The sequence below is a fragment of the Microcebus murinus genome, chromosome 21 (assembly GCF_040939455.1).
Source record: "Microcebus murinus isolate Inina chromosome 21, M.murinus_Inina_mat1.0, whole genome shotgun sequence".
NCBI classification, from domain to species: Eukaryota; Metazoa; Chordata; class Mammalia; order Primates; family Cheirogaleidae; genus Microcebus; species Microcebus murinus.
The window spans coordinates 25,886,501-26,030,679 of NC_134124.1; the positions used below are offsets into that span (position 1 = coordinate 25,886,501).

At 34.5% G+C, this 144,179-nt stretch overlaps 1 protein-coding gene across 2 annotated transcripts; it reads left to right on the forward strand.

The window, feature by feature from the left end:
• Positions 1–18,547: 18,547 nt before the first annotated feature.
• On the forward strand, positions 18,548–110,143 carry GABRG2 (gamma-aminobutyric acid type A receptor subunit gamma2). 2 transcript variants are annotated; one of them, XM_012753005.2, is made up of 10 exons: positions 18,549–19,238; positions 45,359–45,510; positions 46,992–47,059; positions 49,938–50,158; positions 53,283–53,365; positions 54,849–54,986; positions 97,818–97,970; positions 103,919–104,124; positions 106,252–106,275; positions 107,677–110,143. In XM_012753005.2, the coding sequence occupies exons 1-10, from the start codon at positions 19,132–19,134 to the stop codon at positions 107,950–107,952; spliced, it is 1,428 nt and encodes a 475-aa protein (XP_012608459.1). In that variant the 5' UTR covers positions 18,549–19,131; the 3' UTR covers positions 107,953–110,143. The 2 variants fall into 2 exon arrangements, with proteins under 2 accessions (XP_012608460.1, XP_012608459.1); XM_012753006.2 differs by lacking the exon at positions 106,252–106,275 and having other exon boundaries at positions 18,548–19,238.
• Positions 110,144–144,179: the final 34,036 nt, after the last annotated feature.

Below are 144,179 nucleotides of genomic sequence, written 5' to 3' on the forward strand. Positions count from 1 at the left end.
AAGAACAGTATTATTTAATATATAATTTACAAATCATTTTCCCTTAATTGTGGGGACAATAGGTTGTCAATTCTGCATGTAAGTTAAAACTTAAGAGTTTCTAAAGTAACCTTGAAAATGCCAAAATTGCCCATGAAAATTTATTTTATGAAGTGCTAGAGTGATATTAAGCCAGGTAGAATGCTCACATGGTGAGCAGCATGTGGGAAGTGAATGCAAATAAAGCAGTACACAATTGACTCTTCAACCTCTTTTTCTTCCTCTTTCAAGATGAGAGGGAGCAAGGGAAAAATCTCCTGGATTCTGCGTTCCTTTCTTTAACCTCTGACTATCTAGCTCTTGAGTCTGTACTCATTCTCTCTCTCACTTTGCACTTTTCTCCCACTGTGATTAAACTGGCCTTCCCGTGTGACTTCATAGCATCAGACATATGAATATGTTCATATCTCTCTCACAAACATACACATAGCTGGTAATTAATAAATGTTTGTTGAAACAAAAATCAAATTATAAATTTAAAAATTTATCTGCTTACTGAGACTCAAAGGTATAATGTAAAAAATATATACATAAATCATATTGCACAAAGTGTATATAAATAGATTATAATAGTGATGCAACTGTGAACACTCACTGCTATGATATGGCTAGATATGTATCTGATACTGCACTAAGTACTTGACTGGGATTCTTATTTTACTCATAAGGACCTATGAGCTAGTTACCAGTATTATCTTCAGTTTACAGACGGCAAAACTAAGGCTCAAAGAGGTTAAATAATAAGCATTAACATATAATTAACATTGAACTGGTGAGTTTTCAGCCAGTAGTCAAACAAACAGGCTAATTCTGGCAGCTACAATTTATTCCAAGTATCAAAGAGTACACACATCCATTCATCCACTCATCTGTACTTTATGTGTCTCTATCAATCCAACTATTAATAATCTATAACTTCATTAATATCATATAAGACATACTTTCTTAGTCCTGCTTACTTGGTTAGCAATATATCACCATTTTCCATGTTATTAAGTATTTTAATATTGTCTTAATGGCATATATAAATTAATATTTCCTCCTGTTTTTAACATTATCTACCTCTTTCATCAAAAGAAGATTGTGGGCTGAATGTGGTGGCTCATACCTATAATCCCAGTATTTGGGGAGACCAAAACAGAAGGATTGCTTGAAGCCAGGAATTTGAGACCAGCCTGGGTAACATAAGATGACCCCATCTCTACAAAAAAATTGTAACAAATAACCAGGTGTGGTGGTGCACACCTGTAATCCTAGCTATTTGGAAGGTTGAGGCAGGAGGATCACTTGAGCTGCATTGAGCTATGTTCATGCCACTGCACTCCAACCAGAATGACAGGGTGAGATCATGCCCCCTCCAAAAAGGAATGATTATGCTATTCTAGTTTTTTTGTTATTTAATCTGTCCTTTGACACATATTAGGCCTTTTAGCTTCCTAAAAAAGAGAAAACACCCTAGAGGCAAATATAGTCCTGAATTTAATTATGTACCCATAATTTAATTATTCTAAAATAAATAGTCTCTTTTAGTAGCTACATATCACACTAAAGTATGAATTTTCCAGCAATTTTTCATTCATTTAGTTATTGAAGCACAAAATCTGAAATAAAATGATAAATGACTCAATGTGTTGTCCCCAGGCAGCTGAAGATGACATGGTTAATATAGTTTAAAGGAAAAATGAAAAATGCTTTAAAAGATGGATTTTTATGTTAGAAAAGAATATTTTGTTTTTCTTCTTTTTTGTTCATACTAAATGCTTTAGGCAAACCTAGTCGAAACTAGCATATTTTTGTCAAATAAAAATAAAACTTATATTCATTGCTAACCATTTTTATATAATTCACTCTTTAAAATGTAACCAAAATAAAATAGTTGGATGTCATTTGGGTAATTACCCAAATACAAATAAGTTTCCAAGAAAGAAAAATAATTACTATCTCTTTGAAGAAAAAAGTAGGAGGTTGAGAATGCCACCAGCTTAATGGTTAGAACCAAGTTGCATCGTTAATCTAATCAAACTACATAACTAACCCCCATGCGTTGCAATAAGCACTCCTTTCTTCTGCACCCCCACTATCATAAAATGATAACTGGAGTATGGTATATTGAACAGTTAAAATATCAAGACTAAAAACAGAACTACCATTAGATCCAGCAATCTCACTACTGGGTATTGATTCAAAGGAAAAGAAATCAATATATCAGAACAATACCTGCACCCATGTGTTTATCCCAGCACTATTCACAATAGCAAAGATGGAATCAACCTAAATGTCTATCAACAGATGATTAGATAAAGAAAATGTGGTATATATGCACAATTGAATACTATTCGGCCATAAAAAAGAATGGCATCGTGTCTTTTGCAACAACTGAACTGGATGTCATTATCTTAAGTGAAACAACTCAGACACAGAAAGATAAATATCTCATGTTCTCATTCATGTGGGAGCTAAAGAATATGTACACAAGGACATAGAGAGTGGAGTGATACTCAATGGAGACTCAAAGAGTGAGGGGATTAGAGGAGAGTAGATGATGAGAAATTCCTTAATGGGTATAATGTACATTTTTCAGATGAATAAAAAGCCCTGATTTGACCACTATGCAGTCTATGCATGTAGCAAAATTGCATTTGTACCCCATAAATATATATAAATAAAAAATCAGAACTCACTAAAAAGTAAATCATCCTTTGAAGACTGGATTAAAAGAAAAAAAATAGGAACAATTATATGTATTTCATAGCATTTAGTAAAAAGAACTAAAACACAAATGTTTTTTTTTTGTTTTTTTTTTTTTTTTTTTTTTTTTTTTTGAGACAGAGTCTCGCTTGTTGCCCAGGCTAGAGTGAGTGCCATGGCATCAGCCTAGCTCACAGCAACCTCAAACTCCTGGGCTCAAGCGATCCTCCTGCCTCAGCCTCCCGAGTAGCTGGGACTACAGGCATGCGCCACCATGCCCGGCTAATTTTTTATATATATATCAGTTGGCCAATTAATTTCTTTCTATTTATAGTAGAGACGGGGTCTCGCTCAGGCTCAGGCTGGTTTTGAACTCCTGACCTTGAGCAATCCACCCGCCTCGGCCTCCCAAGAGCTAGGATTACAGGCGTGAGCCACAGCGCCCGGCCCTAAAACACAAATGTTTTATGGTGGTAATCTTCACCTTTGTCTTAAATTACCAATTAAAGTTGTTTTTATATGTGGAGAGAAGCTGAGGCCTGGTAGTCAGTGAATTTGAATTTCTCATCCTAACTCTCATTAATCAGCTGGGTAACTTTGAGTCAGTCATTAAACCTCTGTTCTGGGCCAAATTTTTATTTGTTTGTATAAAGAGAAGCTTTGGTCAGGCATTCTTCTAAAGTCAATTTTAGGTTTGAAATTATATTCAATAACATTCTGAGTAATCAATTTGATATTGATTAATGAATATGTGGGGATAGTACCAAAGTTGTTAAACGGTCTAATTCCGCAAAGGTTATACCATTGAGCTCCAGTAATTTAAAAAAAAGTTTTATTACTATTCAATATCAAGTCCCACAAACAGCCATGAGTAATATCTTAGAATGCCAACAAATATTTCACCTTCTTAAATCACTTTTATTAAATGTACGTATAGTGCCCTAAAAAATGATCAACACACTGCTTTCCTCATGAATCTTTGTGGGGCTGAAAGGCAAAAATCATGGCTTACTCACCTCTGTATTCCCCATGATCTGGCAGTGTGGGATATGTTAGTGGTAATTAACGGTATTTGTTAAATGTATGAATGAATGAATGGTAACCTACCTTGAAAGCATATTGATTTGCCCAGTTTTCTGGAGAACTAAGTTCAAAAAGATTTGCTATTAGAAATAGGATGCAGGCAACTAAGATAGACTTTAAAATCAGCAAAGTGACCAGCCACTTCACTAATGTTACTTGAGGGATTAACATCAAAGAAACTCCTTTACCTAATTATCATGCCTCCTATTCCACTACAAAACCTACAATAACATTCGGATACATAAGGCTCATTGGTATTAAATTTTTTCATATTTCAAGATTATCTTAAGTAACTATTCATCAAACGTGTAATCTTTTGCTATTATCTTTTAAACTCAAAAGATGCAGAGATTCTTCAATATGCAAATAAAAGCAGGAAACCAAGAAATGGGAGAAAACTCAAGCAATGGGATAAGCTAATCATCTAACTATTACTCAGTCATCTAACTTTTGTGACACTCAGAAAACAGGACTAGACAGAGCGTCCATCTTTGTAGAATTTATGGTTTAACTGGACAGACAAGCATTAAATAAGCAAAATTAATTATGTATCCAATTATAATCATTCATATTTGAAAGTATGATAAGTTCAAGATTGTGGCTCAGAGAAGGCCTTGTTGAGGAAAATCTCATACAAGTTGTTTTTCAAGATCACACTGAATATTCTGAAGGCAGAAACAGATCAGATATAAGGATATTGAAGAACAGGTGAAAAAATGATAGTGACTTAAGGCAGTGGCAGTGGATTAAAGTTATAGTTAAGATAAATAATTGAGAAGACTGGGCTTGAATGTGAAGGATGAAAGCAAAAGTTATCAAAGATGACTCTTGGTTTATGCCTTGAGATGTCAGTTGATACTATTTGAGGAATCATTCACCTTGAGACTAGCTGAAGTCCCAGAGTGATAAACATACAAAGAGTTTCAGACCTTCCATAAAGAACATACTAAAAGAAAACAAAGCTAAGTTTGTAATTTTTAGCTAGTATTTTTCAAAGAGGGAATTTTGGAAATGTATGAGTTAATGTTGGTTAGTTATCACAATAGTTTCAATGTTGCTGTGCATGCTGCTGTGTGCTAAATGATACAGCCCAATGAAGAGTCACTCTCCACCCCACAAAACTCTCCAACTTCTTGTTAGATTGAAACTACCATAAATATAAATAATATTTAATTAATACTAGACTCATGAATAATTCACATGAAAAGCTACTAATTTCAAATTCCATAATTGGGATGGAAATTTAATGGAAAAAAAGACATGATTTAGAAATTTGTTCATAGAGCATATTCCTTATGCTGAATATAATTTAACGTTATAACATTTCTAACTCCAGATTTACTTGGCAATATTGCAGCATGATTGTACAATAACTGAAAAAGAAAACTAATTGCATAATTGCAAATATTAAATTGATCAGCTCAAAGAAAATTAGAATCAATATTATTACATCAGTAGGGACAAATACAACATTTGGATCTTGTTCAATTTTTCCATTAAGTTTTGTTTTAAAAATATTTTATACTGCTGCTTCCTTACATAGTTAATTTGTACAGACTCCCCAAAAAGAGATCTATGTTATAAAGGTTACACACTGAAATTATATTTTGATATAATTTTATTGTTGAGTCTTACCTATTTTCAGTCTTACCTGCTCTTATCCCAGACTTGTGCCACATAATCTCTATATAGCTTCTTGGTATATTTTTTCCTTTTTCTTTCCTGTTCCTTTCTCTTCTTTTCAAGTAGACTGAAAAATTAGCAAAAAATCTCAACAAACACCTCGGCAGTGAATATCTACAAATGGCAAATAAGCATATAAAAAGTGGTTAACATCATGTATCATTAGGAAATTGCAAATTAAAAACACAATTTCATACTACTAACACCTGTTAGAATGGAGCTTACCCAAATTCAAAACATACTAAAAGCTGGCAAGGTTGTGCAGCGACAGGACTTCTCATTCTTTTCTGATGGGCATACAAAATGGTAGACACTTTGGAAGATAGTTTGACAGTTTTGTACACAGCTAAAAATATTCTTACTAAGCAATCCTGTAATTGTGTTCCTTTGTCTTGACCCAAGTGAGTGAAAATTTATGTCCACATAAAAACCTGCACACCAATTTTACAGGAACTTAATTTATAATTGCAAAAAACTTAGAAACAACCAAATGTTCTTCAATGTGTGATTGGATAAATAACTTTCAGTGCAAACATACAATAGCATATCATTCAGTGTTAAAAAGTAATGACCTATTGAGCCACAAAATGACATGGAGGAAGCTTGTATATTATTAAGTAAAATAGGCCAATCTGTAAGATTTCAACTATTCTAAAAAAGGCAAAATTATGGAGACAGTAAAAGGATCAGTGGTATCCAGGAGCCTGGGGGAAGAAAGAGATGGATAAGTAGAGCACAGGGGATTTTTATGGCAGTAAAACTATTAATATTTTGTACAATACTATAACAGTGACTACATGTCATTGTACATTTGTCAAATTCCACAGAACATACAGTACACAAAGTGAACCCTAATGTAAATATGGACTTTAGTTGATAATGCAGCATCAATGTTGGTTCATCAATTATAAGCAAAGTATCATACTGGTGGAGAATGTTGACAGTGGGAGAAGCTATGTATGGAGAAAGAAAAAAAAAAGGCAGAGTGTGTGGGAAATCTATACTGTCTGATCAATTTTGTTATGAACATAAAAGTGCCATAAAACATAAATCTATTAATTTAAAAAAAACCACAACTTCTATGTATCTTCTATGCCTCATGCCTAGGTGTTTACAGACTGGAAATATATTTTTATTTATATATTACTTTCCTTTTATTTCATTTTATATTACTGTTAGGATAGTGTATTTTTCATTATATGTATAGGAAGTTTATATATTTTTAAATTTTATTTCAAGATAATGCACCAATGAATAAAGAATATTAGTTAACAAAAAAGGTGATTAGGTTTGATACAATTGAGAATCGTATCCATGTTGATGACTCAAATCCATGGTGTGAAAAATAAAAGTGATACCTTCATTAACAACATTAAATAGCAGAGAGAATTTAGTTGGAGAGTTTTCAGTGTGCTGTTAGGTTCTGGTTAGAAAACTTCCACTCTCAAAAGGAGGGACTGCTTCTCTCCTCACTTTAAGCAACGTGTCTGGAGTCAAGAGAACCACTCTAAGAGAATAAAGTTCTCTCAAAGAGAGTGAAGTGTTATTTGGAGAGTTTGGAGGGCACGTGGATATGCACATGATTCAGAATTGGAACAGTCTAAAGGCAAGAGGTTATGACTAGAGTTTTTGGTAACAGAGGAAGAGATAGAGTGCACCGGAAACATTCTGTACTTTCAGAGCTTGGCAACACAATTGTGTGTTTCCTGTGATTCAGATTTGGTTTCCAGAAAAGGAGATTGGCTTTGGGCCACTGTAAGGAACTTCTGATCAGTGCAGAGACTGAGATCCACCTAGAAATTTGCAAACTGAGGGAGATCATCATTACCACCCAGATGCACTGTCTGTACCAGAAACATAAATATGCAAAAACATAAGTAAAAGCATTATTGCCACTTCTTAGTGGCAATACCCACAGAACTCTCAAAAGTGCCTCATAAAAGAAAGACAGTAATTGTGTATCCAAGTCTCTCACACCAGATTATAATGCACCCATTAAGTGAAATCCTTTCTACTCTCTGTTAAAAAGCACATTTGGGGTGTGTATGTGTGTGTGGGGGGGGGCGGGTGGTATGTGTATGTGTTAGGGATAGAGCAAGGGAATGTATACCAACATAAAGCAGAAGAGTTAATTAGTCCTCCCAATCTCTGTTCAGATTTATTCTCCTGAGATAAACCTTTCCATTGCAGCATGATGTGTTTTAAATTAGGAAATGTTTATAGTAAGTTGAATTGCACATCCTAATACCTGGTAAATACCCATTCATTTATTAATGACAGTGCCATTAGAGACATGCCTAGGATGCAGGAAGAATGAGTCAACAGAGAGAGTTGGAATGAAATTTTGTGAGAAAGATTATATAACAACCTAAGTTTTAGATACACTGAGTTTGTTGCTCTGAAAGACTCCCAAGTGAAGGGGTCTATGAGTCCGTTTTGTATGTTTACAAAGCACAGAAGAGTGTTTGGAAAGGGCTTATGTAGTGTTTCAGTAGGCGTGAGAATAGTGGAAAGTCACTAAACTCAAGATCATTACCTCTCAAGGGCAAGTAATTTGTTTACTGCAACTTTGTTAAAAGGTGAATAGAATAATGCCTGACAACCAGTAGGTATTAATAAATTTTGATGAATATTGTAAAATGATAGAAACATACGTAATAATAATAACAGATATTTATTGAACATTTATTCAGATAATGAATTATATAAATTATTTACACTTATCAATTTATTTAATCTGTACAATGCTATGAGCTCAACCTTATTAGTAATTCATATGCAGATAAGACATTTGTAAAAATATTTTATCAGTTGTGACCTAGGAAAGACAGCAAAATTTCTGATGAGACTTAAAATATTGATTAATTCTCCTTGCTAAAAACTCTTACTTTTTGACAAAGGCAGCAGATATTTTTATATATTTTCTCTCCTTTTTAAATGTTTTACTTTGTTCCCACATTTGACATTCAGGCCAATAATTTCTCTAAGTTTAAAGCAGGCATAGTTTTTTTAAAAAATTAATTTGAGGTGCTGAATTTAGTTTCCTCAATAAAATAGGCTGTTGTTCTTAAACTGAAAGTCTCCCTATAGTTCAATATATCCACATTGTTTTTTCTATTAATAACTCTTCACATTTGTATTCTGTTGATGCAACTGTGTCAAATAAATTGTGATGATTACAATAATGCTTTTATTTATGTTTTTGCAACAATTAATAACTTTAAAAATGAAATCGATAATTTGAGATATGATTCACCTTTCAAATGCAAATCATCCATCCCAGTTAGAATGGCTGTTGCCCAAAAGACAAAAAAATAACAAATGTTGATGAGGATATGGAGAAAAGGGAACTCTTGTGTTCTTGATGGGAATGTATACTGGTACAGATATTATGGAAAACAATATGGCTTTTTCATAAAAAAAAATAAAATAGAACTTCCATATGATCCAGAAATCTCACTACTGGGTGTTTATCCAAAGAATAGGAAAGTGGTATATCAATGTGATCTACCTCCCCATGTTGATTGCAGCACTATTTGCAATTTCCATGATATGGAATCAACCTAAATGTCCATCAACAGATGAATGGATAAAGAAAATGTGGTATACGTACACCATGGAATGCTTTTCAACCAAAAAAACAGAATGAAATCCTGTCATTCATGGCAACAGGGATGAGCCTGGAGGACATTAGGTTAGGTGAAATAAGCAAGGCACAGAAAGACAAATATTGCAAGTTCTTACTCATATGTGAGAGCTTAAAAAGTCAGGCTCATAGAAGTAGAGAGTAGAATTGTGTTTTAAGAGGATAGAAAAGGTCAAGAGAGGTGGATAGGAAGAGATTGGTTAAGGGACACAAAATTATAGCAAGAAAGGATGAATAAGTTCCAGTGTTCAATAGCACAGTAGGGTTACTATAGTCAATGATAACTTACTGTATATCAAAATAGTGAGAAGAAGAGATTTGAAATGTTCCAAACACAAAGAAATGATAAGTATTCAAGGTGATGGACATCCTAAATACCCTGACTTATCATTACACATTGTACATATGTATCAAAATATCCCATATGCCTCATATATACATATATATGCAAATGTTATACATCAATAAAAAAGAAATTATTCACTTTAAACTGAGCAAAAAGAAAAAAAATTAATTCAAGTACCTTCCAAGAAGGCCATTAATTATCACTATTATCATTTACTGTAATTTCTGCTTATCCTTTATTTTTCCTTGCAGTTTAAAATCTCTTTTGGGGATACCTGAGGAGATTCTGAAGCAAGTTGGAAGACAATTCACACTATAGTTCCAGACAGACAATCCCACAGACACTTCTGTGACTCAAAAATCTAAAATAAAGTCCCTGGGAGGCATATCATTAGCAATGAAAGACATTAGCCTGGAAAAAGTCTGCTTTACTGTGTCATGACTGCCTAGACCATCTTAAAAGCATCACAGGATAATTCACAGCATCAATCAAGTTCTCACATCATGTTCCATACTGAGTAAATGTTGAGAATGACTGGTATTTTTCAGAATAAGTTTTTCATAAAATTATTGCTAAACAGTTTTTCATTGCATAAGTATACTGCAATGTGATTATCCATTCTCCTGTTGATGACATTTGGACCGTTTCTTATTTGAGTAACTCTATGGAATTCTTGTACAGGACTTTTGAAGATCCATATTTTTGAGGATTTTTGATAAATAGAAGTAGAATCATTTAACCATATGGTAAATGAATGTTTGACATTGTAAGAAGCTGCCAAAATATTTTGCAAGTAGCTGCACCATTTTACATTTTCACCAGAAATGTTTGAGTTTTGATTACTCTGTACCCTCAAAAAAGCTGGTATTGTCAGTTTTGCTAATTTTGACTATTCTAGTGGGTATGAAAAGGTGTAATTGTGGTTTCAATTTGCATTTCCTTACTGATTGTTGATGGTGAACATTTCCAAGTACTTATTAGATTCATGTATAATTTCTTTCATTAAGTGTCTATTCAAGTATTTTGACCATATTTAATAGGGTTGTTTGCATTTTTGTTTTTGAGATCTAGAATTTCTTTGTGTATTCTGGATATAAGTTAGATATTTTCTTTGAATATTTTCTGCCTGTATATGACTTGCCTTTTCATTTTCTTAAGTGGAGTCTTTTCTTTTTATTTCATCATATTATGGGGGTACAAATGTTGTTAAGGTTACATACATTGCCCTTGCCTCCCCTCCCCCCTCAAGTCAGAGCTTCAAGCGTGTCCATCCCCCAGGTGGTGCACATCACACTCATTATGTATGTATATACACATCCCTTCCTCCCCCCTCCCACCTGCCTGACACCCAATAAAATTTTTTGTTTTGTTTTGTTTTTACATTTTGGTTACATTTTATATCTTTGCTTCTCTCTAAGAAGGGTTAGCGATATGCCCTTCCCCTCCACAATGCTCACCACATCTCTAAGATGTGGGTCTACCCCCCAACCCCTGAATCCCTGGTAAACACTACCACTATTTGAGCACCATAGTTTTAATCAGTAAGTACCAATTTGATGGTGAGTACATGTGGAGCCCATTTTTTGATCTTGTGTCTCCTCACTTTGGATTTTGCCTCATCTCACATTACATATTCAAATGCTAAAACTGTGAATTTTTAGAAGGAAATGTAGGAGAATATCTTTACGACCTTGGAATGAGCAAATTTTTCTTAGAGAAGACATGAAAGGCATTAGACATAAAATAATACATTGATAATTTCGACTTCATAAAAATAACAAGCTCAATCCATTTTAAGTGGAGTCTTCTGATAAACTGTAGTTGTTATTTTTATTTGTTAAGAAATTAACAAAATAGAAAAGCTATAGAGAAAGTTAGCCAACAAAAGTCATCTTTATTTGAAAAGCTAAATAAAGTTAACCATTTGACAAAGATCAACTTTTTAAAACAATAATGCTGGAACAAATGGGTAAATTATTTTTAAAAATAATACAGTGTAAGGTTGGATTAATATGTTCTCCAGTTCCATGCATGTTATTGCAATTGACGGGATTTCATTCTTTTTTATGGCTATATAATATTCCATTGTATATATTTACCACAATTTCTTTATCCATTCATCCATTTATTGACACTTAGGTTGATTCTAAATCTTGGCTGTTGTGAATAGTACCACAATAAACATGCGAGTGCAGATATCTTTTCAATATACTGATTTCCTTTCTTTTGAATATATACCTAGCAGTGGGATTGCTGGGTCATCTGGTAGGTCTATTTTTAATTTTTTGAGGAACCTCCATACTGTTCTCCATAGTGGCTGCACTAAACTGCATTCCTATCAACAGTGTTCTAGGGTTCCCCTTTCTAAACATCCTAGACAACATTCATTATTGCCTTTTTGATAAAAGCAATAACTGGGGTGAGATGATATCTCATTGTAGTTTTGATTTGCATTCCTCTGACGACTAATGATGTTGAGCATTTTTTCATATACTGCTGTCCACTTGTATACCTTCTTTTGAAAAATGTCTACTTAGGTCTTTTGCCCATTTTATAAATTGAATTATTTGATTTTTTTATTCTTATTGAGCTCCTTATATATTCTAATTACTAATCCCTTGGCAGATGGGTAGCTGATAAATATTTTCTCCCATTTTGTGGGTTATCTCTTCCCTTTATTGGTTGTCTACTTTGCTGTGCAGAAGCTTTTTAGATGGATGTGATCCCATTTGTCCAAGTTTGCTTTGGTTGCGTGTGCTTTTGGTGTATTACTCAATAAATCATTGCCCAGACCAATGTCCCCAAACAGGCCAGTTCTAATCTTCAATTAGCATGCTAATGAAGTTCCTTCTGCTTTAATCCTTATGCAAAAAGGGTAGCCTGAAGTAACCTGATGTTAACTAATCAATTATTTTTCTATTATTCTATCTTCCTGTCCCTGCTTTATAAGAAAAGGAACTTTGAAAGTATTAATATGTTCTTTCTTCTTTGCTTCCATTTTGTCTGTAAAGTCAAATTCTTCTGCTCAGCTCATTGGAATACTTATTCTATATTATGGGACGAAACATTACTTGATTCTACAATTGCAATAAACTCTATTGAGATCTTTAAACATGTAATTTCTTCCTTTGACAATACTTTGTGCTATTGCTTATATATATTTATATGTGTTTTAAACTCCAAAAGGTAAGTCAGATGTTTTTTAAAGAAATCAAGATAAAATGTATTATCTTTTATTTTTTTCTCACATATTAACCATTTTCAGTGCACCTCACTACTCATAGATCTGGGTTTCCATCTGGTCTCACTTACAGCCTGAGGAATTTAACATTATTTTTAGTTCAGCTCTACTGGTGACAAATTCTCTCAGCTTTCATTTATTTGAAAATGCCTTTATTTTGCTTTTATTTTTGAAGGGTTTATTTACTGGATATAGAATTCCATATATACATTTTATTTCAGGACTTTAAAGATGTTGTCATCCAAGAAGCCAGACATGGTGGCACATGCCTATAGTCCCAAATACTCAGGAGGCTGAGGTGGGAGGATTACTTGAGCCCAGCAGTTCCTGGCTGCAATGCATGATGATTGTGCCTGTGAATAGCCACTGCACTCCAACCTGGGGGACACAGCAAGACTCCATCTAAGAAAGGAAAAAAAAAAAAAAAAAAAAAAGGCTGGAGGCAGTGGTTCATGCCTATAATCCTAGCACACTGGGAGGCCAAGGCAGGAAGATTGCTCAAGGTCAGCAGTTCAAAACCAGCCTGAGCAAGGGTGAAACCCCGTCTCTACTAAAACTACAAAGAAATTAATTGGCCAGCTAAAAATATATAGAAAAAATTAGCCAGGCATGATGGTGCATGCCTGTTGTCCCAGCTACTCGGGAAGCTGAGGCAGAAGGATTGCTTGAGCCAGGAGTTTGAGATTGCAGTGAGCTAGGTTGATGCCAAGGCATTCTAGCCCAGGCAACAGAGTGAGACTCTGTCTCAAAAAAAAAAAAAAAAAAAAGAAAAAAGAAAAGAAAAGAAGTTGTTATCCATTATTTCCTGCTCTGAATTGTTGGGCTAAGTCAACCATAACTTTGTTATGGAACTGTCTAGCAACTATGTTTCATTTTTCTCTGGATGCATTCAAAATTTTCATTATATCTTTAGTTTTTGGAGATATGACTAAAAAGTTCATAGGTAGTCAGCCTGCTTTGCCATTGTGTTTACTCTGTTTTGGATCTACTGAGCTTCTTGATTCTGCTAATATTTTCCATCAATTTTTGGGATAATTTTGGCCATTATTTCTTTAAATGCATTTGTTTAATTCTCTCTTTCTTCTCTCTCTACACAACTTTATTATGATGTTTGATGTTTTCTCACAGTTAGCCAGTGTTTTGTTTGTTTGTTTCTGTTTTCTTTTTTTAAATTTCAGGATATTATGGGGTTACAAACATTTGGTTACAAGTAATGCCTCTGCCTCACCCAAACCAGGGCTGGACGTGTGCCCTTCCCCCATACAGTGTTTCTGTTTTCAATATCTTTCTGTGCTTTTTATATTGGATAATTTTTATTGATCTGCCTTCAAGTTTACTGATCATTTCTTATGCTATTCTATAATTACAAATCTGCTATTAAAGCCTATGCAGCAACGTTTCCATTTAGGCATTGTAAATTTCAGTTCTACAATTTCCATTTGCTTTCTTTTTATTAATAGTTGCCATTTCAATGCTGAGACTACTGTAAACTTATTTGACTATATAAACATCCTTACCATATTTTTCTTTAAGTCCTTAAACTACTTTATAATGGTTGAGTATCCTTCTCTACTAATTGCAGTATCTGGGTCATCTCCGGTTTTGTCTACTTCTATTGCCTGCACTTTAAAAAGTGTCTTATAATATTGCACTCTGTATGTGTTATATTTTTTTTACCATGTACCAGACATTTTATGTAACACATTAATGATACTTGGATATGTTATAGCCCTCTGAATAATGTTGATTTTTGTTTTAAAGGAGTTAAATTATTGACAATTTCCTTTAATTTTGTGGAGGATTAATTTTATACTGTTTCAGGTTGGTCAGTCTCAGTTTTGTTCTTAGGCTTAGAGTACTTTCATAGTCCTAGAACAGGAAAAGATTATGGCTCTTTTGGAGTTTTGAAGTCATGTCTGAGATGTTTACAAAACCCCACTAACTTGGCAAGGTTCAAACTCCAAATTGTTTCTCCTGCAGTGAGTAGCAGTTGAAAAAATGGCTAAACTTGTTCAGTCTTTTGACTTTTGCTTTCATCTGGGCTTCCTGGTATACATTCCCCCTTTCCATACGAAAACTATTATTTAAGGGAAGTTTACATACAGGTGTAAAATTTTATCTTTCTGTTTTTATTTTTCTTGTTTGATTTCACGCTCAATCAGAGATGCTCTGGCAGCCCCAAAGCTTCCTTTGAAGCCTCAAGCCATTGTGACTGCTACCTTTTGCTGATTCTAGCCACCCTACACCTCTGGTACCAAGGAGTTTCCTGGAATATGGGACTTTTCCTGCTAAAGGCAAGAAAAGTTCTAGGCAAATAGGGAAAAGCTTGTCACCTTTTAAATGCTTTTAGGAGAAAAACCACATAATACTAGATCTCATCCAACTCACTTTTGGCTTTTAAGGGCCAAATCCTCACACTTTCTGCCTACCTATTAGGTAACTTCCTATTACTTCACATAGCTGTTTACTTAATATTTTGCCCACCAGTTATACTTATTATCTATAGAGTAGTCAGCCTGTTTTGTTAATACCAGAACTATATTATAAGTAATATAGTGTAAGTTTCCAAGTAATAAGAGATTTTGTATCAACAACCAACCTTGTTCAACTTTTAACCTAATAATTCATTTCTTGGTATAGTAACTATTAATATAATAATAATCATAACAGAAAAAGTAAAACTTTATTAATAGAAAATTAACTTCCAAAACAATTTTCCAATATATTGACAATGACTTGTTGGAATGAGAGGACATGAGTGATAGCTTTCTTTTGTTTAGTATTCCAAAATTTGATATGATTCATGACACACTACACAACAATATGGCACCTTGGCATATTGAGTATTTTAAGGTGAAAGAAATTGAGAAAACCACAGAAGCAGGCAGGTTACTCTAACTTTCTTCTGTATCCCCTCTTTCCTGAATCAGATCATAGAAACTACAAAAAAAAAAAAAAAATTCCCCTTGCCCCTTTGCTCCTTACATGGACAACAAAACCTAGTTGAACTTCCCCTGAAAATAGGCCATAAGATACTTATCCCCTCCTTATATCTGGAGAAAAGGAATGTCCTTATCTCTAAAGACACAGAGACACAAAGAAGAATGTGAACTGACAGAACTTGTTGAGTTCCTACCAGTTTATTACCATTAGATCATACCTATTTTTGTCCATCATGTTTCTTCATGACAACCCACTTCTTTATCAGACTTAGCATAAATTATACAATGTTTCCTCTGTTTCTTTGGGTTATCATTTCTTAAGATTCTCACGTCACATAAAACTTATATTAAAGGGATGTGTATGCTTTTTTTTTCTTGTTAATCTGTCTTTTGCTACAGGGATCTCAGATATAAACCTTATGAAGGGTGAGAAAACTGTATTACATTTTCTTCTCTGCAATATATACATTTTTATTACTTACAATGAAAACATGAGCTTCATGTGTATTAAATAGAAATTATTTATATTTATCATAAATATAGTTAAAACATGATAACAAAAAATTACTGGAAGAGTTCTCCTATAAATACCAGTGAATATAACATGTGTTGCAAAATCTTAGAAAATATATTAAAATACTTTTTTCAGAGAGCAATCACCAGATGAGAAAGATCTACAGACATACTAAGCCATTCTGTCCATGAATGGCATAATTGAAATTGTACCCAGATACTATAAATAGTAAAATGTCCTCTACGGTTTCTCTTAATATGTAGTGAAATACTTCATTATTAAAATAGATTCTAATTTACAGGGATCATTATGAGTCTGATAAGGAATCAATATGTGAATCACTACTTCGTGACTGTGACAACATTCATTCTCACAGCCTCATTATTCTTGTCTCTAAATAAACTCACTTGAAAAATTAGAAATGTCTTATATGGTAAAAGACAGAATTGTTACATATAGATATTTTAATACCCTATAAAAAATTTCCAACCTGTGGCTTGCATAACTATTTTTTGATTTGGCCTGTTTTGTGTGTTTTGAAAACTAGGACACAGAACTGAGCAGTAGCAACTCCACTCAGGTGGAGTATGGGCACTCCACGTGCATGGGCTCCACCATGTTAATGATTCATAACCAGCCATTTTCTTCCATTTATTTAACTTGCTTGGTTTTTGTAAGCATTTAGGTAATATATATATATATATATATATATATATATATACACACACACACATATATATATAAGAAATATAAATATAAGTGTAATATATACACTTTAGCCTACAAAAATATGATTGGATCACTTCATTGTTTATATAGTAATAAACAACCTAGACTCATTAAAAGAAAAATTATGAATACAAGACAGGGCAAAAGTTCTCGCCACGTAACAGAGAATAACAAAGAAAGGGGATTTATGTCTGCTTCGCCTCCATTTAATGACATTGGAACAAAAGTCGAAACTGCATGTGAATCTCCCTGCTGTTTTATTGGATTTTTTCCCAACACTTCACAATATCTCTGCCTAAGGCAGAGTTCTAAAGTCATGCAGGTTTCCAGGTGTGTCTGTCAGGCCTTTTCTGCTTCATTGTCAGAATGCATCTCCTCAACCTACATCATTGGCAGCAGCCTCCAGTAATTCTCTCTGCTTTCCTTGGGTATATTTTAGAGTTAGTGATGGAAATTGTGGACCAGATTTTCTTATGTTCTATTCCTATGTCTCCTGGACTCCTCCTTCAAGTTCCATTCCTAGAAGACTTTTTTCTTGAAGAAAAAATACTTGTTTTGAGAGGACATCCTGTTACTTTCCATGAAGGAATCCAGTTTTACTCTTCATACATTTCTTCATTGTGTTATCTTGATTCTACAGGCACCATGACATAACTCTCCTCCACTTTTTTCCCCAAAATAAGTGAATGGGATTTCCTCTGTGGTGGATGAAGTACTTTGGCATTGATGAGTACCTTCTATATATCAGTATCCAAGGTAATATTCTACGCAAGAAGGAAGCGTGCTAATACCACTCCCTCACCCCAGAAACTTTCAGGATTGTTACTAACAAAAGAAGAAGAAGAAGAAGAAGAAGAAGAAGAAGAAGAAGAAGAAGGAGGAGGAGGAGGAGGAGGAGGAGGAGGAGGAGGAGGAGGAGGAGGAGGAGGAGGAGGAGGAGGGGGAGGAGGAGGAGGAGGAGCAGGAGGAGGAGGAGGAAGAGGAGGAGGAGGAGGAGGGGAGGATGAGGAGGGGAGGAGGAGGAGGGGAGGAGGAGGAGGAGGAGAACAAAAACCAATCTCTACCTCTGGACGGTATTCCTTTGCCCACACCCTCTACAAAAAGCAGCCTCCTATTTTTTGGTCTGTATTCTTTACTCAAGCATCTATCCCCATGCAATTATATTACTCCACATTCAAATAGTTTGTGTCTTTAGTTTTTCCCTGGGGATGGAGAACAAACAAGGGAGGAATGAATCCTGGGGAGCATGGATTGTCTCCATGTCTTTTAATTCTGTCACTGTTTTCTCCCTTCATTCAAACTGAATCCACCAAATCTGCCTTCCTACAGAGTGGCTTTCAGAGAAACAGCCACTCCTCCCCCACTGTCTGCTCTCCCACATCTAACAGTATAATCATGATTTCTAAGACCGCAGGATTTTAAAACAAGGATGCTTGGCAGATCTGACTACCACAAGCCGTCTGTCATTGAGTGATGTAGTTTCTGGGCTTGCTAAAGCATCTGTCGTCCCCATCAACGCCAGTCCTCGCATGCTTGTGTGTGCAGTGAAGGGTTAAAGAGCGCTGGAAAGACACCACCACGCATGTGTTAATCCGTGCTGCAGCAGCGTACATCACTTCCACTTTGACCTAATGGTTAATCTGCGTGGTAGTTAATCACGCAGAGTCTCTAGTGATTTTTTTTCTATTTCTTTCAAACACACACACACACACACACTCACACACACACACACACACACACACACACACACACTCACACACAAGGCCCTGCCCCTTCTAAAAGAAAAAAAAAAAATCAAAAGAAAGCAAAGAAATAAACAAACCCGAAAGGCAGGACTTGGGGGAGTATGAGTGAGTGTGAGGGGCATGAGTATGCATATGAGTGTGCTCGCCGTTCTCTCTCCCTTATTTGTCTCAGTGTGAGTCTTTCCTTGTACCCTCCCCCTGCCTCAATTATATTACTCCCCCAGACTTGGAAGCCGCTGCCTGAGCTGACGCTTGATGATATCTGCAAGCGTTTGTGCTGATCTTATTTCTGCCCCTTGAATATTAATTCCCTAAGCTGGGAGCAACACAGCTCCCCAGTGACGGGATCTACTAGAGGCAGGTGGGGGGAGCCACCATCAGATCATAAGCATAATAATAATACAAAGGGGAGGGATTCTTCAGTAACGAAAAGGCAAGAGGCAGGCGAGAGGAGAGGGGAAAAAAAAAAAAAGCGATGAGTTCGCCAAATATATGGAGCACAGGAAGCTCAGTCTACTCGACTCCTGTTTTTTCACAGAAAATGACGGTGTGGATTCTGCTCCTGCTATCGCTCTACCCAGGGTAAGATGTGCTTTTTTCGGCGTTTTGTTCTGAAGAGGTGGGGGAAGGGGTGGGGGTGTGGAACTCAGGAGACCACCCGGATTTAAAACAGCCTCCTAGGATTTGGGGTTTTATAATTTACTGTGTGTATGGGGGGGGGGGAGACTTGAATATATGGGGCAGGAACAGGGAGGGAGGAAAGAGGAAGGTCACTTTCGTTTATTTATTAATTTATTGGATTTTATTTTTTGTTTTGTTTTAGAGTGGGAAAGCTAGCCTCATAAAGACTTTGTATTTGGGAGTAGCATTTTGACAATACTGCAATCTGATGTCGAGGTGGGCTGTGCTGATACACGCCGGCATTTAGGCCATGTTGAAGGCGTTTTGGGTGGGGGTCTGGAGGACAAAATTGCAAATGGGGTCCTGGAGCACACCCGAGAGACATGCATGAGGGAGGAGTTGGGGAGGGGGCGGGCTGCCCTGTTCTTGTACACTGAAGTATGGATTGCTCCTGCACCTGGGCATTCTTAAGGTCAGACAGCCAGGGTTTCTATCCAGCCTTCATTGACCCGGCAGCTGACTCTCTCGATGGGCAACATGGTTCAGCACCAGGGACAGCAATCTTGGTTAGGGCCAGATAGAAACAAGGCTTGTTTAACTTGATAGGACAACTCTAAATCTACACAGCATATCCGTACAGTACAGTCAGACAGAAGGCCGATGAAGCCAAGGAGCACTAATAAAACCCAGGGATCCTTCTCTGATTATCACTCCCCTTTCCTTGAGATGGGAGGGGGCCTATTGGGCACGGGGTGGAGAGTGTAGTTAAATGCTTCCATGGGGGACTGCATGTTTGGGAAAGAGTTGGCCTTGCTGCAGTGTCAAAAAAATATGCTGAACCAGGTGAATGTGAGACCAAAATCGTGAAGTATGCATTAATTTTCTAGAGCCTTGCTGCACTGAATAGAAAAGAGAGGAAGGGGGAAGATTGGACTCCTGAAAACACTGAGCATGTTGTGTTCTCCAAAATGTTTGCATTTAAATTTTCTTCAACTTCCTTGCACTAAGAATATTGGAGGAGTGTATCTATCCCTTCATGTAGCTTAGTTCACTATTCATCTACCTATCTAAATGCCTCTCCCTTCCAAGCTTTCCAGCAGGACCAAAGTCAGGTTAGAGGTCCACTATTTGCACTACTTTCACTCTCTATACTTACATTTTGAAAGAAAGCTCTTTAAAAATTATTCCAAATCTCTCATCCCCCCTAAAAAGAAGAAAAAGAAAAAAAAATAACATAAACTAGCCATAAAAGAAATAAAGACACTGTCCTAAGGAATTTCTTAAGAATTGACAATCTTATGTAGTACTTGTAGCAAAGGAACTGAAAGGATAAGAATTAAACTATTTTTTAAATAATTTTATTGACAATATCTAGTCAACTTCTCTGGACCTATCTTTTCTGGGGACCCAGGAAAAACAAGGAGTGAAAACCGCATTTTGGAGTTTCTAAGCAGAGACGGTCTTCTTAACACTTTCAGCACTTTTTATACCTTCTTTCTCATTTACTTTAAAAACAGAATATATTTTCACCAAGAGTATAAGATTAAGTAGTTTTCTCAGAAGAGGCGGATCTTTCACTGAAAATAATTTTATATGCAATACACTTTAGTGGAATCCTGGAAAAATATTTTTTCTATTCAAAATTTGAACACAAATTTTTATATTTAAAGTCATATGTAGCCATTAATTTGTTTCAGAGGTTAGATAGATGATAGTTGCTTATCATCTTTCCCATATTTCTACCATTTATGAAACCTGTGGATTAAAATCTAGACAAGACATAGGGGAATATATCTTTCTTTCAAATCACATCCTTCTTAGTAAACAATTGCTTAACTAAATAGATGAGGATATTCTTATTTATTTTATCTACAATGGTCCTATTTTAACCATAACATGTTTAATTTTATTATTGTCCACTATAATATAGTATTTAAGAGGTCTTGTTGCAACAGATCCATCTTTTCAATTTCATTGTGATATAAAAAGTGAAATTTTATGATGCATTTTAATTTTCAATTCTTACCAGAATATTCTAGATGAGCTTTTTAAAGAGCTCTAAATAATAGGAGCTATCTGTCATGAAAATTCTCCAATAGGGTGATTTTTACATTTTCTCAGTAGTGAAAAGAAGGGAGTCATTGCAGTTTAGTGCAGAGAATGTCATCAGAGTTTCAATTTGCTGCAATCTCATAAAAAAAGCTATTTGAGTGGTTGAATAATAATGGAGGTAAATAGGATCTTTACTCTCTGAAGCTGATCCTGAGGAAGAACAATAAATAAATTGGGACCCTAGGAGCCTATATAAAATAGTCTTCTGGGATAAACAGTAGCAGTAAAACTACCTAGAAAGTTAAACAGAAACAAAAGAAACATGTAATTGGCTTTTTTAAATTTATATAACTCTAAAGAATAAGTTTTTCCTCTCATTAAATGACTAAATGTATTAGTTTGTGTCCATACAAAAGTAAAACAAAAAGAAAAATAAAGCATTAGATAGAGATTATTAATAGCTAATGTCTCTTCTTATAATGGAAACAGTTAATTTCTGAAACTCAAAATTTTCTAAACTTTCACATATCTTATTTGATAAATATCGCCTAGGCAATTTACTAAAATGGAGATACCTAAACCATACACTGGATGATTCTGAATCCTTATATCTGGGGTGGAGACTAGGTATATTCAACAGGAGTATTTTCAACAAGTAGCCTAGTTGAAGAAAAATAGTCTGTACCTTGCTGACTTCCAAAAGTTTATTCATCACTATAGTTAATATTTAAAAGTGCTTTTATTATTACTACTTTATTATTAAGCTCAGATCAATGAATAATTTAACATCCAAAATTTTATTTACATTAAACCATTGAGTGTATTTCACAAATCATAAAGTATTAGAAGTAATATAAAGAATCTCAATAAACCCACATTACATATGAAGAAATTGGCTGCAAAAAATCAAACATACATACATGAATATATAACTATATTCACAAATATAATTATATTCACAAACTGTATATACTCCGCATACATATAGCCATACATTTAAGTTTAAAAACAAGTCATATAATTTTATAAACTCTTTCAAGTAACTTTATTCCATCTCAGAGTAAAAAAAAATACCTTATTAGGAAGAAAACAATTAGGATACAATGGAAAATTATTTGAGTAAGTAAGTAGGAATAAGTAAAGCAAGAAAAATGTTTTCATTTTATTAGGATAAAATGAGATTTTATAATCTACTTCAAGTGATGAAGAATTATTTTTAAAGTAAGATTGAGCAGAAATGAATTGGATTGAATTTTTAATAATCAGACTAAAACCTAACTTTGAAGTGCTAGCCTTGAGCTTTTAAAAAGAAAATTGAGTTAAAGGCTTATAAATATTTTCAATTGTAGCTGTTACCCGAAAGGCAAAGTTTTAGGTGATTTTTCTTATGATCTGCTAAAGTGCTTTTATCCCATAGTTAAATTTTACATAGTTTTTAACTTTAATGGGCTATGACCATGCATGTAGAGGAAATATTGTGATTCAATATAACCGTATTTATTTACAGAATTCATCTCTACAGCCAAGCTCATTTTTCCCTTTCTATATGTTCCACCTGGTTTTATCTAGAAAAAATAATCATTTCCTCAGCATATTTAATTGCTTGAGCTGTAGACATTGCATTTCAAATAGTCTACCCTGAGGCAAACAAACATCTGGGGGGGGGAGAAAGAAATATTTATAACTCAGTATTTTCCAGAATCCAGTTGCTCACCACTATCTAAACAAAATATCCAGATTCTAGGCATGAGCTTAAAAATTGGCTTTTAATTTAAATAATTAGTTATAAACATGTCTCTCTGATATCTTAAACTCATTTTAGAACAGCCAATCATCTCAAAATAATTGATTATTTTAATGATAGAGGAATATTTTAATGATAGAGGTCTCTGTTCTATTAATAGTTTTAAAATTTGTTTCATGCTAAGAATTTCCACTCAAATTGGAAGCAAGTTAAGACTCCCTTTAGAGATCTTATCTTTGTTGTAAATATTATGTTATGAGGGTTCTGGCTACCTCTCTGTTCCAATTCCCAGGCCATTCTAAGACAGATTTTTCTGAATTTAAGTAAAGTAGGCTTTACTAGAATGATACGTACTTGTCATTCTCCAAAGGACTTCTGCCAAATTGATTGATTACAGAAGGTGGATTAAAAGTTATAATTAGAGCATTTGGGGACTTGTTTGACAACTATGGGTGTCAGCACAATTTAAGTGCTTAAAGATTCAGGATTTCAATTGAGATGGATCTTCCAGACGTGTTACTTTATTCAGACAGACATAAAGAGAAGCCTACCTCTTTCTGCTCTGGATTATAAGAGATCGACGTGACATTTTCCAAGTCAGAAACCAAATAGTCACCAATCTAATATCAATTTCATGTCCTACTTGTGTCATATATGCACATACACTGAATCCAATTTACATAAACACACACATACAGATACACAGTCTTCACTATGACTCTGCAAAGTAGTTATTGTCAAGCACATTTGACAGATTAGAAAACCAGGATTATAGACAGATTACATGACTTGCTTAAAAGCAACAGATAATTAGAAGTAGCATACTATATAATGATAAGTTATATGTGGATAGATAGAGATACATAGATATAACAATAAGTAAACTACATATAATGGTAAGTGTACTAATGTATATGTATAAATTATAATAACCGGTTATATTTTAGATATGTAACTATTATCTTCTGTGTTTTTGTGATCAGTTTCAGTGCATCAATACTCTTCTTATAACTGTAGTAGCTGCACTAGATTATCTATAAGATATTTATCAGATTTAATTTTTATGATTCTCTGATTCTATCTTCAGATGCTAGAGTCTAGAACAGATACCTTAGATCCATTCAGCCGATCAAATAAATCAAAATAATTTATACAGAGGCATGGTTTAAGGTACTCAGTTTCCATTGTTTTGATGAAAAGCTCTAGACAGAAATGCTTAGCAATAGTCTGCTATTCAGTTGTTTTTGAATTTAAGAACATACTAAACATACTAACTGACATTAAGTCTTAACCAAAATTATCTTTTAGAAAATATATTTCCTCAATGGTTGTGTTTATGGAAGTAAAGCATGGTTTAATCTGCAATTAGTTCATTGTCCAGAAACTTAACTATGGCATGCTATCTCATTTTTAAAGAAGAGATCTTGCCTTCTATTGAGTAAAATTACAGGATAACTCGTGCAATGTTGTGTTTCAGTTTTCTTACAAAAATCCTTGTGAAAGTGAAACACAAAATTGAGGCAACTATACTCAATACAAATTCAATATATGAATATGTACATTTTTAATATACAGATATATAAAGATGACATGTTTTTAATTATCTCAATCATTCAAGCAGCAGCTTAATTAACTTTGCTATAGAATAGCAATATCAAAGCACTTACATTTTAATATCTAAAGGAACAAGAAGTTATGATTTTTAGAAATTGATGGGGTCTTTAAATTATTACAAAAACATTTTCATTCACATTCTTATTATCTCAATAGACTCATGAGTTAGATGAGGAAGATAATATTTTCTTCTTCCAACAACTATAGAAAATGAGATATGGAGAGATTAAGGGACTTATCCAAGGGTCCTTCAATATTAGCTGAAGGGCAGGATTAATATCTCCTCCATGCATTCCTATTGCAACATACCACATTACACAAGTATAGTGGTTCTTTTTCTTTCTAAATGTAAGAAAGTACTTGAATTGTTTTGAGATGTAAAAGGTCTCTCCACTTTGCCCTCCTGGGAGGGTTATTTCCTATTCATTTGTTCCATACACTAGAGAATAAATATCCTTTACAAGGAAATAAAAAGCTCCTTTTAAGTTACATATTAGTGGCTTAGGGTAAAAATAAAATTTAACCCCAAATCATATTAATCCCTGTAGTATTATGATATAAGAGCACAAAATATGGTAATAATTCTATATTATTATAAAAATCATTATATAACTCTGCATAGATAAAATACCATGTAAATGCTAAATATGTAGCCCTGATACTACACTCTCTACCCATTCATAAAGAAAACTATATGAATAACAAATAGCATAATAGTGGGGAAAACAAGGGATGTTTTTAAAGCAAAGATCCTTTATAATAATTGAAAGTCTGCCACAAACCGAACTGTGTTGTAGAGCCAAAGTTATTTAGTGGGACAAATATACACTGAGTTCTGTAATTTATTTAGGTACATTTAAATAAAATGGTCAAAACAAATTGAATATAGCATGTCAACATAATCTTGTTAAGAAGAAATAAATGATGCTTTTCTGTGTTCATTTTTGTTGGTTATTGGTCCTTTTTATAAATTGCTTTTGAAAACACATTTGAAATAAATAATTGAGAAAGCAACTCTAGATATAAAAAAGAAGAAATAAATGTATCATGTCTTAATTAATTCATTACAGAAATAGTTTTTGAGTTAGATCTGTGCTAGTAACTGGGTGTGTAATTAGGGGTCAGCAGAAGACATGGTGTCTGCCATCATTGAGTTTGCAGTCTCATGGGTGACAAGCAATGATCAAAGAAATGTACAAATAATTACTAAATTTTAACTCAGGTAAATGCTACACAGGAAAGTCAGATGGTGCTATAAAAGGATATACCAGATTTCTAGCATAGTGAAAGCATAGAACAGAGAAACTGAGCCCCACAATGAGCTAAAACTCATCCAGAGTCATCTGACCAGTTAGTATCAATATTTTTACATTCTTTTCTAGGCCACAATATTCTGTTGGATTTGTTACTCCCAATTGCAAAGGGTTTCACTTGAAAATAAATGGTAATCTTTTAAAGAAGAAAAATGGTGTAAATTTTTTGAAATGTTTTGAAGACTATTTTACTTTTTCTTTTTTTTTTAAATCTATGTGATAGACAAATAATTACATTAAGGACAATTAAATAAAGCAATGCTGTGGTCTATAGCATTATCTTAACTTAGACTCAATAGCCAGTTGATGGGTTTTTGCTCCACTAAGTTCCTACCCAATAATCTAGGTACACATAAGATAAGGTATTCAAGTTACAATCTGAAAATGGATTCATTTTCCTACCATCACCTTCTACCGAAACATCTTCTCCAAGTGTTTGGTAATATAAGTAGCCAAATACAGTCAAATTTTTAATTTTTAGATTTATTCTACTCCTCTTTACAGGGAAAAAACATGACCAACTTAAATATACATATCAATTGTAAGTTTGCAATTAATTTCAGAAATATTAAGACATGAAGACTTGGATACAATAGAATGAAGAAATACAGTAAATTTGGGGGGGAACATTTTAGCATTAAGTGTAAAATACCCTGTGTGTGGCCTATAAAAATACACACAGAAAGAGATTATTGTGCCTTAGTATTTTTTTAATATTGATAAATTACAATATTTTGGTAAAAGAATAGATGCTAAATTATCAACTGCTTTTTAAACTTATTTTCTTCTAATACCCTCCTTCAAATTATTCTATTAGAATAAGCAAGTGTGCTTTTAGTTCCTTTCAAATAGTCATTCTGCAAGGAAGGTGTCATACACTCATGCACATATATACACATCTGCAACTTGTAGATGGTTACTTTACATCTCAGAAAACAGTACTTTTTCCATCACATAAAAAAGATATTAAGTAAATACATATTCCTGCTAAATTATTCCAAAATGAAAGAACAAACAAATCAACTTTAAATTTGATGCTACACTCAGATATTTTCCCTTTCTTAACAGGAAAATGATTTTCCCTAGTACTTCTTAGTAGGGCAAGTTTGAAGAAATAATTTTAGTCAGTAATGACATTTAGATGATTCTAGGTAAAACATTATCATTTAAGCGAATCATCTTCTTTTAATTTCACTCTGCTGAAGGAATTCTGAATTCTTTATTTTTTTAATCATTTTTATAATTAAAAAACTTCACCTCTTGAATTTTTCAAATTTGTACATTTGATAATGTGTTGTACACTAGTATATAAATATATCACAATTTATTTTTGTAATCTCCTGTTGATGGACATTTGGTTGTTTCCAGTTATTAGCTATTATGATTCATGTGGCTATGAGAATTCTTATACAAGTCCTTTTGTGAACACATCTTTATTACTCCTGGGTAAATATTTAGGAATGGAATGCTGGTCATAGGGTAGATGTATATTTCAGTTTACAAGAAACTACTAAACTGTTTTCCATTTTGCACTCTTATTTTCAATGTATGAGAGTTTCAGTTACTTCCCATCCTAATCAACAGATGGTGTGGCCAGTCTTTCTTATGTTAGCCATTTTAGAGACTGCAAAATATTATTTCTTTGTGGCTTAGATTTGTATCATCCCAATAACTAGTGATGTCAAGCTCCTTTTCATATGCTTCATTGGCCATTTGTTTACTTTCTTTTGTTATACATCTGTTCAAAATGTATTTGCTCATTTTTAAAGTTGGACTGATTGTCTGTTTTTGTTATTGATTTGTAGAAGATCTTTGTATATTCTGGATAATAAGTTTTATTTGAAATTGATTATTCTTGGTTCAATTCCACAACAAATTGCTTAAATAATTACTTCTATTATTTAAATAATTTAATGATTCACTACTTCACAACCTTCATAAACCCATATTTTTGGAAATTATAAAAATTTAGGTAAAGTTAGTTTATTCTATACCTAAGCTGTTTTTTTTTTTATTTTAGAATATTATGGGGGTACAAATGTTAAGGTTACATATATTGCCCATGCCCCCTTCCCTCCTTGAGTCAGAGCTTCAAGCATGACCATCCCTTAAATGTTGTACATCTCACTCATTATGTTTGTATATACCCATCCCCTCCTCCCCCCTCCCACCTTTCAACATCCAATAAATGTTATTTCTATATGTCCACTTATGTGTTGATCCGTTAATACCAATTTGCTGGTGAATACATGTGGTGCTTGTTTTTCCATTCTTGAAATACTTCACTTAGTAGAATGTGTTCCAGCTCTATCCAGGAAAATACAAGAGGTGCTATATCTCCATTGTTTCTTAAAGCTGAATAGTACTCCATGGTGTACATATACCACATTTTATTAATCCACTCATGTATTGATGGGCACTTGGGTTGTTTCCACAATTTTGCAATTGTGAATTGTGCAGCTATAAACATTTGAGTGCAGGTGTCTTTTTTGTAGAGTGTCATTTGGTCTTTTGGGTAGATGCCCAGTAGTGGATTGCTGGATCAAATGGTAGATATACTTGTATTGCTTTAAGGTATCTCCATATTGCCTAAGCTGTTTTTATAAACTAAATTATTTTAGAAAATTTCCCTAACTCTATGGTCAACATTTTTTTATATATCTATAAGACATTTAATTGATATGGCATACTGGAATATGTACTGTCCTCATCTAAAAATGTGGAACATGTATAATAACAAAATTATAGCCATGGTTAGATATTAGTATTAATTAATTTAAAAATCTTTAATTTTATGCTTTCTATTTTAAGGTGATACTTAATCTGCCTTAATGTCTCTATAACTAATTTATTAAACAGGATGGATTTAGAAGGGTGTGATCCAGAAACTCTGTTTCTATTTAAATCTCATCTGTTGCATCTTTCTTCCCCATACTTAATCAAGAACTCAGGCCAATCTCATAGCTTTTCCATCCACTTTAGGCTTTAGAATCACCTCATTTTCAGGTACTAACGTCTCATGTAAATTAATCTTTGGATCTCTCATTCAGTTGAAATCTTTTTCTGTTCTCTAATCAAGCCCGACCAAAGATTTCTGCAGACTGATGTTATTTCTTCACTTTTTTAGCCTCTCCCACACGTTCTTGTTATGCTGCTTTTGGCTTTTCCAAGATTGAGATGGAGTGAGGGAGGTGAGTTAAAAGAACAGAAAGATCTTAGTTTTTACTAAGATCTATCTGGTGATAGATGTTTAAGTGCCGAATCATTTTTCCTGGTGGGATCGGATGGTTCTCTGGAGATAATCCTTCCTTTCTTCCCCTTCTGGGGACTTCCCACACTGCACTCTTCCCTGGCATGGGCTATGCTCTAAGATGGCCAGTATTGTAAGACGCTCCCTAAACTCCACTCTGGAGATACATTCAACCTGGTTCTGCTAGCATTGTCTTGTCAGATGGGTAGTCTTTTTAAGATGGCTCCAGCACAGCTATTTTTCTGGCATCTACTTTGTTCATGGGAAAACAAAACAAAACAAAAAAAAAACCTCAGCAAAACTGCTTTCAGATTCTGAAAGCGAAGGTCTCTCTCACTCAAATTCACTATGGGCGTAGTTCAAGCCAGTCTAGATTTCTTCAGCAGTCATTGGACAGTTCACACTGTAGAGAATACAGGGCAAACTGCCCTAAGAATTCCCTATCCACCCTCTGTTTAGAGAACGCTACGAAGCAGGTATGAAAGTTTTCCTGTTTGGGGGTATGGATAAGAATCCACCTGTTAGTCTTTTTTCATAGTAGTCATCGATGAGTGGATTTCTCGAATTCCTGTTCACTTCCCTTGAGGTGACAGAGGAGCAACCTCCCACTGTGGGAGGGGGAAATAAGATTTCCCACAGCTCTTTCTACTCTTAAGCCAAGAAACCTCTTCCACAAGAGCCCCTTTTTCATTGAATCCTTAAACTTTCATTATATAGCTGCAGGATAGGTGAAGGAAAAGGGCTCCAGGGCTGATTTTTGAGCTTCTCTAGCAAATTTTGTCTCTTCTTAGCAGTCTACCACATTTCTATTAAATGAGAGCATATTTGTCATCTATATTTCTCAGACTTGGGACATCAGTCATGATAATAACAGGAAAAAAATCTTATTGAATATTCTGTTTTCTATGTAGTTTGTTTCTTCCAGATACTCATAGGTTACTCACCTACAAGTCTTTGTTCAAATCTCACCTTTTCAACAAGGCTTACACTGATCACTTAATGTGACAAACTCCCCTCCACCTTGTACTCTCAATTGCCCTTATCTTCTTCTTTTTTTAATATTTACTTCAGCCTCTAGTAATTGGAAAATTTTAACGTTGTTTATTGGTTTGTCAGATTTACTTTTCATTTTCTGTCTCTCTCAGCTAGAAGCCAGGATCCATGAAGTCAGGAACACCAGCAGTATAACCCCGCTTTTATAGACGTGCCTTGCCCCTGATAGATGTTCAATGATTATTTGCTTAATTGCATAATAAAAATTGCACTCATTTTTTCTAAAATTTGTGTTCTTTTAAAAAAGGGAAAAAGAAACATTTTCAACTTTTTCACAATATCTCACTTGAGTTTCAATAAAATATATCAGAAAAATGCAAATGCACATAAAACAGAAGAATTGAGATAGAGGTTATCAGGTCTGGCCTCTTGACAGATAGTTGTCCTGGTTCTTTGGCTCCTTGCTTGGAAAATTCACAAGTAGGGCTGGTGCGACGGAGTGACCACAGGCAAGAAGCAATTCCTCACAAACAGCTTTCATTGCAGAGAAGAAGGGAGCTATACAAAGCAAGAGTATGCTCCAGGGGGGAACCGGTCAGTCTCCACCAGTGGAGAAAGACATTAAGGACTCTCAGGTAGTTTATTTGATTGACCTAGCTCTGGGTGGGCTTACAGGAGCTGTGGGCTGTTACCAGATGATTGATATACATGATTGACAGGTGTTCTTATAGCAAAGTTGCAGCTCCACAGGTGTGTATGCCTCAAAACCTCAGGTTTCTGTTCTTTGGGGTCACGAGCTGCGTTTTCCTGCAGTCCTCCCCACCCCCCACTTCTCCACCCATAGGAACCACCCTGCCCTCCTTGCCTTTATCTGCCACGTGCAGATTTGACCCCTGCCTAACAATGGGGCACAATCTGATTCAGGTGCAGGTGACCCCAATGTACCTTCCTGAATTTCTATTTATTTTGTTAATCACATTTTGTTTCATTCCTACACATGGTGTTCCCAGCATCATGCTAGGTGCTGAAGACACAGCATTGAACGGGTAAACATTGTCCTTGCTCTTGTAGAACTTATATTCTAGCATTAAAAAATTTTTTTAAAATATTTTAATGTTTATAATATAACATAATTATATTATATATATTTTATGTTTTTAAAAATTATCCTACTTTTATAAGTTTACTTATAGACAATATCATACCTATGTATTGATTTGTTTTACTTGCTGCCTCTGGTTTAGGGAAATGTGCATCTAGCTGTGTAGCCAGGTGCATATTTTACACTCAACTATTTTTTAAACTGTAAATCCACATAATTCTGTTCATTTTCCTCTTGAAATAGGCTATCATTTAACTGTTGAGGTCTGAAGTGCTGTGTTAAATGTGGAATGGAAATAAATACAAGATGGACAAACTTCTTCCTGCCTGCCTCCTGCCTTCAATAAATGTTGAGTTTCTAATATAACACCTGGCACTGAGCATAAAACAATGATTATCTGCACAGACCTTGAAATCCTGGGGAAGGCAGACATTAAACAGACAAATACATAAATAAACTTTAAATTGTGGTAGTGTTGAGAAAATAAATAGCGAGGAAATAAAAACTATGTATGGCATGATGAAAAAAATCAGCAAATTTCACTTTGCATAGGATGGTCAGGAAAGGCCATTTATGTATAAAGGATACGAATTCCTGCTATGGAAAGCTTGAAAGGGAGACCATTTGCATCACAGGTAACAGCAAATGCAAGAGCCCTGAAAGGAATACGAGCCTGGTCTGGTTTAGGAATTAACAGAAGGCCCAAATGGCTGGAGGACAGTGATCGAGGATGAAAAAGTCAGGAGATAGGATTTGGGAGGAAGGAAGCCATTTCTTCAACCATGGCCTTGCAGCCCTAGTAAAGAATTTGAATTGCATTCCCCGTAAGGAGTTTGGATCAGGAAAAACACTTCGTATACTAATACCATCAGTTACATTCTTAGGAAAGAAGTATTCCTATATGATTTGGTGAATGGTGAGGATTGTAGTTTACCTATCGATTTTCAGTTGCTTGGCTACTAACTAAAGTGTTTGTTGAGTTGTAGCTTCCCTAGAGATATACACAGTGCTGCTCTCCATTCTACTGAAAAATCTTAGCAAGACCAGGAGCCAGTTATTGACTCTTCTATTAGGTCAATGACTTGAAACATAATTATTTTATGGCATTGTTAGGAAATTATTGCACTTTATTTAACTAATGTGTTTAAACAGATTTATTTTCATAGAGTTAAATACTTTGCATTGAATAAATGACAAAGACTACTGCCAAATTTCAAATTAATTAATATGATTTAGGCATTAATTAATTGTTTAAAATTTTAAACAATTAATGATTCTCATAGAGAGCATTAACAGAAGTACACTTATTTCTTATCCATAAAATTTGTTATTGGAATTCAATCTGTATAGGAAAGAACCATGGAAGGTAATATCTGATCTAAAAGTCAAAAAGAGATTCCAAAACTGTGCATCAAATTAACAAGAAACCGTAGTGCCATTTTATTAATAAAATGTTCTTTCTCCTCACAAGATTTTAAATTTTTAAGTTCAATTACCGCATCCTTTAGTATCAAGAAATTTCCCAAGAATCTTAGGTCATAGGATGTTTTGAAAAATTCAGTGATTTAGTTTATAGAATAATAGTTTTACTTTTAAGTTATCATATGGCAAAACTGACTTTTTTTAGTGTTGAGTTGTGTGAATTTTAGCGTATATGTAAATTCTTGTAAGTACCATAAGTACTGCCCAAATCAGAATACTTAACAGTTCTATCTCCTCAAAAATAAAAAAATAAAAATCCTTAACTCTTTGCAACAAGTGGTCTGTTATTCATCACTGAAGATTTCCCTTTCAAGAATATAATATAATTAGACTTGTACAATTCATTTACCACAATGCCTTTGAGATTCATCTAAGTTATTGAGGTGTCCAATAAGCGCATGTAAACAGGTTCAACAACATTAGCTGGCCGGTGTGGTGGCTCATGCCTGTAATCCCAGCACTCTGGGAGGCAGAGGTGGGCGGATCACTCAAGGTCAGGAGTTCAAAACCAGCCTGAGCAAGACTGAGATGCCGTCTCTACTAAAAATAGAAAAGAAATTAATTGGCCAACTAAAAATATATATACAAAAAATTAGCCGGGGATGGTGGTCCATGCCTGTAGTCCTAGCTACTTGGGAGCCTGAGGCAGTAGGATTGCTTGAGCCCAGGAGATTGAGGTTGCTATGAAGTAGGCCAATCCAGGGAACTCACTCTAGCCTGAACAACAAAGTGAGACTCTGTCTCAAAAAAAAAAAAAAAAAAAAAAAAAACATTAGCCACTATCCATTATGTAAATGCAAATTAAAATCATAATATGATACCACTATATACCTACTAAAATGGGCAAAATAAAAACCATACTGGCAAGACCAAATGTTGGTGAGGATGTGAAGCAACTGGAACTATCACACATTGCTAGTGAAAATAAAAAAAAAAAAGTGGTATAGCTACTCTGGAGAATAATTTGGCAATTTCTTATAAGGTTATACATATACCTAACATATTACTCAACAATCCCACTCCTAAATATTTACAAGGGGTAATTAAAAATGTATGCTCCAGAATAATAGCTTTTAAAAAATGGATTATCTAGCTAATATTTTTTTTCAGAAATGCTTACATAAAAATGATCACATTAAGTTCTCTAAACAAGATGGGGGTTTCTTTTATTTTGATATGAAAGTACATTCTTGATTAAAATTAATCATGAACTTTTCAATGGTTATGTGTTCTGCTAGTTGCTACTGGTGATTATGTATTTGATGATATTGAAAAGACTAGACAAAATAATGATAGGGAAAACAAAAGGGAGAAGTATGGATTCCTTGGGAGCCTCATTTTATAATTTGTACATTAATGTTGGAGCCTTTGTAAGAGGTAATAATATACTACTCATAAAAGACAGTAAATTACCTAGTTATTCCATTAAGTCTCTCTCTCTCTAAGATGGATTCATAATTATTTGAGGCTTTTAGCCTTATTGTATGAAAAAAGATCTAAATGTGTGAATCTATGAATTGTACAAACAGCTATTTTCTATTACATAAGCTTTTTCTTTGCCTATGAAACCAACCTGCTGACTTAAAAAACATGCTTAAACTTGGGGTGAACTTAAGATGATTTCAAATTCCATCAGGGATTATTTTTATATTGTTACAGAATTCCAGGAACAAAAGTAATTTTGGATTTTCTTAAATACATTCTTAGAACACTAATTTGTGCTCATTCTTAGTATAGAACTTTTAAAAAAAGTAATAATTCGACGTACTAAGAATAGCGCTTAGCTCATAAGAGATGTCTGTGAATAAACACAAATGAGTGAATGAGCATAGCGTTTCTTATGATCTAGAGAATGCATAATTCCTAGTTATGTAAATTCATATTATATAGAGATAAAAATAAACTATTTATATAATGAGAGTAGGAGGAATGAGGAAGAAGACCAGTACTAGCAACAAGACTGAAAGATAAGGATGAGATAAGACTCGTTAATGTTGTAAAGTGAACAATAAAACCTTGATTTTGAGAAAATATTTTATCTATAAATAGTCAATGCAAACTTAAGAGTAGTCTTCTAGAATTGGCTATGACCACAAGAACAGATTAGGCATTTGTTTTACTTGAACTTAAAGATCAAAATTATAGCACAATTGTAGAAGAAAAGAAAGAAATGTCCCCAGAATATGATCACTCAGTTGTATGTATATATGTTGGTAAAACTTCTGTATGAAAGTGGAAATTTCATCAATTACCTAAAAAAATTAGCTCCATGGTCCCAAATATTTAAATATTTAAAAAAATTAAAATATCTTATTTCCTATTGCCACAGAGAACACACTACAGTGATAAAAATTTTCAGTACAATTTAAATACATTTGAATTTGATATATTTTAATATGCATCGGAATATATGCAGATATTGCATGCAATAAAACCAAGTTTCATTTTCAAACACTTATTCTTAGTGACTTTTAAACTATCCTTAAATCTGAAACAATTTAATCTTTCATCCATGTATCATGTAAAAGTACGTAGTTTTCCTATCCATCTGTGTTCCCCTTGCAAATATGTGAAAAATTATGCATGTTTATACATATGATCTTTATTTTTGCTAGTAAAAGGACCAAAAATTTTATCAGTTCCTCAAAATATTGTGTATTCTAGAGTAAAATATTCTCCTTACCCATTTAAAAGTGAATACAGAGACTCACTGATAAAAATAACTTTAATATCAAGTTGGAGGTGCTGACAGACAGAGCTTAGTCATGTTCTGCCATGTGAAAATGCTGGTAATATTGTCTTGCATTGTTACGTGAGTTGTCTTTTTCTAGCTGTTCAGGTATTTACGTGCACAAATAGATGAGAGGTGTTTTGATATCAGCATTGTATTTTGTACTTTTTTCCATCTGCAACTGTGTCTTCCATAAAAGAGTCTCAAATATGAGCTGATTACCTGAAGGATTAAGAAATCTAAATCTATAATATAAGGCATCGTTTTCCAATTCAGCCACCCTTCTAGTTTTTGCCACATGTAAGTGACAACTGGTCATTTATTTCCCTTTTTTTAATAAACCAAGTATCATTTTAGTATAATTATCGTATGTATTATATTTAATAATAAAATAATAAAAAATGGAAAATCAGTGTCCCTTTTCATAACAGAAGACAACTGCAAGGCAAACACAGTAAAATCAGAACAAAAATTAACAAATTTTAATTATATAATTTTGTCTACCAGATGTGCGGAGCTTGCTGTTGCTCTTTGTAGAAGGCAGATTAGCAAATTGTTAAAAGAGGCTAAAGACAAATTAGAAATAAACCAAGACTTTGTCCTTAATATAATTAGATGTACTAAAACAAAATTAAAAAGGGAAAGACTTTCTAATTATGTATTTCAATATCTTTTAATACTATGCCTATGTGACATTTAATTAAAATCGTCTATGTCCCAGGGGCAGGTGTCTCATGCTTTGGGAAACACTAATAAGGGGCTATCTTAGTATATAAATATTAAGAGCCATGCTCTTTTTAATTTCCAGGTTACATTGAAATACTAAATGACATCTGACTTTCCTAAGAGCAGTTACCAAAGTAGTTATTTACTCTAAGAAAAGGAAGTCCAGGGGCATCTGACATATTCTCTTACCGTAGCTGTTAATTATGGCTATATCTTAGAATTAGTTGAATACCAATGCCTCGGTCCCATCCTAGACCAAATAAGTCAGTATCGTAAGAGGTAGGCCTTTTGCACTGCCATTTTTTAAAGCCCTTCATGTAATTTTAACATGCATCTGGGGTTAAGAATGACTCTTCTCTGTCCAGTTTTGAGCATTCAGTGTGTGATGGACATCATACATACTCAATGCATGATTGTCATCATATAAATAAATGCTTTGTATTTCTTCCTTCATATATACCTTGATGGTAAGTCAAGAAATGTAAATCAAGAAATGCATCATACTCTGACATTAGTTTTTATGGTTTGCATATCCTCTGTAGTTAAAATTGGTCTTGGATTTTCATAGTCAGAACGCAGGAAGAAATGCAGAGTCCATGTGTGTTTCTGTAGTAAGGGAAAGGAGCACCCCAAATTATATTGGTTTAATCTGTCACCATGTTGTCATTCAGTCCAGTAATAATGGCAGCATAGTGTGTATGTTCTGCCACATAATTAAAAGAATTGTTGCATGGGACTAACATAGTTATGGATTCATTTCAGGTTACTGCCTTTTAAATAAATGTCCATGATAGTGTGTAGTGTGCAAGATGAATTGTCCTAGTTTTCTAGTTTTCCCAAGATTATTCAGGTTGTGAAGCCATACATGAAGTGGAACAAAGTCCCCATAGTTTCTTTTCGGTGGCAAAGTGTACACAAATGAGAAATAGAAAGCACTATTTTTATCATTTTGTTAATAATCACATTGAGGTGTTTTATAAGTAGATAAATTAGAAATATGCCAGTTTAATAATTATTCATTGAAATTTCTTTCTAACCACAGTTTAGCATCCACGCTTTTATTTCTATCCTATCCAACAGCCATAGACAGTTAAGATGACTTTAGAATTGGTTTCTTGCATTAACCTTGGTCTTGTTTAATTTAATTTTATTTATTTATGTTTTTTTTTTTGAGACAGAGTCTCACTTTGGTGCACAGGTTAGAGTGAGCTCGTTTCATTTTAATCCAAAAATAATTTCAATATATATTATTTGAGTTTTCACACAAGCAACCAACAGCATTTAATGAAGAGATGATGGTTAACATGCAATAGCATTTTATATAGGCAGTTCATTTTACCACTAACTGTAATTGTTACATAGGCAAACATATAAAGAGAGTGAATGAGTTTTACTAAGCTAATTTTGACAGACATTGAATCATCATTAAAAAATAACCCATCCTCTTATTTTCTTACGTGTTCATTGAGTATCCTGCCAAGTGGCAGCCACTTGCAAAATTTTGGAAAATAACACTGTTGAAGACAAAAGTAGTTCTTGCCTGTAGGTATGTAATGCTCTTCTTCTAACCTTCATACCTAAACTTAATCTTTCTAAGTATTTTTTCTTATTGTGAAGCAAAATTTATATAAGGTGCATAAGATATTAATATAGCTCAATGGTTTATCACAAATTGTAATAAAAAACCATAAAATCACTAACCATGTCTGGAAATAAAATATTGCTAATGTCCTAGAAAATGTCCTCATTTCTTCCCAATTTCTTTCTTTTTTCTCTTACTTCAAAGTCATTGCTGTCCTGACTTTGAGCATTATAGTTGAATTTTACCTATCACTAAGTTTTATAGAAACAGGAATATTACCTATTTGTCTATGCATATATATGTATGTACAACATATTTTTCTCAGATCTTTATTTTTCAAATTAATTTTGCTACATATAGCAATAGTTTGCCAATTTGCATTGTCCAATATTTTATTATATGAAAATATCATATTTTATTTATTCATTTTACTATTGATTTGGGTTATATTTATTCCTGTCCATGACCAATAATGCAACTATGCACTTTCTTGTACACATCTTTTAGTAAATATGTACATGCAATTCTTTTTGGAATAAATCTAGGGATAGAATTTCTGGGGTATAGAATACACAAAATACTCATCATTAGCAGATAATGCCAAAACATTTTCCCTCCAGCAGTGTTTGAATCTGAGATACTCCACATCTTCCCACTTCTATTTAAGAAGGGCTGAAATAAGCAAACAACAACAACCTATGATACATGGTTAATAACCCAGGAAAAATGAACTATAATGATAATCCTAAGTCATAACCTAACATTAATGATTTTTATTTCTGCTATACCCCTTTTACTCCTTCTTCCAGTGAGTGTTATGTTTGTCATTAATGATTTTTATTTCTGTTATACCCCTTTCTTCCAGTGAGTGTTATGTTTGCCTTCTCTACATTTTCCCTCCTCACTTTCTCAAATACCCCAATTTTAATTTGATATCTGTGAAGCCCATATCCTTTTGGAGAAACTGATTCTGTATTTGATACTTATGGTAGGTTCGTATAATTAGAGTAAAATATTCAGCATATTCCCATTCTTTAGCTTTAGATATTGCTTGCATATGCATGAGCCCATTCAGTGTACTGATAGACAAAAGGAGACTTTCTGGGGCTTTTATTAATAGAAAAGTAGACATTTTGTTCTTCTATTTGAGAGAGCTTTTGGAAAAGTTTATCTCTCTGTTTCTATGGTGCATCCAAGGAAGCATAGAGGTAAAGAGTTGTTGCCAGCATTTTGTGACCTCATAGACAAACCATTTTTGGGTTGAAGTTGGCACTATAGAGGATAGAAGAGAGAAATAGAAAAATATCTGAGTTTTTGCATACATAGTTAAGAAGCTGAGTCAAAACACCCTGAAGCTCATCCCATCCCAGGGTTTACAATTGCATGTGTCAGTGCCTCCCAATTTAGTTTGAAAGGTGTAATAGTTGCAATCAATTCATCTTAACTAATACAACCTCACAGATATTTATGTGATACAGGTCACTGGCGATAGTTCATAAAATAAAATTAGTATTTTACGCATTGGAAAATGTGTATCTGATAATTCATTTCAGTCAAATAAACACATTTACCAATAGCTGTTTGCCAAATATCAAAAACATGAAAAAAGTGTGAGGTAGAAAAGTCATTATAAGCAGGAAAATTTGCTGAAAGAATGCATTACTTCCCTATCCTAACTCTGCCCTCTTTGCATACACACATTCATGTGTGCAAACCCACAAAGAGATCACCATTCCCAACAGGCTTTGCACAAGGAACGTACCTGGTCTTAATTAGAGGTATAGAATCCCACAAGCCACTGGAGAACCCTACATGAAGGAGCATCTGCTGCCCCAGTGGCCTCGTTCACTGAACACCACTATGTTTCTCAAGTTTCTAGGCCTTCTGGATTGTGCTAAGTGGAAGCCCCCCATCTCATGATCATATGCTGAGTTCCTTATGTACTCTGAGAATGTACATGCACTGACTCTACCTGTGCTTACACTGCCTACCAAATCCCACCATGTGCAGTGGCTAGAGGTATCCTTTCAATTGAACTAGCTTATATGTGTGCCTGGCTCCTGCCATGTATATTGCTTTCCAAACCGAGAAGCAATTTAAACCAGGCAGCTTATTGCATCCATTAAGTTAAATTGCAAGCTTTACTTTTTATTCCTCAGTGTGGGGAGATCAAATTTTTGGTATCTGCAATGGTGAGTTTATGAAATCCAAACGTTACTAATTTTGTGCCCAAGGTGCCATATCTTTTATTGTGCTCAGGCATAAACTAATTTATCATCCTAAAGGAAAATGAGCTGGAGCAATCATTTATTATGGATGATCTTATTGTTGGATGAATGTATAGTAGCAGATTCTTTGGTCCCCATTCCTTTCTCAAAGATATGAAAAATAACAGTTAAATGTTTTGGTTTTGACCAAAGTGACTCTTGATAATTATAACTATGTTTCTTTATAAAATGGGGATAATTGCAGGAATATCACTGTTTTGAGGATTAAATGGGAAGTCTTTAAAGTTATACCTAAAACATAGTGAATATTTAGCAACAGCTATTTTGAGTATTATTATTTCAGTGAGGAAAAATAGTGAGCAAAAATTGATTATTTCCACAAATCTTCATTAAGTACACACTTCTGAAATTTATAGCTTAGTAATGGAGACAGACAAAGGCAAATCAATAAATGCACATTGTGATAAATGTTATGAAGCAAACTATTGGCTAGAACATATAAAGGGTAAGGTGGGCAGTGAGTTTAGATAAGACAGTCAGAGATTGTCTCTATGAGAAGATGAATGATGCTTGTGTTGAAAATGGAAAGATAAGAAGAAATAAACTATGCCAAGTATTGGATTGAGGAGTAGAGGAAAGGAAGACTATATAGGCAGTGAGGCCAGTATATGCAAAGGTACTGCACTTTAGTCTGATTTCTAGAACTAGACCAACTCTCAGGTAACATGATGATATTACATAAGGAACGAGACATTCCTCTATTAATGATGCTTTGGGGGCATGGGTTTCCCACTGGACTCCACAGCCTGGTGGGAATCTGAGCTAGCAGGGGATCCCTGTTAGTGTGATAAAGGAAGGAATAGAGATTTATTCACTGTAAGCAGTGGGTATTCACAATTTAGAGGTAACAGTGGAGCAGAAAATGGGAATTTTTTTCATAGAAAAGATTCAAAGTTATCATTTTCCTGGCCTTATGTCTTGGCAGATTTATTTTTCCATATAAAAGACTCTACATATGACTCATTATGTTTATAGAATAAAAATAAGCCAAAACCTGTATCAACAAAATGTTAGTGAAAATAATAAGAGTGAACGCTAACCAATCATTTAAAAATATTTCAAGTATAAAAATATGTTTTTGTTTTTAAGTCAACTACTTACCTATATTAGAGAAAAAGAAATATATATTCTATCTTTATGATGCCAAACACCAGAGGATTTAAAGATGCTTGAATTAAAGGACAAACGCTTTTATTTGTCATCCAAATGCCTGCTGTTCTGTCCTAGGGAAGTATGATGACTAAATATTCCAAACTCATTGAACTTAAAGTTGCATTACATCTATGGGAATCTGAAATATCTAGATGGAAATCTAAATTTCCAGAAATTTAAAAATGATTAATCTTCACATTGACAACCATCCAGAACATGTATCAAAATTCAAATATTTAGTGCCTTGCATGTAACTGTGAGCAACCTCTCACTGAACAATCTCTAGGCAGCATTTGTTTTATAAACCATGTTTTCCAAATAGAATAAATTTTTGCTTCTAATTACAAATATGAATTTGCCTTTGTAATCATACCTACATTGAAATGATGCATAAAACTGTAAAATTGAAAATAAAAATGAATAATTTACAACATGGAGATTGAGATTTCAATCTAAGGCAGGAACATGGGAATCTGTACTTTTAAAAAGCCCATTTCTACACACACACACACACACAGAGTCAAGAATAAGTACCACTGATACTGTACATGAATCATTTGTGGAACCTGTTAAAATAAAGATTCTGATGGAGTAGTCTGGGTGAGACCCAAGAATCTCCATTTGTAGCGAGCTCCCAGTAGCTACTGCTGCTGGTCCAAGATCTTGGTTAGGAGGCTTTTTACCACTGTTTTGGAAGTTTTCAGAGATGAAAACGTTACTTCCTTTTCTAACAATGTCTCAGTGGAATTATCACTCAGATGACAAAATAAAAAAGTTTTTTAATAGTCAATGTAAAGGGTAATTTCAATTTCAGTTCTTTTTATAAGCATATTTTTAAACCATAAAGTGTGAGAAGGAATAATAACTACTAAAGGCTGTTACATTCAGATAGGTGCTTTTAGCCAGAAATTCAAGTTTATGTTTGTTCTCTGCCTACTCATCTGTTGGCTTGATTTTTTTTTTTTAATCATTAGCAATGTATTTCTGCCCCGGTGTTCTTGTGGAGTCCATAATTTCATGGAATGTCACATCTAATGGTCAGACTTCCTTATTCCTAGATAGCCTACCTGTGAATATGGACATTTTTATCTCCAAAGAATTCTAGAGAAAAGAAATAGCCAAGCTTGAATAGAGGAAGATTTTTATTTTTTTAAGACAAGTCTGGAAACAATCCCAGATTATGCATCAGCCCTTTTAATTTAGACCTCAGCTAGGAAAGCTGTAGAGAAGAAAAACTTCATTTATTTACAATGTGGAAGCTCATTATTTTTCTTCCTGGAAAACATTTGGTTTTAGTTCTTTTCGGCCCATATTAGGTAAAAGTCTTGAAGCCGCATCTATAGATTTCAGTTTTGGTTATATGGTTGGAGCTGTTATAAATCTAGCAGTGGTCACTTTATAACAATAATTTTAGTGGACCTATTTGCAGTACTGTGCTAAGCACTTTATAATCAGTATCTTAACCTTACACAAGAATGTGATATGAGTACTAGTATTAACTGTATTTTAAAAATAAGAACTTTTAGGGTTGGCAAGGTTAAATAATGATCCCCAAGGTCTTAAAACAATGATAGAGTCAAGACATAAATTCAGAAAGCAGAGCTAGGAATTCCTAAAACCTAAGTATGTGCTTTTAATTACTTTATTTCACTTCTCTATGGCTAAGAAGACATCCTGAAGTGTGAAAAAAAATTTGTCACTGACATTTTTATATAAAATAATCAATCTGACTATTGTTTTGGTATGCACTATGTGATGACTCGGAGAGAATTATTGGTGCAATAGCATTCTTTCTAAGCAAGCATCCCTTATCTTTTCATTTAATGTATTTTTCCTCTTGGTGTGCCAGATAATAGCAATAACAGTAATACAGCACCATCAGACTTGCATCATTTGTTTGTTAGTATGAGGAAGTGCCATAAACAAACAAACCAAATGATTTAACACATACTCATTCCCTTGAAGAAAATTTAATAGGGTGCTGTGTCTGACAGATAAGAGAGAAAGAGAGAGCAAGAGAGAAAGAGGTTGATTTTTTGAAAAGGCTCTTTTGCATGAACAATTTAAATGGTAGTAAATTCCATTACGATGACATCTGGTGGGCCAACCATATTCTTTTCTCAGTGAATTATCGGAGGGATTCGGAAATTGCGTTGCCAGAGTGTTTGGGTAGTTTTGTTTTGCTTTGTTTTGTTTTCCTTTCTTAAATTAGTAAAATTTCGATCAGAGGATTAGCACTCTATTAGGCAGAGTTCAGTATTAGGCAGAGTTCAGTGCTCTGGAGAAATTCCTTCCTAGAGGAATTTTTCTAGCGATGAACTGGTGTCTATGCTTCGAGGAGGCATTTCTCTTTGAGAGCTGGTTGCAGCGTTGCCCAGCCCATCATACCACTATGGACACTCTGTGAAGTTAATGCATGTTTAAGTTCTTATGCTCACTAAAGTGCAAGATGTAAGACACTGGCTATGTTAGGTTGTGCACAGATGTGTTTTTATAGTGTTTCCTATTCATGAAGGTGTAAAGGAATAAAAAGAGAGGAGGTTACTATACTTGCTTACTAAATTGATCCATGCCAGTAATCAGTAATTACCTCTAAAGCCTCATCTTCTATCCTTAGTCTCAAACCAGATTAATCACATAATTACTTTTCTTCTCCTGCATTCGATCATCAAGATATATATGTATATACATATACACACAACATATACAGACATTCACATGAACATATGCATATATACTCATATTTATGTGTATTTAATCTATGTTTATGCATATATAACATAGCTACATTATGTGTGCATGTACATATATATAAATTTGATGACTGAATCTGAGTGATGAAAGGTGATGAATCTAGTCTGAGAATATATAAATATCTCTCTATACATTTTCAGGGTAATGTGGCAATTATTTTAAATTTGACAAAATCCATTCTATGCCATGTATCTACGAAAATAAACTGAAGACGGGAATAGGGTTGGGAAATGTTATGTTAATATTTTAAATTTGTATTTTTAAAAATTTTTACCTTAAACCACAGAAATAACTAACATTTATTGAGTGCTGATAAAATTGAAAATGGCAGCTTTTGCAGGGGCTTGTGTTGCCCATAGATCAGGGAAATATAATCATTTTGTATGGGGGAGGTGTGGAACTTGTGGCAGGGGAGAGGTAAGCTGTAGAAATTCCAATCCCCTTCCAGAGTCACCCTTAGTTAGCTTCCAGCCCAACTGTGGGAGGTTTTATGACAGGTTTTAGCACAAAAGACTGAATCACAGAATATTGTTTGGCTTTTTGGATCAGTCAAAGCAGGTAATTTCATTTCTGTGATTGCAGTACATTAACCATTAGTATGAGTTTCCACATTAGAAAGCTTTGCCAAAATAAAGGGTGGTTTCAAGTCTGCAACTGCATTTTTCTTCATAGTACCAGGTTCTTAACAACCAAAGATAAATGAACCGCCCTTGCCTTCAGTATAAATGAGGGGAAAAAATACACATACACTCACCCTGGAGGAAGCAAAGGCAGCAAGACGTTGCTCTCCTTAGTGTTCAATTAACAGAGGAGAGGCATGTCTGGCAGATTGTGGGAGTGAATCTAATTATCAGTCTCTTACGTTCATTAATAGGTTGGAGCAAGTTAACTTCTCAAAGGAGGATGAAGTAGACGTTATGCCTGAATTCTTAGACTATAGTATGATCATTTAAGCATCGCTTTCACTAAAATAGTGTTTTTATAAGTACTTCAGGAGCCTAGGATAGGCAGGTGGGCAGGAAGAACATTAAATATGGGAAAGGCAAAAATAACTGGTAAAACATGGTGTATTTATGGATGGGAGGGCAGAGAATTCTGGAAAACTGGAGAGTACGCTTTAGTATGTGTTAACCTCCACCTGCAAAGTTTAATTAGACTAACTTTCAGGTAAAATTTTTAACTGTTTTAAACATTCCTTTAATTCTGTTTTATTTCTCTTTTTGCACCAGTGGTCTATGGGTAAAAGTCAACTTGGGTGTAATATATGTGATTTTTGACCAATATTTTTGGTTTTTTAGCTTCACTAGCCAAAAATCTGATGATGACTATGAAGATTATGCTTCTAACAAAACATGGGTCTTGACTCCAAAAGTTCCTGAGGGTGATGTCACTGTCATCTTGAACAATCTGCTAGAAGGATATGACAATAAACTTCGACCTGATATAGGAGGTTCGTTAAAGCCTTTTGTGGTATGCTATAGATAGGAACACATAAACATATCTACCTTATTAGAAGAAAACATCAGCATACTTCAAGAAAGATTTAAATTATACGTTTTCTATGTATTGTAAAAATAAATAAATAGGGTTTAAATAACATTCAGGCCTTGGGGTGGAAGGGGTATTGATAAATTCAAAATGCAGAAATATGATTTTCAAGTGAAGCTCCAGAGCTAGAAAATCAAATTTTCCTAGATATCCCAGACAGAGGCTGTAGGAAAAAAGTGACAATCTCTTTATAAAGCAATATCAAAAAACAAAGAAAGCAATAATAGTAAAGAAGATATATATTGGTTGCCTATTGCTGTGTAACAGACAACTACAAAATCTCAATAGCATACAATAATAAACATTTATTTATTTAACACTTAGCTGGGTGCTGGGCTAAGATAAGCTGGAGACGTTCACTGAGAGCAGAGGTGCTCTGTGTGTCTCATTCTGCTCCGGAGACCAGTAGACTAGCTAGGAGAATCCTTCTCTCAACAATAGGAAAGACCCAGAGAGAAAACAGAAGCTCATTTGACTCAGTGCTTAGGCTTGGAACTGGCACATTCACTTTCCTCAATATATTATCACCTAAAGGAAGTTCAAAGTCCCGAGGCAGCTGAATAGCCGAACTGAGGAGAAGGCAAAGGTGTGGATGTAGATAATGGTGGAGAACTCAATTCACCACAGAGAGTCAGGACATGGCACTGTCAAGGAAAATGAATAAAAAGGGCAAATGTACTTGTTGAATCAAAGTCGAGAATTATATTATGAATCCTTCTTCATTAAATGTTTAATGAAAATGGAGCACATGCATTTGGTCGTGGATTTTTAATATCAGTCTTCTCTGACAAATATGTACACAATGGACTTTCATATGGTTTCTTCATATTATCTTTGGTGTCATAGCATCCAAAAATAAATCATTGAGGGAGATTAATTTTGTGTTGGTTAGAAGTATCGGAAGATAGAGTGGTCATAAAAGGAATCTACATGGAACAATGTTTCCAAAACAATTTATATTACTACTCTTTATGTCTACTGCATGCTTTTAGGCATATTTTTTTTCTGAGTCACCAAGGAATTATTTTTGTATATGGCTCAAGTAAGTACAAGGATCAGATAGTTCCCAGAGCATGAAGGAGAAATGGTAAAATTCAAGATATCTGGGAGAAAGACGAAGAAAAGCTAAGAGAAGCATTTTCTAATTCTTTCATTTTTATGTAGTTTTAAAAGGATAATCAGTTTCAAAACTCCACTATGCTTGCTTATTGCATGTACGTGCATAAAATAGCTACTCAAATGTAGTAAATTAGTAACTGGTACCAAAATAGTTGTAAATAAATTACTTCTAATGTAGCTAAATAAATCTATTCTAGAAAACAAAGATGAAAACATTAAAATTTTATACCTCTCCATATGCATAATTCTGTGTTCTCTTCACAGTGAAACCAACATTAATTCACACAGACATGTATGTGAATAGCATTGGTCCAGTGAATGCTATCAATATGGTGAGTTTCCTAATAAAATTTTCTACTATTTTATTAGCATGTTTGAGAGAAAATGAGTCATGGAAATAGCAAGGAATACAACAAAAATAGGTTCAAGACTTTGGAAGGGAAAGGTAATCTTTGAGATATTATTCTTTCTTGTAATAAGAAGATAATTAAATTTTAAGGATTTTTGTTGTGAGAATGAAATGTGATCATATATATAATTAATCTGTGAATATGCTATACTATTACAATTCAAGATTCATTGATGTACTTGTCAAGAGCCAATTACTACAAAATAAAACAGAGTACTCCACTAGTAATATTTTTAGAATATTGATGATTTGAGAATGGCATACTTTGATTCAAATTAGAAATGTTTTTAGAAAGAAATAGTGCATCAGCTGTAATAACAAATGTTAATTTTGTTCTTATATAACACTTTCTACATATCTGAAATAAAGAACTAACATGAAATCCACAATACAATATAATAGAGTAGAATGGAGTACAACTCTAACAGGATGTAATATGTATAGTATGGTATTAATATAACATAATATGGTGATATTACATTTTTAAAACATTGTTTACCAACTAAGCAACAAAGATGCTCCCTTAAGTCAGAGAGAGAGAGAGGGAAAAAAACTTTAATTGCTTTTAATTGAGGTGTTATACCACCACCTACATACTCTATGCCAATAACTTTGGTTGTTAATCATTAAACACATTCCAACATTTTACTTCTTTACAGCAAGAATTCTCACAATCCTTAATGTTCTGATATAAATTATAAATATCTATAAATATCTAAGAAGTAGAAGCTATATACTTAAACTTAGAACTTTCTTGTTTTAGAAATAACACTTCCCAGAACTGTTCCTGGATCACAGTTTGTGAAATACTGGTTTTAAGGATCAAATCTCTTCTTTCTTTTTCCTTTTTTTTTTTTTTTTAATTGAGACAGGGTCTCACTATATTGCATAGGCTGGTCTTGAACTCTTGGCCTCAAGCAGTCCTCCCATCTCAGCTTCCCAAGTAGCTGAGATTATAGGGATTTGCCAGCACACCCTGTGCCAAAATTTTTCATTTGGGTTTTTTGTGGCCAAAATGCAAATCATAAATTAATTATTCCACCTACTGGCACATCACTAACTAGTTGACAAAGTATTTCAGAAAATAGATTCCCTTCTCATTACTTATAGCTTCAAAAATGGAACTAAATGGTGAACAAAGATGGTCTGGCTTACCCCTGTAGAAATGTAGTCAGTTACAATGACTCAGTGGCAGATGGTGCAAGGAAGAGACAAAGAACAATGTGTGAATCAGGCAAAAGAAGTAGATTCTCGACGGAGCATGTCAGGCTGTGTATTCTTGAGCAAATCACCAATCTCCCTGGCTCTTTATGTTTTCAGCATAAAATGGCGACTAAGGGATTGGACTAGGAAATGTGGGTAACCCTCTTCCCCCAGCTCTCATTTTCTGAGAACTCTGAGTTGTTTTTTTCCCCTTTATTTATTCCATTTATAAAATCAAGTTATTAAATAATGCAAGACAGAAGTAGGGCAAATTAATTGCAATGGTGTCGATACCAAATAATTTAACCTATTGTTTATTATAGAAAGAGTTTATTTGTTTCTATGTTCAAATAGGTAGTTTATTAAATGAGATGATGCATGAAAAGTATTTAGCCAGAGAACTGGCACAAAATAAGGACTTGATGAATAACATCAATAAGAATAAAACGATAAGAGCTTTTTTTTATTATTAACAATTGGGAGGAGAATAATGGTGATAATGGAGTTGAGAAGCAAAGAATCTTATTATTATAGAGTTGAAAGGAACCCAAGCATTTATTCGTATTAATTGTTCACTTGTGAAGATGAGAAAAATGAGGCCTACAGAGTATAAAGATGTTTCCCCAAAGACTACCTCTAAATGTGATAGTCAAACTACAACTCGGTGTTCTGAGTCCAGGCCGAATGGTCTGAATTTCATACCATGCCTGCTTTTTTTTGAAGTCAACCACTTTCTAGTTTAGTGACATATATATACTTGTGGGGAATCTTTACAGAGTCATTTGTTATTATAACATTGAAGAATGAGCTTCGTGATAGAAAGTAGCACAATAATTTAAATTATTTTTAATTGGTTAATTTCATCTTTTTTAGAGAAAAGAACAATAATAAACAAATAGTAAAAAAAAATAATAATAAGTTACCCTTATTGGGTGTTGGCTACCTGCCAGACACAGTACAAAACACTCGTGTTCTCTTTCCAGATAGGTCCTTTAAGATTCCCATTTTATTTTGGAGCAACTAAATTTCCAAATCTCCAGCTTAGGACTTTTTTCGAGTATTCTGGGCTTTGTTTTACTCTATAGCAGTGATTCTGAATCACGACAATTTTTTTCCTCAAGAGACATTTGGCAATGTGTGGAACTAATTTTAATTGTCACAATTTGGCAGAGGTAATTGCAGATGGGGGTGGGACTTGATACTGTACTGGTGAGTAGAGACCAGGGATTCTTCTAAATGTCCTACAATACACAGGACAGCCCTCCACAGCAAAGAATTAGCTGGCTCAAAATATTGTGACAAATTCTGCTCTATAGACATGGAAAGTAAAGCATTATATCAGGGCTAAGATCATCTACCAGAACTCACTGAGACAAGTCTATTTTTTTTTTCATAAAATTATCAAACTGGTCTGTAAAAGATGGGTGAGGCAGTAGTAGCCTCTCAACAAAAACTCTTGCTTCCCTGCGGTCTGTTCAAACCCAGAATAGCTTTGCCTCAGATTAACAAAGAGAACAAGAATGAGATATACAAATACTCTACAATATACAATCTTACTATACTAAAAATGTTCTGTTTTATCATTTTCTTTAAAACAGGAGTATACAATTGATATATTTTTTGCCCAAACATGGTATGACAGACGTTTGAAATTTAATAGCACCATCAAAGTCCTCCGATTAAATAGCAACATGGTGGGGAAAATCTGGATTCCAGACACTTTCTTCAGAAACTCCAAAAAGGCTGATGCTCACTGGATCACCACCCCCAATAGGATGCTGAGAATTTGGAACGATGGTCGAGTGCTCTACACCCTAAGGTATTCTCCTAGAGGAAAAAAAAAAAAAAAAAAGAAAGGAGCCCTCTAAAAAAATAAATTATAGGAATTTTAAGCCTATATCAAGATGGACATGTTTGATCACATAGTATATAAAACTATAACATTAGTTTTTTCTTTCTGTTATCAATGAGTTTTTTTATAGCACTAATCATAGGTAGCACTTATTTTCTATGACTGATGTGAAAATTCTATTTCCTCATGAGTGACATGAAATGTCCCTTGTCTTTGTAAGTTATCTGACCTTTGCACCAATCTTGGATTTTGTGTGTGTGTCCTAATATTTTAGAACATGGAAAACTAAGATATGATCAGTCATACCTGAGACCACCAGTTCTTAAGCTTGAAAATACCTCCATTTCCAAAGGAAATCACTGCTAAAGAAGAATTTTCGATGTGGATGTCTCCGTATATCCTTCTCTTTTTAGCTGCACAATGATAAGCACCTTGAATCTATTAATATTATCTTCCATCTCTTGGCACCCCACTTCACATTACATTAATAGGCTGTTTGACTTAATTTATTGTCTATTTTGGGAATAGACATCTTTGGGGAAAAGTTGAAGGAGCTAATCTTTCATCTTCTGAAATTAAATACTAGGGAACATTATTTTATGCCATTAACTTAGCACTCCATACTTACATGCATTTAAAATATTTTTACATTGAAGTTTCTCCTTGGTGAGAGTACATTATTAGACAGCACAATAGATAAGTACATAGACTTAGGACTCAGACAGATTTGGCTTTGGTTATAAGCTCTGTATCTTGCTATCTGCGTGAACCAGGCAACTTTCTAGCTTTTCTATACACAGGGACTTAGGGCAGCTATCTGGTGTGTGTGAGGGGAGTCTTTGTGCTAAAAGTCATTCCAAAGCTTTATTTGCATAGTACGCATGATGTTTTCACTTGGTTACATTTTTATTTCGAGCAATTAAATGAGAACTGATAGAAATTATTGGGAGAGAAGGCATCACCACCCTACATCACCCTGCCCTTTATCTCCCTCCACTTAACACCACAACTGAACAAACTCTTTTACCTTTTATTTCTTTAATTTCTATAAAGTAGAGATAATTATTCTTACCTTACAGAGCTGTTATAAGGAAGAGAGAGAGATGTGTAAAGTGATTAACAAAGAGTGTGATACATAGTAAGCACAGCAGATATTAAAATGATTTACATGTACTTTCAGTAAAAATGAGAATAATATCATTTTTGTAAATCTTGGTATCCTAGAACTCCTAGCTTCAAAATGACTCCCCTGAAAAGCACTGTGGCATATATTTTTAAGCATTATATAATATTCAGTATACAAAATATAATACTTTGAAAGTATCTTCAAAACCTTTGTCAGAGTTTTATCAGTTACTAGGAAAAATGGCCATAACTACAGAATAAATTAATTGCATGTATTTTATATTTGTCATGGGTTTCATTAAATTAGAGATAAATGACTGGAATTAGAATCTAGTGAATACCTAAGCCTGTCTGATAAATCAGAGCTCAGTCTACCATTTGAAATACTAAGTCATTCACCGTACTTCCAGTCCGTTTATTGTTCCCATAATTTTGTAGTCATATTTTGATTTCTATTAATTTGTGGAATTGCTACAATATTTAATTATGGAAGCCACCTCAAAAACGTCACTCATAAGATTTGATCAAGGTTTGAATGGTTACCAATCTATATAGAGAGATGATTTTGTTCTGGTTCCTTATCTATAATATAATGAGCTATCAGTGTGTGTCTGTGTATTTGTGTGTGTGCATAGATACATGTCAGTATATATGTTTGTACCTGCAATCTGTATGCTTTTCAATTTTAATAATTGCAGTATAGTTTGGAGAAATAATACTAATAAAATATAAAACTTAACTGTAATTTTATTTATGAATAAAACTTATCTTTTCTTAGAAGAGCATTCAATTGTTGAGTTAACAATAATTAAAACCTCCAGCTTTGGAGGTGCATAAACCAGGGTCCAAATATCAGCTGCACCATTAATTATGTGACCTTGGACAAGTTCAAATATACCAAATGAGAAAACAATCCACTTTAACCATTTCTTCATAGACAATTAAGTAAACGTTAAATATATTTTAACATCAGTAATATTTCTATTGCACCATAGAATAATAAAATCTTCTGAATTAAAAGTTATGTTAATAAAAAGTCTTTTAAAATAAATCAATTTTCATAAAATAATATGACTTAGACAGTGATATCTGTCCATTGTAAGAAATATAACTAACACATATGAAATTTTAAAAATCATGAATTGATCACCATTACTATTTGGTATTATATTTATTCATAACTTCTTCAAAGGTGGATAAGACATCTGGGACTCCAAATCATCTCCCTTGTGGAGTCCCAGCCCAAGACTTGGGACTCATAAAATCTGTAGGCTTTAGGAAGCACCCCTCACACAAACTGATTAAGACTCACTTGCAAACATTTTTCTAATATGTCTCTGTATGTGCATTCAACAGTTCTTGTTGGCCATTAGATATTCTACTCTATGACATCCTATTTAATGACTTCATTGTGTTCCACTGCAAGAATTCATGATACTTCATTGTGCAACAAAGGTATTTTTAAACTCATGTCTAGCAATTTAAAGCTAACAGCTAACAAGTACTTACAAACAGAAGGTCCTGCTTTAATTAGCAGATAAGATCTGAGAATTATCAGCATTAATTTATATGCAAACAATAAATAAGCTTAAGTCTTTAAAACAGTTTATTCTGTGAAGTCAAATAATATTCACTGAGAGATCTCATGTGAGCAATTAATTTGCCCTAAAAAAACCAAAAAGCTAAAAACAAAAACTTAAGCAATGATAAATTTTGTATAAACAAGTTGAGGTGGATGAGATGCTATTATTTGGTCTGTGAAAATGAATAGACTACATTAAGTCTTAAGTAATTTTTTTCCTAAACTTGGTGGATTTCTACTTTGAGGATCAGTGTGTTATCAATAAAAATATAAGATATGTTCTCCAAAAATAAAGATTAATAGTTATTAAAAATTGTGCTAATGTATATTTTTAAAAAATATTTCTAAAATATTTTTATTCATGTTTAATACCATTCTCTTTAGGTTGACAATTGATGCTGAGTGCCAATTACAGTTGCACAACTTCCCCATGGATGAACACTCCTGCCCTCTGGAATTCTCCAGTTGTAAGTAACATTCCTTTTATATTCCATTCCTCTCTCACCTAGAATCTTTTAGATTGCAATGTCAATTAAGAGAATCACAGAGAATTGTAAAATTGCATTAAGTCATTGCTGTTGACCTTGATGATTTTGAAAATCTCTTTCATCATAATCCTAGTTTGTCCCTATTAGGGAGATTTCTGCAAAAGAATGATCTATATTATTAGGAATTACACATAGGTGTCATTTGGCTTGCAAACTTTTTGTAAATTGGCAGTGGTTGCCTGGAGCCCTTTATTGCAATGTCCTCTGAATCCAAACACAACTCAGTATTCCTTATTGCTACCAAAACAATTCAGACACCAGCACATTCTCTGCAGAAAGTTCCCTAATATCATCATTCTTTTCCTCAATTTTCAACACAACCTGCCATACTGCCCCACCCGGTAGTAATCTAGGGATTCTGCTTCATTTTTCTCTCTCTTTAATTCATAAACATAACAGACAAAGAGCAAGATCAAAAAGAAAAGGAAAAAAAGGAAACATACGAGATTTTATTCTAAGTGCCCAGCCAGCTTCCATAAGCATACAATTATCTTTACATACAATTATTATTAGACAAACAGTTGAAATGATTTCTAGTTTTTATTTATTTGCTTTTACTTGAAAAAGTTTATTCCACAGCTTATTTAATAATAATGTTTATCTAAGCAAAAAAATAAATTCACCACCAATTCCTTGAGATAAGTACTATTATCATCACCATAAGGAAACAAATAATTTAGAAGAAAAAAAATTAAAAATTTGCCCAGGGCATTGTGGCTAGGAAATGGTACTCATAACCGCTACTATATCCTACTTTTCAATGTGATATCTTTTTCATAAAGACTTTCTATTCTTTAGGTAACAAGCTTATTGATATCTTTTCCCATGGCATTTGTACTTATTGCTTTTAATTGTATATTTCTATGTATCTTAAAATGGAGTCCCAAAAAGTTGAGAGAGAAAGAGAAAATAATGTAAATAATGGTGGTTATTCTTCCCAAACATCTTCCACTCCAACTGCATGCCCTGGAGAGAAATTTGGGTCTACTCTGTCATTTATTTTTCTATTTCTACACGACTCTCAAAATTCTGCCCTGTTGACTGCCCTTCATTGTGATCTTGCATATGGACTGTTTATTATATACTGGTTACTTTGTATACATTACTCCAGACAATGTGAAGTATACATAAGGCATATATAAAACCACCTGTAGTCTACCTTCCATGCAATTTAAGTGATTTTCAAGGGTAATTTTGACCTTATGACTATTGAATCTAACTTCCCATTAGGATATGATTTTATATTTATTCCATTCACCAATGCCCTTTAGTTCAGGTTCCTCATCTAACTCAAAGCTCTCTCTCTCTTAGTCTTTACTTCAGTGTCTTGTTCATAGAAAGGGGTTGTTATATATGTTCATCTATAATCACTTTTAATGTGAGCTTTCCCATCTCCTGGCAGATGGCTATCCACGTGAAGAGATTGTTTACCAATGGAAGCGAAGTTCTGTTGAAGTGGGTGACACAAGATCCTGGAGACTTTATCAATTTTCATTTGTTGGTCTGAGAAATACCACTGAAGTAGTGAAGACAACCTCTGGTAAGATGCCCTTGAAAATAATTTTGAGTGACCCTTCTGGAGTTGAAAATCTGGTATAAATGATTTGGAAGACTTCTCAATACCTGTTTACACATGATATTCAGAAAATTAAATGAAGTGTTTTAATTTCCTAGAGAAAATTATAATTGGCATTCTAGTAGAATAGATAAATACAAATGCATTCCACCAATTTTAAGCAAATTGGATTCAAATTAGATTAGTAAATTATTTGCTAATTTAAGCAAAAATTAAATGGCAATTATAAAATAATCAAATATGTATTAGATGTAAGTATTTTGTTTCTTTTAGAAAATATGTTTTATAATACAGTAAATAGCAGCATTTAAAGTAATCACACAAGGAGAATGAACTTTCTGCAAATACAGAAAAGTGACTATAATAGATATGGACTCATTCTCCATTCAGTAATTTATTATTTTAAACTTATCCATTAGTGGATAAGAGAACGAGCTTTGGGTATCAGAGAAGCCTGGGTTCAAGTCCCAACTCCATTAGTTATCAGCTATAGATTTTGGACAAATTTATTGAATCTCTGAGGGAATAAGTTTTCCTAGCTACCCAATGTGAATGACAAGATCTGTAACACAGGGAGTCTATTTGTATACAATGTATCGTAACAATAATAATAATAAAAATACTTAGAATCATATCTGGCTGTTAGTGAGCACTCAATCAATAGTAGTTTTATTAATATATGCTAAGATTAGTAAATATTTCTCCTTACTAATAGTAAATATGAGTAATTATAATATTCATTATAATTATCAGATATGCGTGAGGCATAATGTGGTCAGGACTTTAGATTTTTCAAGAGAAGCTAAAACTCAGTATTTTTATGTAAAGTCTCATTATTTTTATTGATATTGATGAATTGATTTAAATCCCCATATTGGGGCCAGGCATGGTGGTTTAAGCCTATAATCCTAGCATTTTCTCTAGGAACCTGAGGTGGGAGAATCACTTGAACCCAGGAGTGTGAGGTAGCAGTGAACTATGATGATGCCACTGCACTCTAGCCTGGGTGACAGGAGTGAGACTGTCTCCAAAAAACCCAAAAAAACAAAACTATTATATGGGAAAAGTTAGACACATTTCCAGATCACTTCTGTCTCATGGATGACCAATTTGACATCTCTACAATGCTGAGTGTATACTCCATGTAGGTTATTCCAACTACTCCTTTTCTAAATTAGGTAAATTTAAATATGTCCCAATTTCAAATATAAACATTGAGTTCTCAGCTTAGCTTACCAGCTATTAAAATGTTTCATTTGAAATGTATTTCCACAAGTTGAGCTGTTTTCTGTTGATTTATTTGCACATACCTGTTTTTTTTTTCTAGAATTTAGAGGACATATTTTTGTGCTGAATAATTTGAAATAAGGCTTTAGTCTACTGTATAGAGAGAAGAAAATTAAGTACCTACACTAAGACGGAAATTTATGATTCTACCTTCAAAAATGCCATCCTCTAAAGCAAAGAGTTATATGGCTCTAACATTATTTTTAGCATTTACAATTTTCTCCTAAAGGCCTTCTTATTTTGCAAAAAGAGACTAAAAGAAGATCAAAGTAATGCTTGAGTATATTTTTTAAAAAATGGCCTTCTTTTCCCTTCTTCATAGGAAATCCTGACCATCAAGTACTAGAACAATCTCTCATTTGGTTAAAAAAAAAAAAAAACAAAAAAAACCAGTAAGTTCAGGATTGTCTTAGAATTGAAGTCTTCCATCTGTGAAAGGAAGAACATGTATAAAATTAATCTCCAATTTCGCATGCTTCCAGAATGAGAAATTGGACATTAAGTTCTGTTGTATATTCATATTCGTATAATTATTCCAGCACCCTAAAGCAGAACCCACAAACTCATGACTGGAAGATTTTTTGTTTAGTTGTTTTCAGCCCAGAATGGCAGTACTGAAAGGGTTGGTTTTACATCACAGGGCCTGACATTACCTCCTCCCCAATGTCTCACATTGAGAGTAATCTGGGTATTTACTGTCTGTTAAGAGATACTTTTTCTTCCAGGAAAGTAAGTTATCTACTTGCTTTTATCACGGCAAAGAGAATTACCAAGGTCTCACAGGGCTATTAATCTTTCTGAAGGAATCACAGTAAAACTTTATTGAAAAGATACTAGATTTGATATTGCGTATTATGATTTAGCTGACCTCATCAGCTTCTTTGTGAAGTTTTGTATGGTAGTTAGCCCCCACATTAGTCTTCTTTCCACTCCTTGCTCTTGCTGGTTTGTACTTTGTGTGCAGTACCGTTTTGATAGACTCTGTAAACAGAAAAGGCTCAATTAAAAATTAGCATAAACACTGAAAGGCAGCTAGCTTGATTCTTATGACATTTGATTTTGTGATGATTGGACATTTCTGTTTGATATTCGTTTGATGTCTGGTGCCATTCTTATCTTCAAAGCATAGCTCCCTAACTAATTTATATCTATAAGGAATCTATAGTAACAACTTTCTTGGGGAATTATCAGAAATTCAATCTTAGCCATTATTATAACTTTGTTTCCTCCTAGATTTGTAGTGAATGTATAATGTATCCCTTTAAGAAGCCTCTATTGTAAATGGACAAGAATACTGCCTAAAATGTGACATAGCTTAGTGATGGATTTTCTAACCTTCACTCATTAAAGCTTTGTTATATCTGAATGGTGACTGTACTGCTGGTTCCTTAGTGATTTTTTTCTTTATATCAAGTCATTGTTTTCAGTATTTTCTTTTCAAAAATGAAAGTTTATATAAATAAGTACCATAATTGTAACACCAGACCATTTGATATAAATAGAAGTTGATATAAAAAAATCTAATAAAAAATAAACATTCTTAAATTGTAAGTGCCTATATTTGTGTTTCTCAGATTCTGAATATGTTGAAAAAGAGAAAGAGAGTGATATCAAAGATATAGTAAAGTGCAGATAGTACCAAAGTAAAATATTCTACTTGATGTTATCAAAAGGTTAGAAGGAGTATTTCACAGGAAAGAATTTTCTCACCAGGTAATTTCATGCCACTTGATAGGCCTTGAATCTGCCACCTGAATCATCTCTTTTCCTACCAGTTTTATCTGTACCACACTGGAGAAAGATATTTTCTCGGTGGTAGTTGGATAATATAGGAAGAATATCTTTAATTCACAGTAGAAACTTCAGAACAGAGTCTGCATCCATGATTTCTCCTCCAAATAATCATCTCTTCCTGATTGTTCTATATCTGGTAAAAGAACCACCATTGCCCCAGTGAGCCAGGCGTGAACACTCAGAGTCATGTCTCTGCCTCCCACATCTAATGAATCACGAAGGGATTTATGCCTCTGAAATATCTTGTGTAACCGTTCTCTTTTCAGTTGCCATTGCCACTGTCCTAGTTCATGATTGTGTCTGTTCTCATCTGCACTGTGTCGGTAGCTTATTACATTATGTTCCTGCTGTCAGTCTCTCTCTTCTAGTCTGTGCTTTACACATTAATCATAAAAGCTGGCACTTACTGAGCCCTAACTACATGCTCCATAGCAAGCACTTTGTGTAAATGATCTACTTTAATTCTCACAACCGTGGTTATGTTCACTTTTGTCAACACCAATGGTATCACTGCAGACGAGAAAGCTGAGACTTAGAGGGGCTCATTTATTTGCCGGGATCAAGTGAAAGCACTGGAACATGAATTCAAGTGGTCAACTCCCAGACCCATGCTCTGAATCATGATGCTATTTGAATCCCACTGTGGCCCAAAGAATCCCTGGTATCCAACTCTTACCAGGTCATAAGAATTCAGGAGGTTCAATTAAGCACAAGCTATTGTGTTTCTAGTATGTAAGAACCAGAATAATTTCCAAAATCGCTTCTAGAATTTTCTAGTTTGTGACAGAACTAATCTCTTAATATTTTCCTGAATTAAACTGGCCAGCGCATATTGCATCTCAGCCTCCTTTCTCTCCTGATTGGCTCCTTAACTCAACCCTACCATCTCATCTCTATGACTTTAAAGCTTAAATAATAAACGGGAGCTTTTTTTTTTTTTTTTTTTTTTTGAGACAGAGTCTCGCTTTGTTGCCCAGGCTAGAGTGAGTGCCGTGGCGTCAGCCTAGCTCACAGCAACCTCAAACTCCTGGGCTGGAGTGATCCTTCTGCCTCAGCCTCCCGAGTAGCTGGGACTACAGGTATGCGCCACCATGCCCAGCTAATTTTTTATATATATATATATATATCAGTTGGCCAATTAATTTCTTTCTATTTATAGTAGAGACGGGGTCTCGCTCTTGCTCAGGCTGGTTTTGAACTCCTGACCTTGAGCAATCCGCCCGCCTCGGCCTCCCAAGAGCTAGGATTACAGGCGTGAGCCACCGCGCCCGGCTACGGGAGCTTTATTTGTAATGACAAATGACACCTTTACTGATCTTAACACCAAAACTACTGGAAGCAATTTTTAAGAATGTTCACTCTGGGAATCAGGCAGCGCAGGTTTTAACACCAGCTTTGCCACTTACTGGTGGTGTGACTTTGTATCAATCATTTGAGATATCTGAGCTCATTATCACCAATATCATGGGGCTGCGCTGAGGAATAAAAAGAAGATAGTCCATTAAAAATGTTTAAAACTGTGCCTGACACATGGGAAGTACTTGGTAAATGAAGGCAATATTATTACTGTCATTATCATTGTTATTCCATTAACTGCCCCCTGAGTATTTTCACCCACTTCATAAAAACATAATTCCTGCCTTGTGATACTTGGGTACTTGTTTTACTCTTCAGTCCCTGATCCTCAGTCTACTAAATCACAAGCTTCACAACAGAAGTCTCTTTTAATCATCTTTGCATCCATGAGGCTCTTAGCTTGGTGGCTTGGGTAGAGTTGATTATAGATAATGGTTGAAGTGATTATTCATGACAATTATATTGTTAAAGCTGTACATCTTTCCAATTAAATAAGCAATGCAGAGTTTTATTGTATATGTTTCCACTGCTCAATGCTTACTCTAAACTAGAAGAGTTTATTTTTTCTGCCATGTTGCCATGTTGCCATGTCCAGTTCATCAAATTCCATCCACAATTTTTGGTACTTTGTTCTTTCATGTTCTCATCCTGAGATGTGGGCTAGAAAAGTGGGCAAATGAGTTTCTTAGGGAAACATATATTGTTGGGATACAAGTATCATCATAATAAATCAAAAAGAAATATATTATATTCCTCTCATATTAGAACACCATTAAAGTTTCCATATTGTTTCTAGCAATGCATCCAAACTGTCAGTTTCATAAAACATCTTCATAATTTTTCAGCATAACCATGTACATTAATTATTATTTACAGTCTTTGTTGTCTTTAACCCACCTTTTTTGGCCTAGATTCCATGTGCTAGTTATATTTTTCTGATTTTTATTACACAAAATACATAAATATGAAAATAATAAATCTATATACCACTAAGTGCATTATTTTTTTCCACCAGTGGCATGCAGAACACAATTTTAGAAACACCAGCTCCATGGATGAAGTCTAAGCTCATTGCCTGATTCTAAAATATCCATAATCTACTTTATGTCTTCAAACACTCTATTATTCTCCCATCATATCTTTTCCCTTCTGTGAGATTTTCTGGAGAGGTTGCACCTACTTCAGTGTGTCTGCTCATTTGATTTTATCAAGTTCAGTTTTCTCTGCCTCCATGAGTATATATATACAAATGAAATAATTCTCCAAATAGAAAACAATAGCTCTCACCTTCTAGGCTGTAAATTTAATTTAAATGTCCTTGGTAAACTAAGGAGATATACATAAAACTTTACTCATCATTGAGATGAGATATTTTGGGGTGAAAAGGAAAATTAAAAGATAAAAGTTCATAGTAATTTTTTTTTAATTCAAGAGATTGAAAGGGACAAGAAAAACAAATAATAAAAGAGCAATAAACAACGAGAGCACCAATTCTTCAGTCTCTCGTTACTTTTGAGTCTCAGTGAGTTGTGAGTCTATTTTAGGCAATACTAAATTTTTCAAACTATTTGAAGCAGCGTAATGTCTTAAAATAAATCTGTGGATGATTGCACAGTAATAGATTTTTTATTTTATTTTTGAGCTTCAATTTAGAAAGTTAACTTTGGTTTCAGGAGAGGAAAATATATGAATTATGCAAATAGAGCTGGGCCAGGAGTAGCCATGGAGAAGTCACTTTCCCTCTCTGGGATGAAAGTTCTTAAAAGGAATGCATTTGATTTAGTGCTTCTTTAATGTCCTTGCCCTCAACACTTATCATCTCTGATGTAACCAAGGTTACACTGTTGATGCCCTAATGTAAGAGCTACCTTCTTTATCAATGAGTATTTTTCCTTCATCAAGTTTTCAATATATTTTCAAAGCAAGTCAAATGCAAAAACAAACTCCTTGACATTTAGGTTTTTAATTTAGGGGAAATAATATTCCTCCTCCATCTATTTTGTTCTTAGTAATATGTTATTATATTTTTTAAAAAATATATGTTAACAAAAATGGCAACTTATTTTCTTTCAGTTGCAATTCTGAAATATTAATCTATTGCATTTAAAAATCATACATTTGGATTTTAAATTCCAAGTTTGTTCTGATATCATCTAGTGGGAAGATAGTTTTTAAGGGATGGGGGCAGATGACAAAGAGAAGTCATATTAAATTCAAGGAAAATTATTTATTTTCAAGTTGACACATATAATTTCTGTTTATGTTCTATAGGCAGGAACTAGTTGCGTGTTCCCATAGAGATAAAATGAGGCTAGAAAATGCAGCTCAGTTGTGGGCTGGGAAGGGGTTTTATGACTTTCTAGCATCTGTGCCACATACATGATAGCATTTTATTTCTCACAACAAGCCTCTGAGAAATGTATGATTATTTTTCCCTTTCACAGATGATGAAACTGAAGTTTAGATGAGCTAAGTATTTTATTCAAGGATATTCAGAGCTGTAGAGTTATTTTTCTGGATCCAGAATTTTTAACCCACTGCCTCTCATAAAAATATTACATAAAAAGATGGAAAGATGGATTAACTTAAAATTTTTTCCTAAGTTTGATAATAGCTAATTTTACAGAGACATGCACCAATCAAGTATTAATATTTAATAAGGTAACCAAATATATGCATCAACAATATGTTAACCTATATGAATAGCAATTATGTTTAGATAAAATAAAAATGTCAAGTGAGGAACAGTTCAGCAATCATGTCTTTCACTTTTCAAAGAGCTTATTTACTGCTTATGAGATATTATTATACACTAGTTAAGTGGACCTATGGGTCACCATTCAAATCTGGCTTTATTCACAAACTGCTGGATCCAGTGTATTTATAAATTTGTTCCATGAACAAATATCTCATTTGAAAGAAAACATAATAAAAGGTTAGCATGACTACTATTTACAATAAATGTAAGGATTAATCTCTTATTTTGACAGGCTATCAAAACTGACCAGGCCAAGAAAGCATTAATTTTTATCCAAGTTATTGATTTTTCTTAATTCAACTGAAAATTCTATTTTGCTACATTTAAAAGACACTTAACATCAGTGTGACTGATGTAACTAATAGATCCTTCATGCCCAACTGCTGCTCCAAATAAATTCAAAACACTAAATAATTTTTAAAAATTTTAAAATGTGAGTGAGAAAATGAAAACTGAGCTTACAGAAATACTCTATATACAACTTTGTTAAAGATTCATTTTACCATATTTAATGTAATTGAATGATTTCTTCATCTTCTTTTTGCATTTTGAGAAAATAATGCTATATAGCATTGCAGATACTCAAATTTAAGCATATTATAGATTGAAAAGAGTAGCATATAGCAATGAGGATAATAATGAGTGCTTCTTTTTTTTTTTTTAATTTAACTTTCTTTTCTTCAAAATGAGATTATTATGTAGGTCACAGAACATTGCAGTACACAACAGCTCAGAAAGAATTTCCTGGGCATACAGAATAGGGTTTGACCAGAATTTATTCATCATTCTCACCTGCTTCTCATGTAATCAACGTTGTTCAGAATATCAAGAACATCCAGTTTTATTAGCACATACAAGCAGGTAGAAACAGATCAAAAAATTCCAAGGAAAGGAGAGAGACCAATATATTAAACACAACTTACAATATTATTTTTTATCTATTTTTATATATGGGTTTCTCTGCCGTTCAAGAAATTGACAGTGCTTTTACATTTAACATAGAAACTACATTACAAATGTCTAATGTTTCACATTACTTTGTCTTCAAATTTATCCACTCAAAAATAAATTTTCAAATTTATCCACACTACTACTTGCAATAATCATCTTCCAGTATGATGACAAAAAGATATATTACAAAGTAGCATTTCCTTAGAATGATAGTTCTTCTCCAATGCCTATCACAAACCTAACTGGTTTTACCATAAGCACCTCACTGCTAGCTCTCCAGCATGGTACCCCTATTAACAAATACTGAAGTACAATAAGTGACATTGCTGATAGACTTAAAGATGAAAGCTTCAATTTAGATAACGGTGTTCACTGGGATAGTTTCCAAACATAATTTCTAATCTTCCTGCACTCATATGACTAACAGCACCGTGCACTTTGATTTTCATCATTATATCTATTGTTCCCTGCTAAGTGGTGAAGGGTTGTGCAGTGCAATATAAAAGACAATGGGTAATTCATGAGCTGTGTAATGCCTCCTTGTTAAAGAGATAATGCAATCATGGACACCAATTGTAACCGCCTAATGATCACATTTTTCCTTAGCTGGTGATTTCTTGTTACCAGTGTCAGTGACTGAGAGTAAAATTAGATTGATACAAAAATGATATTTTAGGGCTAAATCTTAAAGATCAAGGCCAATTGTAAATTTTACTTACATCCGGAGAGGTAAAATAGGAGGTGGCTAATTGGTAGCTAATGGTCTAATTCCTGCCTGGAACATGGGTCATTAGTCATGAATAGTGTTAAATTTTATTTATTTCAGTCAACTTTAAGCAATGAGAAATTTCATGAGAAATTCTTAAATGTCACTGTATCTTACACATCTGGGCCCCCGTTCTCATGTGAAAACAATTGTGTAGAGCTGAGTTATCACCTGCTGGGCATATACAATCTCTAGTTTACCAAAGTCCTTACCACTCCCTGTCCTGTTTTCAGGGTTATATAGTTTTCTTCTTGAATTACTATTTTTACATTTCGGAAAGCAATGTGCATTTATATCTCTATCAAAAATGAGAGAAAATTAAAGATAATCAATCACAAAATAACACTATATATATGTATATAAATGAACAATATTCATTTTTCTTTAAAATACAAAGAAAATTTTTATCACAAAACAATACTTTAAGAATGAAGGTTGAAACCAAGACTCACTCAGGGTTTCCCTGAGAATAAGGATAAATTTCTAGCAATACATAATTAATGGATATTAAGATTACAAAGAAGTGTCAGAGTCTGACCAATCTAGGTCTTACTTCCTCTTGATGTTCTATAATTGGGTTTGTTTATCATAAATATCTAGCACAACCAATTTTAAGTTTAGTCGGTTTATCTCTACTATTCACTGTCATACAAGATGAATTTGGAATAAAAACAAAACTGTGAAGTTCTATACATGGACATCTATGCCTATAGTCTTCTCTGTCTTTGTTTCTTTTTCAATTTACAGCTAAGCAGCTAAAAGCTTTGGTGCCATTTTCCTGAATGTTACTTATTAGCAGTCTTGCATTGCCAATTAAATTAACACTTTGTTCGTTTGTAGTCTTCTGAAGATCTACATAGTTATTGTTCTGCAGTAAAACCCTATTCTTGATTTTCTATGATGAAATGAGGCAATGGGTATAGGGCTCTATATACTATATATATAGTCAAGGAATCATAGGGTATGTAAAGAGGTTGTGTGTGTGTGTGTATTTATATATATATATGTGTGTGTGTGTGTGTCCACACACACACACACACACACACATGCACCCTCTGTACATACCCTATGATTCCTATTTAAGGATTATTGTCTTGGCTGTGCCATCATATATTTGAATGACCTTGAGCAAGTTATTTTTTTCTTTTGGCTGGGAATTTCTTTATCTTAAAAAATAAAAAACACAGGTAAAACAAGCACCACATACATATACTCACCAGCAAACTGTTATTAACTGAGCAGCACCTAAGTGAACACATAGGTACTACAGTAATAGGGTATTGGGAAGGTGGGAGGGGGGAGGGGGGTAGATATATACATACATAATGAGTGAGATGTGTACCATCTGGGGGATGGTCATGCTGGAAACAGACTTGTGGGGGGATGGGGAGAAAGGGCATTTATTGAAACCTTAAAATTTGTACCCCCTAATATGCTGAAAAAAATAATATCTTTACAATAAATGCAAAAAAATAAAAAATTAAAAAAATTAAAAACACATCAGAATAGATTGATTTTGAAGGTTTTTTTCACCCCTAAAATACTATGTTGTATTTCCTGATATTTAGTAGCTCTGTTATAAAGCTAACTACTGTGAGTATTTACATTTTCTATGTCCCCAAGAGTTCCTAACAAAAATTTTCTCATGTTTTATTATGTCATATTCAGAAATGCCCTTGGCCTGATTTGTTTTTCTAGTGTATAATTTGTTTTCTGTTATTATGGCATATCTCTGTCTATCTATCTATCCATCCATCATCTATTTATCTACAGCTGATGGAATCAGTCTATGTTGGTCAGTTTAAGCTAGACTATGCTGTGGTAACTAATAGCCCTCAAAATTTCAGTGGTTTAAAGCAAGAAAAAAAATTTTTTTAAGTTCCTATTGCATGTATTGTTCTCCCTCCTGTACTTTTTTCATTTTATAGCATATAATTCTCAAGGCCAAGGGGGGAAAATAACAGAAGAATATTAATAAAACGATCCTCAAAGCTTCTCCTTTAATAGACATAAGTCATTTTGGTTCTCATTCTATTGGCTTAAGAAAATCACATGGGTATACTTAAGGTCCATGGGATGAGGTGTATAATCCCATTACACAAAGGGCTACTGAGACAGGCCTCTGTAAGGATAGACTTAGTAGAAAGGGGAAACAAATATTTTGAACTACACAACATCACCAAAAGTTACCATTTGCATAATACTATCCATGGCCTCCCACCTGGCCATGTAAGTATGTAGAGGAAGTCAGAAATGTCCAGTCATCTGTTCTTAGGAAGTCTTCTCTGGAAGCAATGTTGCAGACTGTTCTGTGCCATCTGATTTTGTAGTATGAGACCATAACTTTGACAAAGATCCCATCTTCTTAGAGAGGGCGAAAGGAATTTCTAATCATGTGGGTGAGGAATAAAGTCCTGGGCTGGTGATTTGCCTGTTTCAGTTTCTGCTGCCCTTCAATGCTCAAGATCATGTGTCAGCATAAGTTACTCTCCAACAGAGAAAGCAATATCATATTCTCCAAGAAAATACAGCCCATGCAAAAAAATGTCTTTCTGAGAATTCTCCTTTTAAAAAGACACTGTTTGGGTCAAGCTTGTCTCACTTTTTTAATGACTATAGCCATTACTTTATATAAATAGGGTAAATTGGTTTCAGAAGGAGCAGGTGAGAACACATGATATTAACATGAAAATGAGTATAGGGTGATGGCAACTGTCACATCTTATAAACATGGACAAGATTTCCTTTGCTGGATTGCTGGGACAGCTTTATTAATTACAAATCTATAATATTAGTCCTGTACTAAATTCAATTTTACAGATATTAGTCAGTGGCAACTTATAACAAACAATAAACCAGAATCATCCTCTTGTCAGTAGGAGGAAGTAATTGAACATGATTTAATAAAGAATGGCCACAATAATGAAAAGGTCAGGCTGTCTTGATTGCTATTATGTTTTGCATGGAAAAAAAATCCTTAGTATCTCTTAATAGTACCATGTAAGAAGAAGATATGATCAAATAGAGTAGTTTTAAGCAAAACTTAAATGTTTTCTTATATATATTCTTAACAATTGAGCTATAATTTTAACCTTTTTCTTAATGAAGTATTTTTAAAATCAATTCTGTTCCCCTGCTTTATAAATGAAGTACAAGAAGTATAGTGCTACCAATAATTTAGAACATTGTCACATGGCTAGGTAGAACTTGTAGCTAATCAACAATCATTGGGGTCCCCAAGCGACTGTTCCCTGGCCACTGTCTAAGACTAAATTAATGTAAAAATGAATTTCCATTTCATTGGCTGACTTTGAATAAGTGAGTAGTAAGAGAGGTTTTTAGTTCTGAAAATCTGCTACTTAATCTGTGTTAATCTATACACAGATAAATACTGTTGGAAAGGACATGATGATGATGATTATGATGCAGATGCTAAACATAGCTTTTATGGGGCATTTCACATTTGAAAGGCACTGTGCTAAGCACTTCATGAAAAATATAATCTTGAAACAGTTTTAGAAGGTAGATCTCATTTTTATTTCCATGATCACATAGATGGTAAGTGGCAGAGCTAGATTTAAATCTACAACTTGAGAGTGGGCCACAGTGTTTTTGTTGGATCTTATTTATAAGTAGTGGTGATTTGGCATAGTTCTTTCATTAATTTTTTTTCCTCAAATTCCTTTTTACCATGCATAATAGTTTTATTAAGGAAAAAGACTATTGATGTGAATAGAGATTTCTATTGTGTATGTGTGTGTGTTTGTGTAGTATATATAATAAAAACCTATTTTCAAGGCACTCATGCCAATTGAGTATTGTAACAACCTATCAAGTTATGTTAACTCAACTTGTTGGCAATGTTTAGAGTTTTGATAATCTACTCTAATGTGATATGTACAGTTTTCATTTTATAAAAATAATAGTGAGGAAATAACGTCAGTATCTTGATCCAGGACAGTCAAAATGCTTCCCAGGACTGGAATTATTATTTATGTCTCAAAGGAAAACTCTAAGTATAATTAAATGGGTGCTATATTAGTAAAACTAGGCTAAGAGTGAGAAGAACTCACCTTATGTCCTAGTTGAACTTATTAATATATGTATATATTTTGGGCAAGTCATTTAACCTCTTGGACCTCAATCTGCTTATCTGTAAAATGGAAAAATTATAAATGCTCTGCCACAGTTGCTGTGAGACTTGACTAAGTATTTGAATACACTTAAGAAATTATGAATAGCTTTTAAAATAGGTGATAATGGGATCATGATATAATTGCTTTTTGTCTCTTTCTCATCCCTTAATGTGACCCTTGAAATAAAAAAAAAAAGTTTCTGCATTAAAATTTCTGATGAAATTCAAGCATATTTAATGGCTCTGAGAAAAGAAATGTAATTTATAATTTACTGAAAGCTTGTAGATGCTAATGATTGACACGGCGGTCCACTCCTGCTCACTTTATAACCTTCCATTGCCCTACAGAAGGACAAAGTGTGAATGGGAGTGTTCCTTGGTGAGCAGGTACATACAAACCTACCCCCAAAGGTGTAGGAGAGAGCTAGGAGGCAAAAGAAAGAGGCTGACAGACCCAGTTTCTCAAAAAGAAATATTTAATAGGGACTTATGAACAGAAGCAATGTATTGGATGGCTGCTAGAGGGTGAATCTCCACACTTACCTTCCAGAAAATATTCTTTACATAACAAGCTTTTTTTTTTTTTTTTTTTTTTTTGTAAAACATGTGCAGCTTGTCACACCTCAGACTTTCTTGCAAAACTCATGACCACTGGAGATGTTAGATAAACATCTTTACGAGCAGTTTTCTTTGCTACGAGAACATCTTAGTATGCAGGAGTCAAATATAGGTCATCATGGTGGTTTCACTTCAAGATGACATCACTCTTGCCATGCAACAGGCTGTTTTGCTGTCCTATAAAGTGGCTTTGGAAGAAAGTACTGGAGGATTTGGGAAAGGAATATTAAGTTGACTTGTTGGTTAACCATGACTAGCCTCGAGTGTCTAACTCACACACATGCACGTGCACACACACACACATGCATGCACATATTTGGTATCAGATGAGTTCATTATTTTTTCTTCCACACAAACTAAAAATACTCTATGTCATAGTTATATAATAAAGACAAAAGTGTGCAACCTAAGGAGACCTTGTACTTACCTAGTCAAGTTCCCTTATTTCCTATATTTAATAAAATGAAATGCAGAGACATGAAATGGCTTGCCTGAGGTCTCCCAGATAGTTGTGCAGGAAATGAAGCATATAAAAATTAGTTTCTAGATCTCATTTCAGGTCTCCCTGGTAAGTTGTAGAACTCAAAAGTTTACTTTGGCAGGTCCTCTCTCTTGCATCAGATGCTGAGGTAAAACAAAACAAAGAAAAATAAAAATCAAGAGGAAAAAATGATTGAGTTAACAATATGACCTATTTTTAAGTTTGCTGGAACATGTCAGCAGTCCACAAATTTTGAGGAATAAGTAATTCATGGCTTACTGGGCCTGTGAGCATGCTGAGCCCAGTTAAATGCAGTCCTTTAACTCTTTTGGGAATCAAAAGTTACACTTCTAAATGAGGGATGTAGGATGGAAAATGATCTAAAATTAGACTCCACATAGTAATTTAGAAACACATTTAAGAGAATTATCCTTTTCTATCAAAACATTCAATGCATTCTTTTGCCTGTAAGTGGGGATGCAAGGGAAATTACAAAACTCTGGATAAGATATTTGAAAGTGCTTGAAATTATTTATTAATTGGAATACCATGGAGTGGTGAAAGAAAAACCAGAGAGTAAGAATCTTTAAACCCAGGTTCTAGCCCTAGGCCTGCCTCTAACTTACTGCATCACCTTGATCAAACCCCTTTATGACTTTGTGCTTTAGTTTCACAGAGGTAAGATGTGCACAACATTAGCAGGCTTCCTTTCTCAAAGAGGCATAGAGAGAATAGAATGAAATGGCAGATATCAAAATGCCTTGTAACATGTCAGCAATACAGCACATATGCAAAGGGTCAGCAACATCAGTGCTGTAATTATCTATAAGACCCCTGTAGGACTGAAGCTACAAAGTCATGGCTTAGAGTTAAGACTTAATTGGTATAGGGATATAAAGATAGATATATAGGAGATTATATATATGCACACACACACACACACACATACACACACACTCCAGTAAGGAAATTGAGACATGAAATAAATGAATCACTTGTTCTACCTCCAGAAAGAGCAAGGCTGAGAGTGTGACTCAAGTTCCTGTTTCTCACTCCTGGGTTCCTGTGATCAGATTTTGTCGTCAGGACTTAAGGTGGATGACAAGCTGATAACAATCGAGGATATTATTAAAGCGACACAAAAGGCAAAAATTCTGACTTTTCTGCCACTCTGGGAAAAAAAAAATTGCTATTAAAAGATCAAGGCTAAATGTGGAAATGAAAGGATGAAGGAAGCTACACTCAGAGGAAAACAGAGAAAGGTGGAATTTGGATGGCCCCTAGGATTGATGCATTTTCCCCTAATTGAAAAAGGGACCTGTAGTGCTGGACAGGTTTGAAGTCACTAGGGGCCTATGAGCATTCTGAGCCCAGTTAAATGCAGTCCTTTAACTTCTTTGGGAATCAAAAGTTAAACTTCCAAATGAAGGATGTAGGATGGAAAATGATATAAAATTAGACTCCACATAGTAATTTAGAAATGTATTTAAGATAATTATCCTTTTCTATCAAAACATTCAATGCATTCTTTTGCCTGTAAGTGGGGATGCAAGGGAAATTATAAAACTCTGCATTCGTGCTAGTCTCTATTCTGTCTGGGGCTGACAGAAACAAATGCTTATTTCTTCTTGAAAACTGATAACCTAGATTTGACATTCTGAATTTCTTTCAGGATGATTGCTGTTTATTTCAAGACCTCTTAATTTTTTGATGTTGTAATAATTAGTTTTATTTATTGCAAACATACTATATGCAGCAAACTGCCCATCACAATTTAAGGTATTCCTTTTAATCTCTATAATAACTTCGAAGCAGATGTGATTACTACCCTCCTTTCAGAGATAAGTTCATCAGTTATTTATTCAGGGTCTCCTATGATCTAAGCACCACTAATACGGTTCAAGAAGATAAATAAATTTTTCTTGAGCAGCCTAGAGTCCAGTGCAATGAAAATGAGCTGAATCTAAGTGAATTTTAAATAATTATTACCTGAATCTCTGTGATAAGTCTGATGAAGCACCCACTATGTGCAAAAATCTCTGTGTTTTTTTTTTCACTACAGCAGAGCACATCAACGCATATGTGCTTTAATAGCATGGCATCCTGACTTTTATTTCTCTGAATGAAGAAACCATTACATTAAAAATACCTTAAATTCTTAAAATACCTTAGTATATGTTTGGAATATAATTTGAAGATATCAGCACAGTCAATATGCTGTTTAAGAGTTTTGTAGTTCTTCATTATGACGGTTCCAGGTGCTTATTTGAGCAAGCTGCCTACCTCCACCCACCCCTCTTCCTGGCTGTTGGGACGCTTACCCCCACGCCTGCCAAGCCTAGTGCCTCCCAGACAGAGGCTGGTGGGAGAGAGGTATCTGTAGAGTCCATCTGCCAGCCCAGCACTGCAGTAGCTGGGGTTTGCATGAGGAGCCTATGCTAACACATCAGACAGCAGCAAAGGTGGTGTTTCCATAGCTGCACCAACTGAATGCTGAGTCAGATAGTGTATGGTTTATGCATGCCTTTCCCTGTCTTCTACATTTAAATTTTGGCCCATGGAAGTACGTGGCATGAGCTTTGCATCCAGATAATCTGATTTGTCTGCAGCTCTAGATATAATAGTCATTTGATGTTTTACGCAACAAGAAAGAAACTAGCGAACACAGATTAAAATTTTATGAAATCCAGCATTGTTTTCATTAACCAAGATATTGTTCAGTAAGATATTTTGTTCATTGTTCATTTAGTATTTGCTGAGCGCATATTATATATAAAACGCTGTCTCAAGGTATCTTAAGTTCAAAGTTAAATGAGGCATGGATCCCACTAAAGTCTAGTTATTTTATTTTTAGTTTTTAATTTATTTTAAAAATTATTTTGGATACATAATAGTTGTATATCTTTATAAGATGTATGTGATGTTTTGAAAGAGGCATACAGTGTAAATTGATTAAATCAGGGTAATTGAGGTATCTATTACCTCAGACATTTAACATGTCTTTGTGTTAGGAACATTTCAATTCCACTCTTTTAGTTATTTTAAAGTATGCCCTAAGTTATTTTTGATTATAGTCACTTTGTTGTGCTATCAAATAAGGTCTAGTTATTTTTGTTATGCACACAAATCATTATGAAACTGTAGAAACACTCTTTAGGCTACTTATTTAATTCCTTTGCAGACGGCTCTACACAGTTAACCTCTCCATTACCTCTGTCAAGAGTATTGCCCAATGTGTGTGACATTTGGACACTTGATGCTTGTGGGTTACTCAAGTGCATATCCACATAATTCTGTTGGGTTTAATATTTATCTGGACTCAGTTGTGTTTCTACCCAAGCTTGTTGGTGCATTTGGATGTGATTTATATATGAAAGATGATTGATAACAGTTGGCAGACCTTTGCTCAAAGAAAAAATGTCTTGGGTCTATTTTTTCTTAATGTTAAAGAAAGTGAATATTGTATAGGCTTTAAGGTAAAAATGCATTTTAAAACATTGCATAAATCATATTTATTAATAACTGATAAAAGATAGTTTTTGATCAACTGAGTACAAGCTCTTTTTGTATTTCATAAGAGGGTTTCTCCTTTATAAGACTGGATATGGATACAATGCAGTGAACATCCAACTTCACCGTTGTCTCCTTAGCAACTAGCACCATGCTTGGCACATAGCGGATGCTTTATAGTGAACGAGACTGAAGGGAATAGCTAGAAGAAAGAACATGAAGATAAAATATTTTGAACTAACTTTGAAAATAGGGGGGAAATAGGTTTGATAGAGATGTAGAAAGAACAGAAAGAACATCAATGTGTACTCTTGAGATCAAAGGATTATGGTTTAATGTAATTTAAGATTTGTAGGTGTATCTCAGAACATGATTTAAAATTCTGGACTTGTATTACTTATGATTGTTGGCCCTCAACAGAGCCTGAGAATGTAACATCAAAAAATGTATTTCTGTTTTTGCTGAAGGATCTTAATTTTGCATTTGAATTTCTCTGTCTACGAAATATGGAATAGCTAGTAGTCAAAGGGTCATATAGAAACTACACATCCGTGCATGGATAAATTAGTGCTCTCACTAACTGCAATGTTTCAGTGTCACTGAGGCAGGAGTAAGATTTTAAAAGATTCTTAACTTTAAATTACATAAAGAAGCATACAAGAATTTGTAAGAGATGAATTTAGGATATATCCTTCCTTCTTCCTCCTGTACACACACAAACACATTCAAATAAATGCTTATTTTAAAATTTCACAAAATATAAACTTATATAAATTGAAGTAATTTTAAATTATTTAGAATCAAAAGAAAGTTGTGTTGGCTAAACTTAAGGAAGAATTTGAATACTTAAATGTAATTGATAGATCCGATATCCTAATATCTATAAGAGTCAGATCTCTGCTGCAATGTAGTACCTGGAAGAACCAAATCAATTCAAACCTGAACTAAAAAAACTGGACAACCAAAAGTACACACAAAAATATTTTAAAACTGACAATGATAATTGAAGAAAGTTTTTAAAATGTAAAAATAATTATATTAATAGCATTTCCTTTTACTGAATGTGTTAAAAGAGATCATAAATAATCTACATAATTCATTCATCACGTATTATTGAAGGGCTTCATCACTGGTATACAGACTTGTTGAACATAGTTTATTTTACACTTAATATTATCTATTGTTATTTTATCTTCATGACAGTCAACTCAATGCAGTATAAGTCACTGTATAAATGAAAAAATTGAAGCCCAAAGTGTTTTCAGGATTCTTACACTTAAAAGTAGCATATTCAAAGACTGGTTATATAAAAAGGGAATGTTTTACACAACTAGAAGTCCAAAAGTAGATCCGACTTAGAGTTGGCTGAATCCCAGGTTTCAAGTTGTAATAATCAGCACTTAGTCTTGCTCTCTCAGTTTTGCAGCTCTGTTTTCCTCCATGGTGAATACATCCTCAGGAAGGCCCTTTTTCCTAAAGAGACAAAATGGCTGCCGGTAGCTGCAGGTTTATTCTGTTCTATTGCCTTGGCAACCCCTCGAGCAAAAAGCATGACACTTTCTTTCAATTCCAATAAAAATCCTGGATTTGAGTCTGAATGCACAATTTTCTAGCTTGGGACACTTGTCCATGGAACTAATTATGAAACTAATGATGGCCACATGCCCACTTCTAGAGGTGAGGGTATAACCATCCAAATCACATGGACAGGGGCAGGTAGTTCCCCAAGCAATATCAGGATGCCAGCAGAATGCCAGAAATGAATTGAGTAATTTAGTCAAGTCATATGTCTACATACTTCCTTAATAAAAACGCTAAACAAGAAATTTTTATGTATTCTAACTTCCTTCACCTACTACTAAATCCACACCACAAATATGCCAATACCTTAGACACCCAAAGGAGTTCATATTATTCAGAAACCTTAATAAGAAGAAGGATTTTTTGCTGAAACTAATATGTATAATGAGACTGTGCTTCAGAGTCTATGTTTCAGATGTCTGGGGAAATCTCTCTGATATAAATTTGAAGTGTCTCTTGAGTTTCACTCTGAATTTTTATGCTGTCATATAACTGAAAGTATCACAGAAAAAGAGCCTTGGGTTTATTTTTTTTATATGATGGACAAAGCATACATTTTTTAGGTTTTTAGGTAACAATTCACACTTCTATTACAAGCTTCAGATACTCTAAATCCTAGACAGCACTTGGGATTTTTAAAATTTGTTTTTAATTTATTTTTCTTTTTATTTTAAATGTTTAGCTATTCTAATGGATAAATAGTATATCTCATTGTTATTTTAATTTGTATTTCCCTAATAACTATTGAAATTGAGCAACTTTTAATATGCTCTTTGGTCATTTGTATATTCCTTCTTGTGAAGTACTGGTTTAAGATTTCGTCCATCTTTTTGTCTTTATTTTTCTTATTGGTTTGTAACAATTTTTTACATATTTTGGATAGAAGTATTTTGGCAGATGATAGAAAGATATATGTGTAGTCACATACAGCTACATAGATAAAACAAATTTCTTCTCCCATTCTCAGATTTGCCATTTCACTTCTTAATAATGTCTATAATGAATAGAAGTTCTTAACTTTAAAGCAATAAAGTTTTTATTTAGTCATTAGTACTTCTAGAGTTATTCTCATCAGAAGGTTTGGGGTAATATAAGCCACTCTTTTATAGCTTGAAATGGAAGTCTGTATAATTTTTTTTACTCGTACCATTATTATTAATAGATTATCTTTAAATTTTACTTTTAAAATGTTCTCTTCAATTGCAATTAAGTCAAAATTACCTGGAATAAAAATTTGTCCTATATCTTTGATGTTTTTGAGATCTAATTTTATTTATCACATATTTTTCATATAATTTTTCTTGATATTTATTAGGGCAGGAAAACCATCTGTCTCAGTATCTCTTTTATACTCTGGCATAGAATTTGATGCACTTTCTCAATAAATGTTTCTGAAAAAAGTTATCTTATTTTATTGATTCTAAAGTGCTTATTTATTTTTCATTTTGATATCTCTAAAATCAAGACACATTTAAAAATCAATGCTATCTTGTAATACCTGTCAGGCAAGTAGCTTGTGGCATCATCAAGAAAGTACCAATATGAAAACATATGGAAATATTTAAACATGATAATCATTGTATATTTGAAAACAAAGTGCTTAGTCATATTATTCAAAGATGGCTAATTAAATGTTTGAATATTCTATAATGACTTAACCAATTATCTTTGAGAAAAAAGTGGGGCATAGACACTGTTTTTTATTATCAAAGTCTGAAAATTATCTTACTGATATTGTTTTTTTATTTAAATTCTGTTTCTTCTTGCTATAAACTTGTATTAAAATTTAATATGAATTTATTTAGAAATATTTATGGATGAGATATTATCATCTTTAGTGGAGTCTTTAAAATTTTTCTATGTATAAACAAAACTTTTATCTGTTCATTAATTATTTTTGCAGATGATGATATTATCATAGAATACTTGTCTATATGTAACCAGATTTTCTTAGGGCGTTTGATCAACATTAACAAATCATTATGCATTTTCAAAATAAGTACAAAAAATCAGTTGAGCTCAATCTGTCTTGGGAGTTGTATCAAAAAGAAAAAGGAATAATCACATGCACCCGTGTGTCTGTTTATGTGCGAATGCATGTATATTTATAAAGACAAGTAGCAGCTACCATTTATTGGGTATTTACTATGTGTTAGGAGCTGAGCTAAGTGTTTCACAGAAATTTTCATTTGATCATTATAGTAATTATGAGGTATTGTATTATTATTCTATGAGCAAGAAACCATAAATGAGCCTGTCTGCCTCCAAAGAATGTGTTCCTAACCACTGTGTTAAAGCCTTTGCTTGTGTGTGAAACATTTAAAATAATTAACACTATAGGAGCAATATCTTCAAACAATGGCCATCAGAAAATCTGGGATAAAAAGTGAATCTCTTCCGTCCACATGAGCAAAATGCAGCAATGAAGTAGTGAGTCCAGAATAGGACAAACAAGTGTTAAAGCAATGCCAATATAGGTCTAGAGAGGTATGAGGAATGAGAGAACGCTCCTAGAAGATAAAGTGTTTGAGCTGGGTCTTGGAGAGAAGAGAGGCATGTAGGCAAGGTTAATAGCATAAATAAAGGCTCAGATGTAGGAATGATCAAGCATATTCCAGTCATTGTGAATGTTTCATGTTTAAAAGTTCAATGAGTAACACCACCTTCTTGTCTCCTATGTTCCAAAACAATAGAAAAATAAAACAAACAAGTGGAAAGTGATCAAAGCATTGTCTTTATTATTGATAAAGCTGATATTGAAATTTTTTGCATGTTCTTTGTAATCCTAAACCCCAGAACTATAATTACTCACCCAGCATAATTAGAGTTACCCACCTGTGGAAGAACAGAGCAGAACAGGCATGCTTTCTACAGAGCCCCTACCAGGAGAAGGAGGGACAAGAAGGAGTTTGGCAATGCTTGTCAGGTTTTTTCCTTCTAAAGCTCATTTACCCATCTAAATGATTCAGCCTTCCCCTAGGTGGAGGTGAAGGGCACAGAGAGGCTGGTGGTGTTATTCTAATGGAACTCCATCACAGGGAAGAAATATAAGGAGTGCAGACAAAACATCCCTCCACCTTGGCCAAACTATACCCCAAATCTATAGAATTGGCTATTTTCTTAATTTACTACATGAAACACAATGCTAGAGATCCAGTCCTTTATTCTCAGATCCTCTTAAATACTCCTGTTTAAATAGGAGAATTGAAATATTTCTCTGCAAAATGGCTTAAGAGATCTCTGAAGTCATCTAGAAAAGGCATTACTTAAAAGAGCAGTCTTGAAATAACTAAGAGGGACTGTTCTCTATAATTTTTGGAATGAAGAGATGTGTGTGTGTGTGTGTGTGTGTGTGTTTATTTTCACCTAAACGTATGAAAAACTATATGGAACAAAAAGTTTCTCAGCCTAAATTATTCTATCTTTTTGACCATACCTCATTTGTGTTCAGTAATTCGAATAATTAAGTCTGAAAAAATAAAACCTTAGGACAAATATGCTGTATCCTGAGATAACAAAAACTTTCACTTTCTGGAAGAGAAACAACTAGAGGAATCTCTTACTGGTATTTCCTTTTCCCTTAATTTCCAGAATTTATTTGTTTCCTGTTGAATCCTTAGGCAAACTCTCTTAGGTACTGGTGTCCTTTTAAATATTCATTGCTACTTGTTGTCTCCTCATTGATCTATCCTGTTGTCAGTGTCTGTTTTTAAAAACCATTTTAAAATTTTATCATGGAATACAACATAATCAAAGAGTGTCTGGGTTCTGGTGACTAAGGCGTTTTCCACCGTGCCTGTAGGGTATGTACACATTGCAGAGGCCTCACTGCAAATACAGGTATCAGTTTCACTCTAAGGCCTCATGCATAAGGTTTGTTGAGGTCCTGTGCACCATTGTGAAGAGTTAAGACTCCCATATTTTTAAACACTGCTTGTTAATGCTGCAAAGTTCTTAAGACAAGAGGGTGCCTGGATGGTCCAAGGAATAGCAAAAAGGTCAGTTTGGCTGAGAGTAGGCATCAAGCAGAAAGGAAATGTAGAGAAATCAATATAGTGGTTTTGTCAAATGAATGTGATGAATGACAATAGCATTGAGAGAGTGATTGTAATGATCAACCAAATAATTTACACAGAGTAAAGAGGGAAAGGACACCAGGGAAATAAGGGAGATAAAAAAAAAAAAAAATCACACAATCAATGGATTGAAATTCCCTATAAACTAAAATGATTTTGGAGGCCAGAATACCAGACGGAGTAAATTAGAAATAAATGAGAGATATTTGTCCCATAGCAAGATTCATAAAATAGATATTATGCAAAAGTTAAAGTTATTAATTTTAAAAAGTAAAAGTATTAGATATGCCATTAAAGTGAGTAAAGGAAATACTGTTGAAGTCAACATCACTGAACAATCAGATTAGAGGAATTCAAGGAATGTAGAGGGAAGAGTTTTATAGATCACACGGTGATCTTTTAAAACTCTAAGACTTAACACAAAGGAAGTATTAGAGTGTGTGATAGTGAACCAAGAGCTAATATCTTTAAAACATAATAGAGTAATGACCTATTATACTAAGATTAGACACAGTAGTTTCAAGGAAGCTAGTGTTAGCGTGGCTGTTGAGGGTGTGACTGAAGAGGTCATGTCTGTGGTCCCATCTGCACCCTATGGATGGTAGAAGACGTTCTAGAGGACCAGATGATTATCCCAGTGTGCAATCCAGTCCCCCGCCCCAGTGGATCCCTGATGACTAGAAAGGCCTATGGAAGTCATTCTCTTAGACTATTATGTAGGCTCACTCTTGACCTCTGTTGTGGGAGGATGAGTTTATATGAATATGAAGTGTGAGACTCCATTTGACACCTTTAGGTAGAGTTGAAACTTTTGGGAAAGATAAATATTATCCTACCATGAGGGTTACCTATTAATCCCTTATAATGGTGGTAGATGGCCTAAGAAATGCTTCACATTGTTCTCAGGACAAATTCCCAATACATGACATACATGAAACTTAATACTTATACTTTCCCAAGCTCGTCTTTCTCTATCTCTCCCTTCACCTAATCCTAGCACTTAACATTATAGACTTAAGAATTGTTTGTTCTTCACCAGATATATCAGGCTTTCACATCCCCCAGGGACTCCTCACTTACTATTTCCTTTGTACAGAATGTTCTTCCTACCTTCATTTGACAACACCTGTTTTACTTTATCATTCATTTGAACTGCAACAACTTTTGAGAATATGTTTGCTTTCCATTTTCTTTATTTTCCTCTTTCATGGCACTTATAACAATGCTTTGAATTGCCTGTTTACCTGAAATCTCTAATTGCACACAAATGGCATTTTGTAAGCTGGGACTTTCTTGTTTATCCTGTATCTCTAGTTCATACCACTAGAAGTGGTGTTTTATTATTATTTCAAAATATTAAGGGGGTACAAATGATTTTGTTACTTGAATACCTTGTATAATGTTTATGTCAGGGTTTTCAATGTGCCCATCAACAGAATAGTGTTCATTGTACCCAATAGATAAGTTTTTCACCCCTTACTGCCTCCTACCATCCCCGCTTTTTGTTTTCCAATGACCTTTACATCTCATGTGTGCTGTATGTACCCATTGTTTAGCTCCCAATTATTAGGATGTACTTGAGGTGTTTGTTTTTCCATTCCTGAGATACTTTACTTAGGATAATGGTCTCCAGTTCCATCCAAGTGGCTGCAAAAGACATTGTTTCATTCCTTTCTCTGGGTGAATAGTACTACTTTATATCTATCCATATCTATATTTATATCTTTATAGACAGATATCACATTTCCTTAATCTACTCATGAATCAATAGATACTTAGGTTGATTCCACATTTTTGCATTTGTGAATTGTGATGTGATAAACATTCAAGTACAGGTATCTTTTTGATAAAATTACTTTTTTTCCTTTGGGAAGACACTGAGTAGTGGGATTGCTAGATCAAATGGTAAGTCTACATTTATTTCTTTGAGGAATCTCTATACTGTTTTTCATAGAAGCTGTAATAATTTGCAGTCCCACCAACAGTGTATAAGCATTCCTTTCTCTCTACATATACACCAGCATCTATTATTTTTGACTTTTTATTAATAGGCATTCTGACAGGGATAAGGTGGTATCTCACTGCCTTTTTTTTTTTTTTTTTTTTTTTTTTTTTTTTTTTTACGTGATTTGGGCTGTTACTTACTTTTATTTTTAACAAAAATCTAAGGAAGAAAATGAATGCACAATATTGGAGGATATTATATACACATGTTAGTTTAATTGTTGGTACAAACAGGCCCCAAATTTTAGTGTATTTATACCACTATGACTTAATTCTTTTTTTTTTTTTCACTGCCTTTTTAATTTGCATTTCCCTGAAGATTAGTGATGTTCAGCTTTTTTTCCATATGTTTGTTGGCCATTTATCTGTCTTCTTTTGAAAACCTTCTGTTTATGTCTTTTGTCTACTTTTTAATGGGGTTGTTTGTTTTATTCTTGCTGATTTGTTTGTGTTCTTTGTAGATTCTGGATATTAGCCCTTTATCAGATGGATAGTTTGTGAAAATGTTATCCCATTCTGTAGATTGTTTATTTACTCTGTTGATTATTTTATTTACTGTGCAAAAGCTTTTTTATTAAGTCCAATTTATTTAGTTTTGTTGTTGCTGTATTTGCCTTTGGGGTCTTAGTCACAAATTATTTGCTAGGCCAATGTCTAATAGAGTTTTTTTCTATATTTTCTTCTAGAACTTTTATGGTGTCATGGCTTATATTTAAGTTTTTTATTCATTTTGAATTAACTTTTGTATATGGTGAGAGATAAGGATCCTGATTCATTTTTCTGTATGTGGCTATCTAGTTTTTCCAGCATCATTTATTGAATATGGCTTCCTTTCCCCAATGTATGTTATTGCTTGCTTCGTCCAAGATCAGTTGGTTGTAGATAGATGTTTTATTTCTGGGTTCTCTACTTTTGTTCCATGGCCTATGTCTTTACTTTTATACAAGTACCATGCTATTTTGGTTACTATAGCTTTGTAGCATAATTTGAAGTCAGGTAATGTGATGCCTCCAGATTTTTTTTTTTTTTTTTTGCTATTAGTAAAATTGCTTTGGCTCTTTTTTGGACCCAAATGAAGAGTAGAATTATTTTTTCTAGATCTGTGAAATATGATGTTGGTATTTTGATGTGGATTGCACTGAATCTGTAAATCACTCTGGGCAATATGAGCATTTAAATGATGTTGATTCTACCAATGCATGAACATGGGATGTTTTTCCATATGTCTATGTAATCTGTGATTTCTTTCATCAATGTTTTGTAGTTCCTTTTGTAGAGCTCTTTCACTCCCTGGTTAAGTATATTCCTAAGTATTTTTTTTGTTGTAGCTATTGTAAATGGTAGTAAGTAAGTGTTGATTTGACTTTCAGCTTAACTGTTATTATTGTATAGTGGAGACTGGTTTGTAGCAGGTGATCAATAAACATTAGTTGTTATAAGTCCATTTAATTTCCAGTAGTAATTGATCATCCTGAACTTTTTAAAATGCCCAATTATAAAATTCCAAAGGTAATTTCTAAGCACCATTGCCTCTGCAAACTTACCATCATTAGAATGCAACAGTGGCACTCTTAAGAAATGAAAAAAAAATTAAGTACAGACACATTAGTAATAAAGATTAGGAGAGCAGGATTGTGTGAAACTCATGATTCTTGTTAAGTTTTATTTTTAGCAAAGTTATCAAATCTCTGCACACTGGCAAACCTATGTGTTTTGAATATGAATGTAATTTTTACATGAAAATTATCTCTTCATTATTGCTTGTACTTTAGATGTTTGGGATAAATGGATTGTCCCCCAAAATTAAAACTATGCTATAAAAAATTAAGAATATTCTAGGTTCATATTGGGCTTTTAATCTGTTTTCTTCATCTAATCACCTATATGCTATGTTTTAGGGTATGAATAAACGTAAGATTTTTGTAAAATTATAAAACTGGTAGTAACTTTATTTATCATGCAGTTCAACCATCACTGAGGTTTAGACTTAAGTGTAGATTAATGACTCAGCCTTTTTAGTGTGTGGCTCTGCATGCTCTGGATATGATTCTATCCTCCTACCTATTATGATGCCAGAACTCCACTATTAAAGACCATGTTCATTGTGTTAAAAGCATTATGTCTACAGAAATCTTCAATAAAATACAAATGCCTAGGAAAATAAATCATTAGACATCTAGTCTATCATGCTTTCTTTCTACCAGATCAGTAAGGAGGAGGGAATGGGGCACAGAGAAAGTTGGGTGTAGACATGAAGAAACTGACATTGCAAGGAATTAAGTATTAATAACTTAAAGTTATACACTTAGTAAGAACAAGAGTCCGGGTATAAATCCAGATTTGACCTCAAAGCCACACCGACATGGTGAGAGCATAGTGTGTCACTCAGTATAAACTGGTCTGGCAAATGCCCTATGTAAAGTTAGGGAGGATGTAAAAAAGAGATCTTTGGTTGCATGGTACTGAGAGCATTGAGAGACCATTTCTCAGAGAAATGGAAAACATGATACATAAATTCAGTATCTATTGTGCTTTCACTTAGGCCCCCAAATTAATCAGAAAAAGGAAAAACACTCCTTTCTTGTAACTGCTGGTCTAAGTTTCTGAATGCCCTTCCTTGCCTATGGATCACAGAAGGTGGCTACATGCCAAGCCAAGCATCTCTTCTGCTTAAGCTTTCCCAAGTTCTCTTTCCTGGCTGAGATACAATGAGGAGGTGTATTGATTTCAGCTTAGATCCTCATCTGGGTCATTCAATCTGCATTCAGCAAGTAGTGTTTGTTCATTGCTGGAGGCAGAGAAACACTGTCACTCTCTCCCTGGAGGACAGTTGACTAAGTGTGGTAAGACTGTTTCCTGGCATTCCTTCCCTTGTCTGGGTTTGTTTTACATAAAAACATGTCACAGCCCTTCAAGGAACAATGCTAGAAATTGCCCTGGCTTCCCTTCTCCTGACATCTAGGAGGGAAACATAAGCATTTGAAAAATGCTGTTGCTCCAAATGGAGCTCTCAGCAAGCAGATCAATTTCCCCCCATTCCAAGCTCCCCCTGCTTCTCTCCTCTCCTTCATCTGCCACATCCCACATGGTAACCTCTGACAGAGGAGCACTAATTCTGTAGTTCCAATGCTCAGGGAGCAGGATGGGAAGCAAGGGCCTTCAGTTTCCACATTTCTAAGATGAAACAATTGAACAAGTTAAAATCTAAAATTGCATATTTTGTGGTTATGGTCATAGTGTTGTTATTTCAGTAGCATGGACCAAAATATTGGTGCAATGTTTTTAATGGAAAGTCACTATGAGAAAATTTCAAATTAAGAATCAACCAACTGAAAGTCTGTGTCCAGATCTGGTACTAACTAATTGTGTGAGCCTGGGTATGTAATTTCAACTGTCTGGGCTTTAGTTATAGCTGGATGATCTTTGATAGTCTTTCTAACCATAAATAGTCTATGTTGTATGATTTCTCTTTTCCAATTGGTATATCTTTTATTTACTCTTAAACAAATTATTCTAGAACTAAAAAAAAAGGGGGAGTCTGTTTATATTCTATATTCTATTCTTTATTTATTAGTGCCTTTTCTTAACAAGAACCATAACCAAGCTAGCACAGGAGAGCAAGAAAGTTTATGGGGAATGTTTATGTCACCAAAATCTTCTTCACCTTTCTGCAAAAGACAAGCTACATGTAAGCTTGGTTAACTTGTCATTAGGTTAGGTTATCCACAAAAGCTGATACATAGTAAACCAGAAAAAAATAGATTTTCTCCTTTTTTTAGAACACAAGTCTTAAAACATTACTAAGAGCATCTTTCTTGACATGAACAATATCAAAGACAATAATACTTAACTTGAAGCAAGTATTTTGCATTCTATAATTCTTATAGCTAGCAAACCAATTTTCATAAATTATTGTCACGACTACTTTTTTTTTTTTAACTAACAAATTCTATATATTGGTAAGGATTTGGTCAGGTTAAGGAATTATACGTTAACCTGAATAAAGTCTACAAAGTATACATCCTATAGAAACTACTTGAAAAGAAAGAGTGAGTTTTTCTTTTCTTTTCTTTTTTTTTTTTTAATTGCAGGGAAGGCTATAGAGGGGAAGAAGGGGACTTTATGATTTAAATATCAGATTCCAAGTAGGCTATAAATTTATTACTCAAATTATCCTTGAGAAACTTCTTCTGATCATCTGGCTGAGAAGTTGTTGTCTCACTGCTAAGAGAACAGTAGCATCTTAGCAATAATATATTTCTTTAAAATTAAAGAATTATTATATTCTTCATTCTTATTCTTTGCAAATCATTAAAGCAAAGATTGGTTTACTCTGAAGTTTATTCAGGAACTCAAATATGGGAAAAGAGAGAGAAAACTCTATTAAATCTTTAATGCATAAACCATTGTTCAATTTTACAACTCATAATTATTTAAATGACAGTATTAATGAAAATAAAAGAGCACTCAGGGGTGAATTGAGTGACTTGGCTTTGAGTGCAGGTTCTGTGGTGTGAACCTTTGGCAAGCTCATATACCTTTCAGGGATCTACTTTTTCTCTTGTCAAATGAAGAAAGTGGGCTGGTCTCTAGACTACCATTCAGCTCTGACACTATGGGATCAAATGCAAATTCTAACTCAGCAATGAAAACACTAAAAACTGCCTGTGTAATGAGGCCAGAGACAGTTTCAGTTTTGGTGAACAGAACATTATGCTATAGTTCTTGATGCCGATTAGACATGCAATACCACCTGTGAAAATAAAGCAAGTACCAACTTAAAAAGAATGGATTTGGAGAGACTTTGATAACCCCCTACGTCAATTCTGCAATAGCAGAAGCCAGATATGGGGCAGATGCCTGTGTACCTTGGCTAGCGTGATCCTTCTCTCCGAGCAACTGCTCCCAGAGGTCTATTCTGGTCAAGAATGCAATCGAAATCTACCCTGTGGACAGAAAATGCTTGACTCCAACCTCCTGCTCTAATCTGTTCTTTATAAAATGAAAGAGACTGAACACCTCATATGGAAAACAGGGTGATGATAGGATTCAATCTTTGACATGTAAATTGAAAACCAAGACAACCTTGTGTTCTGAAGTCCAAATATAATCTGAAAATACATGTGGTTGCATGCTTTTCCAAAAGTATTCACATTATTTTATTAAAATGATGCAATCAAGTCACATGGATAGAAGGAGGCAACTGTGCCTGACAGTGGAGTAGTGGAGGAACAACATGTGTCATCTCATCAGCCACAAGGTGAACTTTTCAGTCTACAAAGGGTCTCACATAGCACACAAAGCCTGCCACACTCTACTAGGGGGCCTACTTATATCATGCCTGTGCTGTATGTAGCCTTCTCAGGATCAATATTTTGCTCTCTTATCTTTGACCCCAAGTGGGCGTTATAGTGTAAGAGAAGACTTCCTGTCAGATACGCAGCTATTAAACCTGGGAGAGGAAGGAATGGGACTAAGTGTTTGACTTCCTGACAGGTGCAGAAAAAGGTATTTATGGTAAACACAAACCAAAATGAATAGCTCTGATATACAACTAGATTCTCAAGATCATATGACCTTATGAGTTATGTGAAAACATTAGGAAAATGAAAAAAAAAATAATGATAATAACATTCAGAAACATTTGTTATGTACATACTATCATCTCTCAGTCCCTGTTCTAAACACACCACAGTAATCATTTTATTTAATCCTTGTCACAACTCTATGAAGTAAAGTTGACTATTCTTTCCATGTGGAAAAAACAGAGACAAGAAACAACCTGTCAAGGTTATAGAGCAAACTATAACAATGTCAAACTATAAAATGTCAAACTAATAAATAGCTGGTTTTTATTTTTCAACAAATGCCTTATTTTTTTCATTTTTTTTAAAAAGTAAATATCAGAACTCCCATTGATGAAATTTGACTTATGTTTCAAATATGTACATTTAAATAACAACACTACTAATAATTTTTAAATACCCAAATCAGATTCAACATTTTATAAGGGTTTTCACTGATCTTATCTAGCTGAATTTGTTATATTTTATGGAGAATAAAAAAGAAAAACAGAGAAGAAAAGGGATTTTACCCGAGATCACACATCATGACCATAGTTAGTCAGGGATTAGAACCCAGGCCTGCTGACTTTGAATCCAGTGCTTTTCCCACCAAAACATGAAGTCCCCTTATTCAAAGAAATTGTGCTACTTAGAACCAACTCTATATAGTATGGTAAAATTGACAGAGATTTTAAAATAAATATTAGCAATGATTTTTAACAGATATCTTTAAAATATATTTAAATATTACAAAATGAAAAACATCCCGGGTGAAAGAATTCCTGCTGGGGAGGTAGTTTAAAACTGAGTGCTTATAATAAAGAGCAAGTAAGGTCAAGTTTTTAAACCTATAATTTCGCAAAGTATCCCCAGGAGTGATTTGACATCTTGGGGAACATTTTGTGATTTGACCTTTTGCAACCAGTGCCAGCAGTTGCCTGAATTTGAACATTCTTTTTTCCAGCTGCTTTCAAAGCCATTTTAGAAAGCTTGGTATTCTGATAACATTAGCTTTCTCAACCTCTGTGGAGTCTTTTCTTTAAGAAAATGTCAGTGCTTGGGTCAGATTAATCAAGTCCAGCTTCAAATGCAAAGTTATGCCAAGCTCATCGAAAGAGTGAAAATGACAAGAAAAATAAAGCATTTCTTATATATGCTCATCTCTCCAAAATAGGTTTCTTGGTTTTGGGTTATATTCATTAATAACGTTTATCTTCATGCCTCCTGATTTGGGGACCATTTGTGAGATACAGTCACAAGTTAGATAGATAGTTCCAATATCATCTTCATTGTTAGTGACATTGGTTTGTAGAATTAGTTTTTAATTGAAACTGGGATCCTTACTATTTCTCCTCCAAGTCTAGTCTTTGGTATTACCCAACCAAAGGGAGAGATGGTTGTGTAAGACCCATACACTTGTTTAGAATAGCTAGCTGAGACCCATTGTATTCCTATAGTAGGCATGAGGGAGATCACTCAGTCTACCTCTAAACATTACTCCATGCCTTCACTCAAGAGAGTTTACCAAGTAAACAAGGAGAAGCAAGAAATTACTAGATCCATCCAATACAGAACCACCTAATCAGCCAAGTGTCTCAATTTCACCAACAGATAACACCCAATGAATGACATGGGAGGAGGAAGAATCAAATCTTTTCTTTCCAATACTTCTAAATGGGTGATGATTCCTGTACAACAGATCACGGAAAAATAAGGGAAAATGAAGTAAATTATGAACCCCAAAAGAGGAATGTGTCCCACAGCAAGTCCTGCTGAATATTTGTATTTTAGGCTAGAGAAAGTGCTCTCCATAAATCTACTTCTATGATTATATAGATGAAAAATGCTAAGTTAAAGCAGATATCTTCCTAGAGTGCAGAAGCGCATCTCTGCTAACGTGTGTGGTAAACCTCCAGAGATGTAGCATGCTGTGTCACTAAATCAAATGTCCCTGGTAGAAGAAGTTATTATTTTTAGGGTATTATGGAACCAATGCTAAATGAAATATATTTTTAGAGATATTGCTTTCAGAGTACTCCCAACTAATCTCTTTATCTTTCTTTTCTACTGTTTTCTGTTCCTGTATTTTTTCCCCTCTTTTTTAATATTTTAATTTATGGAGGCTCTCAAACTTTGGCAGAAATATTAAACAATAAATGAAATAAACTATGAGCTACAAAAGAACAAAAATTGTTATAATTTATAAAGAATAAAAGGTATTTATAAAGACTAAATTTATATAAAGATTTACAAAGAATAAAAAATGCTTGTTTTTCAAATTCACAAGGCAGCATCCATCTAATTATAATTTGAACCATATGTCATGATTCAAATGCCCTCCATAATTTGTGCTGACCTTCTCAACTTATTGCATCTGTTATCTTATTAGAATTAGTGGAAAATCATGGGTAAACCTTGGATTTAGGGTCACAACTTGGTTAGATGCCTATTCCAATATTAGTAGATAGAAGAAAATTACCACGAATTTAAAACCTTGTGTACTAATCAGTAATGTTTCATAAGAGTAAATCATAGGTTTTAGGTGACATTCACAGTGCCTAGTAGTCTTTGGCACATAAAAAGGAATCAAAAGTGGCAGTAATTACAAAAAAAAATAATGATTGCAATAACTCCGTGAGGTTGCTGTGGTGGATTTTGTCATTTCTATTTCAAATAGAAGGAAACTGAAGCCTAGGTGGAAACTGAAGCCAAGTTAAAAAAACCTCCTAATATCAAAAGTTTGTTTCTGACTAATTTGAGACAAGATCTTAGTTCTTTGTATAGTTACTCTCCTGTTTTTACAAATTTATGGACACCAAACAACGTTCCGGTAGAGCAAGCTTCTGTCTTCAGAGTAGACGAAACAAGTCGCTTGCCATGGCTATAGACTCTCCCCTTTTCCAGGACAGCCCTGTAGACCATATATTTTTCTACTGAGAAATCTTGTTTCTTCCCACAGATCACAAATAGGATTTCTACTCATTTGCTATGTGAAGTGCAGTCTCATCATTTTTATGTCAGAATGGCAAAATATGATATATTGGCCCCTCCTCTGTGGCTCTGGGATTATGACGCTGATGAATCAATTATAATCTCTAAATCAAAGGAGCACAGAGTTCTCTAAAACTTACCTAATTGTGCACGGTTGACTACAAGTAAATGACTGCATCCTTTCTCAGGATTTCTCAGACCTTCACCGATACCTCTGTAGATTCCAATTTCTTTATAAAATCTAATTTTCTCATCAAAGTTAACAGAAATAACTATACATTTGTATGTGTTCCTTATGGGTATCCCTCTTCTGAGCTGCTAAAAATATTTTCAGTGAACCATGACAGCTAAAAGCTAAAAATGAATTCACATTTTAGAATTTTTCCCAAAATGGGACTTTTGAAAGAGGTAAATGAGATCTTAATGCCACAATAATATTCTACACAAAGAGTAACTACAAATGAAAGTATATTTTGTTACCTTTGACTAGCAAACCTCGTTGATATGTAATTAGTCTGGGCTTCAGAGTCTGAGTTGAACAAAAGAGAGTATAATTTTACTGACACAAATCTGTTAACTATGTTAAGGTGGGAGTGTGTTAAAGGTTTTCATGGATACATTGATATTGGGATAAACAAGCACAAAATTGGCTGCTCTACTATTGTTACTCCTGAGAGTTTCAAGTAGCCCTTTGAGAAAGACTAAAAAACATACCACTCAACAGGAAAATTACCTACCAATGTTATAGAAGTTATTTTGCAAAAACAACTGTCCTCAGGAAGCTGTGTATCTATACACTGTGCTTGAAAGATGACAAAAGACTTTCCCTACCATTAGCAAACATGATTCTCACAATAGCCTTAGTAGTAAGTATGTTCATCTGTATTTTACTGGAAGAATTTAAATGACTCACCCAGGTTCCTGTACCTTATTATCATTATCACATGTACTTGAATCCTGGGATTAGATCTTCTATGCGAATTACTCAGCACTTATGTAAAACATGTTTTAATATCTTGTCAGATGTTTGCAGGAGTAGACTTAATTATGCTGGGAAATTGCATTCCTTTTTGATGGCTCAAAGTGCTGAATATATTCATTTGTATCTGTAGTTTTAGATTTCTGAGCCGGAGTTGTTATATTTTTGTAGATCCCAAGGTGTATTCATTTGCTGCATTTTTAGAATTTGATGATGGACTTGGAATAATGAATTGCATTGCAAAAGTCCACATCAGGCTAGGCATTTGTGATGACTATTTTGAAAGGTGAGGAAGAAAAGCTATTGAACTAATAAAGAGAATTGTCTGTTAAAGGAGTATAGAAAACTGAGATATTAGCAAATACGTTACTGTGTGAACCTAGAGACAACCTCTATACTCTGGAGGCTTTGGAATTATTGAATATCTTTTTATCTGAAGCTGTTCTCCAAGAGAAAAACTCTGTTATAGTTGTTGAATTGGAGAGGCTGGTATTCTAGACAAATAAGTTTCTAGCTTCCTAAAGGTAATATGTCCATTACATAAAGTTCAAGAACAAATGGAGGTCATTTTTCTCTTTGAGATTGGGGGCTGTAGTTATCCAAACCAGCTTTCTGTATTAACTGCATTCAAAAATTTCTCAGCTTTCCACCTTTTTCCCCTTTATCTCCTTTTTCCTAACCACTGGTTCAGAATGAAGAAGACATTTTCTACAAAAGGAGTGTGTATGGGGGATGCAGGAGGCTTCAGCCTGCCCTTAGTAACTCTAATTCCTTGCATAAAACAGCCCCCTTCTTTGATAGACCTCAATCGCTTACTCCTTAAGAGGATAGAATTGGTTGCTATAGATGAATTCTAAGCCCCTTTGAAACTCTGATTCTCTTTTGAATTTTTAGCAATATTTCTTCTATGTTTATTATGGGTCAGAATAGTGTTTAACTGTATTACATAAATGACTCTACTTTGTAACAACCGACACTAATGGACCCTTTGCTTTGTGTCAGGAATTGTACCAAACGTGGTATATGCACTAACTTTCTTTATGTTCACAATAACCCTGCAAGATGAATTCTGCTATTATTCCTACTTAATAGATAAGGAAATTGAAATTCATAGAGTTAAGTAAGTTGCCCGAAATCACACAACCAGTTAGTGACAGGACTAGGATTTCTCAACCCAGCTAGTCTAATATGACAGTCCTTGCAGTGGGCACTATCACCTTCTAGCTCATGCACCCATCTTCTAGATGCTTAAAAGTCGGCTGCTAACAGCTCACTACTGCCCCCTCTCCAGAGAATTGACTTTGGCCAAATTACAGCCGTCTCAAGCAGGAGATTAATATCATCCCACCTCAGCCTATAGAAACAAATGTCCGCTCTGCTTCTAGGGAACCTGACCTGAAGCAGTTCCTGTTCTTCACTACAATTCCACACTTGCACTCAATGGGGATTTAGATGGAGTCTTTAAAAGATAGATTTTACCTGCCCAAAATTACCTTTTTTAATTACACTTCTTATTTTTTATTATATTTTCTCCAATTGCTATTTTGTTCTTTTCCTTCAACATATGAACTTAAACAACAAATGAAATAACAACGTGAAGTTTTTAAGTGAAGACACACCTATTAGACTTGATGTGGAAGATTGTGGTGGTTCTGTTTCAGTAGCCAAACTCCTTTGTTCTCTTCTCTCACTAATTGGATCTGGCTGAGAAACTCAAATCACCCATCAATTCTTTACTAAACATAATGCAGCCACTCTGATGAAGCTGAATCCCTTTTCATTCTTTTTTTTTTTTTTTCCCTTGGCAAGCAGTTAAAATTGCTAACACCTCACTGTGACCTTATATCCACATTTCAGGGGATTAAGTTCAGCAAGGCCCCAGCAAAAATATTTCCAGATGCAATAATTTTTAAAGTAAAAGTTTAATATTTAAAAAGCCCATGTTGATCTCTGCCTTGGTCTTAAAAACTTTTGGTATATAGTCCATCCAGGATTTTCTTCATGACATTCTGAGCTAAAGCAATTATTCATTTAACAAATAATGATTGAATTCTATCTATGTACCAGGCACTGTATTAGATGCTGAGAATAAAATAGTAAGAGAAATAGGTACAACCACTTTTCTCATGGAGCTCATGAAATAATTATAATCCAGCCTATAATCCAACATTCACAATCATATACTCTTGATTATGATCTTACTGAGATCTTACTATGAGATTTAACTGAGGACATTTGACCCAATAAGTGCTTCTATAATGATGGGATAAATTAATTGACTTTTGAAGAATAAAGAGGGTTAATTAAGTAAAGGTGATATATTAGAGTTTGAGTCAAAGGAGTCAGCATGTGAAAAGACCTACCCTATGGCAAGAGGTAGGTTGGTACAGGGGGATGTTTTAGGAAATTAGTGAAGAAACACTATTTAATATTATGTTGGAGATGTAAGTCAGGAAAAAGGCCATATGAAGCCTTACAGGGAAGTTAAATAATTTTAGTGTGTCCTGATATCAATGGGTAATTATTGAAGGGTTTTGAGTATGTGCTAATATATGCATATGACATGATCAGAGGGACAGAGAACATTCCAGAAGTTGGGGGCAGCATAATACAAACAAGGACAAAAGAATGAGAAGTACTACTCCTTTGGGAGAACAGAAAGTAAATCAAGTTTACCAGGCATAAAGTGAAGAGATAATAAATGGTGTGAGATAGGGCTTGGATTATTCAGTATGGATCACAGTAAAATAGATGAGAATCACATGGTAAGCAGTGTGGATTTTATACTGAGAAGCTTGAAGAGGATGGTCTGAACAAAGATTTATTTTAGAAAGAGTAGTTTAGTTCAGCACTGTTCAATTGAACTTTTAATGATGAAGGAACTGTTTCTATAATCTTTACTGTCCAATACACTAGTCACTAGCCACACATAGCTATTGAGAACTTGAAATGTGGCTTCTTCTATTGAGAAACTAAATTTTAAAATTGTATGTGATCTTAAATTATGTTTAAGATGGCTACCACGTTAGACCTTCAGCACAGGTCTAGATACACCGTGGGGTATGTGTGGTTGTTGGTGGTGATGGAGGTGGTTTGTGTGATTGGAAATTCAGAACAAGGGAAAGAAATGAAGAGATTATTTAGTAGTCAGAGAGAGAAATCATAGCAAGAAGAATAAAGGCCAAAAAAATCATAGAAACGTGAAATTAAAATATGAAGTTTACTTTGTCTAGTGTTTAGAGAACACAAAGGGAATAATAAGAAAGAAGGAACCAGGTTAAATTCAGAGTATAGACAGCCTTGATGCCAAGCTAAGTTTGGACTTTCTTGGAAGGGAAGCATGGGCCTATTTAAGTTTTGTGAAAGTTAGCATTATTTAATCAGAAATTTCAAAAATGTGCCTCTCAGAAATATTAACTAATTGTGATGTGTAAAATAAATTAGCATGTCTCTGGTTATTAGAGCCCTCATGCAATTGTACAGTGATAATATGTCGATATTTCTTCCCTATCCTAAAGACCCCTTGATGGCCAAGACTACAGCTTAGCTATATGTTTTTTTTTTCCCTCCCTTGACCTCACAGGACTTAGTTATTGGGAGAATGTTGAATATATTCCAGAATAGTTCATGAGAGACCAAGCCACTACTGGGAATGATGGGCAGGTAATTGATGCAGAAACTGCTTAGGAGTAGCACATACAGAAGTTAGCAACTGATTAATTTGGAAGTCTTTTCTCCCCAACAATGTTCTAGATTCCTAAAGCTCGGGCCTGGGATTCTGCCCAAGGACTGGGTATTCTACTCACACTTCTGGGCACACAGCAAACCTTGAGAAAATTTTGGTGCCAATTGAAGGCAATATTTCAAAACCAATTTTTTTCCTGCAGTGTTTATCACAGAAATCTAAAAGCAAAATATGTTTTTTATACTTCTAGAATACCTTCCAAAAGGTTTATATCAATATATACCCCCTCCAAAAGCGTACAGCTATCCTCCTTGTGTGTGCTTTTCTGGCACTAAACATTACCAGAGAGTTTATTTTTTCCCAATCTGATATTCTAAAAATGAAATACCATTATTTTGATATCTATTTCACTAATCACTGCTAAAGTTGAGAATCTTTTCATATATTTAGTATTTATGAATGCTCCATACATGCATAACCTACTTAAAAAATTAAGTTTCTTTTCTCAGTGAAAACTACACTGTAAACTTATATTTTTTTCTTTATGTCTTTTATGTTTTAGTTATGCTTGACAAAACGCTTTCCACACTAAGACTATAAAGATATTCTATATTATTTCCTTGCATAGTATTTAGATTCACTCATAAATTTGGATCTTACATTTATTTTGTTTGTTACAGTAAGGTACAGATCTAATTTCAGAAAACAATTTTTCCCAAATGAAATTTCAGTCAATCAACTCTCCTGCTTGCCTTTGATAAAAATCAACCTCATGGAATTATGCCTAAGATTCAAGTGTTTAATGAGGGATGATAAAGGTAGATCAAATACGTCTCTCAAATCAGCTCTCTGTCTCTCTTGGTTGTAGAGAGAACATAATCTTGTTCCTATTTGATACATTTAATTTAGAATCAGTTGTAAAATCCCATGTGTCTTAATCTCCACATTACCCAATATAGTGCTTTATGCATAGCGGTGATTAAAAATATTTGTTGGCTTAAAGAAGGAATGGGAGAAAGAAGTATACACTATTTATTCCTTCAAATTTAACCTAGTAGAATAACATATACTGTTTTCAACTATATTTAAGTGGAGTAAAAATCCATGATAGCAAAACAAAGTGAAAATATATTTAAGTCTGTTTTTTTTTTCCAACCTGAGAAAGCATTTAAGATGTTTAGAGATAATATATACAAACCAAATCCAGTGCCTGCACATAGTAGGCCCTTATTATTGGTAATAGAAAATAGTTTTGATGATTTCATGGGTTCAATGTAAAGAAAGACTTCTCTACCAATGAATCTCTAAGTTCTTAAGAGGAGATAATTTCATGTATGAAATAAGAACCTAAACACTCTACTAAATACTGAATTTTAAACCTTTCATATGATTAGCACCACAGCTAATAAAAAAAAATATACTGACATTGATAGTCTCTTCTTAAAACTAGACATAAGAAACTTACAAACAAAATAGGGAAAATGGGTATTATTTCAAATTGTACGTCTCCTCTTCTCAATCATAGCCTGCATCTATGCATTCTAAATTAGGACCCAAGCAGGGACAAAATTAATTTATAAAATCCTATGACTTTAACATCATATGCTGGGATAAATCAATAGAAAGAATAAATTTGAAGTGGCTGAAATAACCACCTTTGACTTGGTTGGCATAAACCTTTGGGGCTTGGGGAATCACTGATGCGGCACTTTAAGGGGATTTGATTTTACAGGCACTTCAGCCCAAGAATTTTTAAGAATAAAAAAGTGTTCTGGCCTTGGAGATATGACAGGTATCACGCTGCTACTGTGAAGCTGCTTTGCTTTTAAACAGCTTATTCCCAAGTTTGAATCCACAATCCACTGGTAAGAAAAGCTTTAGATTTGCTGGCAAATATGAAAAACGCTCGAAAGCTATTACCTTATCATAGAAATTGATAAATAAGTGGACGCTGGAAGTTTAGGCTCTAACCTAATGGGAAGTAGAGAATTGAACTGAGATAATTATCTTGCTAACTGTGGGCAAAATCAAAGAGTTACCTTTAAAAGAGTCAGATCATTAATGCCAAAGGGCAGATGCTCATTCTCTTACATGATAAGGGAAAAAGAAGTTACTAAAATTGTCTGGCTTTATTTAAAATATTATAATTTGTAAATTTTAATTTAAACAGATTTAAAATGTAAAGAAAAGCTCAAGAACTTGGAAAATAGGACAGAAAGTACCTGTGAATATTGTGATTTTAAAAGACAACCTTTCTTTATTACTTTGCTTTTTCTATCTAAAATAAAACAGCTGGCATTTGCCTTTGATGTTCAGATAAAAGAAATGAAAAAGAAAAAGATGGATGTTAATAGAGGTCATCTTAAATTAAATCTTTTTATTCTTCAATCATAATTGTGTCTATTATATTCTAAATTAGGACAAAAGCAGAGACCAAACTAATTTATGAAATGCTGACTTTAAATGGTTTATGTTCAATAAATTAACACAAAGAAGCATAAGCTCTGGGAACTAACTAAAATCTATCATCATTGATATGAAAAATTTCTACCTTCAAATTTTCAGGCGTAATTGCTAAATAATTACTACTCATTGATCTCTGGGAGGGAACTGATTCCCATCAGAAGACTGATTCCCCACTCAGTGCTAGGTCAGGATCACTGCCTCAATCAGGCCTGATTTAGAAAAGCAATAGCATACCAATCTACCAAAAAGCAGTGGTAAGAGGTTTTCAAAATCCCACTTAAGAAACATTGCAAGGTTAGGGGAGAGTCTTTACTCCCTAGAAGAGTAGCCAATGAAGGACTTTCTATCTCAGCAATTTTGAAGGGTATGTGGTTAAGCTTGAGTGTGTGAAGCAAGAACTGGACTGAGCAATAACAACTCACCATGCTAAGTCAGTCCTCTCTCAATGAGGCTTCCAGGGTATTACATTTTCAAATCGGATTCAATCAGCCAAGTAGAGAAACTCAGGAATAAAACCAAATACTTAAGCTAAAACATATGCTTCGGATTTAATTATCTATGTATTTTAGGACAAAATATAATTTAAAAAATGTAGCAACCTTTGAAAAATTGTTTCATTTAAACTCATATTGCAAGTGCAGATATAATCTTCAAAACTGATGTTCTCCAAGAGTTATAAAGAAAATATAAATATGTAGTAACTTGGATATGTTTCTGCAGTATATTTTCTAATTTTAAAAATTAAAATGCATTAAAATTCCACTTGGAATGATAGAAAATGAAGGACATGGAATATTAAAAGCAACTCATGCATCATGATTTAAAAAAAATCAGAGACTTCCAATTGTGTCACAATAAATTGTTCTCATGCCCAAACATATGGTTACTCTTTGAGTCTTTTAGTACTTTTTATTAGTATATTCTCTGGATTATGTACATAAATTTCTTTTTTTAACTCAAATGTTACATAATATACTTTCTTGATTTTTAGAGTTTTTTTTTTCCTTTACATGTAAAATTCCTAAAGACATTCATTTATTTTTCTCATTTATTCAACAAATGTTACTGCATGCCTATTTGGAGTCAAACAGAATGCTAAATACTGCTTGTGTAATGGTGAGATAAAATAGGAACTGTTTGTGGACTTATGCAGTTAAAGGTCAATTGGAGAGAGAGAGATTAGCACACAAAATAATCTCACAAATGAATAAACACAAATTAAAGTAACTGCTGTAAAGGAAAGCCATATGATTTAATGAAGATATGAAAAAAGGGTTTCATTATAAGAATTGGGTTATAAATTCTGAGGAAAACATTCATTTCTTAGTGTCAAGCACTGGTACACTCCTCTCTGATTTGTATTGATGAAGATCCTAAGAAAAATAGGAACTTATTCCACAGGTTAGAATGAATTACACGCAAGATAGGCATAATGTAGAAATACTGTTGCCTGCCCTCTCTGCCACACACAAATTATATTGTGTGTATCAAGGAGGAAGAGGTCAAAAATCATCTGAATAAAGAAAATACGACCAATATGCTAAAAAATGTGTCCTTCTATCCAGTAGTCACATTGCTTCTAAAAGGATCAGGATTCAGTTTAGGTTAGTTTTTGTTTTGTTTTTGTTGTTTTTTTTTTTTAACCCAAGTGAGTGGAAAATAGTTTACAATACACCTCTTATATAGAACTCTTAATTTAAATGTGTGCCCATGAGTGTGGAATGCATGGTTATTTTCAAATGTTTCCAGTTTTTGATAAGGGGTTGTGCGGTGCTGTCCTTGTTCTGTTCCAGGAGATTATGTGGTCATGTCTGTCTACTTCGACCTGAGCAGAAGAATGGGCTACTTCACCATCCAGACCTACATCCCCTGCACACTCATCGTTGTCCTATCCTGGGTGTCTTTCTGGATCAATAAAGATGCCGTTCCAGCCAGAACATCTCTAGGTGAGACATATTTCGTTGTGTTGTAACATCCCAAGATAAGTCTCCAAAACCTGTTATCTTTATTTCCCTTTCTAAGTTGATTTGTTTTAAATTCAACCAGCAATTACATAGACATGCCATATGTTTCATTTTAAAGAAAGCTACCATATTTATAAAAAATAGTGTTTCACCTTTCCTACTTCTGTGGTTCTGTTTCCTTGATTACCTCGATAGATTTTCTTTCACGAGTTTTCTTAAAAATTTAAGTTAACTATAAAAATACTTTTAATTTTAACAGATTTATTTGTTTTACCCTCTGGGCAATAATATGCTGTAAATGCTCACATCAGCTCGTGAAAGCTGATTGTGTTTATCCTTTCCAAACTCTGTGTTCAAAGATGTCACTTTGGTGGTTTGAAATGGGCCAAATTGGAAATATTAACAACATGGAGATAGGTAAACATTAAAGATCGAGGCCTTCTTTTTTCTAGAGAGTCTATTGTTACATATTTATCAGCACATCATTAGTTTTTGGCTAATTCCAACGTGCCTAATTATTGCGATGACATTTGAAGTAATTCAGTCTTTATAGAAGAGTCATTGAAAAGATTATTTTGGGGAAAACACATTTAACTGTGAAATTTTGAGGGGAAAATCCCCTCTAATTATTTACAATTTGCTCAGTCTATTATACGTAGTGATATTTGTGTTGGATTTTCACATCCTTTTCTTCACATGAGGAAGAAGTCTCACACAGATGTAAACAAAGCCACGGACATACGAGATTTTTTAAAGACATAACTAAAAATAAGGCTAGTGAAAGATGAATTATAAATCTACACTACTCTTTCATCAACTGTGTCAAACCTAAAACCACATCCCTTGCTAACTCTGTCTGGAGAGATGGCATCATGTAGTAGTTAAGAACTCAGTTTTGAAGTCCATCAAATATGGGTTTCAAGCTACATATATAGTATAACCTTGGAAGGCCATTTAATCTCTCCAAGTCACAGTTTCCTCAAACAAAAGAAAACATATACCAATTCCCGTACTCACTTGTGCAGTTCTATTAGGGTTAAATAAAGTATTCTATGCAAAGCACATAGAACAGAGTAAAGCCTCAGAAATGTTGGCTACTATAGTCATTTTCTGACAAAATGATCTGTACTAGGTTATTAAACTGAGGGCAGAAGTGATTACTGGGGGAAAAAAAGACATCATTTGCATATCTGTCCTCTTCCAAACCTAATTTAGTTCCCCATCTGTTTCAAAATGAAGTTATTTTGATTTTTCCTGTTACATGCAGTACTTTGTGTTACAAGTCCTATTCAACAATTAAAATATCTTGTCTAATGCTACATGCTGAAACAAACCCAAAATATGTTGAGCCTCTTACTTTAGGACTATTACTTGTCACTGTGAGTAGAATGTATTGCATTACATGCTTGCGTGTCTGTCTCTCAGAATGTCAGTGTCTTTTCATCTCCAGTATAGTGCCTGGCACATAGATGGTACCTCAATGATTGTTCAATTAATGTATGCACTTGTGAATAAATGGAGCAAATGAATTAATGCATTCCAAACCACCCTCTTCCCAAAAACATTTTAAGGAAAAGATTTCAAACCAATCTCTCCTCTGGAAACCAAGACTCTTGCTGTTCAAAATCTCTCTTATGATCACTTGGGGTAGCTCACTTCACTCATTAAATCCGTGTTCATTGGCAAAAAAACCATGTTGTCAGAAGGGATCAAGGTGTGTAAGTTAAATAATGAGGAAGAGGCCCCTCATGAGTAAATAAGCAGCAGGTGCTTCTACTTGTTGATCATTGATAAGGCAGGCATGCTCAGTGTGGGTCTTGGCCTTTTCTAGTCTTCTCAACTGCATGTAGAAGTTGTTGTAATGACAATTATTGCCATGTCTTCTGGAGGAAGGAATCAGAGGTGCTGCAAGGTTAAATAACTTACACAAGGTCCAGCAATAAGGAGGTAGCAGATCTGCACCTTGGGTAATGGGACACAGGTTTCCTCTGGGTGGGAGGCTTTGTTGAAGGCCAGTTGTGGGTAAAGGTGAAAAGCACAGCTGAACCAGTTTTTCTACTTTAACTTTTCTGTCTCACTTCTCCAGATCAGTACTTCTTAAATTTAATTGTACATTTAAATCACTCATTTTCTAGGATACTTTATTTATTTATTTATTTATTTTTGAGGCAGGGTCTCTGTCCCTCAGGCTAGAGTGCAGTGGCCTGATCATAGCTCACTGCAGACTAGGAGACTTTTAAAAGTACAGAGGCCTTAGTCAAACCCCAAGAGTTGCTTATTTATTTTTTCTAGAGCATGACATAGGTGTTAGGATTAAGAACAAAAAATCCTCAGCTAATTCTAATGTGCAGTCACCTTTTAGAATACTGCTCTAGATTTCAGTGAGAGGCCCATTACTTCCTCCAAGGTTTACAATCAAGAATTAAATGAGGTAACCTTAAACACCTACAAACTTTAAGATTGTTGACATAGAAGAGTTAGGGCCAATTTGTTTGATGCATGGAATAAATATGTCCACATGGCTCAGAGAGTGTGGTTGATTTCTGAGCATACAGCACTGTAGTATGTGAAACCGTCATCTTGGAGCTTGTCACACTTCAATGTAGTTTGGTACACAGGTGGTAGTTAGCGAGGTTTATTCCTGGTGTAATGCCAATAGATGAAATAATGAAAATACCACTTGCTATTTTTCACCCAAATGATTTGAGGTAACATTCCCAAGGAGCTTGCTTCATCCCAAGCCTGGAGGAATTGTTAAAAGTTATGGATATTTTTCATCTACCCCAGGCAAGAGAAGTTTCATTTCTTTGCTTAGGAAAACTGGATTTAAAAACCACAACAAGCTATGTTATTACTGGTTGGTGAATCAGTTAAAATCATCACTTCTCTACTTCTCATTCTTGATGTCATAGCAGTTTTCTTCCTTGTGGCTCCAGGCAGAACTCTGAAAATATTATGAAGAAATTCAAGATTCCACTTTATATGGTGCTAATGAACTTCCACGTAGCCTAAATAACATCTTCCAATTTGCTATATCAGTGTTTAACTTACATGTCAGAATTTGTTTTGCCAAAATTATCACATGCCAGATTTTTAAAATGAACTCATCTCTGGTATCTACATAAACACTGACATTTTCACTTGTTATAGGTCAAATGTGGCCTGATGCCTGATTGCAAAATGAGGTGGAGATGCCAATTTAGTATTTCACTTCTCCACAAAAATACCAGCTGTGATTAGGTACAACCAAGAACTTCTACGTGAATTAATGCATAATCAACCTAATTGAAGCTTTTTTTTTTTTTAGTTTTAAGAAATACATCTTCCTTCTCTAAAATAAATGACACCAATACCGAACATTTATTGAGGTGTCACAAGGTGTTGGCAGTCTATGGACATGATTTTATTTACCCCTCACAAGAGCCTTATGAGGTTCCTCCATCTCCTCCTCAACCCCCAGTTTGTTGATGAGCAACTTGAACCTTCCTAAGAATCCACCAGGGCAACACAGAAGATACCCAGACCCACATCAGGAAGCTACAGTAGCTGCCAACTGCCTGTTGCTTCCTTCTGCATGGATATCTTTCCATATATTTATGGAAATAAAACAGTGTGACTCAGAGCACAGCATTTGAAGTCAGGCTGCTTAAGTTTGTGTCTCATCCCTAACACATACTAGTTTGGACAAGTTTTTATTCTTTCTGTGATCAGTGTTTTTCCCTATAAACAAATGGATAATAGTGCTTACAATATAGGATCACTGTGAGGATTTTATAGTGCTTGACACAGGACCTGGCCAAAGGAAAAGAAGAATAAAAGTTAGCTACTTGTTATTTGCATTTAAAACTATTTCCCACAAGTCATAAATATGGATTCCTATTCTCTAATGTAGGTTGAGCCTATTGGTCTTTTACATATACAATATTCATCGATTCATTGTTTCACATATTCATTTGACGTTTATAGAGTCCCATCGTGATGCTCTACTGTGGGGTTACAGTAGTCATCAAGACAATGCCTGTTGTCACAGAGTATACAGCTAGAAGGGGAGATGGATTATTATACAATCAGTAAAAGTATAGAAAAGGGGATGTGGCATTGATAGCTATAGTTCCCTCATCACCACTTTCCTCTACGAAAGGCCGACACTAGTCTTTCCCCGCTCTGGAATTTCATAACATAGTATGTATTTAGGAAGATTTCATATTATGCTAAAATTAAGTGACCCAAGGGAGCCACGTGGTCTTGGAAGTATAACTAAACCTTTTCGAAGTGCTCCTGATGAAGACTTTAATGATTAATAAGAAATATGCCAATTTTTATATTTCCTTGGCCCTTCTTCAAGAGTATTTTGGCTTCGTTCAGTCATATTCTAAGCATGTCACACCAGTAACCTAAGCTTTTGTCTTAGAGAACAAAAGCTCCTTCTCTTTTCCTGTATGATGCTGCTGTCCTTTTCTGTAGCTTCCTCCTCCCTCATTGCTCCCCAAGTTTCTGTGCCTGATTCCTTCTGAGTTTCGCTAGCAGCTCCATTTAAGACAGAAGAATCTGATTGTCTCCTACAAGTCCCTTTCAGCAGTAATGGTCATAACTGCAAATAGTTAAATGATGGAAACTTTTTTCCCCATGAGGAATATAAATCATAAACCTGGAGATGGCAAAGGCATGGAATTGCTGCTTTTGGAGTTCAGAAAGATGCTTCCAGCCATGATATGAGATGCTTAACTAGAATCACAGAATGAAATAATGGGTTGAGCCTTCAAAGAGTTCTTCCAAAAGAGGAGATAACTGAGGCTCAGACTATGAAAAGATGACTCAAGTTCCTATATAGCAAGAGCTAGAGCCTGTTTGAATACTGTATCCATGTTGCCTTTGTTATAAGTAGCACAGCTTTTATACTAGAAGAGCCCTTGATCAACGCATATAGGTTGTCTTAACTGTGCTCCCTGTCACTAAACAACCACTGGGAGGGCTGGTTTGCCTGGGTACTATTGTACAATGAGTAAAAAAAGGGTTTTGGAATCAGACATTTATTTTCTGTGTTCAGTTCTTCTGCTACTTAATGTTGTTGCTTGTCCTTTGGCCTCATTTTCCTAATTTATAAAATCAGAATGAAAATATCTGCTGTCAAGAGTCAAAGAAACAATGTACACACAGTGCTCATCATCATGCCTAGTACAAGGAAATTTGCAATAAATATTAGTTATTATGTTACTTTTGAGATATTTATTTTCATCCTGTAATTTAAAGAGTTCATCATCACACCCTGTCACTTACACACAATTCACCTTGTTTAACACTGTTGTTGACTTCCCCTTGCATTTTTGAATAAAATGCAAACATATGTGCATGAACCACATAAGAAAACTTCTATTTCTCCAACATCACCTTGACTCCCCTGCCCCTCCCCAGATTCCAGGCATTCTAGAAATTTTAAAACAGGCAAGGCTTCCCTTCCTCAGAAACCTCCATTAATTTATTAATAGTCAAAATAGTTGGTTTCTTCTGATATTTTAAGCTTCACCTTAAGCATCAACTCCTTGAACAGGCCTTCCTAAGCATTCCATTTAAATAGGTTCTTACTATCCCTGCTGTTCTCCAAGGCACAGACCATAATTTGAGATTATACTTTTCTTCCTGGCTTGATTCATAGGATGTCTCTCTCACTAAAATATAAGATCCATAAGGGCCATTACAAACTCTATTATATTCTCCAGTATATATTCAGTGCTTATGACAGTAGCTGGTAGACAGAAGACAGGCAATAAATATTTGTGGACAGAGTGAATGAATTCCAGTTATGCCTTCATTCCCACTGCTGACCCTGCTTGCTTATCAGAAGTCGCAAAACCAGTTTCATCTCAGTAGTGACTCAGTTACCCAACTTGCTGGTAAGATCACATGGTCTGTTTTATTGTGCTTTTCTTCAGGCATCACCACTGTCCTGACAATGACCACCCTCAGCACCATTGCTCGGAAATCGCTCCCCAAGGTCTCCTACGTCACAGCAATGGACCTCTTTGTATCTGTTTGCTTCATCTTTGTCTTCTCTGCTTTGGTGGAGTATGGCACCTTGCATTATTTCGTCAGCAACCGGAAACCAAGCAAGGACAAAGACAAAAAGAAGAAAAACCCTGTATGTATCATTTCTTATTGGGACCACTGAAATTTTTATTTAGATAGACCATGTAGTTTTGGTTTAGTTTGGTTTGGTTAGACTAGCTGAAGGCTAAGGCTCAGCACTTTGGTCTCCAAGAGGAAAACAAAATGTGTGAGTTTGGCAAAGCCATAAGTATTCATTTATGGTCACTAGTTTCTTGAGAGAGACTCTATTCTCCAAGTCAGACTTATGCTCTTTTCATTTTGTGGGGACTAAAAATCATTGTTGAGAAATGCATCTATTTTCTAGCTGCTATCATTCAAGGTTTCATTGATTTTCACCTTTCTGCCCCCTTACTGTAATATTTTTAAAGTATTGATGTTTTAAATTAAAACTTTCATCCAAAGCATTCCCCAAGAAAGTCACAAGGTTCTTGAAATTTCAAGGATCACTAAACTTTGCAAATATTTAATGTGTGTGTATGTGAGTGTGTGTGTGTGTGTCTGTGTGTGTTGTTAATATAGGATTTCTAGTGATTTCATGCTTGAAATGTATCTTTTTTGTTTTTAAAACAAATGGCTAACCTATTTGGGCAAGTTACTTAGCTTCCCTCTGTCTTTGTTTTTGTATATATAAAATGAATATTATTAAGAATACATGTCTTGTGGGGCTGTGAGAAATAAATGTGGTCATGGAGGTAAATATAATTACATAGTACCCTACATATAAAAGGCCTTAACATTAGTAGTCAGTGATGATGGTTGATGTTGATTTACACAGTTACCAAAATGGATTCGTTTCGTTGTTTGTGTGATTTGGAAACAGGTAGGATGGCTTCTGCTTTCCACTACACTTTAAATAGAGAGGATGAGCCAGAAATATAAATGCCTAAAGCAATTGCTTTTTATTGTGGGTGTGGAGGAGAGAAGGTTCCTGGCTCATAGGAACCCCCACAAAAGTTAGGGACCATTCCTATCTAACATGGGTTAAAGGGAATCACTCAATCCTCTTAGATTTATAGTCTTTCCTGGTCTTCTGCTCTAAGGGCCATGAGAGCCATAACAATGTCTAGCAATCTGATCCATGGACTTTAGAGGCTGAATTATAAAGAGGGAATTTAGCTGATTCTAAGTTGCATCCTGATGCATCTCCAGCAACCCCAGTGAAATTCTACAAGTGGCACATGTTTATCTGAACGTAAGACTTTATAACAGGTAAAGAAAGAATCATTGTTATTCTTGATGGTTAATAAAAAAGAAATGCTTGTTTTTAATTTCTCAAGTATTTACTATGCTTTATGCAGTCCTTCCCTTCCCTGTCTGTTTTGCTTCTCTCTGTCTTTCCATTTTCTCTATCCTTGTTTATTTTCCTTGTGTTGGTTTTTGTTTGCTCCCTCTCCTTCGCTTTCCATTTCATTCTCTCTGAAGAAGGTGGTTCTATTGACAGTCGGCATTATTACCTGCCAACTGCAACAAGGACGTGAGACTGATTTTCAAACAAGATTTGAAGAAGCCGTTTGACTCTGTCAGCTATATCATTGCGAGTGGATTTGGTTGCAGAGATAGAAACAGTCGGATTCCTTAATCCAGGGATGTGGAAATGGCAGAAGAAAAGAAGGCGGAGGAGATGGGGGCTAAAGAAGCTGGAAAAATGAAATCACCTGAGAATTTCATGCATTTCCCCTTTTAAGCCAATTAGGTGATTTATTAGAACTAGCAAGAACCTTAACTGGGAATGAGAAGCTGAAATTTCATTGTCCTATTTAAGATGCCCTTTGGCTAATTGTGTCAAGACTTGCCTATTAAGGCCTCCTTGATGATAATTAGAAAATAAAATTACAGTATTTCTATGGAGGAGAACCAGGCAAGAGAAAGCTCCCTCACAATTGAACATTGGCTTTTCAGTCAAATAATTGTGGATTAATTTATTAAAGATTTCACTAGTAATCACAAAATTCCATTTTGCAACTTTCAGCATATACTTTATCTATCCCAAGCTCAGAACTCTCCTTCTGTGTTTATAATTTTAGTTCATTTCACTTACTATGTTTTCAAAATGTATTTTTAATTTATCTTATTTTGTCTCTCTCTTTTTTTTCTTTTCCTTTTTCTTCCCTTTTATTAAAAAAAAATGCAATTCTCTTTTCTGTCTACAAACCCAAAGCTTCTTCGGATGTTTTCCTTCAAGGTATAATGTTTTTGGAATGGAAATTCACTGCATGCATCTGCTGAATTTAACTATTAATGCTTACATGGTGTTTTGGTTTTTTTATAAGTAGACATTTAAGCATTCTACTAGAGATAACACATTCAAGTTGAAGAAAGTACTATATAGATTTCTAGAATTGATTCAGCAACTATACACTAATTCACACAGGTTTTGTTCTCACCCCAAGCTCAAAAGCTATAAGCCCTGTGAGATATCAGAGGAAAGGGGCCATTATAACTATCAAAGCCCAAACCGGCTCTCTCTTCTCAGATGAAAATGGGATCCAGTTTACTGGCTATACCTACCATATTTATGCCCTTTTAAAACTAAAATTTTACTTTGCAAATCCTAATTCAAAACTGGGATTGTTTTATGATTGTTTTAAAAACGTAATAATCTCTATATGAAATTTTACTTCTAAATTCTATAATAACAATATTTTCTTTAAAAGGCTTTAGGTTAAAATATCCACACCTTCCTTCCAGAGTAATCATTGGGCCTATTGGCTCAACCATAAAACATTGCCAAGGATGTATGTTTTATTCTGATAACTGATTTGGAGACATTAGGATTTGTGTTTGTATTATCTTAAAACTAATTCATGAAAATTAACATTAAATCATTTAGTTTTATAACAATTTTGTTATTGGTCTGGCAGCAAAGATTAGAGGAACATGTAAATTGGTACTAGATTCTTTTCAAATGCCAAGAAGAATTTGACAGAAAGTAACATTCTTTTCTGAATTGTCATTCACCTGTAGGTAAACATTGCTGACATGCTTAGGCTTACAGATGGTGAATGTTACACAAAGTATCCTATTCCCTTAAAATATAAGCCCTCCCTTTGTAATATAAAATCACACAGGAAACTTCTATATTTATATAGGTGCTAACATTTTCTATTAACAGCATTTAATACATTTGCTCATTGTAATGGGGTTTTCTATCTGTCTATAAGTAAGCATGACAAAAAAATTTAATTTCAGAATTGATGCATTTTTATTTCTCTGTTCCACTCACATGCAGCACCATTAAATGCCTTCATGTAACCAACTTCACATCTAGTAGTTAATAGAATAAGATTCCATGTAGTAGTTTGATTTCAATCTTTAAAACTTTGAGTTCTTTTGGTGTTTAATCTTCTTGCTATAGCTATTAGCTTGATGATATTATTTTCAGCTGCACTGCTTAAGCTCAAAATTTGAAACCTGCCACTATGCTATCTTTCTGAGTTCAATTTTACCATTGTAGATCATGATGTCATAGCAATTTCCTGAGTGCCCATTTTCAGATTCATCATCCCATTGGTGACATTGTGGAGAAATACCCTAGAATTTCTCAAATATGACTGAGCCTTCTCTTTCCCTACCCCTGTCTCAGGCTCCTACCATTGATATCCGCCCAAGATCAGCAACCATTCAAATGAACAATGCCACGCACCTTCAAGAGAGAGATGAAGAATATGGCTATGAGTGCCTGGATGGCAAGGACTGTGCCAGTTTTTTCTGCTGTTTTGAAGATTGCCGAACAGGAGCTTGGAGACATGGGAGGATACACATCCGCATTGCCAAAATGGACTCCTATGCTCGGATCTTCTTTCCTACTGCCTTCTGCTTGTTCAATCTGGTTTATTGGGTCTCCTACCTCTACCTGTAAAGAGGTATTGGTTTTATTGATATGGGTCTTATTCATTGAATCTCATGGAGAGAAGATGTCCATTCTAAGTCCACTCAAATAATCCCTTATGTAGTTGATAATGATCTGAATTTGTTTCTATGTCCAAACCTGGTAAATTGTATAATGTCATATTGTTTGTGCCCAGCTCTCCTTTGGTTAGTGTAATTTGAACTTCAGTGTGTGCTGTGTTTCAAACCTGCAAGGCAAAGTCAAATTAGAGTGAGAACATTGAAACCAAACTAGATATTTTTCAGCTACAGCAACTGAAATAATGAAAGCCCTGACTAATTACGGTGGTGATATCCTTACTCGATTCATAGTACAATTAGAAAAAAAAGGTCCCAAACTGTACCCTGTGTTTACTTGGGGTCAAGTTGTGGTAAATCTGCTCCCAATAGAATACCTCCCTCATTTGAGAAAAATCAAAACTCGTTTTAAATATAAAAGATTATACCATAAATCTGTCACACCATTATCCCAAGAGAGGAAGAACATTTCTTCTACATCACATGTACAATGATGTAAATATTTCAATAACTTAGAATGCCTCAAGTTTAATGCATGCATCTCTTTAGAGCCAAAATAAATGGATTGAAGTTATCATCATAAAGTATTGTCTTTTATTTTGTGTCCTTGGGCTACAAAAGAATCATGAATGTACTTATAAGGATATGAGTTTGGAATTGGAGAGAGGGGTTTTCATTGCCTTCTCCCTCGTGCATGAAGACTCAAACAGCTTATTATTTTCCTTGTATGACATATTACAACACTTTAAGTAAAATGTAGACTGAATAACCAACATTTGCCACCTCTAAATATGCCCAGTTTCATAACTAGAGTATAAAGTAATCGTATGTGCTTGCCGCTATCTTTTCTTCCTTTTAGGATGACAGATCATAACAGAACTTATTCTCCATCTCAAGATCTGCTTCTAGTGATTGTGAGTGCCTTGTGGGCAGAATCCTTGTCATTTCTTCTTTGGGTCCTCTGCACTTTGCCTAGTGCTTGGCACATAGTCAGTGCTCAAAAGTGAATTGCCCTCATACGCTTCTGATGAATCTCTCTGTGCCGGCCTGGAACCAGTGATTCATCTTTTCACGTAGACATTGTCAAGTGATACTTGATCTTGTAATAATAACCAGAAGGATCCAAAGAACTTTGGCTATTTATGTTCATCTTCAAAAATTTATTTTAGGCAAAAATCCATACTCCTTTTAAAACAATATGTCCTGTGTTTGTGTACAGAGATGACTCTGCTAGGGTATAATTAGAGTTTGTGTATTATTTTTCCAGGTTTGGAGATGAGTCAGTTCTGACCCATTCGCAATTTCATTTGTAAACTTATAACACGAATAAGCAAGTTTCGTACCTGAGTGGTATTCAGAATGTAGTATTCTATGCTCTGTGAAGAAAAAATAAATATAAAGTACTGAAGCTTAAATGAAAAACTAAAAAAATAAATAAATAAATGAATAGTTTATAGAGGTTGAGCCTATGAATGTGGCCTCATTAGCCTATATTGTAATCCCGTGAAGTGGTTTCCCCAAACTTCAAAGACGATGGGTTGAGCACCATCTTCTTGTTTTTGTCCTGAATTCTTATTTTTCTAAAATAGCGCCCTTTGTCATTTATTCTTTTCTATGGCAGTTACTGCTCTAAGCTAGAATTTGATCATAGCTAGTATAACTTTATAGATAATCTAAAAAGAGTAGAAAAGAGGAGAGAGTAGCTTTGTTAATATAAAACCATGTAAAGTCATCATCCCATTGTCATCTGGATGAATCTTGAAACACATTTAGCTGCCAGTTTTACAAACTCTTAATATATCAGTGCTCTAGTATGTAACCTCAAACAAATGTAAATAGAATGAATTATTTTCTTGTTTTGAATTGTCAAGATATTAAATGTTGACTCTTTGGGAGAGTTGTTGACAAATTTCAATGCTGAGAAACATGTTGTTACTGTCAACTTGAAATGTGTTCTGTAATGAGGACACTAAAAAAGCTAGCTTTCCAATGTGTGCATAGTATTGGCAATATGAATATATTTATTATATAATCTAATTCTTAATTATTGGCTGCTCCCTGTCTATGTATTTGAAAACCTTTTCACAAAGGGAACTGCCTAACATGTGGACTTTTACAATAAAAATGCTGCATTCTAATCCACAGTGGCATCTCAGTGGTCTGGTTGTATTGTTTGTTTTAAAGATTGTGACCTCTCTTATGTTCCAAAATTCCCTTTCAGTGAGCTTGTTGTGAGAACTGTGTGATTGTTTTGCATGGTGATGCTCTTCAATTCAAAAGAATTAAGAGATTCATTTGACGTACAGAGTAGACAAGGAAGGTAGAAATATCATGAAGTAAACAAAGTTCAAACCTTCTCTACCTCAAGACTTTTGATGTGATTTAATATGGACTCTGGTGCCAGACAGAGTTGGGATTACCAATGTACCATTTACCAGTTGTTTGCCAATTGTCAAGTCTTCTTTCAGAAGCCTCCATTATAATAGCTATAAATTAGGTATGATAATGCCACCCCATGTAGGACACAATGAATAGTCAAAAGCTCTCTCCTTCACTTCCAATGTCTCTTGTGTATTGCTGCCATGCTCCTTCCACACCATCAAAATAGCTCTCCCAACAGAATCCAGCAGTAGTCATATATATGCCTTAAAGTGAATCTACATCATGGTATTTTATTTTTAGTGAATATTTGCATTGCAAACTCTCTTTTAGACTATAAATTGGAAATTCATGTCTCTTGTTGAAAATAATCTTATGCTTTATTTTTTTATTTCTGCATATTATGGGGTTATATATGTTTAGGTCACCTGTGTTACCTGTCCCCCTAGAGTCAGAGCTTCAAGCGTGTCCATCCCCCAGGAAGCGCACATCACACTCATTATGTATGTATATACCCATTTCTTCCTCCCAACTCCCATCTGCCTGATGCAAGATAAATGTTATTCCTATATGCACACGTAGGTGTTGATCAGTGAAACCAATTTGCTGGTGAGTACATGTGGTGCTTGTTTTTTCCTTCTTGGGATACTTCGCTTAGTAGAATGGGTTCTAGCTCTATACAGGAAAATACAAGAGGTGCTATATCACCATTGTTTCTTTCTTTCTTTTTTTTTTTTGGAAACAGAGTCTCACTTTGTTGCCTAGGCTAGAGTGAGTGCCATAGCGTCAGCCTAGCTCACAGCAACTTCAAACTCCTGGGCTCAAGCAATCCTTCTGCCTCAGCCTCCCTAGTAGCTGAGACTACAGGCATGTGTCACCATGCTAGGCTAATTTTTTCTATATATATTAGTTGGCCAATTAATTTCTTTCCATTTATAGTAGAGATGGGGGTCTCATTCTTGCTCAGGCTTGTTTTGAACTCCTGACCTCGAGCAATCGTCCAGCCTCGGCCTCTCAGAGTGCTAGGATTACAGGCGTGAGCCACCGCGCCCGGCCACCATTGTTTTTTATAGCTGAATAGTACTCCATGGTATACATATACCACATTTTATTAATCCACTCATGTATTGATGATGGTCACTTGAGTTGTTTCCACATCTTTGCAATTGTGAATTGCGCTTCTGTAAACATTTTAGTGCAGATGTCTTTTTTATAGAGTGTCTTTTGTTCTTTTGAGTAGATGCCCAGTAATAGGATTGCTGGATCAAATGGTAGATCTACTTGTATCTCTTGAAGGTATCTCCATATTAACTAATCTTACACTTTAGATTACTTAATTTTAAGACCAAGGAACCCAACTTTGCACCCCTAAAACTTAAAAACATAGGGAGTTGATTAGCCCTACTCCAGAGACAGTATCATATTTACTTGAAGTCTTTTGAAATTTATAAAAGAATAAAGTATTATAATCCTTCACAACACAGCTGCCCTAACCTTTCTCTGCCTGTCAATCTCTTGGTGCCTCATGTCTTACTATATCCAATATAAACATCTATTTCTCCCCTTCCAGAAATATAAAAATACAGTTTTCACTTAGGCCTTGTCTGCTGTCTAACTCAATGCCCTTCTGTTTAGCTCAGTGTAGATTCATCTAGCCTTCATCCCTTTTTTGTTAAGTCTCCACATTATTCTGACTACTAGCAACAATGTATGTGTGTGATGAAGGTCAAATTAAATTAACCAAATGATGCGGTCTTTGGGGATTATGTCAAAAATTGCTATCTCTATGCTTTGTCACTATGAATTTTTGTCAAATGTGTAGGAGACAGGAAATGACCTAGACCTAAGCTCTGCTCTATTTTTGAATGTGCAGTGAACTGCCAAAGGTCACACAGCTAGTTAACAGCAGACTGGGGAAAAGTCATCTGAGCATTGTTCTTTCCCCAGTGCCTCATAGTGTTTCAGGATTTGGAAGTAAAACTCTGAAATACTTTACCTTTCTGTTAATGCTTTAGGATCTGCCCAAATTTGAGGATGCTTTCTTTCTTTGATTTTGACCTCACTTTGATTCTTTTCTTTGCAATGAGAGAAATTTTAGAATACCTATTAACAGAAATAAATCAATGGATTTTGTGACTTTTTTATTCCATATCTTGTATAATGACCAATCAATATTCAATATTACCCATACTGCTTTCAGAACTTTGTTTCAAAGAAGGAGTCTTCAATTATGTAAAACATTCCAGACCCCCCTGGAATTGGCCTTTGTCCCTTAGGATATTGGGTCAGTACACAATCACATAGTTTCCCCAGGCTAGTCTCTGTGAACTCATTCTTGCTACCCTTTCAGCAAAGTGGTGGGAAGTGATCTAACTCATGTCTCTTTCCAAACTTAGAGATCATAGGCGAATTACAAAATCCATGTGTAACTTTCTTTTACTGTCTTTGGGATAATAAAGAAAAAGTTTTCCCTAATTATTGTTTGTATTATACAACAAGATGGAAAAGCAGGTAGGCTCTCGATCCAGATTAACTAGATTCACATTCTAGCCCTGTCAAGATCTGTTATGCAACTTTTCTCTGCCTAAGTTTCTTCATCTGAAAAATGGAGATAAATCTGTATATATCTCAGACTTTCATTATAAAGCATAGCTTAGTTAATAGCAAGGGATAATTGGATGTTAATTCTTCTTGGCACAAATAGGAAATTTCAGAAAAGACAGGGCACAAGGACCATGTCTACTTTGCATAAGAATATAGATTATCATTCATGAGGACTCTCTTTTCCCATTAAAGAAAAGAAAACTATGTCACTGCACCAGGTAAAGAGATTTTAAGTCAAATCTGGGGATTTCCCCAAATAGTCCTATCTTGATGGGAGTCAGTTTCTCGGGTAAAGGAGGAGAATTTGCCTCTTTTCTTCCAGCAGGTGTTTATCCCATTTTTGCTCTGCTATGTATTATGGTCCAATGCTATTTATCATGATTACCATCTAACATTCAGACTCTACTAAGCTCTGTCTTATCTCCACATAGTTATCTTGGCTGATTTGTCTTATTTCCTCCTTGAGCCTTCTCCAAAAACAGTGCCATATTCCTAGAATGTCTTCCTCTGCTCAACAGACACAGCAGTCTCTAATTAAATATTCTACCTGCTCCATGAAGTCTTTCCAGTTAAAGTACAATATGTTATTTTCTTTTATCTCTTTCAGTGCTTGAAAGAGAGTAGCCTAATTCAAATGTTGATATCAGCTAAGTACTTATATTCATCCAATCCTCTTAGTGAACAAATTTTAAATAAACAATACTGTGACAAGAACATGATACAAATAATTCACTATCCTTTGCATCTTAAATCAGGTTATCTTCTATTTTCATGTTATATATATTTGCTTAATAGTTTTTTTTCCTGTTACTTGTATGTTTTATGGGTCAGGAACTAAGTCCCTTAGTTGTATGCAAGTAAGCATGTATAATTCAATTCAACATAAAGTTTTCAGTAAAAACATAGGCCTCACATAGGGCACTGTGATTGCAGGAAGAGATAAATTTCAGGCATTCTGAAATATGATAGAGGAGTCAGATAAGAATACAAATACCTATAATGGAGCTGTACACAAATAGTCGCAGGTAGAAGAGTCATTATTCGAACTGTGGGTAAAATCAAAAAAGGGTTTCTCTATAACACAAAGCATTCTACACTATGTAAGGAGGTCCTGTCATTGCTCAAAAGCTTCATTTCCAGTGACTAATGAAACCCTTTTTGAAAATTTGAAAAACAAGTAGAATAAAACAATATTCTTCTTCTTCCATTTGCAATAGTTAATCATTAAAATTATTATATCTTTTGATCCTTCTATTTTTCTCTCCTTCCATGAATATTTAAACACATAGATTGATAGAGAGCTAGGTAGAGATATAGCTGTGAATATATATTTGCTCTGTAGACTTATTTTACCACACCATTATGTATGTGTATGAGTATATTTAAGATAAACATTTCCTGGTATTCTATCATATCACAAGGCTATATCATAATTTATTTAACTAGCTCCACATTTCTGAAAATTTGCATTATATCTTATTTTTTTTTGTAAATAATGCTACAATAAATATTTTTGTCAGGGGCTGTATATATATCCCACTAGTTTGATAGAACAAATCCCTAAACATACACTTTGCTGAATCAAAATGTATAAGTATTTAACAGTTAGAATACTGTCAGAAAACAGAAGGTACACTGAAAGGGATAATTGAAGAAAAATTAATGAAAGAGTTCCTTGCAAAGATGTAGGCAAGCGTGAGGTCCACCAATAAGGATGGTATAATACCACTGGTCTAACAACAGTGGAAAGCCATTCTTCACCTAATTAGTTTCCAGTTTTCATTGCATCAAATTATCATGAACTGAGTAACTTAGAACAACACAGATTCAGTGTCACATCTGAAGGTCAGAAGTCTCACTGGCTAAAGTCAAAGTGTGGGCAAGGCTATAGTCCTTCTGGAGGCTCAAGGGGAGAATCCATTCTTTGCCTTTTTCATGTTCTAGAAGCCCTCAGAATTCCATGGCTCATGGCCTTCATCCATTGTTATAACCAACAATTTCGTCACTCAAATGCCTGATTCCTTAATCTTTTCTCTGGCTCTGACCTTCTGCCTTCCACTTATAAGGACCCTTATGATATTGGGTTCACCCAGATAAGGCAGGATAATGTTCTCATATCCAGATCCTTAATCATGCCAGCAAAGTCCCTTTGACCACATAAGGTACCATAGTCACAGTTTGCAGGAATTAGAACATGGACATCTCAGGGAGTGAGGGGGTGGTCGTTATTCTTCCTACCACACCACCCTACTTATAAAATCACAAGAGGAAGGAATAGTTACAGGACACAGAAAAGGCTATGAAACAGAAGCCACTACACAGGAGCTGTGGCTTTGGAGAAATACAGCCAATGCCTAACAGTGGCCAGTCAAGGAGGGAGGGTAGGAATAAGTAACCAGAATTCTCTGTTCTCCTATTTAAAGCATACCTAATTAGCCAAACCAAATAGAAACTAGGAGCTAGAAAAAAAGCCAGGTAGTGAGGTCCAAAGAGGTCAGCCTTGTGAGGCACACTTTGTGGTGAGGAAGGGTAAAGAATGGATCTAGATAATTGAATGAAAATTGCCTGGCAAACCTCTCTAAAAATTAGCACATGTGGTACAAGGGAAAGCTTCTTTATCTGCACCCTACTTATATTAACTTTCTGAAGATAAAGGAGAAATTTAGGTTTTTCAATTTGATTTCTATGCCATGAAAAAAGTAGTCCTTAAACGTTATTATAATAGAATATTAGAGATTCATATATTTTATATCAGGTAATCTACTCAATATGCATAACTTTTCAATTGACTTTATAATGGGAAAGCAAATGCCTTTATACAACTACTTTCTGGGAGCTAATGTAGGTTAATAGCCATGACCCTCTGGTGAGTCCTGTGGCAAAGGTGCCAAGTCAGTCAGTGATTTGCAGATCAAGGAAGCCTAGAGCTGTTTTAACAAAGGGTGGAGTTTCTGGGCCATTATTTTTCATCTGTTATTGCAGAACTGAAGAAGGGACAGGGCTTCTGAGTCACTGGGAGCCCAAGGGTGCAATTCTATCCTGGGTTCAAGGCTAAAAATAGCAAAGCCACAGTCCTATTTCTGTAAACACAATGAATGGCTATAAGAACAATTAAAACTTAATTGGCACAACTTCACCTAAAGTGATTGTAGCCAAACCATTTGGAAAACAGATCAGCTTAGTACCGACACTCTGAACACAAGAGTCTGACTGGCTACAAGACTCTTTCTAATGGACAGCCTTCCGATTCTTTTTTAGGTCACTGGAGGAACTAAATCCTCATTAGGGCCAGATTGTGAACCCTTCTGAACAAGAGAGAAAGACAATTTTACTTTGTAGTTAAATCTAGTTCTTCTCTTCTTCTAAACCTCCACTGACTCTGTTTCCCCTTTCATTCTTTCACTCTCTTTATGGTTTTCTCCAAAAAGACTTGATGTCATGATGAGGTAATGAAGATGTGATTCAATTCAATATGCATGTTGAGTACCTACCATATGCCAAGCACCACGTTAAGCATTGGTAAAAATTATTAGCACAGGCCCTGTCCTTATAGAATTTAAAATATAATGCAAACAAATAGTGCAATAAGTTTGAAATTCAGTGGGTGGTGAGTATTATTAATGCAGAGGTAAAGATGTGATTATAAAAGTCTTACCCCTCTCCAAATCCTATATATGTAGGGAGGTTGCCTTAAGCTGATATTCTTCTGTTAATTTTAATATATTTATATCTTGGATATAGAAAATAAGCCTGTTAAGTGGTGGATTACTTTATAGGCTTCCTCTAGGATAATACATTTTTCATTTAAAAATTACCAATATCTAATAGAGTACTGAATCAGTTTTTCCATCAAAAAAATATCTTTTCCAGTTTATATATGAAGTTATACAAGCAACGTGTATTTCTTTTGAACTCCTATTGGTTTTCAGGCACAGTGACTTTTACCTAGGCACTAAACAACAGAGAATCTTAAAGTGCTCTGATAGGTATTTTATATTAAATAGTTGACCTTCCTAGTTTGACATTGGAGAATTGGTAACAATTATTAAAGTAATAAATTCCTGCTTCCACCATGAAATCTGGGGCTTTCAAACTTGTATTGACCTATAAGAAGCAATGATTTTACATTGTAACCTAATACACATTCACCATGCATATATATGCATTTGTAATATGTATACAGACGTAGCCCCTTCTTATAACACTGTAATTCCTTAAACATGGGGGCTACAGTTTTCATCTCTGAATCTTTATTGCTTAGCACAGTGCCTGACCCACAGTAGGCATTTGAGAGATGCAGTTTTCAAAATAAAATCTGTAAAACTTTGACACTGGACAATTATTTGTGAACTTTTCTTTTAAAATACTCATGACACTTTTTATTTTTGATGGAGGAAAATACACACACACATGTATATATAGAGTGTGTCACCACAATCTTCTTAAGCACTGCCTCATAAACACTCCCCCAGAAAAGTACACTGATGTAATGAAAGCAAAAGTAATCTTCAGGTGTTATGTAAGACCATCATCAAAGAAGATATTTACTAAAAAACAGCATGTAATTAAAAAAAATTTGATGAGATTTGTTATTTGCTAATTATCCATCAATGGCAACCAAAAGACTTCATTAGTTTTTGGGGAAAACAAGACACATGTTTCCTTAAATGAGATTTTACCAGGGAGAGTCTTGTCCAACAAGAGGCAAGACTAAAAATACCTTCTTTTTTTGATAAGTTAGCAATTATTTATGATAGTCTCATTTTCTTTAGATCTTCACCAAAGTCAATTTTGAGAGCTTCTTGTTTCTTGTGTGTCATGTTCTAATACTTAACCACAGATAGGGAAATAAAGAGGTGATTTTCTGGTTATTATGTTTAACTTCTATGTCCTTCAAAGGCTTAGTGTGACTATTTATATACTCTATATAAAATATCAGACAAAGTGAGAGTAAGAGCAAGACTTGCCAACAGCAAGATAGAATGAGGAAATAAACAGTGCACAGGGTAAGGACACAGGGACTGGAACTTCTCTGACTATTAATTCATTACCATTCGGAGTAATTTAACTAGAACTTCAAATATATATAATTTCATCATACTGACATTTGATATTTTTACTTGTGAAATTCATATGAGCCTTCATATTACCACTGGTAATAATTTGAGCACTTATATAATATATATATTTAAGAGAATATAGTATTCATAATTTTCAAATGATCTATTGTTTATGATAAAGTCTAATTACAATATGCTGTTCATAGCTGGTACTCAATAAATGCATTGCAACAAAGATGACACAAATTATATACTAAGAACGATGTGTCCCTACATGTTTAACACATTTTTCTAATAAATTTTACTTCATGGACATTGATATTTTAGATATTTGCATTATTCCAAAATTATTCCATTTTCCCCTAACAAATTTTTCCATATGAAACTATGTTGTTACATAATTCATAAGTAAACTTACAAAGAAGTTAAGAAGTTCTCAAAGGAGGAAAAGACATCTTATTCAAGATATAAAAAATGCCTACCATAATGTTAACAAGTAACATATAGGATTATATTAAGATTAAAAATTTCTTTTCTTCAAAAAACAGACTTAAGAGAGCAACCCACAGGGAATCTAGGAATTATTTTTGACACATAGGTATGAAAATTGTCTCATTCAAATTGTAGGAAGAACTCTTACAGGTCATAAGAAAAAGATAACCCAATCAATTTATTTAGTTATCATGAGAGTGCAAATTAAAACTACAATACCATATCACTATACGACCACTGAAACTAGTTTTAAAAAAGAGAAAATTTCAAGTGTTGACAAGCATGTCAAGCAACACATGTTAACTCTCATAGTCTGCTATGGAAGTGTAAATTGTATAATACTTTGAAAAAGTATTGGAAGAATCTATGAAAAATAAACTATACATACCCAATGACCTAGCAATTCGCCTATTTAAAGCATAAACATGTTCACACAAACACACAAAAACACTATTTTCCCCACCAGCTTCTACATTCAAGACACAAGAACAACATTTCATAATAATCCAAATTTTGAAACTACTAAAATGTCTATCATCTGCACAATGGCTAAAAAAGCTGTGGTTTATTCTCATAATAACACATTCTGCACTATCGAATGGACAGCAATCAGATAAACTGTAATTGACAATATATATGCATCCCACATCTCTAGTGTAGGGCAAAATGCCAAACTCAAAAGGAACAATAGATTCAATATTTGTGCCCCCCAAAATTCATAGGTTGAAAGCTTACTTTCAGTGTGACAGTATTAGGAGGTAGGGCCTCTTGGAGGTAAATCATGAGGGTAGAGCCCTCATGAATGGGATTAGTGTCCTTATAAGAAAAGGCCAGAAAGCTAGGTAGCTCACTGTCTATTACGTAAGAATGCAACCAGAAATTCCCCATCTGCAATCCAGAAGAGAACCTTCACCAGAACCCGACTGTCCTAAAATTTTTGTTGTTTATAAGCCATCTAGTCTGCAACATTTTGTTACAGCAGCCCAGTCTAAGATAGTAAAATCCCATTCATATATCATTTTAAAAGACTCAACACTATTCTGTGGTGTGGAAGTGAGAGAATTCTTGTGTATATGTGTGGGGAGTGCAGGGAGGGGATTCCTGAACATTAGAAGGGCTTCTGGGATATTGAGAAAACTGTTACACTATTTACTGATCTGGATATTTGATCAGTAAGCTTTTCCATACATATTTGTTTCAATAAGAACTTCAAAAATTATTAAAGGGATATATTTGCATATATAAGTTTTCTATAATCATTTATATCTATCTATAAACAATATTAATCTACCATAAAAATAAAATATATCCGTGGGCTATAAAGTCGTGAGGCATAATATAAAAGATCTTATAGAAAAGGAAATCAATTTTAGTTCTGTTTTTGCCACTAACCAGCATTGTGACCTCAGGAAAATATTTAATAGGCCCAGAGTTTCCTCATGAAAGGCTTGGCCCATATTAACTCCAGGTTTACCTTTTATATCTTATATCCCATAACCTATATACAGAATTTCACATAAGCCTCCTAGGTACTGATACCGCCTTTGAAAGAGAGTAAAGAGAATGAATGCAGTTTCTAAAGTATCAGTAGACCACTATTATGTTCATGTAGACTTATACTAGCTCATTTTAAAAAATGTATTTCATAAGTTGGCCATAAGTTTTAACTTTGTTATTTGAAGTTGAAAGAATTGAAATATTATCTAAGTAGTTGGAAAATACTCTGCAAGTTTTTGAATGGAATAATCCAATGTTGTAAAAAATAGTCCTATATGTATTTACATATTCATGCAGTAGCTTTCATTTGTTTGCAAGAATCATTAACCTTCCCCCAATAAAGAAATCCTTAATGTTATTTACCCTAATCTGTGCTATGTACGTTGGCTAATCAAGAATTAGGCACATAAGAATTGATTATTTTTGTGACAGGTGACCTAAAATTGCTGTTTTCTATATTCACAGTGTCAATACTGTAAGCCTGTCTCTCCAAACAGAGTCACGTGCTTTAAAAGCCAGATCCCAAAGAGAGTTCTCCAGAGAGGATCATCAAATCTTTGCCTCCCATCTGAGAACAAATTATGAAACATCACTCACATTCAAAGAAAATCATAACCTGCAACTTCTCTGGGAATCTAAACATGCGTCTCCCAAAATAAATTTGTAATACCCCATGTAGCATATTTTAAATCAGAAAATCATAAAGATAGCTTCCATGTTTGGTAGATAAATTAGATAGAGAGAGGCATGATAGATAGCTGGATAGACAGACAAATGGAAGATAAAAATACTAATAATATTGATGCTGGTTGTGGAATTAAACATTATTAGTGATTTTTTAAAGATCCCCCTCTGAGTAAAATCCTTGGTTGTACACACAAATTATTTTTATAATCAGAAAAGAAATATGTTCTTAAATTAGAAAATTGCTATGATAAGAAACTGGATTTTTCATATACAGTATATGTAGTCAGTATGAGAAAGAGCTGCTCAGAGATCAAGAAATTCTACCTAAAAAATCACTACTAGTAAAGTAGACCTCATGCTATCTATACTATTCACCAAAAAAAAAAATTTTTTTAATGTCAAATGTTCTGAAAATCTGAATTTGAGTGCATTTACTTTCCCCTCTTGTTTAAACACAATCCCTTTGTCCTTCCCTCCAAGCCCTTCCTGTTTCACTTGGCATTTCAGGGAGCTATTTGAAGACTCATCCCCTCCCACACCCACACCTCCACTTTTAGTTCCTTTTCTTTTTGAAAAATACAGCAAGTGCTCACGGGAAGCAACAGAGGAATAGCTCTGGAGACTGGAGTTGTCTCTACATTTCCATCATTAGCGGAGATCAGGTGGCAATAGTCAATTTATGTTCCGATATCCCACGGTGTGATTTTAAATGTTCCTGAAGTGACAGGGCCCCCAAACTGGGTCATGGTGGCCCTCCTCCAATTAGTCACAGCTACTCCGCTGTGAGGCTGATGAGAGAACGTTGCAACATTCCTCTTCCCTAACGCAGACTGGTTAAGAATGATTAAACGGTGTGCTCGCTCTCCACGGTGCCCATGCAGAGATAACAAAGCGACCTGTTTGAAGAGGATGTGGTAGAAGGTGCACACTGATATCTTTATAGCTGTATCTATGTCTATTTATCTATCTATCTGTGAATCTCACAGTTTATAAGAAGCATGCTTCACTCAGTGAGGCCTTTATTCAATTATTCATTCATTCAAAAATAGCTAGGAAATACTTTCTACATAGTAGAAATGATGCTTCACGGTGAGAATAGAACAATGAACAAGTCATAGAAACTGGCTCCTTTCTTTAAAAAAAAAAGTCATTTATTTAATACATAGTTTTGAGCACATCCACTGTATAGCAGACACTGTGAAGTATCAAGACTAGAACAGTAAACAAGCCTGCCACAAATGCCCTTGAGGCCCATATCCATATCCATCACCCATATCTGATGAACAATAGCCTAACCTTCAACTGTCAGCTCCTGCATTTCTTTGCCTGGGGGCCTTTGAGTCATTGGTGTTCATTTTGCTGTCCACACAACAGGCTAAAAGTGTCAGGAAATTAATAGCCACCCTCTACCCCTCCAGCATCTGTCTTCCCCTTAGCTGTTTTCAACCAGTAACTGATGAGAGCTGGTGCTAGGGTTATTACTCTGGTTTGTTTGGGATTGAGGGGTTACCCAGGATGTGGCACCTGCTGTGCTAAAACTGTAACTTTTAGTGTAATCAGGATTGTTGGTCAACAATTGGTGTGTGACCATGTTAACTCTTTTCCACTCCTGCGAAACTTTGAGGCACAGATTTTAGGCTAGCTCCCAGAGAGCCTCAGCATATTAAGTTTCACTTACCTGGAGTGGTAATGAACTTCATGAACTCTTTATTGATGACTTTCCCTTCTCCGTCTCTCTTCCTTACTCTGTCACCAGTGTTTGCTGAGATCACCTTCAAAATGACTGTACTTGAATCCTTCCCTCAAACTCTGCCTTTAGGGAAAACTAAGCTAAAGAGAAAGTCACGATGCCTAGCCTTGAAGGGACATGAAGTTCAGTGACAGAGTCAGGCAAAAAAAAAAAAAAAAATGGATAATTATGATGTATTGTGATGAAATCTACAATCGGGATAATGACTGTGCTCTGGGAGATCATAGTGGGATCTTGGTGGGAGACAGAAGGCTTAGAAGAGGGAGCTACATCTAAGCTGAATTGTGAAGGATGAGATACAGTTAACCTATTGAAAGTGAGAATAAGATTAAATTGTTAAGCAGGAGAAAAGAATCTTTTTTAAATCTTAGAAGTGAAATAAAGTGCAGCCTGCTTGGGGTATTTACAAATAGTGTCCAATGGTTACAGCTGAGAATGAATGGAGTAACTTAGATAGAAGAAGCCACAGATTTAGGCAAATGCGAGGTCACGAATGACCTTGCACAGCCTACTAAGGAGTTTAGCTTTTATCCCGAAGGCAGTGGAATGGCATTGGTAAGCAAGGGAGTGACATGATCAGATTTGACTTCAGAAAATCATTCAGATTGCATTGTGGAAAATGGATTAGAGGGGTCATGAACTGAAACAGGGACACCAGTTAAGAAGCTGCTGCAGTGATTCCAAGGAGGAAGGGCTAATGGTGTTTCAAACACTGTGGAGAGAAAGAGCTACATTTAAAGTACTGAGAAAGTAGAAGCTATAAGACTTGTGATTTATTGCATGTGGCCTGTAAAAGAAAAGGTCCAGTTTCTTGAGTGTGTATGCTGATGAAGAATTGGAAAAGTGTTTCAATAATAAATCAGATGGAAGATTTCAGTTTAGGATCTGCTGGATTTTAGTTTTTGTGGAGAAGCCCTTGCATATTAATCATTAGAAATAGTGTGAAAAGTGGTTAACAGAGTGGGATTGGGAATCAAACACATCTGGATTCTAGTTGTATATAGCGAATAATTTACTAAATATCTCTAAACCTTAGCTTACTTATCTTTAAATGGAGACAATATTTAAACCTACCTTATAAAGTTGACATAATTCATGAAATGGGTTTATCAGAGAGCTTCATTCACAATGAGTTTTCAATTACTATGATCCTTGTGTTTAATTGTAGTACAGTATTACCATCCAGGTTGTGATATTCAGTAGAAACATAAGTATTTGCACTGAAAATAAGGACAAAAATTTAGACTGGAAATACAGTTTAAATTATTAGACTATAAAACTAGACATGAATTGGAGAATGAATAGGATTACTGAGGAAAAGTGTTTGGAATAAGAAAAGGATGTAACCATATGGAAAACAAAAGGGAATTTCAGTAAGGGGCATTGGAAGGACATAATAAGAAGGGTGTGGTGTGGCAAGCTCCCACCCCACCAAAATAGAGCGCAGTGTGAAGAAAGGTTGATTAGCAGATCAAATTCTGAACAAAGATAAACTAAAACTGGGACTCAGATATTCCGATTGAATTCTGTAGCAAAGAAGTCCATGGTAATTTTATCTACAACAATTTCAGCAGAATAGAGGTGGCAGAAGCCAGACTGTAGTTGTCTGAAGCACAAATGGAAAGTGAAAAAATGGAGACAATTTTTGTAGACAACTCTTGTAAGATACTTGGTTGTAAAAAGGAGAAAAATAAGAGAATAGCTCCATGGGGTCTAAAAGAGGTGAAGGGAAATTTTTAGCTTTTAAAGATGAGAGAGAATTTTAGTTAGGAAGGTGTCAACAGAGAAGAAAAAGTTGAAGATAAAGAAACCAAATTATATTAGTAATGATTCAGAGCCTTAAGAACACTAAATGTGGTGGGCTTGAGTATACACGTGAAGAAAAAACACCTTTAATATCATGACTGAAGAAGAAAAAATTGGAGAAGATGTAATGAGTCATACAGTCGTTTGTGATGAAGACTATAATATAACTGATGGAGCATAAGGTATAAGCAGGAAAGTGAAGGCGGTAAATACTAATGGAGATGGTTACAGAGAAAAGTCACAGAATAAATCTAAATTATACCAATTCCCAGGCACCAATCCATATCAATGGAATCAGAATCGCTGAATATTAAATCCAAGATTATGCTTTTAAAAACCTCCCAAGCAATTCTTATGAAATAGTGTGGGATCCAACTCATGAAGAAGCATGTGGGAAGGGTGACCTAGTTGGCATTAAGGAATAGGTTAGAGAAATAAATTAAATGACAGATCTGAAAGACTAGATACAATAGATCCAGATAATAGCAAGGTCAAAATTATTGGCATCGAAGGAAGGTCAAAGGCTATTAAAATTGAGATCTTCAAAATACTCATGCTATGTTGTTGGATAAGCGATTCACAAAAATGTAAAGAAACTGAGATTTATCCTAGGACATGGAGTGAGGAGAGCAAGACTATAAGTCTGGCACTTTATTCTCTAGTAAATGACAGGGAATCATAGGAACATCTGTAAATGTCACCAAGAAGTAGGTACAAATAGTGACATACGTGAAAGCTATGCTTCTCAAATAATGGTTCTTGTTTAGTTTTGTTATTTATTTTATTTTAGTATAATGTTATAAAGGATTAATTGTCTAGAAAATGTTTTCAGACTTAAGAATAATTCTGACTTCACCATTCAAATTTATTGGTAAAGAAGAATAAACAGAACCAGAGACTCTAAGTGATTTTTCTAAATAACAATCCTAGTTTTCTTGATTTTCCTACTACCATTTGTTCTCCCCTTACATCACCTCTATATTTTACAATTGAAATGGAGGCCCGCAGGTTTAAGCAACTTGACAAAAATTACAAAGTCAGTCATTGTTAAATTTTTTATGGCTTAAAACAAATATCAAATGTTCTTGCAATATGTCTCACTGATTTATACATAATTTCTAGAATAGAATCTTCTCTGTCTGTGACTGATAGTTTGCATTGTAAAATTTGTCAAGACTAGTTGACTGGAGTGGCAAGGGGTTAGTTGTTAGGGAATGAAGCAAAGTTAATCTAAGGAACTGATTTTCTATCCTGTTAACCTGAGCACAGGGAAGATCCTATCCTTGGGAAGTTAATTTTTTTCCATATTTGTATTAATGTTAGCTTCCTAGGACTGCTACAACACATTACCAAAAGCAATAAAAATTTGTTCTGTCACAGTTTAAGAGGCCAAAAGTCCAAAATCAAGATGTCATTAAGTCTATGCTCCCTCCAAAAGCTCTAGGATATAATTCTTCCTTTTCTCTTCCAGTTTTTGGTAGCTCCAGGAGTTGACTTCTTTGATTTATGGCTTTTATAACTGTGATTTCTGCTTCTTTCTTCACATGGCATTCTGTTCTTCTTTCATATGTCTCTTCTCCCTGTGTCTCTTACAAGAATACTTGTCATTGAAATCCAGTCCCTTTTGGATAACTCAAGATAATCTTATCTCTAAACCCTTAATTTAATTACATCTGCAAAGTTTTTCTTAATATTGTCACATTCACAGCTTCCAGGACATGGATGTATTTTTGGGGGTGGGGGGAGAGCCTTCTTTAAGTCCACTATATATGCCATGTTTCAATTGCAGCAATTAAAAAAAAATTCCTTGAAATATGGAATAAAGATTCACGTCCATGAACAAGTGACCTAGGAGACTGGCATTGCATGACCTAACAAAGGAAAGGGGGATCAAGGATGAGGGGTCAATGCTGCATATGCCTAATGTATGTGGCACGTGACTTTTATATGCCATCCTGGTTAGCTTAATAAATAGATTCTTCTAAACAATCCTTTTGATATATATTTTACTTATGTATGTATGGGTTTATATATATATATGTGTGTGTATATATCAAATATATATCAAATATATATATATACACACACATATAAATATAACATTTCCTGAAGTGAGGTTTTATTTTTATTAATATTTTAGAGAGCTTTTAATCAATAAATTTATAAGGTCAAATCAATGTGCAGACTGTTAATATTATTGTCAGTGATTTGTCTCTTAGCTAGAATTTCACCAAGGAAGAAAGATTATGACAGAGGAGGTTCCCTTTTCTGCTCTACGGGTAGTTTTGAGATGTCTAGGTTGTTCTCAGTCCCTATGCAAGCTCTGCTAGTCATTGGGGATGTATTCTATGACACTGTTTGTTTGCAAACAAGGAAAGGTTCCCTTTTCTGCTCTACGGGTAGTTTTGAGATGTCTAGGTTGTTCTCAGTCCCTATGCAAGCTCTGCTAGTCATTGGGGATGTATTCTATGACACTGTTTGTTTGCAAACAAGGAAATTATACATCAGGGGTTACTGGCACAGAAGTCAATGGACACCTCATCATATCCATGGGTAGATTTCAGGGATTCTGTAAATCCTCTGAATTTATGTGTATTTTATTTCAATTCAAATGAATCAAATGAGAACCTGCAGTGTATATAGTTTGAAAGAAATGCTGAGTGGTTATGTTCACCCTATTCTTACTTTTCTTATGTACTGACATTTCTTTTCAAAGTAGCTGCATGAATTTAGAATCTCACCAGAACAAATATGCAAAAACACTGTTTCTCATACTCCTGCTGATCTATATTATACTTTGAAACTTTTTAATATTCTTTCTAATCTGTAGGGTTTGAATGTGCTGTTTTGTTTTAAATTGAATTTTCTATTTATTCACCAGGTTCAGAATCTTTTCTTAGGTTTGTGATCTTTCAGACTTCTTCTGTGAATTGAGTGTTCATATCCTTTGTTGATTTTTATTTCTTCTTCTTTTTTTTTTTCGTCCTACTTATTTGTAGGTGTTTGTTTTATGGTTAACATATTTAACCTTTGTTGTAGATGTGTGGATGTTTTAAGTATCTTCTCTCAATTTACCCAGCTGTTTCTTAAAACTTTATCATTTCTATGGCACACAGAAGTTTTTAATTTACTCTAGTTTAATTTATGTATGTTTCCAAAGTTTTTCCTCCACAGTAGTCATAAAACCATATTTATATATTTTATTGTGAGAGTTTTATAATTTTGATTTTTTGTGTTAAGGTTATTATTCCAATTAGAATTCATTTTATATGATTTAAAGTAGGATCTAATTTAATTTATTCCACATGTGGAGCTATTTAATCCAATACAAATTATTCACTAATTATTTCCCCAATTAAAGACAATGGTACTTCTGTTATGTAATAAGTGTGCGTGTGTGTGTGTGTGTGTGTGTGTGTGTATGTGCAGATGTCTTTCCAGAATCTCTATTCTGATTGATTGATTTGTTAGTCTACTACAGCGGCATGAGACAATGTCCACATAAGTTCTTAAAGGATGTGTTAAAAAATACATGTACTGCTACATTTTTGTTAATAATGTAAACTTGGAAACAGACCTTAAGAAAGAATTGATTATTATAAGTGTGCTACATCCCTGCAATATTCTACTATGAAGCAGCTGAAGTAAAATATGGATATATGCATTTAAAGTATGAGCTTAACTGCTATATACATTATATGCTTAAATGTATATATTTAAAATGTATTCAAAGTATATATATTTAAATATATATGTTAATTATGTGAACTAAAGCATATACATACATGTGTGCATATATATACATATATATATATATATATATCACCAGGTTTACCCATTTATCATTCCACGTCTACTTGATTTCCATTCTCCAATATAATAGATTCATTTTTTGACAAAAACATAAATACTACCCAGTAGTTAGTAACTATAATGTCCATTTTATAAATAAAGAAACTAAGACTCAGATGAGAAAGATAACATGCCTAAGATTACTCAGGGACTCATACATTGGTCCCAAGCAGCCAATAAGAATAAATCATAACATGACATAGTTTTAAGGAGGAGACTTAGTTATTATTCACATCAACACTTGTTTCTTGTTCTTGCATCATTGTCAAATCCTAAATATCTGGATTAAAATGATGGAAAATCCTGGTCCACACTCCCTTTTTGCCGCTTGGGTGCTGTTTAACCTTTATTTCTAGCATCTGTGGATTTTCCTTTCTTTTTGTAAACCTAACTTTGCCTGAAAGATAATTTTGATTTATGCTATTCAGAATTTCAAGGTGTTTGTAGCTAGAATTGTGCAAGTAATCTTAATGAGTTTGTACAATTGAGGAATGGGATATTCTAATATACAATAAACATAATAATGTAAGTTCATTTTGAGTTTTACAACACTAAAATCAAACTGTAAATAATTATTTAAATATAATCTAACCTTTTAAACAATTTTAGCTGGTGCCACGAGGACAAATTATCTTGTGATTGGTGGAATATTGTCATGGTATCCTTTGTTCTCAACTTTTCTTTATGATGGTGAATCTCATCAAAATATTTAAAATATTATAATTTTCTTCTTCTAGTATTTTTATTCATTTATTTACTGCTGGTTTAAAACTAATGGTTCAAGTTAGGTATAGTGGCACATAACTATAATCCCAACTACATGGGTGGCTGAGATGGGAGGATGAATTGAGCCCAGGAGTTTGAGTCTACTATGAGCAACATAGTAAGACCCCTGTCTCTAAAACAATAAATAAAATAAAGGGTTTAAAACTCTTATTTCAAACACAGGCCTATATTTTCTTTTTTATTATTATTTCAAAATATTAGTGGGGTACATATGTTTTTGGTTAAATGGATCGCTTTTATAATGCTTTAGTCAGGGTTATAAGTGTGCCTATCACCCAGATATTGTACATTGTACCCATTGGGTAGATCTTCACCCATCCCCTCCTCCCCACTCCCCCCTGCTTGATTTCCACTGAGTTTTACTTCCTTCTGTGCACATGTGTGCTCATTGGTTAGTTACAGGTTAATAACAAGTACATGTGGTGCTCATTTTTTCATTCTTTAGGATGAATGGTCTTAGTTAGGATAATGGTCTTCAGTTCCATCCAACTTGTTGCAAAAGGCATTCATTCATCCTTTTTATAACTAAGTAGTATTTCATAGTATACATATACCAGGTTTTTGCTAATCCACTCATGAATTGATGGGCACATGGGTTGTGTTTCCACATCTTTCCAATTGTGAATTGTGCTGCAATAAGTAGTCAGTTGCAGGTGTCTTTTTGACAAAATTACTCCTTTTCCTTTGGGTAGATACTCAGTAGTGGGATTGCTGGATGGAATAGTAGAACTTTTAGTTCTTTGAGGAGTTTTTGTACTGTTTTTCATAGAGATTCTACTGATTTGCAGCTCCACCAACAGCATATAAGCATTCCTTTCTCTCTACATCCACACCAGCATCTATTTTTTTTTTTTTTTTTTTTTTTTTTTTTTTTTTTTGCTTTTCAATTTTTTTTTTTTTTTTTTTTTTTTTTTTTTTTGAGACAGAGTCTCGCTTTGTTGCCCAGGCTAGAGTGAGTGCCGTGGCGTCAGCCTAGCTCACAGCAACCTCAAACTCCTGGGCTCGAGTGATCCTTCTGCCTCAGCCTCCCGGGTAGCTGGGACTACAGGCATGCGCCACCATGCCCGGCTAATTTTTTATATATATATCAGTTGGCCAATTAATTTCTTTCTATTTATAGTAGAGACGGGGTCTCGCTCTTGCTCAGGCTGGTTTCGAACTCCTGACTTTGAGCAATCCGCCCGCCTCGGCCTCCCAAGAGCTAGGATTACAGGCGTGAGCCACAGCGCCCGGCCTACACCAGCATCTATTGGCTAGGGACTTTTTAATAAAAATCACTCTAACTGTGGTAAGTTGATATCTCATTGTGATTTCAATTTGCATTTTCCTGATGACTAGTGACATTGAACATTGTTTCATATATTTATTGGATGTTTGTCTATTTATTCTTTTGAAAATCTTCTTTTCATGTCTTTTGCCAACATTTTAATGTATTTTTTTTCTTGCTAATTTGCTTGAGTTCATTGTAGATTCTGGTTATTATCCCTTTATTTAGTGTATAGCTTATGAATATTTTCTCCCATTCTGTAGGTTGTCTATTTGCTCTGTTGATTATTTCCTTACTGTGCAGAAGCTTTTTAATTTAATCAAGGCCCATTTATTTATTTTTGTTGTTGCTGTAATTGTCAATGGGGTATTAATAATAAATTCTTTGCCTAGACTGATATCTAGGAGAGTTTTTTCCTAAAGATCATATGATCATGTCAATAGATGCAGAAAAAGCATTCAACAAAATTCAGCACTCTTTCATGATAAAAACTTTCAACAAACTAAGCATAAAGGGAACATATCTCAAAATTATAAAAGTCATATATGACAAACTCACAGTCAACATCATACTGACTGGGAAAAAGTTGAAAGCATTCCCACTAAGAACTGAACCAAGCCAAGGATGCCCACAGTGACCACTTCGATTCAACATAGTGCTGGAAGTCCTAGCCAGAGCAATCAGGCAAGAGAAAGAAATAAAGAGTACCCAAATCAGGGAAGAGAAGGTCAAACTATTGTTTCTATTTGACCATATGATCTTTTATATCTAGCAAACCCCAAAGTTTCCACCAAGAGATTCCTGGAATTGATAAATAAATTCAATTCTCAGGTTATAAAATCTATGTAAATGAATCAGTAGCATTCCTATACACCAATAACAGTCAAGCTGAGATTGAAATCAAAGACTCCATATGATTCACAATAGCTACAAAGAAAATAAAATATCTCAAAATATACTTAACCAAGGAGGTGAAAGACCTCTATGAAAATAATTATGAAACACTGAAGATAACAAAAACAAATGGAAAAACATACCATACTCATGTCGGTAGAATCAATACTGTTAAAATGTTCAGGCTACACAAAGTGATTTATAGATTCAAAGCAATCCCCATCAAAATACCAATGTCATATTTCACAAATCTAGAAAAAATAATTCTACACTTTGTTTTGAACCAGAAAAGAGCCCGAATAGCCAAAGTAATCTTAAGCAAAAAGAGCAAGTCTGGAGGCATCATATTATCAGACTTCACACTATACTACAAGGCTATATTAACCAAAATAGTATGGTATTGGTACAAAAATAGAGATATAGACCAATGAAACAGAAGGGAGAACTCAGATATAAAACCATCCGCATACAGCCAACTGATCTTTGACAAAGCAGACAACAATATACACTTGGGGAATAGAAGTCCTATTCAATAAATGATTCTGGGAATATTGTCTCACCACATGCAGAAAAATGATGCAAGATCCATATTTCTCACTACTCATAAAAATTAATTCAAGATGGATAAAAGACTTAAATGTAAGACATGAAGCCATAAGACTTCTAGAAGAAAATGTGGCCTATATTTCAATTGAAAATATAATTTTAAATGATTTCATTATGATTTTTATTTAAAAAATGATACTAAATCACATAAGACAGGATTTTTAGTAATAATTCTACTTAATTCCATGTTGGAATCTATTCATTTCAGTATTATCCCTATTAACACATACCACATTAATACAATTTTCATTTTGCTCTCTTTGTTTTATCATCTATCAACTCTTTTAATTCATCCGTATTTTTAGGGATAAAATTTCTATATTGAAATGCACAAATCTCAAGCGTACCATTATATGAGTGTTGACAAATGCATACACATGTGTAATGAAAACCAATTCCAAGATACAACATTATCGTTGCCTCCAGAGAGTTCCCTTCTGTCCTTTCCCAGGAAATTCCTACTGTCAGGTCCCCAAATAAATCACTGTTCTGTTTTTATTTTCCACCACAGATAAGTTTTAACTGTTTTAGAATGTCATATAAACAGAAACATATCATATGTATTATTTGTGTATTGTTTCTTTTATGCATGATAATGTTTTTGGTAGTTGTCCATGGTATTGTATATATTAGTTGTTTCTTACATTTCTGAGTAGCATACTATTGCATAAATATATCAAAGTTTATCTATTCTTGTTTGATGAAAAAGTAATGTTTTTCTATTTTAAGGCTATTATAAATAAAGGCATTATAAACATTATTTTTCAAATCCCTTATTTTTTTTTAAAGTGAGGTCTCTCTATGTAGCCCAGACTGGACTTGAACTCCTGTGTTCAAGGGATCCTCCCAACTCAGCCTTTCAAGTAGCTGAGACTACAGACATGCACCACTGCACCTGACTTCAAATCACTTTTGGGCCTATGGTTTCATGTATTTTGGGTAAATAACTGGAAATGGATTTATTAGATCATAAGGTAGATATATGTTTAATTTCATAAGAAACCACCAAAACTTTTCCCCAATATGTTGCTATATGTTACAGTCACACCAACAATGTAAGATAGTTGTAGTTGCCATTTTTTTTTTTTAATTTTAGTGATTCTAGTGAGTGTGTATCATTGTGCTTGGTTTATTTATCTGAAACTGCTGAGTGACATGGGTGCTTCTAGGAAAATATGGCATGATTACTTTAGGATTTTGCATACCACCTGCATGAAACCACCTACTTACTTTAGAGGACTATGCTTTATTTTTGGAAGTATTAGCAATAAAGGTTAAGTTTTGGGGAGTCAATTGCATTTACTTCAGCACAAGTAATGCAACACCAGATGGTCCAAGTCCTCAAATTGGTTGATTAAATGTAATTCCATTGAGAAAAGCAATTTCAGAGAAGAGTTCAGAAAAGCAAAATATGTACATTTTGATTGGTTGGATCACAGTCAATGTTCTTGGTTTTCAATTTAACCATATAGCCAATAATTTTATTTATCTCTGTTACAAATAAGCCATAGTATATTAATTGAATTAGAGAAATAAACATACAAATATTGCATTTCTTATAACAGTTTCCCTGTTTACTTGGCAGTTTTTCTAGCTTTTCAGAGCTATTGAGCATGAAATATATTACCTGGCATTACAAATTATGCAATAACAGGATGCTCCACGGGGTGAAATTTGTGAGGATTTCTAAATTGTTTTTTGTAAAATCATAATACACATTGACCACTTTTTAATTGAATTTTTTGTAAATTTCCTCATTTAACTATAACCTATCTTGTATCATTAATACATGACTTCCAAAGAGATGACTGTGAAAATACATTGTTTATAATAATTTTACCAAGGGTGTTAAGTAAGAGCTAAAAGGAATGAGTTTTCCAGCTATGTGCAATCTGATTCTGTTATTTTTTCTTCTGCTTATTCTAGTGCTTTTCTTATTGAGAGAGTTATGTATAGAGTCTTAATCAATTGAATAGCATAATAATACACAGGTAATTTCCACTTAATAATAGGTAAAAATCAACCACTAGAGTTGGAAAATTACTTTGATGTTAAAGGCTTTATCAATAGGGAATATGAAAACATAATTTGGAAAACTGACTGTTATTCTTGCTATTCTTCTATAGTATTAAAGTGAAATAAAAATAGCTTCTAGCTCTTGCATCCTACTATTTTCTCCTCTTTTTCTAAATATTCACTGTCCTCTGTTGATTTCTTTATAATTTATTTTTATGATAGTATTAACAGGATACACAGGGATCTTAATTATCCCCATGTCCTTTTGCAGCAGGAAATGCAACTTTCAGCCAATGCATTAACTTCTTCTGAATTCCTATTTCTCTTCTTAACACACTTTCAAAAGCAATGTTATTCTACCCATTTCATAGCAGGAAACATACAAGATGCTTTAGTGATCCACAGAGGTGGGATGGACTCCTCATGCAAAATTTGATTTGGATGTCAAGACTGATAATGCTGTCTACACACATATCAAGAGAACATGAAAATGTTTATTACTGACATAATGAGGCTTTACTTTCTAGGGGAGAGCAGGGGCTGGCTCTCAGCCTGGTCCAGAAATGGCTTGAGAGAGCAGGAAAAGACTGGGTTTTAATGGTAACTAGTTGGTGAAGCCAGGTTATGTGTTCCAATGCATAGACCAGGGATTCCTTGGTTTGAACTTTCTGGCGTCACCAAATGAGGGTGCACTTAGGATTTCTTATGAGCTTTCTCAGGTGTGGGGCAGAAAGGAAGGGGAGTGGTGTGGCATAAAAACTGTCAGCCATCAACATAAAAATGAAGTAAGACTATTATACAAGAAATTCTATACATTTGGCATGCCCAGCCTACACGGGGCATGCCATGATGCCCTGCTAATTAGAAGGGAGTCAATCTTAAAGTAAAACGTTTAAAATTAATAAAAATGCCATAGAAAGTTGCATCCAGATATGTGTTATCTTGGCTATAAACATTCAGAATTCCCTTTGTATCTCTTCCTGAGTCCTTCACCCCCATCCCCCAAATTTCAAAGGGGCCACATGTCAGTTGAATGTAGGACTATATAGCAGGTTACAATCCTAACTCAAGAAACTAACTTTTTTTTTTAATTTCAGAATATCACAGGGGTGGGTGCGAATGTTTAGTTCTTAATTTTCAGTGACTAGTTTTTCACTTGAGTATGACTCAGACAACTGGCATAGTCTTCATAAAACTTCAGCTTCCCTGGGTACATTCTTACATGACAGAGTACGTATTGTAATGCTGGGTCATTATTTTTGTCAACCCACATATGGAACCCTTACCAGCTGTCACTGTCTTCATTTATAGTTGTAGTCCCTGTATATAGAAAGGATTGTTACCATCAATCCAGCTCTCACACACATTCATGTACACAAAGATCAAAAATAATAATTATTTGTGTGTCAATATAATATTAATTTTAGAGAATTCAATTTTTGAAGGGAATTGTACACATTATCTAACTCCTCAAGTGACAAATGGGAAAAGTGAGGTAGAGTCTTATCCAAACCAGCAAGTTTCCAGAAAGCAGGAGAGCAATAGAATACTATAACTGCACTTTTTATAGAAATTCAGAGAATATTAGTGCTGGCTGAATCTGGTGGTGGTCTTGTCTAGATAAATGAGTAGGTCCACTGGAAATGTTTTAATATCATAAAAAGTTACATGTTGTAAGTTATATCACTTCATTGGATTAAAGCAAGAATTTCAAAACAGAATTTTTGCTTTGTGCTTGGTACAGAGTCTGGAACTTAGTAAATACTCATGTTGTTGCTGCCAATACCACCAATACTAATTGCTATTATTATTCTAATTAGCATTAGGTATGTTCTGTTTTAAAATTGAAATAAAATTTAAGTGTGATAGTTATTTGCAAAAGCTGTGGAGTAAGACAAATTCAATGCTGGGTTTCAGCTTTCCTACCTACTAGCTGTGTGAGTAGATCACAAAGTATAAGAGTTATAAATTGAGATAACAATTTATAACAAAAGTCCTGACATGCAGATATTTTGCTAAATAAATATTGACTTGCCTAATAAAACATATTATTCTATCAGGATGCCTTTTTGCAGTAAATATGAAAAACTCTAACTCAACCTGTGTTTTAACAATAAAAAAATTCATTACTGCAATGAACAGGAAAGCTCAAGGTTGTTTGAGCTACTTAGTTTTACCTTCAGGAACTTACTTTCTTCATTTCATCTCTCTGCATTCTTAATCTTGCTTTTATTCTTAGGCTGTTTGCCGTAGGATGTAGAAGATCCATATTTTATATCCTGATACATCAACACTTAGGGAAAGATTTCTCAACCTCTGGAATATAAAATTTTGGTCTGGATAATTCTTTGTGGTGTGGGCTGTCCTGTATATTGTAGGATTTTTAGCAGTGTCCCTGACTTCTACCTACTAGATCCCAGTAGCCCTACCCCCAGTTATTCTCTGGTTATGAAACCAAAATACCTATAAACATTGATAACTCTGGTGGGAGGAATGGTGTAAAAATCGCTCTCAGTTGAGAACTATTTGTTTAGAGGAAAAGAAAAAAAGCACTTCTATTCCTAGAAGTTCTGCATGAGTCTTTTCCTCATGCTTTGTAGGAAAGACTTGGAACACATCCATGAAAAAAATGAGAGAACCCCTTCATTGATATGTGTTTCCATACCTAAGACTGCCCATAGTAGCTCTCCCTACCTATTGAAGTGTATGGCTAATTAAGACTTTGTGAGAAGGCTACTAGTCAAAATCTAGTTGCATTATTTGCCTTGGTCAGTATTCTAGACCATAATGAAGTACGTATTTGTGATTTTAGCCCTCCAAAAATAGCTGTGGAGTTAAATAATCATCTAAATAGAAAATTCATAGATGACCATCTCCCTGAGATGAACTTTCCCTATAATAACCATGAATGAGAAGCTTGACTGCTCTGAGACTCATTCTCCTCTTCTGCAAAATGGAGATAATAATGCCCCATATGAAGGATGTAAGGATTATATGAAATAATGTATATAAAACAAGTAGAATATTTGAATCATAATACACATTCAAGAAATGAGAAATATTAATAGTAGTATTATAACAATGTTTTTCATGGATCACCAATTAAAACTGACTCCCCAATAATGCCCTTTAATGACCTTTAGTCTTTTTAAGGTTAGTATGTTTGATATGGTTAAAAGAATTTACATATCATTATTAACATAACATTTAAAATTTCATTTTAGGGTATTGGGTAAACTTCAACAAAATCAACTGAATAAGTACAATTTATTCATTTAGCAAAATAGAATTCCAAAAAGTTCAGGATTTGATTCTCTGTGAGGTCTACATCTTTTTATGCTACTTGCCATTGACTTTCCTCCCCTCTCCTAATAATAAATTGTGTTTGTTTCTGTAATATGTTTTCTCACACTATCCCCAGAGAACTGGAAAACTGTAACATTTTTAATATAAGCTTTTTTGCTTCCCAGAAATTGGTCTAAAAGGAGGTGAGAATCTATTCAGAGTTGCCAAAAGAGAAAGGTTTGGTGATAAATTATCTATCTGATCATGTACAATGGGCACACAAGATATCCTGAAACTGTCAAATCAAAAGTGAGCATGATTAGAATAAAGTTGCTCTGTGTCAGGGCCTTGCTTAAATAAAAGTGACAAGTTTTGACAGATTTTATGCCTGGTATGGATGAATGGCTGAGCAAGAAGCATGGAGATGATTTCTAAAATAACTTTTTTGTCAAGGAAGTATTAAAGAATCAAAGTGTTTATGCTGTATACAATCTTCAGACAACAACTTGGTAATGAAAAGCACCACACTTTTCCAGAAGACACACATTTTGCAGACTCCAATGGGGGGTGATCTTTCTCCTACCATCTTACACTTACGGCTGCACCTAGTTGTTGACCATCTGATGGGTAAATCGACACTGTGGTTTTCAAAACTACAAGGAAAAGCTAGGCCCAGATGGTAACCATACCCTTGTCTCTAGATAATGGTCATTCTCCTCAACAGTCCATTTACCCAGAGGCAGTCTGCCTTCTCAGAGGCAGTAACATAGCTTCTTTGAGAAAAGGAAACTGTACTGGGATTATAGTGGCTCTTGATCCAAATCTATTGAGAACCAACTTTATCATTTCAACCTTTTTCTTTCCCTCTGAGTTATTTTAGTTGATATAAAATAGAAATAATGTTTTCAACAATTATTAGATCCATGCTACATGTCAGATACAATGACAGACATGGAAATGTGTCTCTAAAGCTAGTCTAAAGCTAGTCTCATAGTCTTTTTACTGGGAAATTTAAGATGATTTAAGAAACAACATTTAAAATACAAAGCATTATACCAATTCAATGATTCACTAGAATATTTTATCGAGAACAGATATATGTATATGTGTGTACATATCTCATTAAGATCTATTATCTATCTACCTTTCTATATCTTCCTCTCCCTCTTAGTGTGTATGCATATTTACTACACAGACACACACATTGAAAAGGAGAGAAAAACTCAGAGAGAGAAACTGGTAAGATAAAAAGCCTGCAATTATAACCATTTTTGGTGTGATTATATGTGATATTTTATTTTGAACTTACATTTTACAAAATGAATATGCATTGCTTTTGCAATAAAATGAGCAAATAAAAGTTATCTGTACTTGGGGAAAAAAAAGCATTCCAATAAGGATGCAATTTTGCAATTTCCATCAACATCTGACTCTCACATTCCTTGGCTAACACAAACATGGCCTTTCCATGTCTTGAAGACTATTTTCCCATAAGGTAAGGTAAAGGGAAACAAGGAAGGTACATGATACAGATTCTGTGTCAAAATAGTTTTGGAATTTCCAGGAATTTAGTGAGCAGGTAGGGGAAAAATCAAGCATATTGGCCAGTGCAGAATGAAGGAGGGAAGTTGTTTTGTCCATGGCCTGATCCTGTGTGCCTAGAACCAAGCCCACCTTATAACAGACACTCAGAAAACCTTGGCTGAAACAACATAACTGACATCCAAAGCCCAAGTTTTGGCTGTGACACTTGAGTCAGCAGAATCTTTTTTATTTAAAAGATTGAGTTAATAAAAAGCCAGTTTTGAAGATTCAAATCTTTCAGCAGCCATACTTTGGATAGGTACAAACCTTTGGATTGGATACAAAAAAGTGTTCATCTCTATTGTCTTCCTGTAATAGCTCCCCAGTCAAATAAGGCTCAAGTGAAGGCAAAAGATTTTAACATAATTGTTTACTGACAAGATATTTTATACTGTCTATTGTAGGAGGTTAGGGGAAACTTGCCCTTTCTTCCTAAAGTTTGCTGAAAGATCAACTCACAATTAAGGCAGATTAATAGGAGAAAGGTTTATTTATCATGCACATGGGCAAAATCACGAAATGATTACTCAATATCCCAATGAAGTTCAGATAGTTTTATACCTGTCTTTTTTCCCCCCAGAATGCTATGAGGATACAAACATTTTGGTTAAATAATTTGCTTTTGTACCATTTGAGTGAAAGTTATAAGTGTGTCCATCACTCAGATAGTGTGCATTTTACTCATAAGGTGTGAGTTTACCCATCCCCTCTTTCCCCCACCACCTGCTTGATTTCTAATGAGTATTATTTCCATATGTGCACAAAAATGTTGCTGGGTTAGTTCCAATTTAATGGTGAGTACGTGTAGTGTTTGTTTTTCCATTCTTATGATACTCCACTTAGAAGAATGGTCTCCAGTTCCATACAGGTAAATACACCTGTCTTTTTGGAGAGGAGAGTAAATGAAAAGTGCAGGTAATTCTGTTTAGGGGTGACAAATGGTGTCAGGGAAAACAAATGGATGGGAGCAACAGATTGACTTGCAAATTAACCTGAGAGACAGGTATTATACTTAAATGATTTGGACCAGGTCTAGTTGCATGCTTGATCTTTCCTGCAATATCTTGAGATAACAGAGAGAGAAAGGGAAGTCAGTTGCTCCCTTTGATCTTTTGATCAGGTCGGTCTGGTTCATGCAAATAGAGGGAAAGCGTCATCCAAGGGCCTGTGAATTCATAATACTCTATACCAAGGAGTCATATTTTGGGGTGAAATTTCCTGAGCTCCTTCACTATCTATTTCTGTGTAACAAATTTCCCCAAAACTTACTATCTTTCAACAACCAACCAACCTAAAATCTCACACAGTTCCTGAGAGTCAGACGTCTAGAATCAGCTTATGTGAGAGGTTTCAAGTCCGGGCTGGGCTGCGGTCATCTCATGGCTAGACGGATTGTTGGCCAGAAGCTTCAGTTCCTTGGCACATGGGGTGGGCATTTCCACAGGGATGCTTACAACACTGGAGCCTGCCTCCCTCAGAAATTACTGAGAGAGAGAGGGAGAAAAAGAGAGACTGAGAAAGAACATGCACACATGCGTGCACACGCACATGCTGAAGTCTTAATGCTTCTATGTCCTGCCTCAGAGTCACACACCATCAATTCCACTTCATTCTATTAGAAGAAAAACAGCAAGTCAATCCCAGTTCAAGGAAGGAGTGTCAAACAATTAGCTGATATAGTTGGGCTCAATTTTGGAGGAAAGTCAGGATCATAATTTTGGGTTCTGGCAATAGCTATCTCTTACCCTTTCCATCACCAGGGTCAGAATCTGTTGTATTCTGACTCAGTTAATATTGTTGAGCTATTATGTATGCCTCTGTGAAGGCCCTGGTGAGTATGGAGGTGGATTCAAGGGCCCATAAAGATCAGTTTTCATTTTCTTCGGTGGTTTCACTAACACTTATGCAACTCCAAAAATATGATGGGATTGTTTTTCCGTCATTTATTTCTTCATCCTTGACTTCCCCAACTGGTGTTTTTTGAATTCTCCAGGGGAAATTGTTGTGCCCAGAAAGAAACAAGGGCAAAAATAAATCTATTCAAGTCAAATACTTGTTAAAGATTTAGTTTATTTTCTCATAGCCAGAGGTGAAATTAGATTTGTTAAATAAGAAAAAAAATGCCTTTTGGGGGCAGACTCTCTCTCTCTCTCTCTTCTTCTCTCCCTCTTTCTGTCTCTCTCTCACTCTCAATATGCGAAAACATTCATACTAGAAACTATTATTTTAATAAATCTTCATGACAAAAATTTTTTAAAATGTGCTTCCTGGAAGCTAAAAAAAATTAAGTCTAGATATGAATTATACAATTACCATTCCCATCTTGTGATTGCATAACACTTCATAGTCTATAAATAACTTTGCATATGTGATTTTAATTGATCTTCATGAAAAATCTGTGGGATAGGTAAAATAGTTATCAATCCCTCTACTGTATAGTATATATGAATGGAGACACACAGATGTTTGGTGACTTGACTAAAGTCATATAACTGCCACCTTAAAGACATTTTAGAGTAGCTTTATGAAAAGATAGGGGAGGGAGAGAGAGGATAAGAGAGGAAGAGTAGGAGACTGGGATCTAAAGCAAGTATCATCCCAAAGTTAATACAAATAAGAAGGGAACAGACTATGATGACTTTTTAGGTTTGGATGAGTCACAGCATTGTGGAAAATTAGAAGCCTTAAAACTTGCTTTTCATCCTAAAATTTCTCCCCTATTTTTTGAGAAATCAGTCCTTCTTGACTACAGTCAAAAGCAAAAAACAATTTGGTTAGAAATGTCTAGCCCAAGTCAATCTATGAATTATACCAATGATTCTCAAGCTTGAGAAAGTGTCAGGGTCACCTGAAGTTTCCTTAAAACACTAAATATCAACCCCTTGCCCCACACTGATTCAATATCTCAGGGGTCATGCCCAGTAATTTGTATTAACAAGTCCCCAGGTGCTGGCAGTGCTGCTCTGGGCTCTGACTTTGAGAAGTCTAATTTGTTGTGTTAGTTTCTATACTTCTTGAGTCCTCTTCCAGCCTTGGCCTCCAGCACTGCCTTGACATCCAGCTTGTGTACACTGCCCCCTGGTGGCCTCAATGCTGGCCATGCCTAGGGTGACCTTTTATAAGCAAACTGGGACACTTGTGAGAGAGTGAAGGCAGCACCACTAGTATAACTACACTGAGATTATCTGGATGAACAGAAACATCCAAACCTGATATCACTGATTCTACTTCATTCTAGACATACCTTTTATCCCTAATGATTATTATTTAAATAGTTAATAATTGAGAAATGTTTTATAGGGGAGATTTTATATATATATATTATATTAATAATAATATATATAATACTTTATTTTTTCTGTCCCAGTTCCTGGTACATCACAGTACATTCTTTGAGGAGCATCTTCAAGATGGAAGGATAGATTTATGTCCTTAGCTACTGGCTGGCTAAAGACAGCTAATGTTGCTCTTAGGAGATAGCCCCAACTAAAGCAGACTGCCTCCCCCAAGATCAAACCTCATTCCAAGGGCAGCCTGCACCAGTGACTGAAAAACACAGAATATATAGGTTCATTCCCTTCTCCAACTTAGGGCATCTCTAATGGACCATCCCAGCTTTAGAGAGGCTTCCTGGTATTGACAAAGCCTGAATCACAGCTCAACTTCTCCCTCTGCTCAAAACAGCTTCCTCCTTTCCATAAGTATTGATTTCAATTGATGTCCTGTACACTAATTTCCATCTCAGAGTTTTTGCTTCCTGGAAACCCAATTTCTGACACACATAGTAAGCATTCAATAAGATGAGTTGCTGTTACTGCCACTACTACTATGACTATGACTATTTTCTTCAAGTAATTTTCCATACGAGTGGCTCCCTTAGACAGGGCTATGTATCATACCACTAGTCGATCTAAAACAACTGCTAAAATTACTACTATAAATCCTGTAATGAAATAACTAGCCTTAATAGTAACATAGTTACATAGTAACCTAACACTTGGTAAATAGTGATAAATGCTTCCATTTGAAGTATAATTAAAGCCTGCCCTCATTAGAAGGCTGTGTCCACTTGATGTCAATCACTGGACTTATGGTGGGCAAGCAACTAGTAGTTCTTTAACTTGTATTTATTTAATATTGATTATGTCTCCTAGAGGTGAGTATAGCTGATCCTTGAACAACACAGTAGTTAGAGGTGTCCCCACATAGTCAAAAATCTGCATAGAATTTTTGACTCCTCCAAAATTTAATTACAGTAACCTGTTGGCCAGAAACCTTACCAATAACATAAATAGTGGAATAACACACATTTTGTATGTTACACGCATTACATACTGCATTCTTACAATAAAGTAAGCTAGAGAAAAGAAAATGTAATTAAGGAAAACATAAGGAAGAGGAAACATATTTACAATACTGTACCATATTTATGAATACCATAAGTTTACATTGTCTCTTTACCAGATGAATTGCCTGTCTGAAATAGCAGGCAACAGCATATGCAGATTTCAATCTATCGTACACAGTAAACAATTCGGCTCGTCCTTGTAATGTCAAGACTTTTCTCTGATACTTAGGAGCACTTCCAGCATCACTAGTGGCATTTCTCATAGGTCGCATGATGTTATTCAAGGTTTATAGTATTGCACTAAACATGATAAAATTTGCCAGAACTGCAAGATAACACTTTTTACTGTGATTCGCAATATACTGGAGAGAGGAACTGCTCACTCAGAGATGATTAGCGTCACATGGCATTTTACACTGATATTTGCAACTCTTGAGTTCACAGAGCAGATACCTGCAAATCTTGAGCTCACCTTAATAGCAACAGAAGGTGGCTACAAACTTGCTACAGTAGTATCATATGCACTACAGTTAATTTTATGCAGTTATAATTTAATACTGCATCTTTATGATTGTTTATATTTCTCTCAACGGAGAAATGGTATCATGTGCAATCTATCAGTGTGTGCATAAGTTTTGATAAATTTTAACTTTTTATAATAGATTTATGCATATTTAATGGTAGTAAATAATAAATATATGGAATATCTACATATATTTTATGCATTCGTGGCACACATTTTCTTAATTTTTTCCATATTTCCAGGCTATACAGTTCGTCTGTGAGTTTTTTTCAAATTGTTGCAAATATCCAGATAATTTTCTAATACATTTATTGAAAAACGTCCATGTACAAGTGGACTGGTGCGGTTTAAACCCGTGTTTTTCAAGGGTCAACTATATTGTTATTTTCCTTATTCTGCATGTTAGACATTATGAATACTCAGTGTGCATGTACTGCAGTGTACATATGTGTGCGTGCATGCATGTATATGTGATGATGATGATGTTAGATGCAGAGCGACTCTCAGTTTGGTGAAGCCATATACCCCAAGCCTTCACATGCAGCCCGGTTTCTCTGTGCATGAGCTGATGAGATGTTCTGGAATAGATTCAGGTTTCCTTGAGAACTGCCAGTGAGGATATGTGATGTCCTTTCCAAGAGGGAGGGATGTTAAATATACTGTTGATTAACAGGAACCCCATTTGGTGAGGTGGGGACATTTACACTGCTTGGCAGTATTTAAGATGAAGCTTACAAAAGAGCT

What these genes read in the sequence shown, in the direction of transcription:
- GABRG2 (XM_012753005.2), top strand. Translation starts at nt 19,132, where the DNA reads ATGAGTTCGCCAAATATATGGAGCACAGGAAGCTCAGTCTACTCGACT. An exon ending in TCCAGCCAGAACATCTCTAG is followed by an intron (nt 97,971 to 103,918) that starts GTGAGACATATT and finishes GCTTTTCTTCAG; the next exon opens with GCATCACCACTGTCCTGACA. An exon ending in ACAAAAAGAAGAAAAACCCT is followed by an intron (nt 104,125 to 106,251) that starts GTATGTATCATT and finishes ACAAACCCAAAG; the next exon opens with CTTCTTCGGATGTTTTCCTT.